Source organism: Trichosurus vulpecula, chromosome 8 (genome assembly GCF_011100635.1).
Source record: "Trichosurus vulpecula isolate mTriVul1 chromosome 8, mTriVul1.pri, whole genome shotgun sequence".
Taxonomy (NCBI): Eukaryota; Metazoa; Chordata; class Mammalia; order Diprotodontia; family Phalangeridae; genus Trichosurus; species Trichosurus vulpecula.
The window spans coordinates 91,359,783-91,503,961 of record NC_050580.1 but is presented as its reverse complement, the minus strand read 5'-3'; the positions used below and the strand labels follow the sequence as shown (position 1 = coordinate 91,503,961).

At 37.9% G+C, this 144,179-nt stretch overlaps 1 protein-coding gene across 1 annotated transcript; it reads left to right on the top strand.

Moving 5' to 3' along the window:
* Positions 1-51,401: 51,401 nt before the first annotated feature.
* WDR11 (WD repeat domain 11) lies at positions 51,402-134,786 on the top strand. The gene is made up of 29 exons (XM_036735332.1): positions 51,402-51,581; positions 53,276-53,387; positions 55,123-55,276; positions 56,937-57,110; positions 58,809-58,995; positions 61,610-61,775; positions 64,520-64,634; positions 65,483-65,678; positions 65,952-66,055; positions 69,945-70,121; positions 77,415-77,499; positions 87,421-87,527; positions 90,501-90,576; positions 92,905-93,013; positions 94,132-94,256; positions 96,646-96,793; positions 104,793-104,899; positions 105,342-105,456; positions 105,911-106,082; positions 116,563-116,671; positions 119,862-119,924; positions 121,154-121,219; positions 125,831-126,011; positions 126,988-127,083; positions 128,640-128,805; positions 129,315-129,412; positions 129,911-130,056; positions 131,594-131,673; positions 133,309-134,786. Exons 1-29 carry the CDS (start codon positions 51,496-51,498, stop codon positions 133,464-133,466), a joined length of 3,678 nt encoding a protein of 1,225 aa, XP_036591227.1. The 5' UTR covers positions 51,402-51,495; the 3' UTR covers positions 133,467-134,786.
* Positions 134,787-144,179: the final 9,393 nt, after the last annotated feature.

Genomic DNA, 144,179 nt, shown 5'->3' with positions numbered 1-144,179 from the left:
ATTAATTAAAAAAGATCATACCTTTAAAAATTAGAATAGAAGGTTATCATATACCATTAGGGAAATAAATTTGCAATTATGCGAAGAAAGTGACTAAAATGTTCATACCCTTTGATCCAGAGATTCCCCTACTGGGCATACACCTCAAGAAGGTCAATAACAAATAGGTCTCACATATCCAAAATATTTATCACAGCACTTTTAGTAGTAGCAAAGAACTGAAACCAAAGTAGATACACTTTGATTGGCTAAACAAATTGTGATACATGAATATAATGGAATATTACATGCTATAAGAAATTATGAAAGTGATGAATACAGATAAACATGGAAAGACTTGCTATAAAATGAACAGAACAAGGAAAACAATATACATAGGGAATACAAAGATGAAAAAAGAAAACAACAACAAAACAAATGAAACCGAATTCTTTCAATTTTTTAATTCCTTGAAGCTATGAGGACCAAGCTTGTGCCCGAAGAACAGATATGAGAAAGCACCTGCTCCTGTTTCCTTACAGAGGTAGGGAGCTATGGGTACAGAACACTGCACATGATGCCAAACTTTTCTGATATTTGGTTAGTTTTGCCGAACTTTTCCTCTTTTTAAATTTTTATTGTAAAGGATGGCTCTCTGGAAGAGACAGGGTGGGGAGAAATGCAGCAGGATATATAAGTGATATAGAAGCAAACACATCAATAACAATTCGTTAAACAGCCACTTCTTATTGCCTCGCATTCTCCATTTCTCTCAACTTCATCTTTATGAAACCCACAAAGAAATCTGAGTTGAAAGAGCAAAAGTAATACTTTTAGTTTGAGCTTGATTTGAGTTCCCTCTCCCCAGTGCACATGCGCGTGCACACACACACACACACACACACACATACATGCATGCATACACACACCCTCAGAAATCTTGTTCAAGATACAGTGGATGCTCCCACTGATTGACAACCAAAAGGGAAATTGTACTGCAACCTACTCTACCTTTACTTGGACTTTGACTCCACTTTTTTTCTCAAAGGGAAATGTTTATGTAACAAGAATAATTACACATCTCGACTAAGCGATGTCTTTTATCCACACCTTTTTGAGTCTATCATGTTTTTACATTCCCAATCTTATAGGTTTTTAAAAAAATGAAGGGACTGTTTTGATTGCTCTATTTGCCAGATCACTAAGCATGGAACTTGCTTTGGGAGAATTATTTCAACATCATGCCAAATAACACAAGAATTCTTTTGGGAAGCATTTCCATAAGGTCCTTAAGATCTGGCATATAAACAGTAGCATCAGACAAAAGGAAACCCTCAGAGCCATGCCTTTCCTCCCAAGTCTTTTTACTCTCCAATAAAGGGGCTTAATATCGGGAAAATAGATTTTCTCTGTCATTTCAGCAATCGATTGGAACCTTGACAGAGATCATGGGAAGTGTGAATGGTTCATGCAGGCTCTGCAGAATAGTATGGCTTTAGACATCATTTAAATTTGATTTTGTAAATATGGTATGATACAAATGATTTTAATGCTAATCGTTTTTCTTTTCAGTTTTAAGAATTGTCCTGACTTTGTTATAGCCAAATGGTCATGAATGGCAATGAGTATAGAGAGGCCAAGGTTCTTGATGGATTAGGAGCTTCTAGGTGCATTTGTCTTACTCTCAAAAAAGAATTTTGCCTTCTGCCAGATCGCAATAAGATTCATTTGGACTACCATCCAATCTATTGTAAAAATATCTCTGCATATATGTACAGATTCAGTTGGAGTACTGCCCTCTTCTCCTCCTTAGTACCCCCACTATCCATTTCACTATGGCCTTCCTAAGGTTTAGCCAGAAATTCAGGGATATTTTCAGACCCAGGCGAAAGTTCTTGGGGAAGGCATGATGGGGTGGAATCAAGAACAAGGGCTGCTGCAAACACCAGAGACAGATTGCCCAGTGTCAACAAGCTCTCTTAGGCCTTTTCCACTTGGATTCATCAAACCCTGCCAAACATGAATAGTGAAGATTGAAGATGAGAAGTAGCCTGTTGAGATGGATGGCAAAAGCTGGTCCCCTATGCAGGGCTCTTCTTCTTGGAGGTACAAAAAGTTCAAGATCAAAACGCAAGGCTGGCTATTTTGAGAACAGCATCAAGAATGTATACAAAAAGTCCCAGTGGTATTTTACTATCCCTAAGGCTTGGGTGGACACACGCATGCAGGATCTGTTCAAGGAAGGACTATAGCAGTTTACCAGATGGACCTTTGATGAAGACTGTGACCATCATAGACATCATGCACCTCAAGAAGCAGAGCCACCCCAAGGACACATGTGTCCTATGACAGAGAAGATAGCATGACTAGTCAGGAGATGGTAAGGTGAACTGGCTTCAAAGTTATAAGGACAACTGCAGCAGACCACAGAGCACCTGGCAGCTATGGGTCATATGGACAAGAGATCCCCTGCATAGAATTTGAAAAGGAAATCTAGAAGGATATGCTAAGATGGTGGTAGAGTCCATAATCTGCTACAACCAGGACCCCAAGGAGGCAAATGGCCTGTGAAGTTTCTGTGTGCCTAAGGGCCTCACTCCAGGGGCTACTCCTTTCTTACCTATTTTTTTTTCCAGCTATGGAGACCACATGTAGAGTCTGACCCATTAAGGCTAAAGACAACATGGGTCCAACTGAGCCATCCATGGGCCCTGGATTAGGACTAAAAGTCAATACTGATGATACCAAGGATGTGAAACTATTCTGTTTGTCCCCAAGGTTACAGAACTAGAAGCAATCAGTGTAAGTTACAGAGATGCGGATTAAGTTTCAAAATTTAAAAAAATTCCCAATAATGAGAATTTTCCCAAAGTGGAATGGTTTGCCTTGGGAGATACTGGATTTCCCATCACTAAAAGTATACAAGCTGAGGTCAGACAGCCATTTGGGGATATCATTGAGATGAGCACTGTGCAGATATGAGTTTGACTAAATAAACTTCTGAGGTCCCTCCAATGTCACAATTTTGGGAGTCTGTACAGGAGGAAGCCCTTCGGATTCTAAGAGTGTCAATTTCAAGAATTTAGGCTGTATAGATCTCTCACAGGCTAATTGCTGCCACCATTTTTTTCTCCCCAACCAACTTTCACTCCCTGAATGAGAGCTGACTGAATCACCATCCTATTCTTCCCTGTCTATTAGGGTAAGGGCTGGCAACTTGACTACCTGGAACAAATTGTTTTCTCTCTCTTGGTCTCAGTTTCTTCATTTATAAAAGGAAGACATTGGGTTGGATAGCTAAGATCCTTCCAGTTCTGATGCTCTAGCAATCTTCAAAGGTTACAATTCTTCTTCTTGTGTTTTATTCAAGATATAGAAACATACTCTAACTCTAACTCTCCTGCTTGTACCAGGAGAAGGGCAAGATTTTTTTGGATTGTATTGCAGCTCACATCTCCTTACACTGTGAGGCTTTTCATCCATATATAATAGGAAGTAGGTTTCACTGAGGTAGCAGAAGAACTAAGCGTCTTTGGGAGGAAAAAAATGAACACAGTCAAGAGGAAAACTCTATTACAAACTTTCAAAGTAGCCAGGCTCATCCATCTCTTTCTCCTCTGTCAGTAGCTCTTGCTAATGCTACCTCTTGCTAGCTACCACGACCTGCCCTTGTTCTTGAAGAAATGGAAAACACCATTTCACCTCATTCCCCCAGGTAGTTTCAAATGGCAAAGGACGGGGTGACTAGGTCCAGCATCAAGCACATAGCTGGCCTTTTTAACTTCAGATTATTCTTACTTTGCAGATTGTATGAGATTCAACTCAGCAGTAAAAAACACAGGAGGCAGTGTGGTGTAGTGGATAGAGGACAAGCAGAGACTCAGGAAGACCTAAGTTTAAGTCTGGCATGATGGCTGTGTGACTATGAAAATCACTTAAAGTCTCAGATCCCCTTGTGTATCTCTAAAATTATAACTTTAGAGTAGCTGTCAATCTGTATCAATAGAGGGAGTTTCCTCTCTAAGTTCATTATACACATTAAATCGTGGGTCCAGACCAATAAGTGAATAAATATATCCTCACCAAAAAAGTTATCATCACTAATATCTCCATCAGTTCCAACAAGAAAAGGAAGGACCCATTATGTGCAATGTATTGTGCTAGTTTCTAGGGAAAGAAAAACATTAAAGATGACCTGGGGCTAGATCTGATGGAGCTTACAATCTTTTTGTCTTCGTATGGAGACATTCTGGCATAGTGGATAAGTGTGGTGGACTTGGAACTGTGAATATCCAGGTTCAAATCTTACCTCTGATATTAGTCATTCAAGCATAGGCAGGTCATTCAATCTCTCAATCTTAATTTCTTTATCTGGAAAATTGGGACCATAATATCAGAAGAACCATTGGGAGAGCTGAACAAGATATTCTACGTAAAGTTTCTTGCAAACCTGAAAGTGCTCCCTAAACTCAACTATTATTTCATTCAAAAGACACTTATTAAGTGCCTACGGTATGTGATCTATCTGCTAGCACTAGAATCAACACACACACACACACACTAAAAAAATTGATACAACCAAGATGAAACCAGAGAATATTGAACTCTTTCAACCAAAGAGGAGTAAACATGTTGGGATTGCACCAGTGGGGACCATTATATGTCTAGAAGAAAAATGAATTCTCAAATAAAGCAGTTCTAAGGTGAGAACAAAACACACATAGATAGGGTTACTGCTGATACGGATTCTTTTTCCTACTCCAGTAATGCATCATAGTGGCAGCATGGACTAGAAGAAAGAATATTTCTCTGGGAGTTTAGATACCTGGCTTCTAGTCTTGATACTCCTGCTAATTAGCTTTATAAATCTGGTTGAATCATTTCAGTATAGGTGATGTTCAAATAGCACATTACAATTAGAAGGTGCTGTACATGTATATGTGGAGGTTAAGGAGTGAAATTATAGCACAATGCCTCCATAGAGCATGTGTAAAGAGAGGCCTGGAGGGACCACCTCATAGGACATATGCTCAGCTGCCTTGGCTACTTCAGCCAGACACGTGACGCTCAATGCTGAAGGACTTGAAGATTCTGGATTGATGGAGCAATCCCCTTATTGCTCGCTCTCTCTCTCTCTCTCTCTCTCTCTCTCTCTCTCTCTCTCTCTCTCGCTGTGTGTATGTGTGTTCTCTGTCTTTTCTCCATCTCCTCTGTCTCTATCTCTGTCTCTTTTTCTTTGTCTCTCATCTCTTCTTCCTCTCTCTCTTTATCCATGTTTTCTTCCTTCCTTTTGCCCTTATTCCCTTCCTCTGCAAAAAGTCACACGTAAATTTCCTGAGGGGAAGGACAGGACAGCTATGAACACAGTGGAGAGCTCAAGCCCTGTTTCTAGGTTTTTTTCCTTCCCCTGGGAATAGGTGAGAGAACATGGATCCTGAGATGGTCATTTCCAGCCTTGGAAGCAGCCTAGTGGTTCAAGAGATTGAAAAGCTCCCGAGTCCTCAATTAGTGCCAGCTTCATTTTGTAGAGCACTTCTTGGAGAAGATAACCTAAGAAGGATAAACCTAACCCCTGCCCTGGCTTTCCAGAACATATTCATGGACCTCTTTTCCCTTCTCACCAGGCTGTGTTCCAGACTTCTCCATCATGTCCCAGAAAACTCTTGATCCTTGAACATCACTTCAGCTCTGGAACTCATACCTCAAAGGCCATGTGGTCCCTCCCTTTGACTTGTGACTCCTTTCAGAACCTCCATATAAGGAGGGCACCTAGGTCAGCCATCACTTCATCTCTCATAGGGCTGCAATGCAGACTTCTTCATCCTACCCTTTCCCTTGTACCTTCTCTTCCCCTTCTTTTTAAGTCAGGCTTCTCCCATTAGAGTAGAAGCCCTTTGAGTTCAGCAGCCTTCTTTTTGTTTATGTTTGTATTCTCAGCACATAGTGCAGTGCCTGGCACATTATAAGCTCTTGATCAATCCTAATTAACTGACTGACTGATCTTGAGAAGGAAAGTGAAGAATTAAAGTGAAGGCAAAATGCTGGTTCAGCAGTCCTGGGAAATACTTCATATTTTGATAAAAAAAAATCTCCATGGAGATTATAAGAAAAGTAATAGGTTAACGGAGCTCTTTAGGTCTTTGTTAATGAGTGTTTGTTCATCTCATGTGGTCAGCATTTATTTTGTAGGAAGGAAATATATAGCTGTCCTAGATCTGATTTATATGGAATTAATTATTTTAAGGGCTTGCTCTGTGCAAAGCACTGTGTTGGGGACCCAAATGGAAAAGTAAGATAACCCCTCCTCTCAAGGAGTCCACCCTCTAATAGGGGTTAGATAGGAATATCCCATGGTCATTAGGGTGCAGTGACAAATCAGATGGAAATGTATCTTTTTTAGGTCATTTCCACTGACAAAATCATATCACTTTCTGATGATGAACATATGATAGTGCCAAGGTGGTAAGAACCTTCTTTTTCTCAATCTCTGATAGCTGTGGCTATAACTCCTCCAGGACCGGTCACCAGGCTATCTCTCAGCAAGGATCGCTTCCCAGGATGATGGCTGTGGGCACTGGGATGGAAGCAGCGCTCTTCCCAAGGCTCTCAGGTTCGGGATCCTGAGCCATCTCCATCAGAATCTGAGAGGCCATGGCAGTCTAGCCAGTGGTGATGGTTTGACCTGCCTGGCACATGCTTCCTGCCTCTCCCTGGGAGTGTCTTGCTACTTTAGCTATACTGACTTCTTGCGTGCCTGTGAGCGGCAGATGGTGGGGATGACTGGCTCCTTCTCTACAGAGCCTCCTCCCCATATAATGGTTGTGAGGGTCAGGCTAGAAGCAGCAGCAGTGGTCTAAGGAGCATCGTCACTTCCAATGCTCGTGTGCCCATATGCCTTTTGGTGGCAGCTGGTTAGCAGTTGTTGCTAATGATGGCGAGGAAGGTGGATCCCTTCTGCACAATGATTTTTGCCCCACAGTCATGGCTCTGGAGGCTAGAAGCTAGGTCTAGTGGTTTAGGGAATACTCCTATTCCCAATGCTCTTGAACTCAGAGTCCTGGACTGTCTCCATCCATGTTTGCGGGGAAACAGTGGTCAATGTGATGGTGGTGGCTTGATTTGCCTGGAAAGGCTGCCTCCTGTCCATACTCTTTGTACACTGAGTATCTTTCTACTCCCTCCTTTTGGGGAGGCCCTAAATGTGAGTTAAACTTAAGGCTTTAAGTGACTCTCCCAGAGATCTGGAATGAGAGCAAAAAGATTTAGAAAAGATGTGAAAAAGAATGTATCCTTTCCTCTTAGAGGCCAGATACCCACCAGAAATGAACACAGTCCATGTATGTGGGTATAGAGCTGAGAGAGACCCCTTAAGGAGAGATGGAAAGAGTGAGTGCTTCAGCTCCTGAGCACAAAAATAGTGTTGCATGTGCTGTCTCATATACACTAGCTCATCTTATCCTGATTACAATTCTGTGAGGCATGTAATACAGCTATTAATAATCACATTTGACAGAGGAAAATAGTGTCAGAGAGGTGAGATGACTTGTTCAAGCTACATACCCAGCATACCCTGGGCTGGAAGGGCCAGTTGTATGGGACTCTCTTCCAGGGTGCTGAATAATCTATCTTCACCAATAAGGAAAGAATTCCATAAAATTAACCCTTCAAGCCAAAGGGTCCATTGATGAGCAGCAGAGCCAGAAGTGAAACCCAGGCTTCTGACTCCACATCTAATGTGCTTTACACGGTCCCATAGTTGGTCTCTCAGGCCCATGGCTTGTTTCCTCATTTGTCACACAGTCAGTAAACATGGATGAAGTCCCCACTATGTGCCATTTGTGACATGCAGCCAATCACCTATGACCAACCTACTTCAGAAAATAGTTGTGAGGATAAAATTTGATGATAGGTAGAAAAAATCTTTTGCAGCAAAAAATACTTCGTGAGGTACAAGGATTGTGATGGTGGGCACACACTCAAGTGTTGTTTTGGAACTGGAAGACCTTGGGCCCAGTACTGCCTCGCTTTGTACCAGCTGCACATCCCTGGGAAAGTCATTTACTCCCTTTGGGCTGAAGTCTGTTCATCTGTAAAATGAGGTGGGGGGGGTAGGACTTGACGGTCTCTATAAAGTTCTTTTCCAGCTCTGAATCATTGCTTCTTTGCCACTTTATCCTTATGTACTTATATCTCTAGGGCAGTTAAGTGGCACAATAGATAGAATGCTGGGCCTGAAGTCAGGAAGACTCATTTTTATAAGTTCAAATCTGGCCTCAGACACTTACTAACTGTGTGATCCTTGGAAAGTCACTTAACCTTATTTACCTAAGTTTTCTCATCTGTAAAATGAGCTGGAGAAGGAAATGGCGAACCACTCCAGTATCCTTGCCAAGAAAACCCCAACTGGGGTCACAGACAGTCAGACATGACTGCACAACAACAAAAATACTTATATCTTTGCTGAGAGAGCCATACTCATTGCCAACTGAATCCTCCACCCTTACAGTTTGCTTTCCCTAGCCAGTTAAATGGCAATTCAAACTCAGTGTCTCAACACTTAGCCTCATCTGCTGTATTTTACTTCTTTGGCAAGCAGCACACTGAAATTCAGAGTGAATTTATTGGTGTTCTTTGTAAGCTAGAACTAAACAGATGCAAATTTGCCAGTTGTTTAGATCTGTAAACTGAGTATAGGTGAAAGGAAGTGTCATGGTGCCTTGGATGGTGCTTTGCATATAATGAGAGCCCAATAAAAGCAATACGCTATCATGGAAAGAGGACCTGGATCTGCCTTTTGACTCCTCCATTTATTACTGCATCTTGATGGACAAGTCACTTTAACCCTCTGGGCCTCAGTTTCCTCATTTATGAAATGACTAGATAACTTCTAAGGTCCCTCCCTTCCTATCTAGATGAGAGGCTGTTAAGAGTTTGATTTTGTATACTATGTAGAGACACCTAGTGGTAAAATGCTATATCTGAGCTTCAATTTTGAGAAAGTAATGGTTGTAAGCTAATTTATAGAATAACAAATACCATAAGGGAAGGTTTCTTTACATCTTTGAGAAGATCCTGCCTGGCAGTAAGAGCAGGCAGTCAGGATGTCTGGTTTCTAGTCTAAGCTCTGGCACCAATCTATGATGTGAAGTCACAAGTGAACAACCAAAAAGAAAACTACCTATAGGAACAACAATATTCCTAGCTGTTATATTTGTAATAGCCAAAAAAATGGATACTACCTTAATAGTCAATAAAAGGAAACTAGTTGAATAATTTAGGATACATTGTTGTTGTTCAGTCATTTCAGTCTTATCTGACTCTTCAGGACTCCATTTGGGATTTACTTGACAGAGATATTGGAGTGGTTTGCCCTTTCCTTCTCCAGCTCATTTTACAGGTGAGGAAACTGAGGCAAACAGGGTTAAAGCGACTTGCCCAGGATCACATAGCTCGTAAGTGTCTGAGGACAGATTTAAACTCAGGTCTTCCTGACTCCTGGCCCAGTGCTCTATCTACCTAGTTACCCTATGATATATTAATGGAATGGAATGTTATGATATTTTTTTAAAAAAGGAAAAAAATTGAAATATACAAAGAAATATGAAAATGCCTATTAGATGATACACAAAGAAAACCAGCAGAACCAGAAGCCACATTCAATCCTCCACTTCACTAAAATCATATTTAGTACAACACAATTACATTATAATACGTAATGACTAGTCCTATGGGGTTTGTTGTATCCCCTATGTCTATGATAGTGCCTTATAAACAGCAGGAATTTGCTTTTTCTTGGTTGAACTACACAGTCCCTGGGGTTCATCACGTACTTGGGAATTTTAAGCTACATCTCTGTCACTCTGTTTATGAGTCATTATCCCAAGCTAAGCCTCCATTTTTCAGACTGTGCTAGACTGGAACATTTGATCATCAATCGGCTTGGTAATCCCAAATGCTCCTTACTAGTCTCTTTAGGGCCTACACCATAAATTGTAGGATCAGACTGTTGTCACTATCTCTATGACCCTGAGAAACATTGATGTTCCCATCCTGGACCCGTACTGTACATTTCTGCCAGAACTCAGTGGTAGGATTGACCCTTGGAAGGGAAGCTTACAGGGAAGGACACAGAAGAGGGAATCCCCTTTTTTATTGCCTGTCCTTTCTCCCACATGCATATGCCACGCTCTGTCCCACAAACCCACTTGTCATACAACAACTCTCCTTGCTACAGATCTCCTAAGGAAAAGGTAGCAAAAGATGGGTCTGGATATGTATACACACACACATATATAAATATATATATAGATATAGATATAGATATGGATATAGATATATGTACGTATGTATTACTATGCTCAGGTATCATACGGAAAACTCTAAGGGCCATGGAAGACATGAAGCTCAGCATTAGTCAGCTAGCAAGAGACAGACAGTGAAACAGAGAAACAGAAAGAGAAGCAGAGATGAAGATAGACAGTCCAACAAAATGCACTCCCAGAATGTAGAAATAGTCAATAAAAATTTATTAAGCACCTACTATGTGCCAGAAACTGTGCTAAACACTGGGTACAAAGAAAGGCAAAAGTCTGCCCCTGTTCTCGAGGAGCTCACGGTCTAATGAGAGGAGACAACATGCTAACAAGTATGTACAAATAAAATATTTAGAGGATAAATTAGACATTATCTATGGAGGGAAAGGACTAGAATTAAGGGAGATGGGGGATTTTAGTTGAGACTTAAAGGAAGACCAGGGAAGTCAAAAGACAGAGATGAGGTGGGAGTGCATTCCAGGCATAAGGGACAGCCAGAGGAAATGCCTAGGATTGGGAGATGGAGCAGATATATAAACTCTGATATATTCCTCTGATCAAGGATTTTTTAAAAGCTCTTAAGACATTTATCTGGCTAATACATGCTCATATAATTGTTCAAGTGCTGAAATGGAAAAATTGAAGCATAGTAAATTAAATGACTTCCCCAAGGTCAATTGTGAGCTCTAAAGTATGTCCAGTGATGGGCTTAGCTAACTTCCAGTCCATTGCTCCTTGCTAGTTTTGTCCTTTCCACTCGTACACCTTCCCCCCACCCCTGCCATGTAAGTTGGGGCACCTTCCACTTTATATTTTCACAACTCTCTAAAGGCATATGAATACATCTATTCATAGCTGTCTACAGTTAGCTTTGGTCACTTCTGCATGCAAAGTGAAGTTTTTATTACTCATCAGTATTTTTTCAATAAGGCTTATCAGGAATCAGACTGACAGATTAAATCCTAAGTTTTCTGATTAAAATAGCAATAAAACTTTGTGAACTTTCTTTGGGGGGAAATGTGTAATAATTACAGCACCTGATTCAAAATAAAGAAGAGGCATAATAATGGACGATGAATCTTAAACAGCAATATATTGCGTGGAACCTAAGTTACGAAAGCAAACTGGCTGAATTTAACCATGTCACTTATGCATAATCCAAAGCTGTATGATCTGGTATGACACTGATAAAATATCTCCTTGGGCAGGTCACTTCCCATCCATGTGACTCAGTTTCCTCAACTATAAAATAAGAGGATTGGGCCAGATGACATCAAAGTCCTTTTGAGATCTAAAGTTCTATGATCTGTAATTGTAACATCTTTTCCTCATGTAAAAACACGTTGTGGTTGTTGTTTGTCTTTCATTCTCAAAGAGGACCATGACAGCAGGGAGGTGATGCCATGACATGCATGGCATTGGAGTTAAGTGACAGAGAGCTGTGCAAAGTCACCAACCAGCCTTACTTTCTCCTCCACAGCCATCTGTGCCAGACATTACATTGTCTCAGTCAAAATGAGACCTGGGAAATACATTAGCTTAAAAAGGCCAAGGTCGGGGGCGGAGCCAAGATGGCGGCTGGTAAGCAGGGACTAGAGTGAGCTCCGTACCCGAGTTCCTCCAAAAACCTATAAAACATGGCTCTGAACCAATTCTAGAACGGCAGAACCCACAGAACAGCAGAGGGAAGCAGGGCTCCAGCCCAGGACAGCCTGGATGGTCTCTGGGTGAGGTCTATTCCACACAGAGCTGGGAGCTGGGAGCTGGGAACGGAGTGGAGCAGAGCCCAGCCTGAGCGGCGTGGACCATCCAGACCAGAAGCCGGGCGGAGGGGGTCCTAGCGCCCTGAATATGTGAGCTGCGGCAGTTACCAGACCCCTCGACCCACAAACACCAAAGACTGCGGAGAAGGTTAGTGGGAAAAGCTGCAGGAGTGGAAAGAGTTCGCAGTTCCGCTTCCAGCCCCGGGGGCAGCGGAGGTGGGGCAGCTACAGTTGTTGTTACTTCCGGCTCCAGGCCCACCTGGTGGGAGGAATTAAGTGGCGGATCAGAGCAGGAGTGCAACAGCCTGCTGAAGATCTAAGCCCAGTCTGGACTGGGGGTTCTTGGGGAAGGAGTAGTGCGGGTCTGACACAGCTGGCACCTCCCCCACAAACGTGGAACATAGAACTCGTTAGTCTACAAGCAGTCATACCCCACTGAAAAACTCAAGGGTCAAGTTAGTTGGTTGGGAATGTGGCCAGGCAGCGAAAACGCGCCCAGATTCAGTCTCAGACTTTGGATTCTTTCTTTGGTGACAAAGAAGACCAAAACATACAGCCTAAAGAAGACAACAAAGTCATAGAGCCCACAACAAAAGCCTCCAAGAAAAACATGAACTGGCCCCAGGCCATAGAAGAACTCAAAAAGGATTTGGAAAAGCAAGTTAGAGAAGTAGAGGAAAAATTGGGAAGAGAAATGAGAAGGATGTGAGAAAACCATGAAAAACAAGTCAATGACTTGCTAAAGGAGACCCAAAAAAATACTGAAAAATACACTGAAGAAAACAACACCTTAAAAAACAGACTAACTCAAATGGCAAAAGAGCTCCAAAAAGCCAATGAGGAGAAGAATGCCTTGAAAGGCAGAATTAGCCAAATGGAAAAAGAGGTCCAAAAGACCACTGAAGAAAATACTACTTGAAAAATTAGATTGGAGCAAGTGGAAGCTAGTGACTTTATGAGAAATCAGGATATTATAAAACAGAACCAAAGGAATGAAAAAATGGAAGACAATGTGAAATATCTCCTTGGAAAAACCACTGACCTGGAAAATAGATCCAGGAGAGATAATTTAAAAATTATTGGACTACCTGAAAGCCATGATCAAAAAAAGAGCCTAGATACCATCTTTCAAGAAATTATCAAGGAGAACTGCCCTGAGATTCTAGAACCACAGGGCAAAATAGAAATTGAAAGAATCCATCGATCGCCTCCTCAAATAGATCCCAAAAAGAAATCTCCTAGGAATATTGTCGCCAAATTCCAGAGCTCCCAGATGAAGGAGAAAATACTGCAAGCAGCCAGAAAGAAACAATTTGAGTATTGTGGAAACCCAATCAGAATAACCCAAGATCTGGCAGCTTCTACATTAAGAGATCGAAGGGCTTGGAATGCGATATTCCGGAGGTCAATGGAGCTGGGATTAAAATCTAGAATCACCTACCCAGCAAAACTGAGTATCGTGTTCCAAGGCAAAATATGGAGTTTCAATAAAATAGAGGACTTTCAAGCTTTCTCAGTGAAAAGACCAGAACTGAATAGAAAATTTGACTTTCAAACACAAGAATCAAGAGAAGCATGAAAAGGTAATCAAGAAACGGAAATTGCAAGGGACTTACTAAAGTTGAACTGTTTTGTTTACATTCCTACATGGAAAGATGATGCGTATGATTCATGAGACCTCAGTATTAGGGTAGTTGAAGGGAATATGCGCATATATATATATATGTGTATATATATATATATACACATATATATATATATATTTATGTATATATATAAGTGAATGTGTATGTATGTATATATCTATATGTATATGTATGTATGTGTATGTATGTGTATATATATATGTGTGTTTATATATATATATATATATATAAGACACAGGGTGAGTTGAAGATGAAGGGAAGATATCTAAAAGAAATAAAATGAAATTAAGGGATGAGAGAGCAACATACTGAGAGAGGGAGATAGGGAGAGATAGAATGGGGTGGATTATCTCACATAAAGGTGGCAAGAGGAAGCAGGTCTGTGGGAGGAGGGGAGAGGGCAGGTGAGGGGGGAATGAGTGAACCTTGCTCTCATCAGATTTGGCCTGAGGGGGAATACCATACATACTCAGTTGGGTATCTTACCCCACAGGAAAGAAGAGGGAGGAAGATAAAAAAAAATCAAAGGGGGGGGGATGATGGAGGGGAGGGCAGATGGGGGTGGAGGTAATCAAAACAAACACTTTGGAAAGGGGACAGGGTCAAGAGAGAAAATTCAATAAAGCGGGATGGGTTGGGAAGGAGCAAAATGTAGTTAGCCTTTCACAACATGAGTATTGTGGAAGGGTTATACATAATGATACATGTGTGGCCTAGGTTGAATTGCTCGACTTCTTAGGGAGGGTGGGCAGGAAGGTAAGAGGGGAGAGAATTTGGAACTCAAAGTTTTAAAATCAGATGTTCAAAAACAGAAAAAGTTTTTGCATGCAACTAAAAAATAAGATACACAGGCAATGGGGCATAGAAATTTATCTTGCCCTACAAGAAAGGAAGGGAAAAGGGGATGAGAGGGGAGGGGTGTGATAGAGGGGAGGGCTGACTGGGGAACAGGGCAACCAGAATATAAGCCATCTTGGAGTGGGGGGGAGGGTAGAAATTGGGAGAAAATTTGTAATTCAAACTGTTGTGAAAATCAATGCTGAAAACCAAATATGTTAAATAAATAAATTTAAATTAAAAAAAAAAAAGGCCAAGGTCTTACACTGCATCCAGGGCCATCTTCAGTCATCCTGATCTGTGTCTTGTAAAAGTATAGCAAAAAATAGGCTGACTTCATTCATGTAGCTCCTATGAGTTAGTAGCCATGTTCTGATTCTGGTTAGTAGCACCACCATCTAGTGGGGAAATTAAAGGATTATTTGAGTTTTCCATTGATACCATGGGATGAATGTTTATAAGGTGATTTGGCAAAAAAGAAAGCATAAAACAAGCCAGAGCTCCAGGCAGACAAGTTGAACTACATTAGAGGTTGTTTCTGAAATAATCATTCCATAATAAATGGGTGAAACTCACTTCTGCCTGAAAGGACCAATTAAAAATAACTCAATACAATTTTGTACCGGCATGTATTCCTGTTTGTAACCCATCATATGATCTTCTGTGATGGCGTATTGGTGAGAATGATCTAAACATAAACCTAGACATACACACAAATGGATTGGACCCTTCAAAGCCTCCACCTTAGAATTCTGTGTGCTTATTTATCTTTTATCCTCCAGACCACGTTGCACAGTGTCCTATACCTGCTCCACAGAGTGCCTTCACAGCCTGAAGCAGTTTCCTTTATATTTCATCAACTTTTCAATAAAAAAGTCATCAATCTTGTATGTGTCAATGGAAACTTACTTTACAATCCCTCCTGACCCTTACGGTTTTAAATTGTGTATGTTTGTGTTGATAATAGCGAACCTTTAAGTACTATGTAAGTGTGAGTTATGATTTCATAGACACACTTTTACATAGTCGTAGGTGGTACAGATGCTGTGTTTGTGTTTCTTTTGTTCACTATGCATGCGGACCATTCTGTATGTCTATATGTTATTCGTATTTTCTTTCTGTGGCTATGCCTCTTACGTGGAATGCTTTCCCTCCTCATCTCCACCACCTGACTTCTCTGCTTCCTTCAAGTCTCAGCTAAAATATAACGACCTAGAGGAAACTTTTCATAATCCCAGTTAATCCTAGTGCCTTCCCTCTGTTGATTATTTCCAATTACCTGTATATAGTTTGTTTATACGCAGTTATTTGCATGTTGTCTCACTCATTAAGCCGTGAGTTCCTTGAGAGCAGGGACTATCTCCTCCCCCCGTTCCCCCTCCCTTTCTGTATCATCATTGTTTGATATAGTCCCTGAAACATAGTAGGCACTCCATATGTGATTATGGACTGACTGATAAATTCTCCCCAATTGTACTGCTATGCCTTGATTTGGTAATCCATTTCTTGACCATTAGGAATTTAGATTGTTTTAGGTTGTTGGATGTAGGAGGGGGTTATTGTATGCATAAAACAGCTATTTATGCCTTTGTACAAATAGTTTTTTTTTATTTTCTAATTAATTTGGGATATATTCCCAATAGTAGGACTACCAGGTTGTGGAGTATGACTAGTTTTATGACTGATTTTGCATTTCCAAATTGCACTCCAATAAAATTGCACCAATTATTTGGTGTCACCAGCAATGTATGAGTGTGCATCTTTTCCTGCAGCCCTGCTAATACTGGTTTTTAACAATTTTATTTATTTCTACGAAATGCATTTTTCAACTATCCTGGGAGAAGCACAGAAGAAGCATAAAGGGAAACCATCCTCTGAGAATGGATTTTATTTATCAAGTGAAAATAATTAAAATCTTATAAGTTAGCCAACCTGGGAAATTCTGTTTGGAGTTTTTAAAAGTTAAGAAAATGAATATGACTACAAAATAACCAAAAGGCTCTTCTCATCTGACATATAAGCTGATTCTAAAGGTAATTTTTAAATAGAACCTCCAGACATATCCTGAGAAATAGCAGTTTTGTTGGAAGAAGAATATGAATTCCTAAAGTGACAGCTATGGAGAAGACGAGGGTGAATAGAATGTACAAATTCTGATTTATTTCTCTTTCTTAAAAGTCAGGGCGACTACCTTCTGGCCACAAATTGTACAGGATAAAACACAAGCTTAGATACTGAGTCCTGTTAATCCATTTATCCCCATTTACCCATTCTCAAAAATAAATAAATAAATAATGAAAGCCCACAGGATCATAGGATCTAAGATTTTAGAGCTGGAAGGGACCTTAGAGTCCAAGTCCAATCCCACTCTTCTATAGATAAGGAAAGTGAAGCACAAAGAGATTCTAAGTGTTGGATGAAGGGAGTTCACGTATGCTTAAGGAATTGCACAATCTTTGGGTACTACATATGGTTCTATGCAGCAATAAGAGGTAGCCAGGCTTTCTCTAACAGAATTCTATCAGTCAAATTTATAGGGAATGGATCTTTTATTTCAATGGTAGGAGAACTCCCAGATGAGGAAATTCCCTCCACCAATGTCGATTGATGCTGTCTCTGCAATTTAGTCTTTGGAGAGTTGCCTGGAGGATTGAGAGGATAAATGACTTGCCCAGGTTCTCAAAGTCAGGTCTTTTTGATTCTATGGCCAAATATCAAACCATTATGTTGTATTGCCTCACTGTAAATCATAACTCTTTGATAATAGCACAATTGTTTTCATCAAATAGCTAGAACTCTATGAAGGAAGTGGGGAAAACTTGGGGTTAAGTCATGCCTCTGATACATACCGACATAGGACAAAATTCCTTCCACAAATAGGAGATTCCAAAGGAGTATGTTAGGGAGTGAAGAGGGCTCCAAATCTAGTCCCTGAGATGGCTAGATTGGGTGCACTCCCCTCCACCAGTCAAGGGGTGATAACTCTGCTGCACCAGCCTAGCATAATGCACTGGGCACTAGATTTGGAGTCAGAAAGGCCTGGGCTTAAATTCTGTCTTAGATACTTAGTTTTGTGACCCTAAGCAAGTCACTTAGAAAGATGAGTCTTCCTGACTTCAGGCTCAGCACTATATCTTCTGTGCCACCTAGCTACCCCAAATACTCTATGGACAATGACTCTAATTATAGGTTCAGAGATCTATAGATTCATAAGACATTAGGACTAGAAAACTAAGACCTGGAAATGTAAAGCAACTTGACCAAATAGAATTTAACCCCAAGTATTCCGACTCCAACTACCACCAGCAACTATGGGTCTAAACAGCAACCACTTCACACATAACTGAACAAATGCGTTCAGAGTTCAAAGCAAATATGTACACAGACTGGCTTGGAATAATATCAAGGGGCTTCCCTCCTCCTCTCTAGCTTCCATAAACATAGGGTATTTATATTCTGTGTAACATCTAGAGGTTATTTCAGAGTCAGTGCCTTGTCTTTAGAACTCTCTTAGAGGAACATGATTATTTCTTTTCTATCAAGCTTGAATGCATTTCAGCAGATGGAAAAAAAATCAACAATTACTTTAGGAAGTGGAGAGATGCATTCCAATGGCCCTGTGCTTTGGGCCTTGGGAAGTGCACCATTCATAGTTTAGCTCTTCAGCTTAAGGTCTGAAGTGTTGTGTGGCATTGAAGACTCAATGGCTTTTTGAAAAGAATAAGGAACAATCCTGTTTCCCAGGCAACATACTCACATTTGCTCTCTTTTGGCCATACCCCTCCCCCCATGAATTAATCTTGAATATGAATGCACTTGTCCAGGTAAGTGGCTGATGCCACTGACCTGCATGTAATAAATGTGTTAAAACACAAGGCAGCCAAGGATCTTGGAGCTTAACCTGTTCTTAAGGAAAGTGCTACAGCAACAGAGCCAAGTTTCAGCATTTTGGCAACACAACAAATGTATTGCCAAAGACCAAGTCAAGAAAGCCACATAGAACCCACCGAGCAGAAGAGGACCCTAGTGCTTCCTTTTTAACAGGAAGAATGTACCTTTGAATCTAGTAGGCTAGTTAAATTCATTTTTCCTTCTCCTATTTCTGCCTCCCATGCCAGAATCAGAGCCCTGACTAGCAATGTTGGACCCCCAGGGAAATACCATTGAGGAAGAGGGCCAGCTTGCAAACCCATTTGGCAGGGAAAAGGATGATGCCAGTACAACTACAATGTGAAAGGAAGAACACAATCTGAAAGCTTCCTATTTTCATTCATTCTAAAAAATAAATTTTCCATCTTTTAAAATTATCATGCATTTAATTGTTTTCCATCTCACCTTTTCTCATGCATGAAAAAGAAAGAATGAGAAAGGAAGAAATTAAGGAAGAACGAATGAGAGGAAGGAAGAAAGAAGAAAAAAGGAAGGAAGGAAGGAAGGAAGGAAGGAAGGAAGGAAGGAAGGAAGGAAGGAAGGAAGGAAGGAAAGAAGGAAGGAAGGAAGGAGGGAGGGAGGAAGGAAGGACGGACCCTTGTATATATAAGCATAGCATAGCAAACCACATTCCCATATTGATCACATCCAAAAACTGTGATTCTCATTATGCAAATCTTGCCCTCATCTCCCTTTGTCCGCATCTTGAGATGGGCAGGATTCTTTTTTATCAAGTCCTCTGGAGTCGTGGTCGATCATTTCATTGATCAGAGTCCTTAAGTCAGAATTGTTTGTTTTAACAGTACTGATGTTATAGTATAGATCAATCTCCTTGTTATGCTCACTTCACATTCTTCTTGTTATTATTTTGAAAAAGTTTTCCCTGGTCTCTGAAACCATCTCTAATTCATTTTTATTGCTAGCTAGCAATAGCAAAATGGAAAATGGAAGAGTAAACGCAGTTGTTTCTATACCACACAAAGCATGCTTATCTGTTGCATCCCTTCAATAGACTGTGGATTTCTTGAATGCCGGGACTATTCTACCTTTAAATCTAGAGCCTCTAGCTCAGAGCCTGGCACGCAGCAGGCACTTGATAAGTATTTGTTGAATTTGAACTAAATCTACCCAGATCCCAAATACTGCCTCCCCAAGGCACCATACCTCTTATTTGACATGTTCCCTTGTTCAGTGTCTCGCCAACATCCACGTGTATATGTTGTGCTTACCCAGCCAAACTATAAATTCCATGCCAGCAGGGACCACATCTTCCTCTTTGTACTTTGCTTCATGTTCATCACGTAGCAGGTACTTAATAAGTGCTTGTTTACTGATAGGTCTCGCAGTTGTAAAAGACCTTTGAGATAGCTAGCGTCTTATCCTCTCATTCTACAGACAAGGAAACTAAGGTCCAGAGAAGGGAAGTGGTTTCCCTGAAGTTACACAGCTAGTAAATGTCAGATACAGGATTTAAACCCACATCTTCTGATTGTGGATCCAGCACTATCCCTATTATGCCACAAACCATTCCTGAGTCACTTCACAATTTCACCTCTGGTCTGCCAAGCATCAGGTGAATCAGTATTCCTCATGAAACAATCAGACAACTAAAAAGGAGAGGAGTCCAGGATACATGGTTATCTTTAAAGGAGGGTTTTTAAAAGCCTGTTTTAGATCTAGAATCTGACCTCCAAAGTTAGCATTCAGACCCCATTTTGAGCATTTAAGTAAACTCAATTAAAATGTATTTAAAAAAATTTAAAGCATTTTGCTGAAGGACTTTGGTCCCTATACTCAGATTAGGTACCAAATTAGGGTCACCTAAAAACCTCTAAGAGGGAAATAAGCACTTCTGTCCTGGTTACTTACTGGAATATACAAAGGAAAACAGTAGTCTTAGTGCCTTCTTTTCCTCTATCATCTTGCCTTCTGTCACACGTCTGCAAAAGGCAGTGCTTGAATCCACATTGGAACAGAAGACAGCTGAGAAGCCTCAGCCAAATGCCCACTGCCCACTCTTTCTGGTGCTAGGGATTTCTTCTACTTAACCTAAAAAATGAGAAGACACGAGTAGTAAAAACAAAAGTGCATGTTTCCATTTGGGGCAAAATAGAGGCAAAATTACTACAACTTCTAATATATTGCTAACATTTATATAGCACTTACTATGTGCCCAAGTTCTGCGCTAGATGCCACAGTGAAATTTTCTAAGCACCATGGCAGCCAGGGATTTATTTAGGCTTACCCTACAAGATGTAGGCCCATGGCAAATCAGATTGCATTCTCTCCCTTCCTCCCATAGCTCCTTCCCTCTCTCCCCTAGCCCCACCATCCCCTGCCTTCATTGACCATTTCATAAAGGTAAAAAAGGCTAAAATCTTTCCTAGCACCAGTTGTTGAAGTGATATCTTTCTCCTCCACTGACTACCTTCTTGAGTCATTGTTCAATTACCAGAAAAAAATCTTCTTGATACCCTGTAGTTTATAAATGACTCTACTGGTACATAATCATATGTGCTCCATTTCCCAAAACCAACAATCTGCTCCTTTATTCACATTCCCCTCAACCTCTCCTCCACCCTGATGCCCCATTCCAGATCCACTCACCCCTTCCATTGTAATCTGTAGAATACATACTGTTATAAATAACAAACTTGCTTTCATCTTAAAACTTATTTTCTTTCTTGCTCCTTCCATCATCTGACTCTCACTTAGATTGGTTTTCTCTTGATGACAATGAATCCAGGTAACCTTTTCTAGCAATTGTCACACATTGACCCAGTGGATAAGTTGAAAGACTCTTTTACTCCCCATTGTAACTTCCAGACACTTCCTCTACCACCATTACACAGCAGCCTCTCCTCCCTCGAGGTTTATGCTGTTTCATCTAATTTATCATTCATCCCAGATTCTGCTGACCACTGTCTATGAAGCTCCATGACATACATTCTCCTTTCTTTCTAAATGAGTTCAAAGCCTGGCTCACAGACTTTCTCTCCACTACAACTCTTGTCTTCATACTAAGGGACTTCAAACTATATATTGCTATTCCTTCAAATACCTTAATGTCCTGGTTTTTCAATATACTCATTTCTCATGACCTGCTCCTCCAAGTCTACTCAGCTACATACAGAAATGGTCATAAGCTTGACTTTGCCATCACCCAGAGGCGTTCCACATCCGTGTTCATGAACCCTGAAATTCCTTCATCTGATCATAATCATTTATCATTCCCTGTGCCTTACAAGTCCTAACCTGTTTTTCATGCTCACCATGGCCTCCAACTGCCCCGCCCTATTCATTTCACAAGCCAATACTCCTGTGTTTATTACATTTTCTTCTCTTCCATATTTCAGCCCTTTGGTAAATCAATTCTACACTGGCCTCGATATTCAAATTATTTTACCCCCTAGTTCTACCACCTATCATGCCTTGTCAAAATTCAACCTTAGATTATTCCCACCATCTACCTTCTTTGTTATTATTCATATGTTGTGAATGGAACTTGAGAACAGCATAAAGCAAAGTTGATTGGGTCCACAATAAATTTAGGTTACATAAGCAGTTAGGTCATGCAATGGATAGAGCTCGAGGTCTGAAGTCAGGAAGACTCATCTTCTTGAGTTCAAATCTAGTCTCAGATATTTATTAGCTGCATGACCCTGGGCAAATCATTTAACCCTGTTTGCCTCAGTTCCTTACCTGTAAAATGAAGGAAATGGCAAAGTATCTTTGCCAAGAAAACCCCAAATGAGGTCATGGAGAGTTGGACATGACTGAAACAACTGGACAGCAATCTCAACTTTTCCCTCCTTGGAAAAAAGTAAGCCCTTCTACCTTCCCTATTCAATTCACTATTCGATGCACCACAGAGGCTATTCCAAACATTTTCATCTCCCCTCAATCCTCCTATCCCCATACTCTCTACCATCACCTTCAGCTGACAACCTCACCTTACACATCTCAGAAAACAAAACAAAACAAAACACAACTGAGGCCATGTTACATAGGTAGAAAGGACAAAAACTGTTCACTGATTGGATATATGGGGGGAAGGAGAATAAGGGATCAAAGATGACACCTGTTTTGAGAACACTAATGCTTTTAACAGAAATAGGGAACTTTAGAAGAGACCTGGATTAGGGAGAAAGATGATTTCTGCTTTGGACATATCAAGTATGAGGTGTCCAGGTCTTCCAGTTAAAAATGCCCAACAGACAGTCAGTGACACCTCCAAGCAGGCTCTAAAAGGATGTGGGAAGTTTGCATGTAGCCCCCTCAAAAGACTTGTATGTACCTCTTTATATATATATAATTATGTATTGAATATGTTTTGAATACATATAATCATATTTTTGAATATACATAATTATAAAAAACTTTTTATATATGTACATATAATTGAATATAACTCTTTTTTTAGCAGGGACCACATATGCCTCATACCTATTCATTATCCTTCCTAGAGCCCATCACTAAATGTGACATAAGTGTTCAGTAATAACAAGGACAGCTCACATTCACATTTCACTTCACGGTTTGCAAAGTCTTTTCCTCACAACAAACGTGAGAATAGTGTTCGCAGACTTTGAGGCAGGTGTGATGTTCTATTTTTGAGGTGATGGGATAAATTTTAATTATATATGATAGTTCTATCTTCTTCCCAAATTTGGGTAGATGGAAGCAACATATCAATCTGCTTAACAAAGTGATTGTATGCAAATATGGATGAAGAACCCAAACCCCACCATGTAATCTTTATTGCTTCTTGATTAGCTGAGAGTAGCCCTGAAATTATAGACTGGATTAATGGACTCAATCCAGAGAGCCCAGGTGGACCAATCCCAAACTTGGCTTAGGGGTATTCTGTACCTAAGATGCCACCTGGAGGATAGGGTAGAAGAAACTCTGGGTTTGAGGGAATCAGGATGCTCCAGTAGGCCTAGCAAATCATAGTTAATAAGATAACTAGGAAAGTTTAAGGGGTACCTAATCTAGGACTAGACCTATTTCTTTTATACAAACTCTTTGTGCTGGTATATTACTTCTGAGTTTGTTTCGGTCTCGTTTCCTCTCTAAACAAACCCTAGCCCACATATTCTTGTAGTCTATAGTATGTAGAGACTGAAGGTAGAAGGGAAAAGGAGACTATATGCCAGACAAGGACATTTAGCTTCAATGGAAGGGACAGAAAAAAGGGGAAAGGGTAATTAGGGAATAAGTACAGAAGACCTCTGAACCCAGGAAGGCAAGTTAGCTCAGGAGAGAAATTCAAAAGTCAGGGGAGCATCTAGTGATCACAGAAGACTTAGAAAGTAGAAAAAAAGCTTTTCCCATTCTCCTTTCCACCCACCACCCACCAATCTCCTTTCCCCTACCCCAGGTCCCCTCCCCACCTTCACTCTGAGTTGACCAATTTAATCTCTCTGTGTACGTATGTATATATACATACATATCTACATTCACATGTACATATACGTGTGTTTGTGTGTGTTGCTTGTACATGTTTTCATGGTGTCTCCCCCTTGGAATGTAAACTGGAAGGCAGGTTCTATTCTTTTGCCTTTTCATTGTATCCCCAGAATTGAGCATACAGTACCTGGCACAAAGGAAGTACTTGATAATTGATTCCTGATGACTATTGGGTTGTTGTTGCTGCTGCCCCCGCTGTTGCTGTAGTTGTTGACATAACTGACCCAAAGCTGAGGAAGCCTTTGGAATGCTGAGGAGGAGGAGGAGGAGGAGGAGGAGGAGGAGGAGGAGGAGGAGGAGGAGGGGGAGGGATCCTGGGAATCTGGTGCAGATTGGCAAGGCTTAAGTCCTCAGAAAGAACCTTTGGCAGTGGGTAGTCAAAGTATTATTATCCCCATTTTCCCAGGTCAGGAAACTGAGGCTCAGAGACATTATGACTTCACCAAGTTTACAAAGTTCATGTCAGAGTCAGGACTCAAACCTAGGTCTTGTGCCTCCAAATCCTGTGTTTTCTCAATAATTTCAGCCCTCAATAGGTATGTATTCATTGAGAACCAGAAGATGATAGAATGTCAGAGCGGTGAGAGACGTTAGAGATCAGCTGGTCTAATCCTCTCATTTTACAGATGATATAACTGAGATCCAGAGAGATTAAATGATTTCCCCCAGGTCTCACATCTAGTTAATATTCAGTGGTCTCCTGGAAAGCAATTTTAAAACATTCTTTGAAAGTGACTGCAAGGACAAAATTTTAAAAATAAAGCAGGACTCACATGAGGAAGTATGAGAAGATGCCTCGAGCCTAGCCCTTCATGGAGTGGAAAGTCCACAGGTATTACCCCTTGCACATGTTTTAGGACTTTTTCATTGTATCAGTCAATTTCGCTGATATCTTTCCTCTCCAAAAAATATTATTTATTATATGGGATGTCTTCTGGGAGGGAGAGGGGGAAGGATACTTGAGATAGTTATAGTGACATGAGAAATTGAAAATATCAACAAAAACTTTTTTTAAAAAAAGAAAATAACTACAAAGTCCGTACCCTTTGTCCCACAGATTCCCCTGCTAGACATATACCTCCAAGGAGATCAATAACAACAAAAAGGCTCCACAGACACCAAAATCATTATAGCAAGTCCATCTGTTAAAATAGCAAAGGACTAGAAATAGAGTGAATGCCCATCACCTGGGGCCAAACAAGCTGTGGTGTGTGAATGGAATGAATTATTCCTGACCTGTAAGAAAAGATGACTACAATAAGTATAGAGAAGTTGGGAAAGACTTATTACGAGTGATAAAAAGTGAAGTAAGAAGAACCAGGGAAATGATATAAATAATAATTACAATCATGTACATGAAAAGAACAAAAAACCTAACCTGAATGTGAAGAGATCATAAAGACCAAGCTTAGCCCTAAAGAGGAAGCAGGAAAAACCACCAGCTTCCACTTGTTTGCAGAGGTAGGGGGATTCTGACTGTAGGATCTTGCTATGGCTGTATGATGTTACAGCATCATGACACCAGATTTTCGATGGTTTGGTTAGTTTTGTTCCTCTCTTTCTTCTTTCTTTTATTTTTCTTCTTACTTTTAAGGGATGGCTGTCAGGGAAGAGATGAAGGAAAAAGAATACAGTAGGAAATGTAGGGTGATATAAAAAACAAAAGACATATATTTATACACATAAATATATGATGTGTATGTATATATACATATTATTTATATGCATAAATATGGAGGGTTGTTTACTGAAGCTTCCAAAAAGTTACATGGTTAAGACATCTGGATCTTTTTAGATATTTTAAAATTCTGTGGTTGAGTGTTGTAGGGAGGATTAGTAGACTATTATTTATTAGTAGATAATAAATATTTGAACAGCTTTTTACTTGTACCATTTATAGATTTGTCTTCAGGGCAAACATATATACCCTTTAGGCAAAGGGGCAGGTGGAACCAAGAAACTAGGAATCAGCATGCCTAACTCTCCCTACCCCAATTCTACTTCTCATCCCTTGTGTCGAAGGAGAGCATTCAGAGCATGCTGTCCTAGACACAGAATATGTGTCAACAATCTTCTTTGTCAACCCCTGAAGCAGGGGTGAGGGGCACTATTTCATATTTATTTATGGATCCAGATGAAGCATCAGTGTGCCCCAAACTTGAAATCATATTCCCTGCTATCCAGCCCATACCCTTCTGCTGACCTTCAGTCTCCTATCTTCAACTGCCCATTAGATATCTTGAAGTAAATGTTCAGTAGATATCTTAAACTTAACATGAACCCATCTTTCCTTCCAATCCCTCCTGCTTCCTGATTTTCCTATTACTGTCAAGGATATCACCATCCTCTCAGTTACCCAGACTCACTACATAATCACTCTCAACTCCTCACTTCCTCCCAACCCCATATCCAATCTGTTGCTTCATATCATCTACCACATGTGCCCCCTTCTCTTGTCCGACACTGTCATCACCTTGATGCAGGCATTTATCACCTTATTCCTGGATTACCGTAGTAGCCTGCTGATTCATCTGCCTGCCACAAGTATCTCCCCACTCCAGTCCATCCTCTATTCACATGTTGAACTTATCTTGCTAAAGCACATGTCTGACCATGTCACACACACACACACACACACACACACACACACACACACACACCCTCCTCCCTCCCCCATTCAGTATATCCGGTGGCTCCCTATTTCCTCTAGGATTAAATATAAAATAATCTATCATTCTCTGCCCTTCCTCATCCCTTTCCAGTCTTCTTATACCTTACAATACCCTCCCCACCCCCCCACCCCACCCCCCCATACACTCTTCTATCCAGTGATAATTGGCCTCCTTGAAACATGTTCCTCACACAAGAAACTCCATCTTCTGACTCCAGGCATTTTCACTGGTTGCCCCCCATGCATGCAATGCTCTCCCTCCCCACCTCCGCCTCCTGGATTTCCTGGCTTTCTTCAAGTCCCAGCTAAAATCCCACTTTCTACAGGAAGCTTTTCTCGATCCCCCTTAATTATAATGCCTTCCCTCTCTTGATTATTTCCAATTTATCCTGTACGTAGGTTGTTTGTCCATAGACTGTGAGCTCTTTGAGAGCAGGGACTGTCTTTTGCTTTTCTTTGTACTAAGGTTTAGCAGGAGTGTCTTAGGGACTTAATACCTATCAACAGATTGAGTGGCTGGCTGCTATGTGACTTCACAAGGTAGCCATAAAAGCATCCCTCTCCTATTTTCCAGGGGCATAGGAAGAGATGCTTCCTGGGATAACACCCCAGCTATTCAACCACAAAGGAATAAAGACATCGAATTATCACAGGGTGAGGTCAGCTCTTCTCCCTCCTGTGAGCAATGGGAAATACTTACTCCGATAGGATGATGTTCTGGGTTGGTACTGACTTGGGCAAGTTCCCTGGTCATTCATTTTTTTATTTTTTAAAATATTATTATTTATTTAATATTTTTAGTTTTCAGCATTGATTTTCACAAGAATTTGAATTACACATTTTCTCCCTATTTCTACCCTCCCCCCGATTCCAATATGGCATATAATCTGATTACCCCATTCCCCAGTCAGCCCTCCCTTCTGTCACCCCGCTCCCTCCCATCCCCTTTTCCCTTACTTTCTTGTAGGGCAAGATAGATTTCTATGCCCCATTGCCTGTATATCTTATTTCCTAGTTGCATGAAAAAACTTTTGTTTTTGAACCTCTGCTTTTAAAACTTTGAGTTCCAAATTTTCTCCCCTCTTCCCTCCCTACCCCATCCTCTAAGAAGGCAAGCAATTCAACATATGCCACATGTGTATCATTATGCAAAACCCTTCCACAATACTCATGTTGTGAAAGACTAACTATATTTTGCTCCTTCCTATCCTATCCCCCTTTGTTCAATTTTCTCCCTTGACCCTGTCCCTTTTTGAAAGTGTTTGCTTTTGATTACCTCCTCCCCCTATCTGCCCTCCCTTCTATCATCCCCCTTTTTTCTCTCCTTCCTCCTTCTTTCCTGTGGGGTAAGATACCCAGTTGAGTGTGTATGGTATTCCCTCCTCAGGTCAAATCTGATGAGAGCAAGAATCACTCATTCCCCCTCACCTGCCCCCTCTTCCCTTCCAACACAACTGCTTTTTCCATGTAGGAATGTAAACATAACAGTTCAACTTTAGTAAGTCCCTTATGATTTCTCTTTCTTGTTTACCTTTTCATGCTTCTCTTGATTCTTGTGTTTCAAAGTCAACTTTTCTATTCAGCTCTGGTCTTTTCACTAAGAAAGCTTGAAAGTCCTCTATTTTATTGAAAATCCATATGTTGCCTTGGTGCATGATACTCAGCTTTGCTGGGTGGGTGATTTTTTGTTTTAATCCTAGTTCCACTGAGCTCCAGAATATCATATTCCAAGTCCTTTGATCCCTTAATCTAGAAGCTGCTAGATCTTGTATTATCCTGATTGTGTTTCCACAATACTCAAATTGTTTCTTTTCAGCTGCTTGCAGTATTTTCTCCTTGATCTGGGAGCTCTGGAATATGGTGACAGTATTCCTAGGAGTTTTCTTTTTGGGATCTTCATCAGGAGGCAATCGGCGGATTCTTTCAATTTCTATTTTGCCCTGTGGCTCTAGAATATGAGGGCAGTTCTCCTTGATAATTTCTTGAAAGATGATATCTAGGCTCTTTTTTTGATCATGGCTTTCAGGTAGTCCAATAATTTTTAAATTATCTCTCCTGGATCTATTTTCCAGGTCAGTGGTTTTTCCAATAAGATAGTTCACATTGTCTTCCATTTTTTCATTCCTTTGGTTCTGTTTTATAATATCTTGATTTCTCATAAAGTCACTAGCTGCCACTTGCTCCAATCTAATTTTTAAGGTAGTATTTTCTTCAGTGGTCTTTTGGACCTCCTTTTCCATTTGGCTAATTCTGCCTTTCAAGGCATTCTTCTCCTCATTGGCTTTTTGGAGCTCTTTTGCCATTTGAGTTAGTCTATTTTTTAAGGTGTTATTTTCTTCAGTATTTTTTGGGGTCTCCTTTAGCAAGTCATTGACTTGTTTTTCATGGCTTTCTCACATCACTCTCACTTCTCTTCCCAATTTTTTCCTCTACTTCTCTAACTTGCTTTTCCAAATCCTTTTTGAGGTCTTCCATGGCCTGAGACCAGTTTATGTTTTTCTTGGAGGTCTTTGATGTAGGCTCTTTGACTTTGTTGACTTCTTCTGGCTATATGTTTTGGTCTTCTTTGTCAGCAAAGAAAGATTCCAAAGTCTGAGACTGAATCTGAGTGCATTTTCGCTGCCTGGCCATGTTCCCAGCCAACTTACTTGCTCCTTGAGTTTTTCAGCAGGGTATGACTGCTTGTAGAGTAAAGAGTACTTTGTTCCAAGCTTGAGGGGCTGCGCTGTTGTTTTCAGGGCTATTTCTACACAGCAAGCTCTGCCACACCAGGGCTCCTCCTTCCCCAATAACCACCAACCTGGACTGCGACTCAGATCTAAGCAGGCTCTGCACTCCTGCTCTGATCCGCCACTTAATTCCTCCCACCAGGTGGTCCTGGGGCCAGAAGCAACTGCAGCTGTAGTTCTGTAGCTGCACCACCTCCGCTACCCCTGGGGTGGTGGCCGAACCCTGAACTCCTTTCACTCTGTCCTCCGCAGTTTTTCCCACTAATCTTCTTTGTTGTCTTTAGTGTTTGTGGGTTGAGAAGTCTGGTAACTGCCACAGCTCACTGATTCAGGGCACGAGGGCCTGTTCCACCTGGCTCCCTGTTGGGTTGGTCTGGGAGCAGGGGCTCTGCTCTGCTGCGCTCCAAGGTCCGTACGATAGACCTTACCCAGCCACCATCCAGGCTGTCCTGAGCTGGAGCCCTGCTTCCCTCTGCTATTCTGTGGGTTCTGCAGTTCTAGAATTTGTTCAGAGACATTTTTATGGGTGTTTGGAGGGTCCTGGGGGAGAGCCCTAGGCAAGTCCCTGTTTTCCAGCCAACATCCTGGCTCCACCCCTCTCCCTAATCATTCTTGCTCAATATTAGAATGGCATGAGATACTTGTAGGTCATTCAAGAATTAACAAAAGGGGATTTACTTAGCCATAGCAGGAAAAGATATTCAACAAAGATATGCATTAAAAATACCCAGAATTGAGAACTGCAAGGACTCTCAGAACTGGGGGAAGAGAGGCCATAGAAAGCAGACAACTAGGATTTGTGAGAGTTGGTGACATTCAAGGATGTAGTTGTGCACTTCACCGAGGAGGAGTAATGCCTCTTGGACCATTCTTAGAAAGAGATGTACATGGAGGTCATGCTGGGGAATGTCCAGAACCTGATGTACCCTGAAAAAGACATTGAACTGGCCATGAATGAGCTTCCTAAGAATAAAGCATCAAGGTCGGATGGATTTCCAAGGGAATTCTATCAAACATTTAAACATCACCTAATTCTAGTATTAAATAAGTGATTTGGAAAAATAGGCAAAGAAGGTGTACTACCAAACTCCTTTTATGTAACAAATATGGTATTGATACTCAAATCAATAAGAAGAAAAAAGAGAAGGAAACTTATAAACCAAATGCATTATTATATATAGATGCAAAAATCCTAAATAAAGTACTAGCTAGGGGATTACAACAATATAATACAAATATTCTACGTTGTGACCAATTGGGATTTATACCAGGAATGCAGGGATGCATTAACCTAAGGAAAATTATTCATGTGACTTACTATATCAATAACAAAAATACCAAAATCATATGAATATATCAATTGCTGAAGAATAAGCTTTCAATAAAAATCAACTCTCATTTCTATTAAAAACACTTGAAAGTATGGGCAAAAATGGATTTAATCTTAAAAGTTGACAAAAAGTATTTACCCAAAACCATCAGCAAGCATTACTTGTAATGGTGTTAAGCTAGAAGCCTTCCCAGTAAGATCTGATAATCATTTAAAATAATTTGGACCCCCAAAAAGGGTCAAAAGCTGAACTAATCAGCCAGAAGAAGCACCTTGGACTAACAAATATTCCCTTCTTTGTTCTCTGAGTAAACTCAGAGAATGCCTCTTCCTGTGTCAACAAGGCCAGAGAGAGCTGACTAAAAGTATTTTAATCTATTTATGGCCACTAAGGGTGAGGCTCCTAACCCAAGACATTATCTTGAGCAATAGAAGTTTTCTTATATTATGGCATGTTAATGGTAAAGGGAACACAGATATCCTGGGTCGAATTTTTGATTGGTACTTTTTCAACTCTCCTACCTTGTGTTTGCAACCTATTCAATTGAGAAAATTCCTTTCTCTTACTGTAGTTAAACATATATGGAGATCACAACTTTGGGTGACATAGATATTCTGAGTTTGGATTGTTCTAAATGTATTTAAGCCTTCTCATTCTTTTTATCAGACAGTCAGATTCTATCTGGCTCCATGCATGCATTATTCTGCTAGCTTTAAGGGAATAAAACAATATGAATTTATTAAAAAAAAAGAAAATAGCCAGAATTGATTTAGTCAAATGAATCCCCACTATATCCAGTTGCTTATGTTGGTCTGTCAGCCAAGCATCAGAAAGTGCCTGGAGCTCCTTCTGGCTGTTTTGTCCTCAAATGATGAATTGGCGTCAGTAGCCTAAGCGATTAATCCTTTGGGCCAATTTGGTACTCAGAAATCTAAGGGTGCTTAGGATATTGTTCCTACCACAAATGTTAGGACAAAGAAATGATTTTTTAGCTCCTGATGATATTGCCTAGAAGTCATTGTGGACATATAGATGTGTCATTTTCTCTTAATTTTATCCATAAAAATGTAAATAAATTTGAATCACCTTATATCATTTGGAAATTCAATTCAATAAACATTTATTTAGCAACTAGTATATGCAGGGTACCATTCTAGGTACCGGAGATACAAAGACTAAAATAATAGTCCCTACCTTTGGGGATATTATATTGTTGGGAAGTGAGAGAAAGAACAATATGATAGGCACACAAGTAAAATTAAATTAAAAATACAAATGTAATTAATTAAACAGAAAATTATTTAAAGAGGGAGATGGTGCTAACAACTAGAGAGATCAAGGAAGGCCTTCTACAGGGGGGAGCATTTAAGCTGTGTTTTGATGGAAGCCAGAAATTCCACAAGGCAGAGATATGGAGAAAGAAGTTTCAGACATTGAGATGCCACATGTGCAAAAGCAGAGACAAGAGATGGATTAGCATACATGGACAGCAACTAGCAGGCCAGTGTGAGTGGAACGTAAGGTGCACAAAAGGGAGCTATATGAGTAGAAAGGTAGCTAAGAGCTAGATTGTGGAAGTCTTTAAATGTCAAGCTGAAGATTTTTATTTTATGCATTTTATCCTTGATGTAACAGGGAACCGCTCAAGATTTCTAATAATAGGTTGACATGGTCGGATCTCTTTTTCTGAATACTAAGTTGGTATCAATATATGAAGGTTGGATTTGGAGTTATTTAGAAAGATAACATCTCTCTGTTTCTCTCCCTCTCCCCAACAATCCTCTAATGAATGGAATAAGATATATCCTATTATTTCATAAGGCATAATAGAAGCTTATATATTCTTCAGTTTCAAGATTTTGAACAGCCCAGAACATTGTGAATTTTAGCAAAATCTATACGGAAAATTCTTTGGTATATTACATACCAGCTTGGATACTAGCTTCAATAGTCCTCAATAAGGATTCTCATGCAACTCAGCCATGGCTCACTTCTAACTTGTCTGGGCTGAAATAGTCACATACTCTGTGACTACTACACATCTCTGCTTTCCAAATACCCACGTCCCAAGTGACCTGTGACCGAGCTCAGTTACTATTTAAGGCTATGTTCAAACTTGTGAAGACTTTTCATTTGATCTCTGATTGCCTAAATATGTAGAGAGAGGGAAAGGAAGTGGTGCTAGTCTTTCAGAACAGGCTATGTAGGCCTAGCTGTATATTCACAGTGTAACCAACCGGTGGTACTGTTTGGAAAGGTTGGGTAAAAAAAACAAAGGGAAACTGAAAGTAAGAGATGCTCTCTCCTCTGCACACACCCCACCTCTGTAATATCAGATTTTTTTCCAGCTCTTCCCTTTATCTAAAAACCTAAGTGTGATCTCTCCTTGGTCCACATGCTTCCCCTTACTGAAGAACTACCAGAAAACTTTGAATTGCCTAGGAAAGGACAATAGAGGGAGAAAAGTTTGCCTGAGTATGCCAGATAAATCTATTAGCTCACTACTCAATGGCCTAGGGAGATGGTTGGTGCTGGAATCATGGATCATCATTCTCAGCTATAGAGGAGTTTATAAGAGTTTTTGATAAAAATATCAATATTTTCTCATGATTTTCAGCAGATTTTCTCATAATTAGTACAGAGTCTTAACACTAGGATTAAACAAACAAAAAACTGGCTATTTTAGACCGAGGTTCAAACTTCTGTCTTGTTTAACTGTGTAAGACACAAGATACTTACTGGACTCCTCTTCCTGCTCTCAATTCTGAATAAATATAGATTATATAACAGTTATGACTAGTCATTGTTTTATATTAAAAAATCAGGAATTATGAAATGCTCAAAGAAACATGCTTTCTGACTACAGGCCAAGGAGGAGGGGAGAATTAAACATTCAAAGTCCTTTTACTAATCTCAAGTTCAGTCTTTCCAGACCCATTCTCATCTTAGATATTGGAAGAGACAGAGGCAGTAGGCTGAAAAAGAGAATTCAAGTGACCTCGCTATTACAATTTGGGTACCTATTCAAAGTAATTTCTGGGGTGTCTCTAATTCCCTGAGCATCAGTCTATAGTCAGCCGCAGTGCCTTCACCAGAGCCCTGCTGCTCATCCATGAGATAAAGACCCAGGAAGGTCCCTTTAGACTCCTGGAACTTTAACTCTTGTCAAGTATTTCTTTGTGTCCCAGAGGCAATTAAATTATATATGCCAGCAATTCATGGCCAGGATGCTTAGAAAATCTCAGGTTTGCTACTTAAAAGGCCTCCTGCATCATAGTCTGATTCTGATTGTTGGGTTTAATATATCTTTCTTTCTGGTTAGTAAGAAATTCCGAGTTGAGAAAAGGTAAATTTGAGCAAAAGCTAAGACCCTGAGTAGCTAAGTCATCGTGCAGCTAATAAGCATGAAGCGTTGATGTTCCACCAAAAAAATAAAATGAGATACTTAAACTAGACAATCTTTAATGTTTTTCAGGCTCTAATGGTCAGAGTCTTTGAGTATAATTGCATTTCTCTTTATACTGCTGTTCCCCAAGCTAAATGTCTAGCATGAGGAGGATAGAAAGAAATTCTGCTCAGAGATCTGGCATTTCTTAGGATTTAAAGGTTTAAGCAAATATAAGATATCATGGACAAGAGAGAGCAGGTAAGGTATGGTATGGGTGCTGACAAATTGTAAACACCAGATGGGCAGACCACACTTAGCACAGGACTTTGCCTATAGTAGTTACTTAAGGAGAGCTTGTTGAAAGATTAAATTGACTCATGCAGAATGGAAGTTCACTTTTCTAACAGTTCTGGCAGAATCTGGCTAATTAAATACAGCAGAAGAAATCAATGCTGGAGAGTGACAAAATTTTATAGAACTCAGGGGTGGACTTTTAAGATATCAAAAAGGGAAGCTTCCAAAAGGCTGAAAAAGATTTTGAATGGTGTTATTAAAGACACAAAAATACAGAAAATACACTATAGCTATAGAGACTCACAGAATCTCAAGAGTCAAAAGGGATCACAGTGGCCACTTAGTCTAACCTATACTTAAGAATGTCCTCCACGACACATGTGACAAGTATTTTTCTACCCTTTGCTAGAACCACAGGAAAGGATTATTTACCAGATCATATATTCCCGGATGAAGATGAAAAAGAGTAGACGATCAATTTATGAGGATGGTCAAAAGGTTAGCAAGTTTTGTTTTGTCTGTTCTTTCATACTGAAGAATTTGTACATAATTAGCAGGCAAGTGAGGGTCACTGTATTTTTCTGAGCACAGGGGCAGTTCTTACAGCCTGCCCAGCAACCCTCAAAACCCTAGGAAAATAAGAGCTGGTCAAAGTTTCCATTACTTAAAATATTGATGTCTCATTTTTATTACTGCCTTGAAACACTAAACTTCATGTTAACACATACATTTACTCCTACTCTAGATTAATGAGCCTAATGCAAATTCTGCAATCCTAATAAAATTTCCGACATGAATGTATTATCAAGTAAAGTCTTTTCTTATGTGCCAAGTGAAGCAAAGAACCAATAGTTTCTTCAATCATAGATACCATAAATGTCACAGATAATGGCCATTATATTGGTCTAATCAGTTCCAGCACTCAGTAATAACTCATGCCCTCCAATTCTACAGTACTCTGAAATAACTCAGGTAGGAAAGGAGAGATTGGAAAATAAGCAACTTTTCTAGAATCATTGTCATATGCTCACTGCATCAGGAGCAACTGCAACAAAAACTGTATATATTTACACATAGATGCTCTTACATGCACATATATCAAAGGCGGGAAGGCCAAAGTACGGGTCCAATCTCTGACACAAAATGGCCGTGTGACCCTGAGTAAGCAACATCTTCTCTTGGTGCTCCGGACAGCCCTCTTCGTTGTGGAAAAGTTATTGATCTGAACTGGTAGAAAGACTTTCCTCACCAGGAGTTCTTACACCAACAAAATCACATATCTAGAATAGATACATAAGAAGATAAAGAAATGTGGAAATGTCTGTTGGGGTAGGGAAGGGGACTTGGGGCGGGGGCCATCACTTTTATTATAAAATCTCCTGATAAATATATAGTAAGGTGGAGAAAGCACTAGATTTGGAATTAAGAGACTTGAAATCATGTCACCATGGTTGTGGTTCCATGACTAATTAGATAAGTGATCTCAGGCAAGTGATTTCATCCCTCTGGGCCTCAGTTTCCTCATATGTCAATAGGGAATAATGATGTGTACACGACCTATCTTACCTGCTCCTAAGCCCTCATCATGATGTGGAAGTGACTGGGTTCTCTGCAAATTATTGAAATGGAAAAAGAATATGCATGAAAGGCTTTCATTTCAGTAATTCATGAAGAGCCTCTACTAAGGCACCAAAGTGTAGAGGGGGTGTACTCTGTAGCAACAAAATAAGCACCCACACTTGGATATCACATACCAACCCACAATCTCACAAATTCTCATGGGTGTAGAACAGAGAGCCTCTGGGCTCACTCTGCCAATCTCTGCTATTACTGGTGTGCTGGGCCACCGGAGCACAGGTTCTAGAACCTTCAGGGTTCTAGGAATATCCCTTATAGGCTGAGACAGGATTATAGTTCATGAGTCCTCAATATTAATTATAAGTGATTAGCTCCCCAAAATCAGTTAACCAGTGATTACTGCCTCCTCTTTGTTTTACCTCTTCAATATAACTGATAACCAATTAATGTCAATTAGTTTTAACAAAAAGATTTTTACTGAAAAGATATAGCAAGACCTGAAATACAAAAAGGTCTCCCTGAGCTGAGGTATAATCTCGCCTCTGTGCGTCTGGAGACAGTGGACTCAAACTTAGTGGTGACAACCAGATATTCCTCCTGCCAAATTCATTTCCAAATATGTAATAGTTAATTGACGATTCATTCTCTTGTTTGCAAGGCACAGTGTCTCAGATACCAGGGTGATTCACTCCCATGCTGGTCCTTCCACAAAGCTGGTCTCTGCTGCTACTGGCAGACTCAGCCACGGATTCCTGTTGATGGACCCTGGTGAGTCATCCAACCTTTGCAGCTCACAGCACTGAAACCAGGTCCATCCACCTAGCATCAACAAAGAATAGACACAACATAGGCAGAAGAAACATAGGCCACGCGAGCTCACGGCCACATTTTAATCCAGCTGGGAGATAAGGCTACTTCTTTTCCCACATGAAGGTTTACAGCAGTACACATTTCCCTTGCCACCAGTTTTTCTATTGGATCCTTCTTTATATATTCTCACTTCCAGCTCAACAGCCAATCAAAAGGCTTTTCCTCACTACCCAACAAGCAGAAAGAAAAATCATCAAACCCCTGTGCAAGCTCCAAATGAGGGTATAGGGCCCCTCCATTATATAGAACCTCATCACATGTTTCCTGACGCAGTCTCAGAAGTCTCCATTCGGATATGCAGCAGACAGAGGACACTGCATCCTCCAGATACTGGGCCTCGGTCGGTAGTTTCGTTGTTACGTAAGAAAAGCACTTTATATACTGTAAAGTATGGTGCGAAGGTTGGCTCTTGTTATGATTCAGCTGAAATCTACATTTGTTGACATTTTCATAATAGTAGGAGACCTTTGCAGTTTCCCCCTTTCAAAACGTCCTGTATGAAATTTAAACTCAGTTCTGATAGGCAGTTATTTTAAAGCCATAACATCCTGCCATGGCAGAGATGATCATTATATTGTTCATCTCTGTTTTCTACTGAAAAACTTGGTGCAAACCAGAGATGAATATGGCACTTGACAAAATCAGGTCTAAATTCCTTAATTTATTCTACTGGGAACTTTGGGGCCACAAGTTTTCCTCCAGAGAACACCCTTCGGAGGCAGAAGCTAAATTTTTAACACTGGACCACCTCAGTAGTCAACAACAATGACTATTGTCATGTGTGAAGGGAGGCCCAGGGAGGTTAATCAACGTGTCCAGAGGCACCCAGGTAGTAAACAGAACTGGGGTTCAAACCCAAGCTCTTTCACTCCGAATGCAGTGCTCTTTTCACTAGGCTTTATTGGCCTCTGCTAGATGTGAAATGGTCGTCGAGTGTGATTAGGATAGAAGAATGTGTTCACAGTCTCCCTTCTCCATTCTCCTTAAATGGTTTCACCCAGCTGCTTTAGAATAGGGGAAGAGCTCTATTCCTTGACTCTTACAAGGGACATCTGACCTGGAGTTAGGTGTCATATATAGTCCCAGAACTTGTTTAAACATTCCGGTGCCTAGGTTTACCATCTATAAAATAAAAGGGTTGGATTACATGACCTCTATGGTACTTTCCAACTACACATTGCAACTTTCCCCAATGTGGTTTTGATATATCTCGGGCTGGCATGAGAAATTAAATGAGAATTTCGGAGATATTTTGTGGAAGTCGCATATGACATGTTAAGACCAGCAGATGACATAGAAAAGCTTTAGAAATGCATAAAACATATTTATAGTATTATATAACATCATGATAATTCAGACTTCTTCTTTGGTATGAACGTAAGGCCAAAATATTTTACATGGATTTTCCAGATCTCCAGGGTAACATTCCCCTAACCCCCTCGATGTAGAAGGGATAACTGTATAACATTCTATTATCCTCCTAACTGAATATATATATATATATAGCATATATATGAATATATGTTTGCATATATATTTAATATATAAATATCGTATTTTATATAAAAATGTGCATAAAATGTATGAATATTATATATGTAATAGATGCAGTATATAAATATATTTATGAGATGCATATATGAGAACTCCTTCTCACAGGTAGAGAGCTGAAAAGGATCCAGCTGGGTCATCTTGCCCATCCTCTTCATTTTACAAATAAAGAATGTGTGTGGCCCAGAGTTTTGGTGACTTATCCACAGTCACAGAGCTGGTAAATGTCTGAAGAGAGGTCTGAACCCAGATTCCCTGACCATGAGTCCAATGATCCATCCACTACACCATGCTGCCTTCCCAACCCTGCCTTTCTCCAAATTTCCCTAACTTTCCCATCACTAAGGTCATCCTTGACTCTTTAGTCTTCCTCATCAACCACACACAATCAGTTGCCAGGTCTTGTCAATTCTCTTTTCACAACATCTGTAACATCTGTCCCCTTCTCTCCAATCACAAAGCCACCACTATAATTAAGTTTTTACCTTTCACCTGATCTATTGTGCTAGCCTCTGAATTGGTCTCCCTGACATCTTTCCCCTCCAATTCTCCCTTCTCAAAACTGGCAAAAAAAATTTTCTGAAGCTCAGGTGTGAACATGTCATTCCTCTGCTCAGAAATCTTTGGCAACCTAGGGCTTCTAAGGAAGCAGAAAGGAGAGGGAATAAGTGTGCACTTATTAAATACCTACTGTGTACCAGGTACCATGCTAAGAACTTTACATACATTGACTCATTTGATCCCCACAACAACCCTATGAGTAGTTGCTTTTATTATATCCATTTTACAATTGGGGAAACTGAGGCAGACAGAGGTTAAGTGACTTGCCCAGGGTCATACAGCTAGCAAATGTCTGAGGCTGGTTTTGAACTCAGGTCTTTCTAACCCAGCAATCTTATCTCCTGTACCACCTAGTTACCACCAATTTCTGGGATGAAATGAAGAGTTCCTTAGCTTGGAATCTAAAGCCTTATAAAATATGGCTCCAGCCTATCTTTTCAGACTTATTTCCCATTGTGTTCCTTCGTGCATTCTATGTCCCAGCCACAAAGTTCTTACTAATCCTTGAACTAGGCATTCCACCTATTTTTCCATTCTTGCCTTTCTATCCTCATGCAGCATCTTGGAGAGTAATACAGTGGTATGTGAAATACTTGCAATGAAATAAAAAAATTTAATGTACTGACGCATAATAAACATATAACTTTTATACCTTTAATTTATTTTAATGTGCAGCATGCCACTCCAAGACAACTACCTTTGGGTTCAGATTGGGAACATTCCATCATTAAAAATTAGCTTATTTATAATTTTAGAGAGTTCTCTAAGGTTCAGAGTTATTAAATAATTTTCCAGAGTCGCACAGGGTTGCCCAGTATCAGAAGCATGATTCGAATCCAGGTCTTCCCAACTCCAAGTCTATCATTTTATCCACTATTCTATATCACCTCTCCCTTTATACTAAAGAGGTTCTTTATGAGGATCTGTTCAATCCAGTGCAATGTGGGAGCTAAAAGCCTAGGATAGTACTTGGAACGTGGTAGGCACAATAAATGTTTATTGAATGATTGAAAAGCCTTAAAGAACATCTAATCCAATCCCCTTGTTTTATAGATAAAAAAAAAACTAAGGCTCAGAGGGGTTTCAATGATTTACCTAGAGTCACTCAGATAATAAGTGGAAGAGATGTGAGTAGAACCTAGGTCCACTATAGCAGGATACAGTATACTATTGCAGTAAGAAGACAGGATTCCAGGATGCTTTGAGACTTCCCACAACTCATGCTTTCTCTGGGAGATCAATAACTTCGAGCACTGATTCTTTAACATAGCCACAAATTGCATTGCATGACCCCCGAGGGAGATGCCCAGTATTAATAGTTATGTGTATAAATACCTCGTCTTCCCCTCTTAGACTATAAGCTTCTTCAAAGTAGCAACTGTGTCTTCTATTAAAGTTGCAATTTCCCCTTCCCCCAAAGGGGGAAGTGACTTGCCCAGGGTCATACAGCTAGCAAATGTCTGAGGTTGGTTTTGAACTCAGGTCTTTCTAACCCAGCATTCTTATCTACTGTACCACCTAGTTACCACCAATTTCTAGGATAAAATGAAGAATTCCTTAGCTTGGAATTTAAAGTCTTATAAAATATGGCTCCAACCTATCTTTTCAGACTTATTTCATGTTCTGTTCCTTCGTGCATTCTATGTACTATACTGTACATTCAATAGGGGCTTAACAAATGCTTGTTGTATTGAATTTGTATCCCACTCTGCTAGCTCTGAACTGAATTGGAGTGAAGCAAGGGCTTTTCAGTATAATTTAAGAAAGTATTTGTTTCTGACATAATCTAGTGCTGGAGTCAAGGTTTCCTGAAGTAATCAGAGATTTTATGAGCAGTGCAGAATTTGCATTGCAAATTATTTGTCTTCTAAGGGAGTTAGTAGGCACACTCCTATGAAGTCTAGGAATTCAAAGCCATTTTTAGGATTACAGTATCTATTTTTAATGTCAGGGATTGGAGGTTTCTATGCAGTGGTAGATGACACAAGGAAATCGTTAGACCCGTTAGAATGCTTGACATCCTATTTCTGCCATAGCACAATTGGTTAAGAAAAAGAAATCAATAAAAATCTATTTTTCAGATATCATAATCACATACCAGATAGAACCTCCAGCCTATTGATTTAATTCACAAAATGCAATTACATGGGCATAGTGTTAATGCATAATTTATTGGGACTGTTCAAATACAGATGAAGAAATAAAATAGGATTCTTCTCCTCTATGTTGGTCCTTAAAGGAAAAAAGGATAATAACTTATTCATCAAGAGCTCCATCCTCTCCCTTCCTCCTCACCTCACACCCCCAGACATGTTGCCTTAACTATCTCCTCTTCGGCTCCTGTCTCATGTGAAAAAGTGACTTTTCCCCTTGCCTGAGGAAAACCCCTCTACATGTACCCTTGATCCCATCCTATCTTCTCCAGAAGTTTCTTCTAACTAGTCAGTCACGCTTTCTCTAATCTTCAGTCTCTATCTACTAACTTGACTGACTCCTTATCTGTTGCCTAAAAACATGCCAATGTATCCTCCATTATTAAAAAAAATCCTCCCTTGATCCAACCACTTCTATAAGCTTTTGCCCTATATCACCTTCTCTTTTCAGCTAAATTCCCTGAGAAAGTCATCTACAATAGATGGATTTCCTCTCCTCTCACTTGCTTCTAAATCCTCTGCAGTCTGACTTCTGATCTTGACATTAGACAGAAACCACTCTCTCCAATTAATTGGCAAAGCTAATGGCCTTTTCTCAATGGTCATCTTTGTTTGTTCTGCTGGCTCTGCTTATGTAATCAAATACTACTGTGCAATAAGAAATGATGAACAGGCAGATTGCCTAAAGTAGGCAATTTGATATAGGTTATAATGTGGTACTGGAAAAATCAGTTATTGCTAAGGAGACCCCTGAGAAAACCCCAGTTTGCATAATAAAGAATGGACTCAGACCTTTTGGCATTAAGCAAATGTTCCTGGGGCTCCGTGACTCCACCAAGGAATGTCAATAAGATTATCCCACTTAATGATAACCTGTCAGAATCTTTTGATCTATCAGGACCTTTGTTCCTGACCACCCACCACCCTGTGACCTGGCCTGTAAATTCCAAGAGATAATTAACCTCTGTACCCTGTATTTTCTATATAAACTACTTCTTCACCCCAATTCGGGGCCATTTGATTTGGGTGTAACCCCCGAATGGTTGCCGGCTAATAAATTCTCCATTTAAAACTTATACTCTGTGGCGTTTCACTCGCTCTTGGTATAAACAATACATGACCTTTCATGTAAAAATATTTCCATATTAGTCACAGTTGTGAAAGAAGAAACAGATCAAAAGGGGAAAAACACAAGAAAGAATAAAGTGAGTGAAGAAATATGCTTCAATTTGCCTTCAGAGTCCATCAGTTCTTTATCTGTATATGGATAGCATTTTCCTTCATGAGTCCTTTTTACTTGTCTTGGATCATTGTATTTCTGAGAAGAACTTAGTCATTCATAGTTAATCATCATACAGTGCTACTGATACTGTGTACAATGTTTTCCTGGTTCTGATCACTTCACTTTGCACCAGTTTGTATAAGTCTTTCCAGGTTTTTCTGAAATCTGCCTGTTCATCATTTTTTATTGCACAGTAGTATTTGATTACATTCAAATATCACAGCTTGTTTAGTCATTCCCCAATTGATGGGCATCCCCTCAATTCCCAGTATTTTGCTACCACAAAAAGGGCTGCTATAAATATTTTTGCACATATAGGTCCTTTTCTCTTTTTTATGATCTCCTTGGGAAACAGACCTAGTAGTGGTATTGCTGGACCAAAGGATGTGCACAATTTGGTTGCCCTTTGGACATAGTTCCAAATTGCTCTCCAGAATGGTTGGATCAGTTCACAACTCTACCAACAATGCATTAGTGTCCTAATTTCCCCACATCTTCTCCAACATTTATCATATTCCTTTTGTATCATATTAGCCAATCTGATAGGTATGAGGTGGTATTTCAGAGTTGTTTTAATTTGCATTTCTCTAATCAATAGTGATTTAGAGCATTTTTTTCATATGCTTACAGAAACCTTGAATTTCTTTATGTGAAAACTGCCTGTTCATATCCTTTGACTATCAATTGGGGAATGACTTATATTCTTATAAATTTGACAGTTCTCCATATATTTGAGAAATAAGGCCTTTATCAGAGACATTTGCTGTAAAGCTTGTTTCCCATTTTTCTGCATTTCTTCTAATCATGTCTAATTTTTTGTAACATTATTCTCTCCTGATTCTCCTCCTACCTGTTTGGCTGCTCCTTCTTATTCTACTTTGCTAGACCTCCATTTAGGTCATGCCCGTTAATCATGAGTGTCCCCCACGGCTCTGTTCCGAGCCCTCTTCTCTTTTTACTCTATGTCACCTCATAATGGTGATCTCATCAGCTCCCATTGGTTCAATTACCCCCTCAATGTAGATGATTTTGTTGCATTTTCACTGCTTGTTGTGGCAGTACTGTCTCAAAGAATTCAGTCAGACCACCTCTAATCCAAGTACAGGCATTTATTGAGTATTGATGCCCTTCAGAAGCTGACTAGGTTCCAAGAGGAACCAGAAACTTAGTAAGACAACACAGGCAAATTTACAATGTAATGGTGCTGATTACACAACAGAAATTATAAATATTAAAAAGGCAGGAGGGATTTGTTCGGGGATTAGGTAATACAGAGGGATCCCTTCTATAATTCTATGGTTAAACATCCCGGCCGTGCCACCCTTCGAATGGCTAGGTATTGTGGTCCTGTCTGGTAAAGATGGATAGTTAGGTATTGTGGTCCTGTCTTGGGCTAAATGGATGATGTGATTGTGGTTGAGTATAAGAAAACACCTGTTCCAATGTGTGAATTGGATCTGGGGGCAGTGGCTATATTGAATCTGGGGGCCTGTGGTGTGGTTAAAGCCAGATTGTATGGTTAAATCAGGATATGCCTGCTCTTAAGTGGGGCCCATGAGGAAATTAGAATGTGGGGTTGGGGGCTTTATTAGGATTCCATCAATTTCAGATCTATCTATCTATCCACCTATCCCAAAGCACTCCTCTAAGCTCCAGTGCCCCATTGCAAATAGCTTTTGTGCCATCTTTAATTGGGTCTCTGAAAGGCTTCTCAAACTCAACATGCCCAAAACAGAACTCATTGTCTTTCCCCCCAAATATTCCCCTCTTCTAAACTTTTACTGTTGAGAATACTACCATCCTCCCAGTTACCCAGGTTTACACCTCCATTCCTTACTTGAATTCAGCCCACATATCCAACGCTGTCAAATCTTGTCTTTTCTTATTTTACAAAAATCTCTCATATACCTTAGCATCAGTACTTACACAGCAGTCGATGCACTCTGCGGCTCAACAACTCTACCAACATCAAGGATAAACCTCTTTATTAGGCATTTAAAGTCCTTGATAACCCGGCCCCTTCCTACCTTTCCAGTTTTGTTATACTTTACTCCCCTTCACATATGATATGATCTAGCTAAGCTGCCCTACTTACTCCCTTTTCTTTAGACAGGCTACTTCTTCTTCTGACTGTACCTTTTCACTGTCTTCCCCCATATTTGCAATGTTCTACCTCTAGACCTCTGCCTTCTGAATTTCCTGGGGGCTTTCTTTAATCAGCTCAAATTCCACTTGCTGAAAAAGGCCTTTTCAGGTCCCTACCATAACCCTCCCAGTACCTTTCCTCTGACATTACCTTCATCTACACTGTATCTATCTTGTATGAAATGTGTGCGTGTTACCCACATAGATTAGGGCCACATGATTTTGGCTAAATTTGATTTGCATGGAAGTAAGAATTGATACCTCAGAAATCTCTCTCATCTCTCTCCATAGAAATCTGATTGCTGACTTGAGAGGAGCAGGAGACTGGGGACACCAGGCTGGCCACTCTTCTCTCCTCAGAGAGGAGATACCAAACTAGAATTACATCTATTTGCCTCTCTAAATATTATTAGTCTAGGGGAGATGAATTTTGGGTTCGTACCACCTTCCTGATCACTATCCCTCAACCAGAAAGGAGCACTCCAAGCTGTATATAAATGTTTGGGTCCCTACCAAATGAATAGTTGTACTATTCAAATATTTAATAGTAAACAAGTCCATTTATCCAAGCCAATAGCAAACAGAAATTAGAGAAATCATACTGCCTATAATATACCAGACAATAAACAAAATGAATGAGTTCTGCCAATTGGAGCATTTGCCTGCTTGCTCTGTGGTGTGTGTGTGTGTGTGTGTGTGTGTGTGTGTGTGTGTGAGAGAGAGAGAGAGAGAGAGAGAGAGAGAGAGAAAGAGAGAGAGAGAGAGAGGTGCAGCTAGGTGGGACAGTGGATTAACAGCTGGACTTGGTGTCAGGAAGGTACAGTTCATAATCATGACTCAGACATTTCCGAGCTGTATAACGCGGGGCAACTTATGCAAAGCCTGGAGGCTGTTGGTAATTCCTCTAGGAAAAGACACTGATCTGCCTTGGCAGGGGGTGGGGGTGGGGCCTTCTTCATTGAGAGCTCCCTATACAACTTAAATCATAAGTTCAGTCCCTTCTTGTATCCTCACTATTATCATCCTGCTACCTAGAGCAACACGAGTAAAAAAAAAAATTTCCTTTTGTCTTCTCCCCCTTCTAGACCACTTTTTCTCTCTCTTAAAGCCACTACATTTAGAGTCAAAGAACCTGGGTTCAAGTCTTAGCTCTTTCATTTCCTAGCTGTGTGATTTGGGGTAAGTCACTTAATTTTACAGTGGCCTCATTTGTCCTATTTGTTAAAGGATAGAATTGGATTAGATGACTTCGAAGGAGCCTTCCAACTCTGTTTAAAAGCCTAATAAATATGAAAGACATCCTGAAGTCAATTGTAGCTACCTGCTACCCTCTGCTCCTCTAATTAATCCATTATCAAACACTGTTTTGATGAGCTTTTCCTACTTCACTAATACTAACAGGAGCCTTTTAGCTTTCTTTGGAATGATGGCTCTGCCAGTCTATGGAAAATCAAGGCTGACTGAGAATCTGGATTTTATTGAGGCTGCATTCCAAAATGGTTTGTAATAACTCTGTCCATGAAAAGATTTACCATGTGTTCTGAAGTGATACCATAAAAGATTAACAAAATGTATTTAAATGGGCACCATATTTCCCTTTGGATTGATCTCCCTGCCTATGCTTGGAGCAGGCTGATTCTGATATGTCCCGAGATATTTATAACAAACTAAAAGCGAATAATACAATTTAGAGGAAAACCATAGAGCCATCTTATGGGGGAGACCGGCAATGTGCCCTTTAAAAGGGGTGTGCAGATAAAGAAAAAATTCTCCAAGACTAGATTGTAAAAAATGTTAATTTTTTTCAGCCATAAAAGAGGAACAGGGAATTTGTACTATTAAAAAGATCAATCGTCCATCTCATCCAATATTCTGTCTTCCACAGTGGCCAGGCCAGATGCTTTAGAGAAAGCCATAAAAATCCATTAACATACCTAATTGTACAACCTTGTACCATGGGAGATATATTTTTTTCTGACCCCAGCTGGCAATCACCCCCTGCTCTGAATATTTAACATTTTTGTCTTCAAAATGTTCTACAGAAGATAACCAATTTATCCTCTTCCTCCTTGGGGCTTATTTCTGCCCAGTGATTGTCCCCTCCCAACTCCATCTGTGAGCTCCATATACTACACTTTTTGATCTTTCCTTAAGGTGTTACTTTTTTCTGAATGTAATTGACTACTTTGTTGAATTATCTATTTTTCCAATTAAGCCACATTTGTTTTATATCATGAGATCCTAGAGGATAGGGATTGTGCCTATATATCAGGGGGAGAGGTTTTTTGTTTGCTTTTGTATTTAACAGAATAAGATGAGGAGTTTTCTTAACAAGTCATGTAACATTTTGGTGGTGGTATAAAAAGAGCCCTGGAATTTGAGTCAAGGGCTCTGAGTTTTAATCTTGGCTGTACCATTTACTACCTGGGTGACCCCAGGAAAGTCAGTTCACCTTTATGGACCTCAATTTCCTCATCTATAAAACTGGGAGGTTTGCCTAAATCTCTAAGATCCTTTTCAGCTTCAAATTCTATGAAAAAGCTATCTCACTAGGATGGTGATGACAATAGCTATCCTTGTTTACCAATCAGATAATAAATCAACAAACATTTAATAAGTGTCTACCACATGCCAATCGCTATGCAGGTGTTAGGAATACAAACACACAGAATGAAATAGTCCCTGCTTTCAAGGAGCTTATAATCTAACAGAGGAGACAAATAGTGCATATATAAATATGGAGAGAATCAATTTTAAAATATAATGTGGTTAGGGAGAGCACTAGCAGTTTGGGGGATCAGGAAAGTCTTTGTGTAGAAGATGGTGCTGGAGCTCCATCTGGAAGGAAGCATGTGATTCTATGAGGCAGAGATGAGGAGGGAGGGAATTTCATGCATGCAAGAACGGTGCAAAAGCATGGAGAAAGGAAAGAGTGCTGAGTAAGATTTTAAAGCTGCCCTTTCTTTGCTCTCTTCTCACGATGTTTGCAGACATGGCTCCACCCTCACTCCTCCCAAGCTGTCATTCAAAACCCATTGTAGACATCCTGCCCTTGTAGTGGTTGGTCACAATCTATATAGGCTTTCATACAACCAACCTAGGTCCAGGCTCTGTTACCTTGACAACTGCACTAATGCATCTTTATTTTGGCTTCTGTTCAACCTTAGTTCATCCAGTCTCATCTAATGCTGATGCTATGTTCCTGAGGTCACTTAAAAAAGTTTTATTAATGCCTTTTTAAAAAGTCATTGTCATTTTTTTAATCATACTCCTTCCCTCTACCATTTTCTCCAGAATAGAAGTCTTTTTGTAAAGGAACGCAGCTGTCATCTGACAATGTACGAAATCCTTTTTCAACACTGTTTGCCTTAAGGAGGGGGGCATGTTTCATTATCTGTTCTCTAGGACCATTATTGGTTTTTTCCATTACTCATAGTTTGGCTTCCCTGTTGTAGATATTTTCTACACTGTTTTTCTATATCCATTTATTTCCATATAAAGTATCAGTTCATACAAATCTTCCCATGTTTCTAATGAATTCTGTATTAGTTCATACAAATCTGTATCAGTTCATACAAATCTTCCCATGTTTCTAATGAATTCCTCATATTCTCCATTTCTTACTCTACAAACTAAAGAATTACATTCATTCATATAGTTCCATTTGTTTAGCCATTCCCCAACTCATGGACTCCCATTGGTTTCCAGTTATCAGCTAAGTCCTGTGATCACTTTTACAGATCTTTTTTTCCTCAGAATGTCTTCTTTATGGGTATCTTGTATGTGTCATGTGTCAGTTCCTTTCCCCATATCATTTTCTACCTACAACATTAATTGTGAGGCTATTAAACATACCACTAAAAAACTGGATGAGTCCATGTGCATTACATACTTATTTCTGAATCCTCTAAGCCAGAACTTGCCTTCAGGTAAAGTGTTCTCTTAGTCCTGACCTTTACTCTTGAGCAATTCTCTCCCTTTTGTCACCATTATAGACTGAAAGAATGAACATTTGTGGTTTAGAAAACACATACTATATAGCAGTGGTAGTCAACCTGTGGTTCTCTTATATACAACCTCTTGTTCTCAGACACCTCTACTTCCTGTATTAGAATACTGGATTCTAATATACTAGACTCTATAGAGCCTACAATAGGCATGTGTCTATTTTTGTTAATGAGGTATGTGAATGTAGTTCCAGATCTTCCTGAGACATCTAGATATTATTTGCATAGAGAACTGGCCTTAGATCTGGGAAGACTTGTGTTTATCTCGCCCCTGATGCAAACTGACTGTGTGACTCTGGGTATGTCACTTCACCTGAGTGTCCTCAGTAACTCTCTTGATATGACTTTGGGTTGTAGGTACTGATCCAAATTGGAAGAGGGAGTTTTCTCACCTGGAATTCACTATACCAATAAAATTCCACCCTCAAAGAGTATTATAATTATTTGTATTCATATCTGATCTCCTAAATCATAAAATCCTTGAAGACATAGATTATGTTGCCCTCTGGGCCTATTTTGCTTTGTAAACAGTAGGTTCTTAATAGTTAAAAGGGGGTGGTTTAAGCATGGGATCTCTACTACCTAGTGGGTTTCTCTTATGCCATTACCCTGGGACATAATCACTCTCCACCTCTTGCTAGTTATACTTTTGCTCTCCAGTACTCCATTTCTATGCCCTCTCACGTATTATTGCTGGTTCCTAAGGTGCCTGCTTCTAATTTATTTCATAATAAGAGTTATAGGAAGGAAGAGCTTGATTAGCATTGTATGCCCTATCTAGCAGTTTGTAAAAGTATAAAAATTATTCAACAATAATATTTTGAGTGTATAATGATTTATGGGGTAATGATTTACTAGATTGTGATATTGATATTTCATTTTCTTTCTGTAATTTAATTGCATTTTCTGCCTACTGCATATCATATTTTTAAAGGCAAACAAAATACTATAAAAGGCAATAGCAGATCGAAGAAAGACAGATGCACCTCAAATCCTATTCACTTCTTTGCTGGATAGCCCGCAACACTAGGTCACAGCCTTTAGTCATTGATGTTGGATATTTTCCACAGAGCAGGAGGAGACAGTTCCTGAGAGTTCATAAGATTTAGAGCTCTAGCCGTAAAACACAGATTATCCCTTCCAATCCTCTCGTTTTACAGATGTAACCCCTGTCCCAAAGCCCACGGGTCCGGGACTCTCTTCTTGGAGATGAATGCCCTGCCCTGCATGAGAGGCTGGGTAGAGTTGGTCAGAGGCAAAGCTTCTTCGGCTCTCTGTGGTTCCTCTTTGGGTGCTCTTGGCTTCCAGCTTTGAGAGAAAAGATGAAAGAGACCACCCCACCTCATGTTGCTGAAGGAAAAGACTGGGAAGACATGAGAAGAGCAGGCAGTGTCCATCAGGTCCCTGTTCCCAGCTTGCTACTCTAGAGATTTAAGGGAGTTTCCAAGACCCTCTCTCTTGGTTGAGCTAGCTCTCCTTCACTCTGTAGTGTCTGGTACACGTTCTCCTGAGTATCCTTCTCTGATTGCTGTTTTGCTGTGCACTTGGATAAAGGATTTTGTTGCTATTCTCCATGTGAGTAGATTGTGGAACTGGTCTTAGGTGAGGAGGGGGGTCAAGCCTTAGATAGAAAGCTAGGGAGCCCCTTGACCTCCCAAATGACAAAGTGCACAAAAGTTAGCTGGAATTTAATCACATTCCCTATACTAATAATATTTAAAGGAGCAGACAGATATATGCCTAGCCCAGGAACTATTACAGCCCATTAGATATATACATGTACGCCATTCCTCTGGCAGGAATGAAAGCCTCCCTTGCAGGAGGGGGAGGGGAGAAGAGGCTGGAGGTTTCTATTGCACTCTTTGGAACACACACACACACAAGGAAAACCATCCCCTGCAGGTGGGGCTCCTAGCCCTGGGATGGGGGGTGGAAGAAAATTAAGCACTTCTTGTAGAATTCTTTCAGTGGTGTCTGGCTCTTCATGACCCCATTTAGGGTTTTTCTGGCAACGATCCAGGAGTGGTTTGCCATTTTCTTCTCCAGCTCATTTTACAGATGAGGAAACTGAGGCAAACAGGGTTAAGTGACTTGCCCAGGATCACACAGCTAGGAAGTGTCTGGGGCCAGATTTAAACACAGAAAGAGGAGTCTTGTCAGGAAGATAAAACATGGCAGAACTAGGATTCAAACCCAGGTCCCCAGACTGTAAATCCAGGGCCCTTTTCTGTTTATCATTAAGGTGACTGGATGGAGAGGCAGCATGGTGTGTTAACAGCCAGAGTCAGGAAGATCTGGGTTCAAATCCTACCTGGAATACGTCTTAGTTGCCTGACTCCGGCCGAGTCACTCTCCGTAAATGGGGGGTGGAATAGTTAACTTCCCAAGTGCCTTTGGCTCATAATCTAGGGGACACCCAGGGGCCAGGCAGCGGCTGCTCCGTCCTCACTGCCCCGCCAACATGGCGAGCTCCCCTAGATCCCTAGGGCCTTGGAGCTCAGGCTCTCTGGAATTAGACAATCTGGTCCAGCCGCCTCATTTTACAGAGGAGGAAACTGACCGCCAAAGAATTCACTTTAATTGCCCCAGGTCACTAAGGTAGGAAGCGGCACACCTCGAATCCAGACCTCAGTGCCCGGATAGTGGGTAACACGCCCAAGTTTACACGTGACCCTCCTTCCATTTCACCTCCACCCCCACCCCTGCCAATGGGAGCACTTCCCGCCCCCTACCTCCAGCAGGCGATAAGCCGCCCGAGGCCGAGCCGCTCTGCGGGGGCCGGGCAGACCCAGCCACAGGCTCCGCGGAACTGCGCGGCCTCAGCTCGGCGAGCGCCCGGACCCTTGTCGGCGCCGGACGGAGGGACGGACGGAGCGCGGCACTTCCGCTACTCGCTTCCTGGTTGCCGGGCACGGCGGAGCCGCTGTTGCGCCCTGGCTCGGTGCTCCTGCCCCGCGTCCTGCCGAGGCCGTGCCTCGGGACCCGGGCCCAGGAGATGTTGCCCTACACGGTGAACATCAAACTGTCGGCGCGGACTCTCACTGGGGCCCTCAACGCCCACAACAAGGCGGCCGTGGACTGGTGAGGGCGGGGCGGAGCGGCCCGGGGCGGGGAGGCGGGGCCGAGGCCTGGGCCCGAGGAGGGGGCGGGGTGGGAGCGGAGTGAGCGGCCCCTCCTGCCCCCAGCAGACGCCCCTGCACGTCCGGGAAGGGCAACGAGTGCTTATTCAGCGCCCACTGTGTGCCGGGCTCGGCGTCTCACTGACATTCTCTCATTTGAGCCTCAGAACCACTCTGGGAAGTAGGTGCTGTTATCGTCCCCCAGAGACAGTTGGGGAAACTGAGGCAGGTAGAGAATGAATGACTGGTCAGCTGCTCTTATAATCCCATTGGGGAAATGGAGGCAGAGGTTGAGCCGCTTGCCCAGGGTCTCAGTTTGGATTGGAACTCCGGTCTTCCATTCGCCAAGCCCAGGACTCTAACCCCTGCACCTCCTCGCTGCGGCGGAGTTATTTTCTTCTCCAAAAACAGAAGTCTTTCCCTCAAAATAGCAGTGGGCAATTTCAGAGACCCTCCAGTCTAGCCCCAACATTTTACAGATAGGGAAACTGAGGCCCAGAGAAGTTAAGCGATTAGCCAAAGCCAGTCAACAAGCTTAAGCAGTATGTGCAGGCACGTGTTAAGCACTAGGAATAGGAATGACAAGAGACACGCCTAGCTTTCCGAGGTCTTTATCTTTATATCTCTAGTCTCTCTAGTTCTATTATCCTTCTATCGCCCAGATCCTTAGAAACTACTTAAAATGTTTGGTTAGGGAGATTTTTTTTTTCTTTCTTGCCGTGATGTAGAGGAACTACCTGGAAACAAATGAGCAGCTTAGAGTGACCCAAACACTTCCCAGCTGTGTGACCCTGGGCAAGTCACTTCACCCTGTTTGCGTCAGTTTCCTCATCTGTAAAGTCAGCTGGAGAAGGAAATGGCAAACCATTCTAGGGTCTTTGACAAGAAAACCCCAAATGGGGTCAGGAAGAGTTACTGGCACGACTGAATAACAACCGAGAGACAAAGTGCTTAGTGAGATTTCTTCACACAGAAAGTCTTCCAGCGAATGGAGTGGTATTAAGAAGATGCTTGCTCAAGTACGGTTTGAAACAGATAGATGGCTGCTGAAGTTCTTCCTACTGAGGTTACTCCAGTATGGACCTGGCGTCTTTCCATAGCAAGGCAATTTTTGTAACTGAAAATTTAGCAATTATTAGAATAGACGTTGGCAAAATTCCGTGTTGTTTCTGATCCTGGGAACATCATACAGAAGAGTCAAACGTCTTTCAGATCCCAATGTTGTTTGTCCTGGCACATCACAGGGAGATAGGGGACAGGTAGTGGTCTATAAATTCTCATAGCATGTTTTTAGTTGAGCATCTTTTTTAAAGATTGACACAGGAGTTAGCAGTGGTTTTATTTTAAACGATGTTGGGTAGAGTTAAAGATAAGAGAAATTTTAATTTTGTTCACGTTTTTAGGGTGCTTATTTCTTAGAGGAGGTAGAACAGTTCCATAAACAACAGTTCTCTTAGTTTTGCTCTTCTGTTTCCTGTGTTTGTTTTTGTGTAAGCTGTAATTCTAGTCATCTCAGAAGTTGTCAGTCAGCAAGCATTTATAAAGTGCTCACTATGTACCAAGAACGGTGCCAAGTGATGGGAATACAAAGGAAAGGAAAAAGATGGTCCCTATGCTCAGTGAGCTCTGTTAATTTTTTTTCTTTTGATTTACCAGGGGCTGGCAAGGTTTAATTGCTTATGGATGTCATTCCCTTGTGCTTGTAATTGATTCTAATACTGCCCAGACTCTTCAAGTTTTAGAAAGGCATAAAGCTAATGTTGTCAAGGTAAGTGGAAAACTTCGAGATGATTTGGGTACATAGTATGATTTGTTTGTGTTCCTTAAAGTTGTAGGTTTTTTTGTCACCATACTCTCATCAGATTTTGTACAATTCATAATAATTGAATTCATAATAAACCAACCTGTGAGGCCCCCCCATCATTTCAAAATGTGTAATTGATTTAATGTTAATCTGGGTTGAGTGAAATGACAGTCCTTAATGAATTAGAGCTGTTTCAGAGCTGATTCACAGCAGGAATTCTGCTGGTTCCTCAACTGTTTTTGCATTATGCCCCCCGCAACTTCCTCCCCCCAATATACCACCTGTATGACACTGTTTCATGGCAACACATATCAGAAGTTAATCTTGAGATTCTTATTTAATTGTGTATGAAAGCAGTAGGAGATACTGTTTTGAAGAGATTATCTGGGTGAAGGATGAGTTTGGGACCTCAGCACTTTGTTCTTCTCCAGTGTGCAATATATCTACAATACTTTTTAATTTAGCATTTTAAAATTTGTAAACCCTTGTTATGGTTAATAGACTGCTTAGAGACAACTTTTGAGTTAGTGATGCAGATGACCAAGATTTTACTCTGGGGAAATAATTGTTCTGTATTAACCCATTTTTCTAGTTCTCTGAACATTTATTCCATTAAGACCTAAATTAAAACCTTTTTTTTAACCATTCTGGTTAAAATCTTTATAATTATCACACAGTTCCCCTTTTTTGTAAAAGCGTTGGCAAATTAAACAGTTGTTTGAATTATTGAATGTAATATTTATTGTTCACTCAGGGTCATAGCTATCTACATCATCTTTATACTGCTGAATCAGTCAAGTAACAGGTATTTAATAAGTATCTGCATGTGTCAGACACTGTACTAGGCATTAGGGAAATAAATGCAAAAGTGAGAGTCCGTGCCCTCAAGGAGCTTACATTCTGCTAGGTTCAGGACACACGGCACGTTCATAGATAAATGTAGGTTGTAGACTAAATAAAATGCAAAGTAATTTGAGGTAGGAGGCAGATACTGGGGAAATCAAGAAAGGTGACTTGAAGAGGGTGGTAATTAAGGTGAACCTTGAAGAGAACTAGCAATTCCAAGCCATACAAATGAGGATGAAGAGTATTCTAGGCATGGAGGACCAAAAGCCTATGAAAAGAAGTGGGAAACAGAATGTCATGTAGGAGAACAAGCAAGTAGAGGAGCTTGAGTGGAACCTGGATTTCCCACCCCCCCCCCAAAAAAATTAATGGATATGTTAAGTAGAATGTACATGGGGGGACAAGTTTTTAGGGAACAGAAAATGTCTATTTTTGTTTTTTATGTGCCTTGCCGGTAGTTTCGCTTTTTTTTTCCCCTAAAAGGAATTCAGAAAGAACTTCTGGGTAACTCATGTGGCTTTCATTTCATTTAGATTTTGTTATAATCTGATTCAAAAGTCCTAATTTAAGCAATATTTTTTAATGTTTACTTGGTTTGGATAAACTTCAACTTGATTGATTGCTGTGTACATTTTACTATTTCTCTTGAGGATTTTAGTTTTTGAGTAAAAGAATAAGGTGTGCTCAAGAATAAAAGCACATTTCTTTAAAGATAGACTGTTTGTGTTCATCTTAAATAAATGATTGTTTTACAGTTTAAATTTGTTTTCTAACCTGGTGGATTTTTTCAGTGAATATTGTGTTAAATTCAGTATATAAGTGTGATGATTATTTGATTTGTTCTTGACACTAGGTTAAATGGGCCAAAGAAAATTATCACCATAATATCGGCTCCCCATATTCTTTACGCTTAGCTTCTGCTGACATCAATGGGAAGATCATTGTTTGGGATGTAGCAACTGGAGTAGCTCGATGTGAAATACAAGAACACAACAAACCCATTCAGGGTAGGTAAGAAAAGTTTGTGCTTGTTGCACATAAATGTCTTTTATAATTTTTCATCACACAATGTGAATTGTTTTATGGTGGCTTTTCTTTCCATTTTCATTGTTGTAGCCATTGTGTATATTGTTTTCCTGACTCTACTAAACTTCCGTTTACATCAGTTCTTATAAGTATACCCGTGTTTCTCTGTAATTGTTCCTAGTTTCTTAGAACACAGTAATATGCCATTACATTAATGTACCACAGTTTATTTAACCAGTCCCTAATCAATAGGTATTTATTTGGTATTTTATTGTGTATGGAGCCTTTCTTTTTGCCAATGGAGGAGTATCTACCCAGCAGAGGAGTCTCTGAGTCAAAGGGATGAATATTTTAATCACTTTCTTTGCATAATTCCAAATTGCTTTCTAGAATTTCATAACTGGACAAAAAATGCATTAATTTTTCTATCTTTCCACAAGCGCTCCCAGCATTGACTATTTCACTCTTATCAGCTTTACCAATTTTCTGGATATCGGGTGAAACCGCAAGGTTGTTTGGATTTGTATGTATTTATTATTAGTGATTTGGTGAATTTTTTAGATGGTTGCTGATAGTTTTCTTTCTTTTCTTTTTGGAAAACTGTCTTTTGCTTATTTACTAGAGAACAGCTTTTCATCATATATTTCTATTAGTTGTCTGTTGATCTTAGGTATTATCAAACCCTTATCAAAACTGTTTGATACAGAGATCCTGAGAATAGTAAAGCTGTTAACGAAAAACATCCTATGATATATCTTCTCTCTGGTTCTTAGTTTCCCTATCAATCAAATAATGATGATTGGATAAGATGAGCTCTAGGAACTCTTCCAGCGCTATCATTGCATGTTGTACAGTTTAATAACCCTTGCAGAGCTAGCATTATAGCATTCTATTCTGAAGTCTATTGTAAACAAGTTGGAATTATTTGCTGATTTGAATCCACCATTACTTCCTTCCTTTAAAGGGGAATAGGCAAGGGGCAGTTGTATTGTCATTAGGTTACCTAACTTAGGAAAAGAATTTATTCAGTTCCTAATTTTTGAATCTGTGGTTTTCCTGTGCATTTGCCTTTATCTCATTTGTTGAAGTAAGTATGCATGAAAACAGAGCATTGTGCTTATAGGAAGAAAAAAAAAATAGAGGGCTGTGCTATACCAGGAAGATATTGACACTGACTTATGGAAGTCTTGACATGTTAAATTTGGATGACTTTAAGTCTTCCTTAGCATGAATTTCTGTTTATTACAAGTTGATTTTACATTTTTGTGTTTTAATAGTTTTAACCTTTGATTTTTTGTAAAGATTGTAAAGATTTTACATAAAACCAGGTCTTATGGACAGATTAAAAAAATAATCCTTTTTTGAGCCTGGATCTACTATTTCGTTGATTTAGGAAACTCCTTCCACCAATGCAAATTAGCACCTGCCTTATAACATATGGTATTTGAGTGTTGCCTTGGGAACCAAGTGTGTCGGTGATTTGGTTCAGGTCACACAGCCACTATTGGTCAGAGGCAGGACTTGAACCTGGATCTCTTTCTCTTTATGGCTTGTTCTCTGTCCTCTGTGCTGCCATGCTTCTCAAAATAATTTAAATGTTATTTCTTCAGACATTTTTCTCCTTTTATGTGATGTCTACAGACATGCAGTGGTTATGGAATCAGGATGCCTCCCGAGATTTGCTCCTTGCTATTCATCCACCGAACTACATTGTATTATGGAATGCAGACACTGGCACCAAACTTTGGAAGAAGAGTTATGCAGAAAATATACTTTCTTTTTCCTTTGACCCCTTTGATCCTTCACATTTAACTTGTGAGTTATATTTATTTGTATCAAAGGCTTAAAAAAATATCTTTATAAAATATTGAACTAGAAATTTTGATGTTACTCTTAAAATGACAAACAGATTGAGGGGAAGATCTATGATCATACTGTAAAGAAGTCTTAAAGTGGGCAACTATGCTTTTTAGTTTCAAGCTTTTCCCTTATAACTCCTAGTTTTTGATAGTTGAATTGCAACCTTGTGCTGACATACAGCATAATAGTTGCTAATAAAAAATATTGGGACATATTGGCACTGTGTTGAAAATTTGTGTTAGAAATAAGGTACTCAAAGAAGGAAGATTGTAATTATCAGCTTAAGATAACTTTTATGCCAGTATTTCCAGTTCACACTTAATTAAGTTCATTTTTCATGGCTTAGGAAGAGCTGAGTCAGTGGTTTCATTTGGTCTTAATAGCTGTATTTAAATTGAATTTTTGTAACTTTTATCCTACCCATTTATACCCCTAGCTTTGAGTTGGTAAACAATGGTATATAAGAAAGAGTGTAAATCCAAATGATTTCCCCCCATACTTTAATTGTGCTCATTACTTTAAGTGTTTATCTAAGTTACTTATGACTAAGTTTTGCTGAAAATGTAGCCACATAGACCATTTCCCTTTGGATTTGGAAGACTTGAAATGTAACATTATAAACTATGAGGCTGGTGTTTATCTTGGAATCTGTGGTAACTTGAATCAGTATATGGGTTGGCTTACATTTTTCAGGTTTTGAGCAGTGCTTTTCATATCGACTCTGTTACAGTTATTGTCCTTTAGAAATTTTACTTAATTTTCTGCTTAAGTGCTGACTAGGGAACTTTTTGTTGTGTGTTTTTTTAAACCTGAAAACTTTGACTACCAGATGCAATAATTATTCTATTCTATTATTTTCTTTTTTCAAGTAGCATTAAGGCAGTATTGTACTGTATTATTTTTTTTTACTTTGTCCCCCTCCCCCTTAAAAAAAATATAGAAACTCAGGGATAAAAATGTTGCTTTAGAATACGAAGCATATACATTTAGGCTTAAGTTCGTTGTTACAATTAAATATTTATTATCACCAAATCAAATTGTTAGTCTTTGTATGAAGTATATAAAGTGTAAGATCCCTTCTGCACAAAGCTTACGTTCTAAAAAACAGTGTGCTGTACTAATTTGCAAAAAAACAGTACTTGTTTAGTACTCATTCAAATTCAGCATAACATTACTTAGTACTTACTGTGTGCTCTGCTGCTTCTGAGGAGTATACAAAGAGCCCTGCCCTCATAGAGCTTGTCATCTGGGGAGATGAGGCAAGTTCATAGAGAGCTACAGGCAGTGGTACAAATTAGGAGGGTAGAGATACTCTAAGACATCTATAATTGAGAAGGTTCAGAGGAGGGAAAATAATCACATCTGATGAAAGCTAGGGATTGGGAAATCAGGAAAATCTTTTTCTTCCAATAACCCTGTAGTATCTTTTTAATATGAAGAATAGATTTATAAGAGCTGATCATATTGGCCTCTGATGAATTTTGTAATAAAACACTCACTTTAATTTCTGGATGATATTTTTGCTCTGAAATATTATGTACCAATAGAACTGTATTATTAAACTTACCATTGCTTCCCTTTCAGCATTATATTGGAATAAAGCTCTGATAAAACTGGTTAACCTCAATGACCACTTTCCTTTTCCTAATGCAGTACTCACCAGTGAGGGGATTGTATTCATCTCAGACTTCTCTCCATCCAAAGCTCCTGCCAGCTCAGGGAAAAAAGTTTACATATCCAGTCCACATTCGAGTCCAGCTCATAATAAGGCAGCTGCAGCTACGGGTGCCAAGAAGGCTCTCAATAAGGTGAAAATATTGATCACTCAGGAGAAACCTAGGTAAGCTCTGTGTTTATTTAGTAGCAAGATACAAACAGAAGTTGCCTTTTTAATAGTGAGGATTAATTTTCTTCCTTTTTTCCCCCTCCCATTCTCATTTTTATTTTGAATTTCGAATCAACAAGGGAATAGCTGCACTTTTTATTCGTATTTTTATCCAGGACATGTTTTAGTGATGACTCAAGAGTTTAAAATGTCTCATTCATGAAGCAGATGAAGCATCAGACATTAAAATGTATTACAGTGAACTTTGAGATATCTGTTTATTCCATGATCTCATCTTCTTACCTGGTGTACACTTTAGTTTTGATTTAGAAGAGATGGAATGAGATTTCTGAAGACTTATTTCCGGGTCATTACATAGAGATAAATATTCACCTATTTGGAAGGCGGCCCTCTGTTACCTTTTAGATCAAATACAAACTCCTCTTGTATTTGAAACCTTTCTTAACCTAGCTCTAACCAGCTATTCCATCCTTATTGTATATGATTCGTCTTCACGCAGTCCAAACTAGCCTTCTTGCTGTTTCTCATGTGTAGCACTTCTTGTCTTGTCTCTGGGCTTTTTCACTGACTGTTCTTAATGCCTGAATTGTTGTAAAGATGCAGATCCTGCCAACTATGCGAGTTGTAAGGATGCAGGTCTGTTCTGTCCCGATTGTGCCAATTGTAGATGGCGGACCCTCCAAGAGAATGCTGAGATACCAAAGAAAGGACAGTATACAGCGGTGTGGGGGCATAAGTGAGGATTTATTAGAGTTTATTGGGTTAATTGGGGAAGTTCAATAGAGTTTACTCATGTAGCCAACTGTCCTGGGCAGTGGCAGGACAGAGTAATGGATCTCTGCATCCCCCTCTAGGACAGGTCAGACATTGTATAGAAACAGAACAAAGAAAGCACAGTGCCAGGGATGGCACTTGCAAGTTTTCCCATGGGCTAGTTGGAGCTTCTTTTGCTGTTTACATTCGTTCAAAGTGGCTTACATTAACTGTGGAGACTTAGGTCATTTTCCCACCTTCTGGCTCCTACTGTACAACTGCAGCCTCACCTCTCTGCCTCTTAGCCCTGGTTTTGTACACAATTCATCTCAAGCATGAAAACCATTTTTTGCCTGAAATATTTTCCTATGTTCCCACAGCTTCGAGTACTTTTCTCCCCTAATTCTTCTGTATGTATTTTGTATGTAATATCTTTATGTGTGTATGCCGGTGTGTATGCGTGTGTGTATATGCGCCATATAGACATATGTACGTATACATACATAAGTATAACTACGTGTATATTGTCACATTTGAGCTCCTCGAACGCAGGACTGTTTCATTCATGACTCTATCCCCAGCAGCCAGTGCAGTGGCTGACAATGAGTATACATTTAACAAAGGCTTATTTGGTAGGATAATTAGCTCATTGAATCTTTCTCACCTACATAGTAAATGGGGAATGTAGTTTTGTATTACTGTGGTAATGGGTTTCACAGAATCTCCAGAACAGTATAAAGTAGCATGGTGAAGTAGAAAGACCTCTAGGTTAGAAATCAGAACATACTTGTTTTGTTATCTGCCCTACCACTCCCCGTTTAACTGGGTTGCCTTGGGTATAACCTTTCTAGCTCTTTTTTTTTCTTATCTGTAGAATGAGGAGCAATGGGCTTTCTAGCTGTAAAAGTCTGTCAGTTCTAGAAGTCACCAAATTAAATTCATGTTATAAATTTGAACTATCTTAATAGATAACAAATTAAATGAAGGATCTTAACATTGAGTTTTGCAGACATTTACTTAAATGATTTTATAAAAAGCAAATAACATGATTATGTTGTGACATCCATTCATATTTACAAAGAACATTTCATCTAATGGTGTTATAATTTAAAGTTTTTTATTATCAGTGATTAAGATGCCATCTTGTGGTTTAGAGAACCTTCTACTACATTTCATAGTCGTCATATAGTTATTACTGTTGTGACAGAAATAGCAAAAATAAAACATTTTTTGGAAACAATCTCATAGTTTCATACAACCTCTTTTTTTGCAGTTGAAGAAACTGACAAAAGGTAAAGTGTTTTACCCAACATCATGTAGCTGCTTAGTGGCAGACCCAAGTCTAGAATAAAAACCAAGTCTGTTGACTCTTTGCCTAATTTCTATTTCAGGACACCCTATTTTATACATTTCGTATGGCCTCTAATAGGAAAATTTGGAAATGTTTTGTGTGGTATGTGTGTTGGTTATAGCAGCTTGATTATTTTGTTGAATTATAAAATAGTACAAAGCTGAATCTTGTGAATGCCATGAGTATCTACTTTTCCTTGTATTTGTTATCTTAAAACATCAGGGTACTTTTAAACTTGCTAAAAAATAGCTCCTTTTAGAAATACAGGAAGTTAGTTACACCCTGTCTTGGAGTGCAATACATTAGTGATTAACTTGACCTTTTTTGGCATGCTCTAACTTCTGTAGCATTGGATGCAGGCCCATGCTGGCCATTTCAGGAAGTTAAGATACAATTTGTAACTCACAGTTTACATGACATGAACATGAAATTAAATTTTTAAGTTTTTGTCCGTTTAAACTAAACCTTTGGTAGTATATTCAGTGTGAATGTTTTATTTTTCAGTGCTGAATCTGTGACTCTCAATGATTGTCTTCAGTTGTCATACCTACCGTCCAAAAGGAATCACATGTTGTTGCTTTATCCAAGAGAAATTCTAATCCTTGACCTTGAAGTAAACCAGACAGTAGGTGTAATTGCAATAGAGAGAACAGGAGTACCATTTCTACAGGTATCCATTCTAGTTTGCAATTTATATTCCATAGTTGTACATGAAACCACTAGTTTTAATCTTATACATTTTAAACAAGTTAAAAATTTAAAACTCAATATCTATTTTTACATTATCTTTTCTGAATAGAGCTCTTCTCCCTTCCTTTCTGAGAACGTGTCTTGTTAATTGGTCAGCCAAAAAATGATTATTAAGCACTTATTGGATGTCAGGCCCTGTGCTAGCAGTGGATTTGTAAAAAAAAAAAAAAGGTAAAACACAGTCCCTGCTGCCCTGGAGAGGCTCGTGTTCTGATTGGGACACAAAATTAAAAAAAAAAAGATATGTACAGAGTAGATAGAAGGAAAGCCTCTTGCAGAAGGTAGTATTTGAGCCAAGTCTTCTAGAAAGCCAGGGAAACTCATAGGTGGAGGTGAGAGAGCAGCCAGGCATGGGACACAATCAATGCAAAGAAACAAAGAAGGAGGTGGAACGTTACACAAGAAAAACAGCAAATAAGCTATTGTGGCTGGATTGTTGAGTGAGTAAAGAGGAGGATAGTTGTAAGAAGATTGGAGAGGTAGGAAGATGACAGGTTGTGAAGACCTTCATCCTCCAACGGACCTTTCTGTTTGATCCTGGAGATAACAGGGAGCTGTGGGAGCTTATGGAGTAGAGGGGTGACATAGTCAGACCTCCTGTGCTTCAGAAAAATCACTTTGGCACATGAGTTAGTATGGACTGCAGTGAGGGGAGACTTGAGACAGGGAGACCTGTTGGAACACTATATTCCAATAGTCTATTAAAAGATTTAAAAAAAGAAAGGGAGGGGGGACACAATTTGGAAAAGCCATTAACTCATTGACAGATTATGCAATATTCCATATCCATAGTCCATTATCTCTGCAAAAAAGGATACAATTGTAATTTCTTAACTTTTCCAGTGCCAAGCTTAGTCATTCATTCAGTTCTTTTTCTTTATATTAAAATTAATATTTAAAAGATAAAAATATATGTATTTTGTGACTGAAATGCCACTAAGTCTTTTTGTTTAATTTTCAATTCAGCAAACATCCATTGGCTACCCAGTATGTGTGCTGTAAATGTGATAAATAAATGTGAAAGATGTGATCTCATCAGATGGAGAATTCTTCTCACTTATCTATAAGTTAGTAGAGAGTTCCTGGGGAATTATTTGAGGCACATTAAGTTTAAGTGACTTGACCACAGCCATCTAATAAGTGTCAGAGGCAAGTGATGAACCAAGTTCTTCTAGACTCCAAATCCTGCACTTTCTCTATCCTGTCATTTTTCTTTTGGCTAAATTTGATTTTTAAACTTATATAAGCAAGTATGTTATTTTGCCTGTCCTGTTCTTTACAATTCTTAATGAGTTTATGTTGTCCTTGAAATGACCAAGAATACTCTGGGAACAGAGTTATTTAAGTGGTGTTAATTAAACACATGGACTTAGGAAGGTTTTGTGTTCAGATACAGTCTCTGATACCCATTAACTCTTGGACCCTGGACAAATCATTTAACCTCTGTGTGCCTCAAGCGGTTTCCTAGGATTTATCTACTAAGCACAGTTCAATTAGGGTCTTTGATATTGGAGGGCATTATCACACTGGAAATTTCCCATGCTGAAGAATACATACACACACAGATACACATCTGTGGCTTAAATGAATTCTAAGTATATGTTAAAAACTCGAACTTTTCCTTTTCTTGGTTGATCCATTTAGCATAAATAATAGCTAGTAAGAAAGCATTTATATAGTGTTTTAAGGTTTGATAAGTCCTTTACAAATATTATCTCATTTTATCCTCACAACAGTTCTGGGAATTAGATACGTCTGTTATCCCTATTTTAACAGTTGCAGAAGACAGAGGTTAAGTGACGTGCCCACAGTTATGTAGCTTGTAAGTGTCTGAGGCAGGATTTGAACTCAGGTTTTTCTGACTGTAGGTGTAGAGCTCTATCTATGGTGATGATGGGGTGCTTGTGCTTGAACCCTAATTCTAACAGCCTCTGCTCGGGTGCCTGTGCCAGCATCCCAATTCCAAAACACATTTAGTTCTCAAAACATATTCTCTCTCAGGCTCTCTCTCTCTAGCTGAAGGACAGCATGCCCTGACTTATCTCTGCTTCTTCCTTAGTATACTGAGTCATAACCATATTTACTATTTAATGACCTTTCTAACACGTATCTTAGACATAGTATTTTATCTAACAAGATACTAGATGAGAAACTATTCCCTTTAGCCCTGACCGATAGTGAACTCAGTGACGGTTCACAGTAAAAACCACACCCCCAGTAACCAACCGTGCTGTGGTCTATTTCCTAGAGAACTCTGGGTAATACGCCTGCGCAGTAGATACTAAATGTGCATGTCCTTTAAGAACCAGCCACACCTTAACCACTTCCTAACCCCACCCCCAAATGCCTAACTGACATGTCCCCCCTTTTATCCCCTACAAGCTTCTGTAAAGATTCCCCCTGCACCTCTTTATGGTTGCAGGTTCCCAAAGAACTCTTGCCCACTGAAAAGCATAATAAATTTTTGCCTCCTTGACTTAAAGAATGCTTGGGTCCATGAATTCATTCCAGGCAACCTGGGAACTTTGGTTTGGGATTCCTACATCCCTGGGTTTCATCTCTCCCTCAACAGTTCCACCTAGTTGTTTATCATAAACATCACAATATCTAAAATGCTATATTAATCTACTGTATTTTGAGAATTAAATGTTAAATCTCCTATAGGTAATCCCCTGCTTTCAGCGTGATGGCTTATTTTGCCTACATGAAAATGGTTGCGTAACTTTAAGAGTTCGAAGATCTTATAATGCTATTTTTGGGACTTCAAATGAAGAGTCAGGTAATGTTATATAACATATTATTATATACATATGTATATTGAGCAATACTCCAATTTTACCCACTTTACACTCTACTTTTAGACTTCCCTTTTAAGACATTTCCATTTGAGAGTGACTTAGATACATAAGAGACAAAGGCAAAATGATTGTTAATTCTACTGTTGCAGAATAGAATTTATTGTTAGCAGAATTGTGTACTATGATGGGGCAGTAATTGAATTGTTCAGTCTTGTAAGTTGTTCTTATATTTAGAGTGCAGATTGTAACAATATATGAGATCTGTTTTTCCATTAAAAGCCTCTTCTAATGCCCCATGATGATATGAGGGTGGCCCCAGGTCCTAATGAGAGTACTAGTGGATCCCAAGCTCAGCCTGGGTCCACTAAGTTGGAAAAGGATTGAAAAGAATTCAGATCTAGGCTTGTGATAGTGTCATCACCAAGCTAGCTGCAGGGCTGTTAACTTTTCAGCCATAGCAACTCTTGAAGACCATTGACTTATATCTTACAGGAGTAATATTCTTGTAGTAATGAAGAGTGAGATTACTAATCACTACACACTGTTATTTGGTCATGTGTCACGGCAATGCCTTTTAAAAAGCATGTCATCAGAAGATTTTGATTCAGGTTGTCATTTCAGACCTTAAATTTGCTGTGTATGCTAACTAGGTATTATCTTTGTCTCCTCTAGGAATTGAATAGTCTTTTGTGATGGAGTCACTATAAAATGGTAGCTTTTATAAAGTGGATTTTTAAAAACATTTGGTCATAGTCCTGTTCCGTTGACATAGTCATGGGATTGAAGTTGTTCATTTCTGGAATAATGTTAGCAATTCTTTTACATAAAGATCCAGATCCAGTTCAGGAGCTGACCTATGATTTGCGAAGCCAGTGTGATGCAATTAGGGTGACCAAAACTGTTCGTCCATTCAGTATGGTGTGTTGTCCTGTTAATGAAAATTCCGCTGCTCTCATTGTGAGTGATGGAAGAGTCATGATATGGGAATTGAAATCTACTGTTTCTTATAGAAACCTTCGTAACAGGTAACTTAATTCTTAGAATTGCACGGCCTTTTAATGTTGTTTTTACTTCAAGCTGTATTACTACTACCATTACTTGGTTTGTAAAATACACGTAATTACTCCAGTGGGAAAAATGAAAAACAAATTAATATTTGGAGATATTTTATGGGCAAAAGAGATAAATACTGGGGGAAAATAACCCTAAAAAACAGTATTAGGACCATAATCTTGTATGTCGTATGAGTTTCAAGTTATTTTGAGATTTGTAAAATTGTAACAACTGTTTCTTTGCAGCAGTTCAGGTGCATCACCTTTATATTCACCAATATCTTTCTGTGGAATTCCTGTAGGAGCATTACAGAATAAACTTCCAGACCTTTCTTTAGATAACATGATTGGTAAGTTTTTGTTTTTTCTCCTAACTTTATTCTGGGCTATGATTTGTGAAGGGAATAGCCACTGATGTGCAATTATATATAAAATTAAGGTTAGAATTTGGAGGACTATAATGTAGAATGGTTTCATGTTTAGTATATAATTGAGGTATAAAGTGTTTAAATTGGAAAATGCCTACATTGTCATAAAATGGAATTTGATTTGTTGGAATTGAAGTTCATTAATGAGAAGCAGCATGACATCATACGGCACAATTAGGAATCCAACGAATTAGTCTCTAGTTCCTCTTCTGTTTTTTTGACTAGCCGCATGGTGTTAGGCAAGCCTTGTCACCTTTTTGAGCCTCAGTTCCTCATTTGACGTTGATGATGATAATATGAGCCCTACCTTCTTCACATTGTGTGTGTGTACGCGTGTTTCTGGGGTGGGCAGTGTGTGGGAGGGGCAGGATGAGAATTAAATCAACATTTTTGGAAGCTGCACACTATGTATAACCTTAGGGATACAAAATCAGAAAAGGGAGGGAGTTCTTTCCCTTAAAGAGTTTGTTTATACTAGATAATTTGTGTAAAAGTACTTTGAAGCATTAAAACAACTCTCCAAATAAAACCAGTATTCTGTCTAAATTATTATAATATGTTTTTGCCCAGTATGTTTTAAGTTCTACAGACATGAAGTGCTTACTCATAGCAAGGCACTCTGTGGGGTTCTGAGGCTATAAACACAAAAAGTAAGCTGTCCTTAGCTTCAAGGAGATTACATGTTAAAATTGGAACTACAAATAAGGATTCTGAGCAGTTTTGAAGAACTCATTTTTACAATTAAGTCAGTCATTAATAACATTGTTTTGTGAAGACAAAATTGAAACACAATTATTTTTAGAAAATTTCTAATTTGAAAAACACTTCTGCCAGAAAATTTTAAGAGAAAAAAAATTGATCAGTTTCTGGGTGACGTGTTTTAAAATATGAAGTTTTTTAAAATCCACAGACTTAATTTTGTATACCCTAATTGGGAAGTTCCCACTGCAAGTATGGTAAAGTTACTCACTAATAGTTTTTCCCCTGTTGTGACTAGATAAGTATTTAGGGATTGGATAATTCTTACTCGTTGCATTTATATTTTTTCTAATTACATACTTACAGTACTATTCATTATAGGAAAGTTTAGTCATAGTTGGCATGGTGTAGGCAATTCGCATCTTGCTCCAAAACCTCATCCTGTCATTTCTGTTTTCATCAGTAGTCAGTTTTTGTCACCCAGATATTCTTCTTCTAATTTCCTAGAGCAGAAGCTTTTGAGTCATCTTTGATTCTTTCCTCCACCCCAGCCCTCATATTGAGTTAGTTCCCAGTTCTGCTGATTTGATCTCTACTGTGGATATCTTCTCTCTTCCCTCCTTTCCATTGCCACTTCCTAAGTTCAGGCCCATATTAATCTCTTGACTGGCTTATCACAATAATGTTGTAACTGTTCTCCCTGCCACCACCTTCTATCCCATGCTTTGGACTGCTGCCAGATTAATCCTTCTGAAGCCAAGTACTAAGGTCATGTCTGTGCTCAAAAGCCTTTAATGACTCCTTCATCCTTAACAAATCCCGTACTTGTTAACTTGCCATTTGGGCTCTGCAGGATCTGGCCCTAACTTAGATTTCTCCCCCTGTCTCCTTCTACTCCCTTCTTGAAAGTCAGGCTGTAGCCAGATTAGAGGGCTTAACATTCTCCACAGGCCCTGAGCTTTCTTGCCTCCACACCCTCACATGGATGAGGCATGGGCCAGCCTTTCTTCCTGGATTGATCATAACCCTTCTGTTAACTGCCTATCAAAAGTCCACCCACAGCCGGAAGTTACTTTTTTCCACACCCATATAAAACTTTTATTTCTCTCTTGTGCCTCTGATCACATTTTTTCAAATATTTTTATTATTTTTTTATATAAGACTTATTCCTCCTGCTATAATGTGAGCCCTTAATGTGGTGCTTTGCTCAGAATAGCTGCTTAATAAATGTTGAATTGAATGTAACACAAACCACAGTTTTCAGAGTAAATTGTCCTTTACAGATAAATAAATGAATGATAAATACATATATCAAAAACCCACAGTTTTAATGCAGCAGGTTAGTTTTTTCATGGAGACATTTTATAGGATTTACAATGCAAAATAACATTTTTAAAGGGACAAAATAGTTTAGATTATGTAGCAATTCTTGACAATACAATTGATTTAAAAGCATTAATTAAGAAAGGCTTTGTTACTTTAAACATTTTAATTATAACTTTTAATTAAACCTTTAATTTGCACTGCAGTGTGTACTCTGTGATAATGGAAAGCATTTTCTTGTTATCCAGTTAAAAGCATTGGACTGATTTATACTCATCCAATAAAGACCATTAAGATGTAAACCACTGGGATATGTTTAAGTGCAAATCCTTTAATGAAGGAAGGATTGAAGAAAGTTCCCTAGTCTAAGAAAGGAGTTGGATTCTATGCTGGGAATACCTAGGATATATACAGAATGTCTTTCATTTTTCATTTTATGCTAATATATTCTCTTAGTTTTTGGTTCCCATGTTAGAGATTTTTTTTTCGTATTTTACATAAAGGTCAATCAGGTAAATTGCCAGATTGCCAACATCTCTTGGGTTTTTTTTTTGTTTGTTTGTTTTTGTTTTTTTAAATTGAGCTTAAATTTTGATATGGGAGTAATTTGTGATCACCATATTTTTTATACTTTACTGTAAACATGTGGCGGGTTTTTGTTTTCAACTTCCCACAGTTTTTTTGTTGGGGAGCAGTTTTTTGTCTTAGCTTTATTTTTTGGTTTTTCATTGATTTGACAATTGAAATATTTATAATGTACTTGGAACTGGTGTATTTGAGACTCAGATAACAGTGACATCTTTAATGTATTATGCAAATAAATATCTCATTGTAAAATTTTAAATTGTAAACTATGCAAGAAACGTAAAGTAACACATCCTAGACACTTGGGGATACAAGGACTAAAATGAGTATTTTCATTTGAACCTGCTATTATCAGTTTGATAGATTGAAGAGCAGTTTACAAAGTTGATTCGATTTTACATTAACTACTTTTCTATCATTGTTCTTAAATAACATTTATCCTAGCTATTTCTAATGCCATCTGTTATTTTATCCCAATTTCTTCTCTTTGCACCGAGACCTTTCTTCATTGCTCTCTAGGCTTAACATTCCCAGTTACCTCATTTGATCCTTGCATGATCTTGAAATCCTTTACCCTTCTGGTTTTTCTTAACCAACTTATCTGTATCTTTTCTAAAATGTGGCCCCAAGTTCCATACATGAGCCTGTAGCTGTGAACTGACAGTGCTCAGCTGTAGTGGTACTACCAGCCCTTTAATCCTAGACACTGCCTGCCCTCAGTGCTCCTTGCCAAGGACAGAACCTTGACTGAAGCCATGAATGGAAAGAGTCTTAAAAGATCATGAACCCAGGAAGGGACATTAAAGATCATCAGATTAACTCATTCATTTAATACATGAGGAAGCAGTCGTTAAAAGTGACTTGCCTGGGGAAGTTTATGTAGCTAGAATTTGAATCCATGCTTCTGGAGGAGCCATAGGGGATGTTGATGGATTCTAGTTAGCAGTACTATAAATATCTTGTAGTCATGCATCTTTTGAGGCTACACAGGGTGGTCCAGTCACATAGCCAAGCAGTGAAATGGGTCCCCTGTGTAGAATCTCCAAGGCTCAGCATGTCTTTTGAAGTGTCCAGGTTCTACTTCTTTAAAATACCATTTTCTTTCTGGAACATAAAATTTATTTTATTGGCAAGTTAAAGTTTTTTTTCTTTTCAGGTCAGAATTGCTTATAATTAATAGGCTGCTATTTTGATTGTAAATCAGGGCAAAGCACAATTGCTGGAGAAGAGCATCTAAGAGGCCCCACCTTGCAGGAAGTGCATCTGAAGTTTCTGCTCACTGGACTTCTTTCAGGACTTCCTTTGCCACAGTTTGCTATCCGTATGTGCCCACCACTTACCACAAAAAATATAAAACTGTATCAGCCACTGCTTGCGGTTGGTGAGTATTTGACCAGTTCTTCTTTAGAATGCTTCACAGTTATATAGTGTAGTAGATGGAATATGTTGTTTATTTTATTTTTTATAATTTATTATTTACTTTTGCATTCTTTTTAAATTTTGAGTTCCAAATGCCCTCTGTCCCTCCTACCCTTCCCCTACTGAGGAGGCAAGGAAAATAATATCTATTATATACATAAGATCATACAAAATATATTTCCATATTAGACATCAGAAAGAAAAAGCAAAAAAAAAGTGTGAACATCATGCTTCGATTTGCGCTCAGAGTTTATCAGTTCTCTCTCTGGAGGTGGATAGCATTTTTTTTATCATGAGTCATTTGGAATTGTCTTGGATCATTGTATCATCGGAACAGCCAAGTCTTTCACAGTTGGTTGTCATTACAACATTGCTGCTACTGTGCACAATAATTGCCCAGTTCTTCTCACTTCACTTTGTATCAGTTCATCTAGGCCTTGCCATGTTTTTTCTGAAACCATCCTACTTGTCATTTCTTATAGCCCATTAGTACTCCATCACAATCATATGCCATACCTTGTTTGGTCATTTCCCACTTCAGTTTCCAATTCTTTGCTATCACAAAAAGAGCTGCTATAAATATTTTTTGTATATGTAGGTCCTTTTCCTTTTTTTTTGATCTCTTTGGGATAGAGACCTAGTAGTGGTATTCATGGGTCAAAGGGTATGCAGTTTTATAGCCCTTTGGGCATAGTTCCAAATTGTTCTCCAGAAGGCTTGGAACAGTTCATAACTCCACCAGCAGTTTATTAGTATATTTATTTTTGCATTTGTCATTTCTAATAGGTGTAAGGTGGTGCCTCAGAGTTTCTTTAATTTGCATTTCTCTTATCAGTTATGATTTAGAGCATTTTTTTCTTATGACTATAAATAGCTTTGATCTCTTATTCTCAAAACTGACTTGATATCCTTTGACCATTTTTCACTTGGGAAATTGCTCTTATTTTTATAAATTTAACTCAGTTCCCTATATATTTGAGAAATGAAATCTTTATCAGAGAAACTTAATGTAAAATTTTTTGATATTTTAATTTTCTGTAGTACCTTTATCAAAATGTAGTTTCCCTGATTATCTCTTTTAATTAGGTCTCTTTTTATTTTTCCTTTATTTGAGGTCATAATTGCTAACCTTGCCTTTTTTACTTAAGAAGCAAAATACACTTTGCTTTAGCCCTTCATTTTAACCCTGTGTATGTCTCTTTGTTTCAAGTTTGTTTCCAACATATTGTTGGATTCTGGTTTCTAATCCATTCTGCTATTCACTTCTGTTTTATAGGTGGGTCCATCCTGTTTAGATTCACAGTTAAAATAACTAACTGTATTTCTCTCCATCCTATTTTCATCCTCCACCCTATTATCTCTTATCCCCTTTTCTTCTATTTCCCTAGTAGATATGATAGACTTCTTTATCCAACCAAGTGTGTGTATATAGTCTTCCCTCTTTTGAACCACTTCCAATGGGAATGAGGTTCTTCAAGCATTGCCCACCACCATTTTCCCTTTCACTGTAAATGTTCTTCCTTGCAAGTCTCTTTTATGTGAGAAAATTTTCCCCATTCTATCTCTCCCTTCTTCTTCTAGTGCACCCCTATTTCTCATCCCTTCATTTGCCTGTTTTTCATATGTTTTTTGGGGGAAGATCATCCTAACGTGATCAACTCACATTCATGTCCTGTCTCTGTAGATTGCTTCTGTTATAATAATAATAAAGTTCTTAGGAGTTCAGGGCAGCTAGGTGGCTCAAAGAGCACTGGGCTTGGAGTCAGGAAGACCTGAGTTCAAATGTGACATCAGATACTAAATAGCTGTATGACTGTGCAAGTCACTTAATTCTGTTTACCTCAGTTTCCTCATCTGTAAAATGAGCCAGAGAAGGAAAAGGCAGACCAGTCCAAGTATCTTTGCCAAGAAAACCCCAAATGAGGACACAACTGAAAAAACAACTAAACAACAACTACTCTTAGGAGTTATATGTGTCATTTTGCCATATAGCAATGTAATGTTTATTGAGTCTTTTATGATTACGGCTTAATGTTTACCTTTTTTTACTTCTCTTGAATTTTGTATTTGAATGTTGAATTTTCTATTCACTCTGGGGTTTTCATTAGGAATGCTTGAAAATCCTCCATTTAATTAAATGCCATTTTCCCCCCGAAGGATTATGCTCATTTTTGCTGAGTAGGTTATTCTTGGTTGCAATCCTAGATTCTTTGCCTTCCAGAATATCATTCCAAGCTTTCTCAGCCTTTAATGTGGAAACTGCTAAATCTTGTATGATCCTAACTGTGACTCCCATGATATTGGAATAGTTTCTTTCTGACTACTTGCAATATTTTCTCCTTAACCTGTTCTGGAATTTGGCTATAATTTTCCTGGAAGTTTTCCTTTTGAGATCTTTTACAAGAGGTGATCAGTGGATCTATTCAGTTATCTCTCTTTGTTCTGTTTTCTCAATCAGTTGCTCTTATGATGAGATATTCCCATTTTCTTCTATTTTTTCATTCTTTTGACTTTTATTATTTCCTAATATCTTGTGGAGTCATTAGCTTCCACTTGCTCAGTTCTAATTTTTAAGGAATTATTTTCCTCAGTCACCTTTCATACCTCTTTTTCTGTTTGGCCAATTCTGCATTTTTTAAGGAGTTCTTTTCTTCAGTGAAGTTTTTTTACCTCCTTTTCTATTTGGCTAATTCTGCTTTTTAAGGTGTTATTTTTTCATTATTTTTTATGTCTCTTACTAAGCTGTTAATTCTCTTTTCACAGTTTTCTTGCATTATTCTCATTTCTTTTCCCAATTTTTCTCTACCATTCTTATCTCTTTAACTCTTCCAGGAATTCTTGCTGACTGGGTACAGTTAGTATTTTTCTTTGAGGCTTTGGTTGTAGCTAGTTTCACATTGCTGTCGTCTTCTGAGTTTGTCTTAGTCTTCCCTGCCACTGTAACAGCTTCTTGTGATCAAGTTCTTTTTCTCTTTTTGTTTTTTGCTCATTTTTCCAGCCTGTTTTCTTTACTTTGAACTTTTCACCTGTCAGTGGGGAGGCACTGTCCCAAGCTTCAGGCTTTTTTATGCTGCTGTATCTGCAAGTTTTCAATATTTTGAAGGTGGGGTGATCTGGGAACAGCTGTGGTCATTGCTCTCCTGGTCTCTGTTCTGGTCTTCATCCAGGAAGGGCCCCTATTTCCCTGCAACTGCAGGTACTAGCTTTCCTCTTGGCCCTGGAACTGTGACCAGATCCTTTGACCTCTTGCAGCCACAGGTGCTAGTGCTCTTCTCTGCCTTAGAACTGTGACCAGGGTCCCTACTCCCTGGTGACCAACCACAAGTTTTCCTCTCCATCGTGGAACTGCAGCCCAGAACTGCTTTGGGTAACAGTGTTGCCAAACAGCACCACCTGCACCCAGTGCCAGGAAAAGGTTCTCTGTAATCTCTTTGATCAGTTGTCTGAATCCCTTACTTTCTCTGAGCTGAGAGTTAGAGGAGCTGCTGCTGCTACTGTGGCCACCTCCAAAGCCCCACCATTGGTGTACGTGCCACACTCTGGGCTGGCTCCTAGCCTGGTGTTACAGACCCCTCCTGCTGAGCACCTAATGTATTCAGGCTAGAAAAATGTCTCACTCTGACCTTTTGTTGACTCTGCTTCTCCAGAATTTGATTTGAGGAGTTATTTTAAAGTTGTTTGGAGGAGAATGTTGGGAGAGTTTAGTTACATTGGTTCCTATTCTCTGCCACCTTGGTTCTGCCTCTGATATATGTTGTTTAGATACTAAAAATCCTTTGTTTTCTGTAGGGGCATGTATGTGTACATATACATATACACATACACATACATGTACATATATATACACGTATACATATATATAGAGTGTATGTGTGTGTGTGTGTGTGTGTGTGTGTGTGTGTGTAATGAGAGCTGTTTTAAATAGGGAGAACCTAAGAACAAAGAACAAAATGACTCTTTTTAAATGTTTCAGTTCTGTTCTTTTATGTTTCTCACATTGCTTGCTCCTCTCCTTTTCCTTAGTCCACAGGAGTATTAAACTTCAGGTCCTCTACCTGGAAACTAGTGGTAGGATCCCTAGACATCCTTTGATGAATATGTGTGACAATGGTATAATGTACAACATTGAATTCTTGCTAGGTGATATCTTTTTTCTTTTCTTTTTTTTTTTTTTTTACAATTTTTACTAACAATTCAGATTTTGGTCTTATGGTTAAAAGCTCAACATTTCTGGTTTTCAGAAAATAAAAAATATCTAATAACTCAAGAACAAAATGTATTATGCCTGTAAAATTTAAAATTATTTAATTTGTATGAGGATGTAAATGTTTTCTTTAAGCACACTTTTAGTTGGCTGCAGGCTCTCTTTTTCAGATAAAAACTTCTGAAATGTAGATATTTTCTTTTAATGTGATCCTGACCACATTATTAATAATTTTCCTATCTTGGATGGTTTATTTGTCAATTTGTTAGTATTAAAATTTCAAGCTTCTTGCCATACACTAATTCTTTTCACTCTGATTCCTATTATGTTTTATCTTCTGAAAGTAACTTGAATTTTGAGGTTCTACACTAACATGTATATCATTATTTTCAAATATGTATCAAGAGATAATTTTTTTAATTATGCCTTACAAATTATTGATTTGTTATAGTAATGTGACTTTTTATGTTAGTTATAATAGAACCTCTGTAATCTGTAAATTCAACACTTTCCCATAGAAAGATGTAACAACAACTAGGCTAGAGTTGGAGACTTTCATTTTAGAATTATTGTACTTGAGAACCACGAGATATAAAATCATTTATTGATAACACATAACAAATCAAAAATATAAGTCCTTTACGATGTGTCCTAAATTCTTTTGTTTATCAGACTCATTTAAGAGAATAATTAGAGGTCACCTTTTGAATAACTTAAGAAGCTATTCTGGGACATTTGAGGGCTAGGAAACACTGCATGTGGAAAGTGTTACTTCAGCGATTTTTCTAGGGAAACAAGGGATTCTAAGAGGCGATAGTAAGATAAAATAAAGAGAATATTCCAGGCATAGGGTATTGAGTTACTGAGACAGAAGATGGAATATCTTGTGTAAGGATAGCAGGAAGGCAAATTTGGCTAGATTGTAGCATGAGAGAAGGGAAGTAATGTATGAAAAGGCTGGAAAGGTAGGGTGGAGCCAGATCGTAAAAGGGCTTTAAAAGTTAAACAGTGGAACTAATTTGATTCTAGATTAAATAGAGTATATTGTATAGCAAACTGACAAAGTCAGATCTGCACTTTGGGAAAATCCCTTTGGGTGCTTTGTGGTGGATGAATTGTAGAAGGGAGAGACCAGAGTTAGTATGGTAATAGTGCAGGCAACAGATGATGAGGTTCTGAACTAGGGTAGTAGCCATGTAGAGAAAAGGAGATGGGAGCTTGTGGAAGTAGAAATGAAAAGATTAGGCAGCTGATTGGATATATGTAGAGTGAAAGTCAAGAATCATCTGATCGTAAACATTCTTGACTGGAAGTATGCTGGTGCATTTGACAGAAATGAGTGAATTCAGAAGAGAGGTGGATTGGTCGGGTTTTGGGGAGGGAGAGGGAGGACAGAATATAAGTTAAATTATCTAGTAAGCAGTTGGAAATATATGACTGGAGCTCAGGAGCGACTGGGGCAGGATATATAAATATGGGAGTCATGCAGAGATAACGGTAATTAAATCCATGGGAGCTAGTGAGATTAGTAAGTGATTTAGAGACTCAGATCTAGGGTAGAGTGGGGAATAACATGGATTTGACATGATGGTGATGAACCAGCAAAGGAGAATGAGAGAGTGAATGGTCAGATATGTAATAGGAGAACTAGGTGGAAGCAGTGTCAAGAAAACCAGGTGAGAAAGAGTATCCAGGAAAAGAGGGTGGTCAACATTGTCCATTGCTACAGAGAAATGAAGAAGGATGATTAAGAAGAGGCCATTATAATTGGCAATTAAGGGATTGGTAACTTCGGACTGAGCAGTTTTGGTTGAGTGCTGAGAGTGGAACTACATTGCAAATCATAGAACAAAGGTGATAGATATAAGATGGCATTTTCTGTAAGTTTTCTCCATGGAAGGAAGAAGTGATAGAAATTGTTAGCTTGCTGGGTTGTTAGGGTATTATGAGGGTTTTTTTCAGGATGGGAGAGACTTGAAGACAGTAGGGAAAGAACTAGATTGTGAGTCAGTCAACAGGTATTTATTAATCACTTATTATATATGCTGTGGATACAAAGAAATGCAAAAACTTGCTCCCTGCCCTCAAGGATCTCACATTCTGATGGAGAAGACAACGTGCATATAACAATGTACATTTAAGATATAATCAGTGCAGAGGGATGATAATTTCATGAGTAAGATTCTAGCAGGAGGAAGGACCAGGAAGGGCCTTCTGCAGAAGGGGGGCTTTGAGAGAGTAGTAAAGCTGAGAGGAGGAGGGCGAAGAGAGAGACAACATTTCAGTGGAAAGGCATAAAGTCAGGAGATGGAAGAATAGCAGCTAGGTTGGGGTAGCTAAATCTTAAAGTGAAGGGAAGAGAATGAAATATAAAAGGGGTGGACAGGTAGGAAGGGGCCAGCTCAAAGAGACAGATTAGGATTTGGGGGCAATTGAGACAGTTTATCCTTCTTGAGTTCTTTTCTTTTCTCCCATTGTCTATGAACTTTCAAAGATCACAGACAGTGGCCTATCAGTCATACTTACCTGTTGTTAATACAATATTAGGACATTTACTGTGACCGTGGCTTCAAGGCTCATTTATTGATAATGCATTCATGTTAAAATTTGAACCTTTGTAATAATTACCCGCAGAATTCTATAATGACTCCTTGGACAAATGCTAAAATTCCTCTTGAAGACTACATAAAAAGTAAATGCAGAAATAGCAGAAGTCTAAACTTCATGGCCTTCATGCAGTTTCAGCAACCAAGTAGCAATAAATTCCCAAAACTTTTGAATCAGAGTACAAGGTCTTGATGTCCATCGAATTAATATTTTAAAACTTCATTGACAACCAGTCCTCCAAGTACTCTCCAAGTACCTAAGCTAAGTTCTGTCTTTGTTGCTAGAGGAAGAAAAAAGAACATTTTCTCTGGGGTAGATTTTGAAATAGTGGGGTGGTAGGAAATGTTATGAGGCAGTTAAATCTAGGTAAAGGAAAATCCTTTATTCTTATTTGGAATTGGACTTAAGGACATGTTAAATCTTTTTGTTTCATCATTTTTCTAGGCACAAGTAATGGTTCTGTGCTGGTGTACCATCTTACCAGTGGGCTGTTGCACAAGGAATTAAGTATTCACTCTTGTGAAGTCAAGTGAGTATATCTTTACAGGAGCAGTTTATTTGTTTGGAGTTAAAATTACACTAAAAAATGACACTAAAAAAATTGAAACTGGGGGGGAAAGATAGCTTTTATATCTCTTTAACTATACTGAGTGTTGTTCAGTAGCAAACAATATGCTCTGATTATGGGATCACAGGCCTAGAGCCTGTAAAGTCCAACTTCTTATTTTAGTTTATGTCAGTTATTCCTAGGTGTCCAGTGGGCAATGATAGAATTAGAATTTGAACCTGGCTTTTCTGACTCCATGTCTACCATCTTCCCACTGTATCATGCCATAAATAGTTCATTATAAATGTTGAATTAAGAATGTGAAATTTTTAAATAAAGTTCTTGTTAATCATGAGTGAGCTCTCACTGTTTGCTTGTTCATAGAACATCGTGCTATTGCGAATTCTTTCTCTGTTTTATTACTACATCTTATTTATTTGATTTTTCAGACTCTTGCTTTTTTTCTCAGTAAAATCATCATGTGTTATTTAGTTATTTAGTGTGTCTTTCATTCCTATGATGAGAAATAATGCTGTGTAATAAAACATTGAAACCAAATAAACCACATTTACTGTAAAATAATGACATTTTGGTTATAGTTAATTCAGTCAGTTAACTTTTACGGGTGGTATTTTTTGTTAGTTTAAATGCTATCAGAAAAGGCTCGAATGGATGGGTGAATGAAACGTTTCTTAAGCTCTTAACTTTACACACACTTATTTCTACAGCACTTGTTACACACAATACAAAGCACTGTGAATACACACAGAAAAGCTAGACAGGGCTCTGCTCCCTGAGAGCTCCTATTCTAATGACCAGCCAGCACAGGTGGGAGGTTGTAGCTGCAAATCAGATGAAAAGAGTAAGTGATAGTGCCTCTTCTTTAATGGTGTTTCCACTGATAAAATCCTGTCAGTTTCTGATGCTGGCCCATTGTCCTGGGCTCTCTCCATCAGGGTTCAAGGGGAGAACCTGGTGATTTGACAGTGTCTGCCTGTCCCTTAGAGTGTCTCGATGCTTTAGCTGCACTTGCTTTCTTGCCCTTTCAGTGACATTTGGTTGTCAGTTGGTGGGGAGGGCTGGCCCCTGTTTCATAGTACTTGCCTCCCCAGATAATGGCTGTGAGGAATGGGCTAGAAACAGGATCAGTGGTCCAAGGGGTGCTGTCACTCTCAGGGCTCTTGTTGCCTGTCTTCCTGTTGATAGCAGTTGGTCAGCTTTTATTGGTGGTGATGATAAGGAAAGTGGACTCCTGTAGTGATTTCTCCCCTCACTTACATTACTGCTGTGAGTGGCTGGACTAAAAGTAGATTAGGATGTTTGGCAGGTACTTCTATTCCTAAGCAATTGGTAGTAAACTCTGTTGGGTTTAGGGTCCTGGGCTGTCTCCATAAAGTAGAATCCAAGGTGAGATGATAGTTAAGGTGGTAGTTGTGGTAAGACTTGCTTGGTCCATCCTGCCTTAAACCCAAATCACTCTGGTTCTCAGTGGCTGGCCAGTCTCAGCTGGTCAGATGTAAATAGCTCTGTTTTGGCCAGAAACCTGAGGGTCTTCCCCTCCTGAGTTGATTTTTTTTTTTTGACTAGGTAAAAGGCCATTCTTTGCCTCATTTCTTACCACTGAATGGGTATTGCCTTAGTCAAACTGAGACCTGGGAAAGACCTTAGCTTAAAAGGCCAAGGTGTCCCACTGCATCTGGGGCCATTGCTATATCCAAATGGCTGCAGAGGAGAAAGTGAGACTGGTGACTTTGCACAGCCCTCTCAGTTAAATCCAACTCACTGGCAAGTCATAGCATCACTTTCTTTATGTCATGGTCCTCTTCGAGAATGAAGGACAAACCACAGCATGGTTGATCCAGGCTGCCTCCTATCTTCCCTTCAGGGTTCCCTGCTACTTCAGCTGAGCTGGCCTTCCTGCCTTCTTTGTATATGAAGTATATGTCTATGGACATAGAAATATGATAGAGTAAGACAGGAGTCTGTCTTATGGATGTAAGGAGATCTGGAATTGGACGTTACAGAGATTAGAGTAAAGCTCCAAGGTCCGTATTAGAAGAGCAGACATACTTTGGTATGTGTGAGAAGTAGTGAGAAGAGTAAAGAGTGCCTTGGAACTTCTCTGGATCCTCTTTAACAGTTTGCACATTGAACAACTGTCTTCTTTTCTTAGCCCTAATGTGGTTGGTAATGACATTTTAATGTCAAGTTCGCATTTCATTATGAATTTTTTGAACTGGCTATTTTTTAAAGTAAGTTTAAATATAATTAGCATCCACTATTGCTGCTTTTCACCTTCCTAGTTAAAAAAGAAGAAAAATAAAACCCCCTAGTTAAAAAAGAAAGAAAAACAAAACTCTTGCTATAAATCTTCATAGTTAAGCAGAACATATTTCCACATTGACCATATCTCTTCAGAAATATGTTCCACACTGCACTCCTGTTCCCCCACCTCTTTGTAAGGAGTTAGGTAGCATGTTTCATCATTAGTCCTCCAAAATTGTAGGTGGTCATTACACTGATCAGAGTTCTTAAATCCTCTGAATGTGTTGGTCCTGACAATGTTCCCATCACTGCATAAATTATTCTCTTGTTTCTACTCATCTCACTCTGCATCTGTTCATACAAGTCTCTTCAGGTTTCCCTGAAACTATTTTCCTTATTACTTTCTATAGCCCAGCATCCATCTCAGGTACATACTGTAATATGTTTAGCTATTCCCTGTTTGATGGGCACCCCATCATTGTCCAACTCTTTGCCATCTAAAAAAAAAAACTTTATATTTTTGTACATCCTTATTTACAGTTTGTTTTGCTTAAGACTGACCCCTCCCTCTAATTTGCCTTTTGCCCCTTTCCCTTCTATTTTCCTGTTGAGTGAAATGTACCTCTGTACTCAGTTGTATGTTTGAACATTATCCCTTCTTTTGATCCATTCAGATGAGAGTGAAGTTCAAGTGTCAGCCACGCCCTCCACCACTTCCTTCTTTTTTGTAGAGACTTCTTTTTGCACACTCCAACTATGTGAGATAACTTTCCCTAATCCTCCCCTCCCTTCCCTCCTTTAGTGTATTATTCTTCCCCTCCCCTTCCATTCTTTTAAAAGATTATCCAGACATAACAGAATTACCTTCCCAGGCCTTCTGTCTAGTTAATCTTGTTCTTGGCCCCTAATGAAGGTAGGGTTCAGAGAGGACATATGTATCTCCATATTAGAGTGTAAGCGGTTTTTCCTTTAGTTCTTTATAATTGTACATCTTTACCTTTTTTTGTTTCTCTTAACTCCTGTGTTTGAACTTTAGGGTATCTATACAGTTATGATCTTTTCCTCAGGAATGCTTGAAAGTCCTATATTTCATTAATGCCCATTTTTTCCCCTGTAGGATTATACTCAATTTTGCTGGGCAAGTTATTCTTGGCTTCTGGACTGTTGTGTTCCAAGCTTTCTCCTATTTTGTAGTAGTGACTGCTAAAATGTGTGTGATCCTTACTGTAACTTCTCAAGACTTGAATTCTTTATTTCTGACTACCTGCAGTATTTTCTTTTCTTTGAGCTGAAAGCTCTGGATATTGGCTGTAATGTTCCTGGGAGTATTTATTTTGGCCTTTAAGGGAGTGACTGGATTCTTTCTTTTTATTCATTGCCCTTTGGTTCTAAGAGACTTGGACAGTTTTCAAGATTTCGTGAAATGTCTAGACCCTTGTTGCTTTCAGTCCAGTGATTCTTAAATTTTTTCTCTTCAATCTGCTTTCCAGGTCATTTGTTTTTGCTGTGAAATGTCTTACAATCTATTGTATTTTTTTCAGTAGATTGAATTTGTTTTGATCTTTCTTGTATCATAGAGTAATCAACTTTTATTTGGCTCATTCTGTTTTTTAGAGAGTTTGTTGCTTGTACATGGTTTTGTACCTCTTGTACCATTTTATTAATTCGCTTTTCATTTCTTTCTTCTGTAGTTCTGATTTCTTTTCCAATTTTTTTCTGTACTCTTCTCATTTTATTTATTAAAAACATTTTAAACTCTTGCTTGTGCTCTTCTAGGAATTCTACTTGAATTTTGGGCCCAAGTGTGTTTTGAAGCTTTGCTTTGTAGATGTTTTAGAGTCATTGCCCTTCTGGGTTTGTGTGTTAAACATTCCTATCCCCATAATAGCTTTTTATTGTGGGTTACTTTTTTTGTTTAGTCATCCTTTTAGCCTGTTTCCTGACTTTGTTCTTGGTGTGAGAGCCAGATTCTGTGCACTTTTGGTGGAAATGTCTACGTTGGTCGTGTTGGTGCCAATACCCTTCTTTGGGTATTGATATATTGTTCCAGGCTCTCAGGGACAGCTCAGGCCAGAAATCTGCAAGCTTTCAGTGCTCCCAAAGTAATGGTGTGATCGCTGCCCTCCCCTCTACCTAGTGTGGTCTCTGCAAGTTTCTGATAGGGGTTTTGGTTGGAGCAACAGGCCTGTGGGCTTTCCCTGTTTGGAGTTTCAGTAGACTGCTGTTGGATTTAGCCACTGTCAACTGGCTGGAAAGCTTTTCTTATTCAGTGAAAGACTATGTGCTCCCTTTTGTTCTGAGATTTCTGCTGTAGTTATTCTGCTGCAGGCTTCAGACTGGGCTGGAGGCTGGAATTGAGACTACCCTCCATTTCTGGGATCTAAGCAGCAATATAGCTACTTCTGAACTTATTCCTTGTTCAATACACAATCTAGGGCCCATAACCATCCACCTCTCATTCTGAAATGTCATCCCTAGGCATGGGTCTTCTCCTCAGTCTTCCTTGGATCTGTGACTTGGAACTGGGTAGTAAGTGATGGACCTATAATTGGGCATTTGTTTCTACAATAAGCCCCGCCGCTGTGCTGGATCCGGGATGTTCTTTTGTTCTGGTTCACAGCCAGTCCCTTGTCCTGGAGTACAGGTGCATGACAAGCTCTTGGCTGTCCTCCATCCCCATGTCTGTAAACCTTTCTGCTTCCCAATACTTACCTGGGCTGGAAAAATGACTCACTATGATTTTTTTTTTTTTGGATTTCCTGATCATGTTTTAGAGTTTTCTAGATTTCTTCAGAAGGCTTTTTTTTAGTGAGTTGAGGAGGAATTAAGCTAACTTCTTCATACTACCCTTAAAGTACTACTCCTAAAATAGTTATTTTCCGTGGACTCATAAATAAACTGTAACCAAAGGCTTTTCCTATTACTTTGTGCATGAGATATTATATTACATTTTTGTTGTTTAGTCATTTTCAGTCATGTCCAACTCCACAGACATGACCCCATTTGGTGTTTTCTTGGCAAAGGTACTGAAGTGATTTGCTATTTCCTTCTCCAGCACATTTTACGGATAAGGAGCTAAGGCAAAAAGGGTTAAGTGACTTGCCCAGGGCCACACAGCTAGTATGTGTCTGAGGTCATATTTGAACTCACGTCTTTCGGACTTCAGGAACTCAATCCAGCGTTCACTCCACTGTGCTGCCATGATTCCCCTTAATTGACATTTTCAAGATCATTCACATTTTACTTTGCATGATTCACCCCAGGAGGATGCTGTCTTTGTTTCTTTAATGTAGGTATGATATAAAAAATAAAAACCATTATAAAATTTCTTGTTATTTGTAATAATAACTCACCATTAAAGCCACACTAATTTAGCTAATGCTAAACTATTCTTTTTACATGATAATTTAGAAGTTCAATTTTTAAAAACTTTTTTGCCTATGCTGTATAAATACTTCAACCCACTTTCACAGTCACTTTAGTTGCATAAATGCATGTTGGTGTGTCCTTTTCAACTGTGGCTGATTATAGTTTGTGGTTTGTTTTGTTTGACCAAGTTTCAGCTATAATTTTAGATTTTCTTTTGGAAGTTTTGTACAACCAGTAGCCGTTTAGTTTGAATGTTTTCTGGGATTGTTATTGTTTATGCAGTGAGCCTAGTTGAAAAGTATAGCCCGATGCCATTTGTGATAATCCAAACCTTCGTAGAGCCTGGCACAGGGCCTGGAGCATGCAGGGCATTTCATAAATGCATGTGGGGTCGATAGATAACAATAGCAGGTTACTTTTGGATCTTGGTCATCTTTAGTTGGTTTTCAGATTTTAACTGCTGTTATTGCAGTTATCCTGAGTAGTCGTTGGAAACTATTACCATGTGCTTGTATTGGCTCTAAACTGGCTGAGAAAGGCCTGTGATTCGGGAAGACCAGAGCTCATGTCCCAGCTGCTATATGGTGGTTTTGTGACTGTAGTCAAATCCCTTAACCTCTCGGAGGCCCAGACCACTCTCTGATTGACAGAAGAGTAGCTGGTTTTCATAGGTAAATAAGTGTTTTCTCACTGAGTTCCCTGTGCCAGTGAAATCTCAGGTCTAGTTAAAAGAACATTATTTGCTACAAACACTGCCTCCCCACATAATGCAGGCTGATTGAATCTGGTCAGTTGTCCGGCTGACATGAGGCCTCAAATACCATCCTAAGTGGTCAGCAAATCATTTTGTATTCTTAGTGTCTATTTGGACAACCAAGAAAATAGCAGTCTGATCTTGAGAGTGTAGTACTCTCTTGTTTTTAACAATAGCTTTATTTTCCCATGTTTGGAAAATAATTCCTTATCTCACCTGTCTTGGATCCCAGTTTGAGGTTATATTTTCTCTAAGAAGATTCCAGAAATACTCCTGGAATCCCATCCAAGCCAACATCCTGTGAATAACACTAGTTTTTCCATGTCCTGTAAAGGGAAGTTAAAACAACTTTGTGCTCTTGTCATATAGTGCAAATTCTAGCAAATTGTAGGAAAAAACGGCATCTGAGTCATGGGGGTAAACAGAAAATGAAACGTCTAAAAAGGAAACTAGGATGGGGGAAAAGAAGCAAGGAACAAAGGCAAATTTATAAATAGGTAATCCTACCAGAAATGGGAAAACTTGGAACAGCATGTTAAATCCATGGGCCTATTTTAGAGGAATAATTTAATTTATAGTGTAACATTGGTGGGCTGGATTGCCAGGTAGAGAAGTTTGTATTTAATGCAGTAGGAAGCCACTATAGATTATGAGCAGGAGATGGATGATGAAAAGAGTTATTTAGGAAAATTGGCCTCTGAGAAGTATATTGGATTAACTGGAGGAAAGGAGAACTGAAGTGAGGGAGATGGCCACCACACTAACATAAAAAGTAGGTAATATTGATGGCATATGTTACAGCACCAAAATAAAGCAACCCACTATGTAGTTTAGTATGGTTCTCTCTCTTTCCCCCCTTTCTCTGAGGAAACTGAGATCCAGAGGTAAAGTGACTTGCCCAAGGCACTTGAGTCTTCTGACTTCATATAGTGTACTTACTGAGTGATGCACAACCACTCATCCGCATTTGAACCAGACCACTAAAGCTTCTAATGCATGGGGTGCATATAATCGGGTTGCTGGGGTGCTTATAAACAGGCCCCTCCACTTCTTCATCTAAAAAACCTGAGGGTTGGAATAGATAGTGACTGTCCGATAGTCTAAGGTCCTTTACATTGGTATGATCTATTTCTTTTTTTTTTAATTTAAATTTATTTATTTAACATATTTAGTTTTCAGCATTTATTTTCACAACAGTTTGAATTACAAATTTTCTCCCCATTTCTACCCTCCCCCCCCACTCCAAGATGGCATATATTCTGGTTGCCCTGTTCCCCAGTCAGCCCCCCCCTCTATCAACCCCCTCCCCTCTCATCCTCTTTTCCCTTCCTTTCTTTAGGGCAAGATAAATTTCTACGCCCCATTGCCTGTGTATCTGATTTTTTAGTTGCATGCAAAAACTTTTTTTTTTGTTTTTTGAACATCTGTTTTTAAAACTTTTAGTTCCAAATTCTCTCCCCTCTTCCCTTCCCACCCACCCTCCCTAAGAAGTCGAGCAATTCAACCTAGGTCACATGTGTATCATTATGTATAACCTTTCCACACTACTCATGTTGTGAAAGACTAACTTCATTTTGCTCCTTCCCAACCCATCCCGCTTTACTGAATTTTCTCCCTTGACCCTGTCCCCTTTCCAAAGTGTTTGTTTTGATTACCTCCACCCCATCTGCCCTCCCCTCTATCATCCCCCTCCTTTTATTTTTTTTTTTTATCTTCCTCCCTCTTCTTTCCTGTGGGGTAAGATACCCAACAGAGTATGTATGGTATTCCCTCCTCAGGCCAAATCTGATGAGAGCAAGGTTCACTCATTCCCCCCTCACCTGCCCTCTCCCCTCCTCCCACAGAACTGCTTCCTCTTGCCACCTTTATTCGAGATAATCCATCCCATTCTATCTCTCCCTATCTCCCTCTCTCAGTATGTTGCTCTCTCATCCCTTAATTTCATTTTATTTCTTTTAGATATCTTCCCTTCATCTTCAACTCACCCTGTGTCTGCTCTCTCTCTTTTACATACATATATATATATATATACACACATACATATACACCTATATATATATATATACACATACATACATATACACATAGATATATACATACATACACACACATATATATATATACATATGCATATTCCCTTCAACTACCCTAATACTGAGGTCTCATGAATCATACACATCATCTTTCCATGTAGGAATGTAAACAAAACAGTTCAACTTTAGTAAGTCCCTTGCAATTTCTGTTTCTTGATTACCTTTTCATGCTTCTCTTGATTCTTGTGTTTGAAAGTCAAATTTTCTATTCAGTTCTGGTCTTTTCACTGAGAAAGCTTGAAAGTCCTCTATTTTATTGAAAATCCATATTTTGCCTTGGAACATGATACTCAGTTTTGCTGGGTAGGTGATTCTAGGTTTTAATCCTAGCTCCATTGACCTCCGGAATATCGCATTCCAAGCCCTTCGATCTCTTAATGTAGAAGCTGCCAGATCTTGGATTATTCTGATTGGGTTTCCACAATACTCAAATTGTTTCTTTCTGGCTGCTTGCAGTATTTTCTCCTTGATCTGGGAGCTCTGGAATTTGGGGACAATATTCCTGGGAGATTTCTTTTTGGGATCTATTTGAGGAGGCAATCGATGGATTCTTTTAATTTCTATTTTGCCCTGTGGCTCTAGAATATCAGGGCAGTTCTCCTTGATAATTTCTTGAAAGATGGTATCTAGGCTCTTTTTTTGATCATGGCTTTCAGGTAGTCCAATAATTTTTAAATTATCTCTCCTGGATCTATTTTCCAGGTCAGTGGTTTTTCCAATGAGATATTTCACATTGTCTTCCATTTTTTCATTCCTTTGGTTCTGTTTTATAATATCCTGATTTCTCATAAAGTCACTAGCTTCCACTATGATCTATTTCTTAATAGAGTATTTTAAATGTTCATCTCAGTCTATCACCATGAGATGTTTCTTTGTTGTTGTTCAATTCTGGATCACCTGTAAGGACTTTTCTGACTCTGTATCTGTGTCTTGAGAACTTCAACCTTATGAAATCTTACCACACATTTCATGTTCCTTCCTTAACTTCGAGCTTCACAAGTAGCCAACTACTTCATTTGAGTTAGATTCCCAAATATAGCAAATTTCAGCAGCCTATTTTGAATATTTCAAGAAAATGTTCTTTTTTAAGTAATTGGGATGCCCTTGCAGTTTTCAAACTACAGCCCCCACTGAACAGTGTAGTGATTTCATGCTGTTTTCTGCGTTTTGCCTGCTGTGGACTTAATAACCTCGATATTTTGTAGTTACATATAGAAATATAATTTTTATTAGAAATAAGCTCATCCCAAGTTGGAAAATTAGTGTTGATGGGTTTCTAAGTAGAAAGGTCACATTATTATTTTTATATGCGCGTGTGTGTGTCTGTGTCTAACCTTATTTGTTTCACTCGTGCAAAAATGTTACTTCCAAAATGTTTTTCTAACTTTAAATATCATATCTCCTTGTTTGAAATTTCTGTAGGGGTATTGAATGGACAAGTTTGACTGGTTTTCTTTCATTTGCTACCTCAACACCCAACAACTTGGGATTAGTGAGAAATGAGCTTCAGCTGGTTGATCTTCCAACAGGTTTGTATTTTTAGGTTTATCTCCCTCACTTCCATACCCCCAACACCCATGCAGTCTACATAAGGGCAAGAATATTTTATCATTTTTTTTTTAATATTACCAGCACCTTGCATAATGCCTTGTACTAGTCAGTACTTAATTGCTTGTTGAATTTAAACAAATTTAGAATATAGTCCTATTCTTAGAAATTGATATTAAATAATAATATGTCTTAAAGTCCTTTCTGTGCATGATTTTTCCTGAATATTTGGTTTGTAAGCATAGAATTTTAGAGTTGGAAAGGAACCATATATCTAATTCAGTCACTTCATGTCCTAGATGAGGAAACTAAGCCCCATCAGAAGCCTAGTTTGTAGCCAGGCTGGAACTAAGATTTCAGTCTCTCATATCTTCCAGTCTGGTGTGCTCTTTCTTCCCTGCCTTCCTGCCTTTTGTCTATTTTTCCCCCAGTAGTTACTTATTTGGGAGAGTGGGGTGCAAGAAGCAAGGTGGGGGAGGCTATAAAATTATGGAAATCTATCATCTTTTTGTGTGGAAAACATATTCCCCTCCCTTCCAGAAAAGAAAAGAATTCAAATTCCTTCTGTCATCATACACGTATCATTCAAAATTCTTAACATTTTTAAAAGGTAGCTTCCTATACATATGAACCTCTATGTATTTTCAGCAGTTATCCGTAATCACCTAATAAATTTTAAAATACATTTGTGAAGTCAGTCTTTTACTAAATTTTCTGTTAAATACTTTGGTCTTTGAAGAATACTCTTTGAAAGGTCTTAAAGGTTAAAGAATCCACAAATTTAGAATATTTGGTTATCATTGGATCACTGAGTAAGGGAAATTAATATAAGAAAGTGAAGGCTTTATGTTGGAAAACACCCTTGTAATTTTATTTGTTCAGGATTGTTAAAATCTAGAACTGCATAAATTTCAAGTAGAAGAATGTGAAAGTACACATATGCCAATAATTCTAAATTATTTTATAGTTCATTCAGTGGTTTTTAAATGGAGGATTTTTGATAAAACTTTTTGTACGTTCCTTTAAAGTACTATAGTATTATTAGCAGTGCTCCATGTTTCCACTAATAAAACATCTGCAGGCATTTGTAATAATTATTGCCTCTTGTAATTTTTAAAGTATATTTCTAAAAATACCATCATCTGTAATAGTAGCGTTCATCATTGAACCATAAAGCACCAGTTCTACCTCTGGACTGTTGTTCCCAGGGTATAGTTGAGTAAGATTTCCAAGTTCCATGGACTTCTGGCATCAGTGCCAGAATGCATAGCCACTGTACTTAAACACCTTTCTCTGGTATCTCAGTAAATAAAATAACTGCTCTATTTTTTCCAGTTATTCTTTCCACAAATTTCCAAGTTGTTAGACAACTTAATACACATTTCTCTCTTTCTCTCATCATGATTAACCATGAAATACTGCATTCTTTTATTGTAGGAAAAACATTAAAATAAAATTCCTCCTAAAAGGAATTAGCCCCTCCCCCATGCACACACACACACCCTTGACATAAAAACTCATGTTTTGAAAGGGTTATTTCCTATCAATAAAAGCCTTGTTGTAACAGTGTATTAACTCATATCTAACATGGATTTCCCTTTTGGGGAAAATTTTTTTTTTTTATACACAAATAACTATTGCTGCTGTAGATAACAGGAATTTTTTCCCAATCATTTTGAGGCAAGGAAAGCAATGCAAAATCACTAGTTCCTTTTAAAATTGTTGCCATCATCACTTCAGTAAGTAATGTTGAAATGGTTTGGCAGTGTGGATGAAAGAAGAAATCCAGGTTTTGTTTTGTTTTTTAGACTGGCTAAATTTTGACTCTTTGTATGACCTACTTGTTTTTGTTGGTCATTGCTTAATTTCCTCAAGTATAGAGAATTAGGTTATATTTTTATTAATTACCATAGTTTAAGAAGGATATTAATAAAAATGGAGAGATTTTAGAAGAGGGCCTTTTGTGAACCAATGTGAATTGGTTGAAGAAACTGGAGATATGTAATTTGGGGATAAGACTTAGGAGGAATATGATAGCTGTCTTTAAATATATGAAGTGCTGTCACATGAAGGAGGGATTACACTTACTCTGTTTAGCCCTCATTGGTAGAATCAGGAACAGTGGATGGAGGATTCGGGGAGGCTACTTTAGCTTCCATGTCAGGAAAATCTTGAAAAATGGAACATGTTGCTTCAGGAGGTAGCATATTCCACCTCCTTGGAGGTCTTCAAACAGCCTAAATAACAATTTGTTGGGTATATTACAGTGAAGTATATGGTTTTGACCAGAGAAACTATGAGGTCCCTTTCAACTCTCAAATTCTTCGATCTTCTGATAATTTTTATACTGTAATATTATAATACAGTGGCTATCCTTCAGCAGTTATAGTGGAAAATAAAGATAATTGCATGAAAATTTCACACTTGTAAGTATAGTTTAGTACATATATAGAAAATTATAGGTATGATCATGTTAGAAAATGTTTTATATCAGTAAATTGTATATGAGACAAGAAACCATGAGACAAATAGAAGCTTGACATTTTAAAAGTTTTTTCCTAGATAAAGCTTTGGAAGTATAAGAACTTGATGTATTTTATTTGGTATGTAAGTATTTCATATAATGGTGAATTTTCATAGGCACTTTGAGATTTTTATAGATAAAGCTTAGAAATTAAATTGTTTGAAAACCACAAAAAGAAATGAAGACCATAGTGCCCATGAAAATTTACTTCTTTTTAGATATTTTAATTTAGGTATTTTAAGTCCTATCAGTTTTTACGTTACTAGTAATTTTTTTTAGGAAGTAGAAAGTGTGCTAACAGAAAAATAGAATGAGAAAAGATAAGCATAGATAAGGAAGAATACGACTAGTTTTTTTTATATTAGTTTAACTTCTTGTGCGTCCTTGATATTTTCTAGACTTTTTTCCATAAATAATATTTATGTCATAGGCAGAAGCATTGCATTTCGTGGTGAGAGGGGCAATGATGAGCCAGCCATTGAAATGATTAAAGTGTCTCACTTGAAGTAAGTATGTCAGCCTGAGCAAGCTATTGTGCTATTATATTTGGGTCTTATATTGATGTCATTATGAATACAGTGAGAGCCTAAAGAATCCTATTTGTTATTTTTCCAGGATACTTTAGGGAAAAAAAAACCCGATGTTTTGTGATTATACCTCAGAAAATATGTTGGTCATAGCAATAGTTTGTTACAGTTTTTCATTGTAAATTTATGCCAATCTGGGGGAGGTCCTTTTTTTTTTTTTTTCAAAATTTCATTCTTTCTAAAACCATTAAGGTGAATCTTGTTCTACCAACATCTCTGTTAATTTAAATGTTCTTCATCCTCTTAGAAAGTGTTACTAACAACAGAATATTCCTGGAAATTGAAAGTAAATGCTCACTTTCTTTTTATATATAAGTAAAGATCGCAAATCAGTTATTTAAACTGTTTCCTTAACTATTGATGGACTTGGATTTGGGAAACTGAGCTCAAATTCTGCCTCTTGACACTTCTATCTGTATGAACCAGAACAAGTCAATTAACCATTATGTTTGAATCAGTTTCTAGGATTTAACATCCTAAATAGTTATAAATAGATTGTTATCTCTCTTAGAAGGAGTTCCCACACCAAGAGTTGTCCTTTGCTAATGCAATCACAAATCCTTCATGTATTTGTTTAATTTTTGTTGGTGGTATTTTAAACTAAATGATATCTTAAAAATTAACAGCTAACAAATGGTTGCTTTTAAAAATTGACTTTATTTAAAGTCAATTAATATAGTAAGATATTACTGTAACATACTATCTTTAAAAAGGACCCCTGCATTGGACTTATTTGTAATAAATAAGAGCTAGATAAAAATATTCATTCTTGTGTTTAGTATTCACATTGTATACTGGAATTGTGTTTATGTTCTTTAAAATGTAGCTACAAAATGTCACTTTTACTAGCTAGGCTTAATTCTTCAAATTTCTTTAAGATGCGGCATGTAAGTCCTATTCTAGAGCCTCATTTTGGCATAGACTTGCCCTTGGAATGCTGGTAGAATACAAGTTCTGTCCAGTTCTAGCAAAGTCCTAGCAGCAGACTGTCATGCCAGGAAGAGTTGTACAAGTTCAGAGAGGCTTATCAGTTGCTGATGAAACAGTCTGCTAAGGCCTCAAGCAGTTGCTTCCAGCTTGAGTGGACTAAATACCCATACAGATGAAATCATCATTCTTCTCAAATATTGAAGTATGAAGTACAGTACTAGAATAGGATACTCGCAGTAAAAGCAAAGTAAAGTTTTGGCCTAGTTGTTCATAGCAATGTATGTAGGCTCCTTGAGGCCAGAGACTATTGTTGCTTTCCAGTCCCCAGTGCTTAGTACAGTGCCAAGCATGTAGCACACTATTAAAAATGATTGTTGACTTATTAGCATAAATATATAATGATTCTTTAAATTTTTCATTTTACAGAATGATAATCACTAGAAAGATTTGGTCATTTCAATGAAATTGTCTTAGTTTAAAAAAACTGTCTTCTCTTCTTTTTTGATAGTTTCTATCATAATCCCCCTGTGCTGTACCTCGTTATTTGCTATAAACTCTAAATTCTACTATCCTAAATTTCCTCAGGTTTTGACTGCTCCAGAAAGGGGCCAGGGGGGAGAGGAAGGGGACAGACCTCTCAGTCAGATGTCACATATTCACATAAAGGTTTATTGGTCTTTTCTCCAGTTCTGGAACCATGAATTATGATCAAATCAACTCTGCCATTGGACAGCTAACACTTTTCAAAGTGTGTTATTTCCCTCAAATATAAGTTTCTTGAGAGCAAGAACTGTCCTTGCTTTTTCATTTGAATCCTCTGTGCTTGGCACATATAGTAAGTGCTTAATAAATGCAAAGTCATCCATTCACTATACAGATGCCCCTAGAGTCTGGACACAGAGGAAAATTGATGGCAATGTGGAGTTATTGCATCGAGTTCACATGACTCTTGCAAAGCATATCAACCTTTGCATCACAAATGATGGAAATCATCTTGAAGATGTTATTTGTTAATATTCCAATTAAATAAAATGTTGAAAATTTCATTCATTTCATTTCTTGAAAATATACATTTTTTCCTGTGTCCAGACTTTTGGAACACCTTGTATTAGGTTCTAAGTATTTTAGAAAGTCACCACCTAAGTTACAAGTTTACTTTCAATGTTAATGAGAATCAGTAATGTTAGTCATTACAGTTATTTTTTAGGAATATCGGGGCTGAGTTTTCTTGTATTTTTACTTTTATATTTCTGTTCAGTAATGGTAAGAATTTTTTGTCAGTGGTGATATTTAAATTAATGATTTAATTTATTATAGACAGTATTTGGCAATTGTATTCAAAGATAAACCCCTGGAGTTATGGGATATCAGAACCTGCACACTCTTGAGAGAAATGTCAAAAAACTTTCCCACAGTAACTGCTTTGGTAAGCAACTTCATTCATAGTTGTACAACTAGCCAGGTGATTGGATTTATATGTCAGAAATATTTCTATTTTGTGATATTACTTAAATTCATTATGTAATTTGTTTTCTATAAATAAATTGAATTTCCACTTGACAATAATATATAGTACCATTTTTCTCCCAGTCATCCAGGCTCTCAATCTAGTTGTCATCCTTGACTTCTCACTCTCACTTTCCATATCCAGTCTGTTGCTAAGACCTGTAGTTTCTATCTTTACAGTACTTCTCGCATATGCCCCCTTTCTCCTTAACATTGCCACCACCCTGGTTCAGGCCCTTATCTCCTCATGCCTGGACTCTTGCAGTAGTTGTTGCTCTGCCAGCCATAAATTTCTCCACATTCCAGTCTGTCTTCCACTCTGCTGTAAATTTGATCTTCATAAAGCCCAGTGGCTCTCTACTACTTCAAGAGTCAAATACAAAATTGTTTTATTTTTAGAGCCCTTTGCAACTTGCCCCCTTCCTGTCTTCTAATTTTCTTACACCTTATTTCCTCCATTTGCTCTTCCATCTAGTGACACTGGCCTTCTTGCTTCTCTAAACATGTGACTCTGTATCCAGTTTCTGAGCATTTTCACTGGTTATCCCCCATGCTCTCTGATCTCCTTGTGGTTTCCTTGGCTTCCTTCAAGTCCCAGCTTAAGTGCCAGTGTCTGCAAGAAACCTTTCCTAGTCCTCAATCTTTCCACCTTCCTTCTAGGATTATCTCTAGTTTTTCCTGTATAGATCTGATTTAACATGCTTGTTTGCGTGCCTTCTCCTCCATTAGACTCTGAATTCCACATGGATGAGGGGTTTTGTGTTGCTTTGTATCCCCAACTGCTTAGCACAGTGTAGATAGTAGATAGCTCATAGTAGATACTGAATAAATGCTTAGTAAGTGAATGAATTAGATTATAAAGCCAAAATGCTTAGTAAGTGAATGAATGATTATAAAGCCAAAATAGAAAATTATCCTTTCTTCAAAACTAACAGTAATAAATGAACATATTCAAGGTTAGGCATGCAAAACTTTTCTAGTATCTTTATAAATTAAGGGAATGTACAACATTGTTCTTATTCAACTTCTTCCTAACAGGAGTGGTCACCATCTCACAATTTGAAAAGTTTAAGAAAGAAACAACTTGCTACTCGAGAGGCTATGGCCCGACAAACTGTAGTCTCTGATGCAGAACTTAGTAGTGTAGAATCTTCTGTGATCAGGTAGGATTCATTGTCTCATCTAAATTTGTTTTTGTGATATAATCATTTTGAACAATACAACTGCCATCTAAAGGCATGTGTTAGGAATACATTTCATGATGCGTTTGAATTACATACCTTGTTTCATCTTAGAGTATTCTATTTAATTGGCTGATTATTTTATTGCTTAGTGTGTTTTTTAACCTGCTCACTAATATCAGCACATTAGTGTAATTAATGAATAAAAAAAATCTTCATTTACATTTTTTTCCTTAATCTTCCCTGCTTTTGCTTACTGTTTGAATTTTCAATGTGGTAATAAAAGCGTAGGAGAATGCATTTGAAATACATGTAAATCAAATAAACTCTTGGGGGAAAGTCTTAATTTAAGAATGTAGCTCTTTTATTATTACTTCAGTAGGTATTCTTTAGTGTTTTTCATGAATTAATTTTTTTTAAATTGGAATCAAAATCAACATTGATATGAAATGATTGCCTGTTATATTTAGATTAGAGAGCTATAGCCATACACATATATTTTGGGTGAACTTAAAACTAGAGGAGATAAAAATGTGATGAACAAGATGTGTTTTGTTCATTGTAAATGTGAATTTTCCCTGGAATCCAGTTTTAATTTAGCAATTGTAAAAGCAAACAAAAAAATTGTTAAAACTTTGCAACAAAAATATATTGTTCTGTCCTTTATAAAGATAGCAAATACAATTAAGCCATATTGTAATAATAATATCATTCTTTTGTATAGTACTTGGGAATTTTTCAAAACTTTTACATAATACTCTTTATCCCAATTGGCGGAGAAAGGCGTTTCAAAGGCCATGCCAGGAGAGTGCAGATTCTTGTAGCTGAAAATGCTGCAAATATGGAAATACCCACCAAGGTGGAAAGGCTGCAAGTATGAGCGTAAAAAAAAAAAATTTTACCATGGAAAGGTTGTCAGGTCATAATTATTTTGGTAACCCATTGGTGCAAAATTTTGCCATTTACACACCACTTTTTTTTGCTGTTTATGTATGTCTATGAATCATGAAACACCCAAATCTCAGAAGTATCAAAAATTGCAGGTAACTCAAAAGGCCATGGAAAAATGTGTGGTGGACATTAGTAGGCTGCAGATCATTGCCAACAATAAGTAGCATGCAATAGATAACTTGAAAGTAGTCCTGAAAAAGGGCACAGAGACCAATCATAGAGGGAAAGTGAGGGATAGTAAATAACTTGGGTATTGCACTGGTGCCCAAAACCAGAAGGAAGCAGCAGTGCTTTAGGCAGGTCTGTTGAGGATCGACTGAAGAAAGACATGGAGAAGAGTCATGTAAGATGAAATGACAAGAGGTCACAGTCTGTACCACTGTCAGGAGTACTGACATTGATGAAGTCATGTAGCTAAGACTGCTTTTGGTCAATCATCATGGATTTGAAAATCTATTTTTTAAAGTTATGCAATATTTCATTCATACCTTATAACTTCAAAAGGTATGTAATTTTACATCTTAGTATATGCTTTCATGGGCGGCCATTATTTCAGGAGTAATCTGTCTGCATGTAGCTATGGGTGTTTATCACTCTACTCTAAGTCTTTTTGTCATGAGAAAGCATTAGGGTTTTAATGGAAGATGTATATATCTTCTCTATCATGTCCTATCTAGCCACACACACACACACTTACATAATATAAAGTTTCTATGTCTTGAATATTTTATTAAATATTTATAAAGATAATTATATTGGAATTACTTATTTTCAATTTAAAATTTTCTTACTGTGCAGTTTAGTATATTTGCTATGTTTAAAGTAAGTTAATGATATGTTAAGGAAACTATTAAAACAATATTTCATTCTTTTTGAACCTTATAAATTGAAGTATCTTTTGAAAAAGCCCTGTGGGATAGAACGCAATTTTCCTCACCCACTTCCCTTTCTGGAAGACCAAAAGATTCAGAGAAGATTATACAAAGTTATACTAGCATTTAATTTCACAAAGTCACAGACTCAGAAGGAATCTTGGAAGCTATTTAATCCAAGCCTTAACTTGAACAGGAATCAGTCACTTCTGCAGTATGTCCAGTAAGTGATTATTAAACCTTTCATCAAAGACTTCTGGTGAGGTATCTTCATCATCTGCCAAAAACATTTAGGATGATCCCAGTAATAATCAAGATTCATTGGTTTCTTTGTTTAGCTCTATGTTTAGATTATTTAAAATGTTTTAATAACTAGCTTTCCTATTGCGGTATGACTATTCCTTGGTAATTGATTATGGCCTAACCACTTTCAGTAGGTCAAGAATTCACTTATGTATGGTTTCATACTTCTTATTTTATATATATATTTTTTAACTCTTGATTTCACTTTATGGAAAAGAATTGTCTTTATTTTATTTCTCCCAAAGCCTGTTGCAGGAAGCAGAAAGTAAATCTGAGCTGAGCCAGAACATCTCTGCCCGGGAGCATTTTGTGTTTACTGATACTGATGGGCAAGTTTACCATCTCACAGTTGAAGGCAACTCGGTAAAGGACAGTGCTCGAATTCCTCCAGATGTGAGTCAAACACTCAGTCTCATTTTTCATGTCAGAGTTGAGAGTAGTTGCCAAAAGTTCACTCAGTTTTACTCCAGTAAACAATCGTAAATATAAAATTAAAAAGTTATTTTAGGAAATTTCTTTTTTAAAAACTATGTAAATGAATAAACTTGATCATGAAAGAAAGCATACTTTGAATCAATTAGTAAACATTTATTAGGTTCCTCGTATATGTCAAGAAAGAAAGCCTACTTTCAGTCAATTAGTAAACGTTTATTAGGTTCCTCGTATATGTCAAGTGCTGTGCAAGGTCTTAGGGATAGAAAGACAAAAATGAGATATTATCTTCCTTTAAGGGGCTCTATTCTGTTGGAGGAAATAGCATGGATAGGTAGATGCAAAGTATAAATGAGGTCAGGTGTTTTGAGGGGTGGGGCAAGAGAAGCACTAGTAGCTGTGAGATTAGGAAGTCTTCTGTCTGCGATGGCTTTGAACTGAACTTTGGAGGAAAGTCAGGATTCTAAGAGGCTGAGGTAAGGAGGGAATGAATTGTGTGTCCATCAGCAAGATTTAAGTTCTTACCTTCTCTGTCCTGAACTGGGGAGAGAACATAATGACCATAGTTGCCACTTAATCTCTTAAAGTGCAATGTTATTTCCGATAATAATCAGTCAAGTACTTTTATGTTAAGATTTAAAAGTTCACTCAGTTTTTACTCCCTTTGGCATTACCTTTTTATGGCCTTGACAACACTTGCTTGTGCCTGGTCAGCTACTGATAAGCCAGGAGTTAATCCTTGTTTTTACTTATGTCTTACAAGCTATTCTTTTCAAAAGGATGCAGTAAAAAAAATTTTTGTGAATTGAAGCAAAATGTGGTAATAGTTTTTAAAATGTGGGAGAAAAAACATGCATGTAAATATGCATGTAAATGTTGCTTTTTAAAATGTACCCTTAGAATTGGTGTTTAGAGGTTGTTCAATTTAATCTCTTCGTTTTTATGATGGGGAAACTGAGGTCCAGAGAGTAGAAGTGAATTGCTCACAATCACCCAGTTTAATTGGCTTCAGAGCTGAGACTATAATTTTTGACTTCTAGGCCAGAGTTTTTTTCCTCTATACTAAGATGCTTTCATTCATTTAATAATACAATCCTTATTTTTTTCTAAATACACGTTTATATACATAATCAAATTTCATCTTAGGAACTCCAGAAGAATGATTTACTCTGACACTGTTTTCTAGGCTAATTTTTCATGTCATAAGCCCTGAATAATAGCCATTACAATATTGGCTAAATAGATTAATTTGGAACCAAATAATTCTTGAACTTCCCCTCTATATTAAAACAAAGGCAGGGTAGTGTAGTAGAGAAGGAGCACTGGCCTCAGAGTCAGGTGACCTATGTACAAGTCAATGTTCACATTTACTTATGTTATAGTGGTCGACTCACTTAACCTCTTTGGTCCTTAATTTCATAAGATAGATATCAAGTGAGGGTGATGATGCATGTATTATGTACCTCTCAAGCTTTTGATGCCCCAGGCCTTGAAGCACTAGAGAAATGTGTCATCATTCTGTACTCTCCTATTCTTCTTCCTTAATGATGTTAGAAGGATTGAGGAAAAGCAGCAAAAATATTAATAACAACAACAGCTAACATTTCTTTTTTTTTAGCCTTAATTTAATTTATTTAATATATTTACTTTTCAGCATTGATTTTCACAAGAGTTTGAATTACAAATTTTCTCCCCATTTCTACCCTCCCCCCACTCCAAGATGGTGTATATTCTGGTTGCCCTGTTCCCCAGTCAACCCTACCTTCTGTCACCCCACTCCCCTCCCATCCCCTTTTCCCTTCCTTTCTTGTAGGGCAAGATAAATTTCTATGCCCCATTGCCTGTGTATCTTATTTCCTAGTTGCATGCAAAAGAAAAAAATATTTTTTGGACATTTGCTTTTAAAACTTTGAGTTCCAAATTCTCTCCCCTCTTCCCTCCCCACCCACCCTCCCTAAGAAGGCAAGTAATTCAACATAGGCCACATGTGCATCATTATGCAAAACCCTTCCACAATACTCATGTTGTGAAGGACTAACTATATTTTGCTCCTTCCTATCCTATCGCCCTTTATTCAGTTTTCTCCCTTGACCGTGTCCCTTTTCAAAAGTGTTTGCTTTTGATTACCTCCTCCCGCTATCTGCCCTCTCTTCTATGTCCTTCCTTGTTATCTCCTTCCTCCTTCTTTCCTGTGGGGTAAGATACCCAGTTGAGTATGTATGGTATTCCCTCCTCAGGTCAAATCTGATGAGAGCAAGATTCACGCATTCCCCCTCACCTGCCCCCTCTTCCCTTCCAATAGAACTGCTTTTTCTTGCCACTTTTAAGCGAGATAATTTACCCCATTCTGTCCCTCCCTTTCTCCATCTCTCAATATATACCTCTCTCATCCCTTAATTTGATTTTATTTCTTTTAGATATCTTCCCTTCATCTTCAACTCACCCTGTGCCCGCTCTCTCTCTCTCTCTCTCTCTCTCTCTCTCTCTCTCTCTATATATATATATATATATATATATATATATATATATGTATACACATACATATATACATACACACACACATATATATATATACATATGCATATTCCCTTCAGCTACCCTAATACTGAGGTCTAATGAATCATACACATCATCTTTCTATGTAGGAATGTAAACAAAACAGTTCAACTTTAGTAAGTCCCTTGCGGTTTCTTTTTCTTGTTCTTTTTCTTGATTACCTTTTGATTCTTATGTTTGAAAGTCAGATTTTCTATTCAGCTCTGGTCTTTTCACTGAGAAAGCTTGAAAGTCCTCTATTTTGTTGAAAATCCGTATTTTGCCTTGGAGCATGATACTCAGTTTTGCTGGGTAGGTGATTCTTGGTTTTAATCCTAGCTCCATTGACCTCCGGAATATCCAAGCCCTTTGATCTCTTAATGTAGAAGCTGCTAGATCTTGGGTTATTCTGATTGGGTTTCCACAATACTCAAAATGTTTCTTTCTGGCTGCTTGCAGTATTTTCTCCTTGATCTGGGAGCTCTGGAATTTGGTGACAATTTTCCTAGGAGATTTCTTTTTGGGATCTATTTAAGGAGGCGATCGGTGGATTCTTTCAATTTCTGTTTTGCCCTGTGGCTCTAGAATATCAGGGCAGTTCTCCTTGATAATATCTTGAAAGATGATATCTAGGCTCTTTTTTTGATCATGGCTTTCAGGTGGTTCAATGATTTTTAAATTATCTCTCCTGGATCTATTTTCCAGGTCAGTGGTTTTTCCAATGAGATATTTCACGTTGTCTTCCACTTTTTCATTTCTTTGGTTCTGTTTTATAATATCTTGATTTCTTATCAAGTCATTAGCTTCTACTTGCTCCAGTCTAATTTTTAAGGTACTATTTTTTTCAGTGGTCTTTTGGACCTCCTTTTCCATTTGGCTAATTCTGCCTTTCAAGGCATTCTTCTCCTATTGTCTTTTTGGAGCTTTTTGCCATTTGAGTTAGTCTGTTTTTTAAGGTGTTGTTTTCTTCAGTGTATTTTTCAGTATTTTTGCAAGTCATTGACTTGTTTTTCATGGTTTTCTCGTGTCCTTCTCATTTTTCTTCCCAATTTTTCCTCTACTTCTCTAACTTGCTTTTCCAAATCCTTTTTGAGCTCTTCCGTGGCCTGAGACCAGTTCATGTGTTTCTTGGAGGCTTTTGATACAGGTGCTTTGACTTTGTTGACTTCTGGCTGTATATTTTGGTCTTCTTTGTCACCAAAGAAAGATTCCAAAGTCTGAGACTGAATCTCGGTGCGTTTTTGCTGCCTGGCCATGTTCCCAGCCAACTTACTTGACCCTTGAGTTTTTCAGCAGGGTATGACTGCTTGTAGAGTTGAGTACTATGTTCCAAGCTTGGGGGGCTGCGCTGTTGATTTCAGAGCTATTCAACCAGCTCTGCCACACCAGCACTCCTCTTTCCCCAAGAACCCCCAACCTGGATAGGACTTAGAGCTTCAGCAGGCTCTGCACTCCTGCTCTGATCAGCCACTTAATTCCTCCCACCAGGTGGGCCTGGGGCCAGAAGCAACTGCAGCTGTAGTTCTGTAGCTGCCCCACCTCTGCTCCCCCCCCCCCCCCCCCGGGGCAGTGGCTGAACTGGGGATTCTATCACCCTGTCCCCAGCAGCTTTTCCTACTAACCTTCTCTGTTGTCTTTGGTGTTTGTGGGTTGAGAAGTTTGGTAACTGCAGCAGCTCACTGACTCAGGGCGCTAGGGCCTGCTCCGCCCAGCTCCTGGTCTGGTTGGTCCTGCCGCTGCCCAGGCTGGGCTCAGCTCCACTCCGCTCCACTCCCAGCTCCGTGAGGGATAGACCTTACCCAGAGACCATCCAGACTGTCCTGGGCTAGAGCCCTGCTTCCCTCTGCTATTTTGTGGGTTCTGCAGTTCTAGAATTGGTTCAGAGCCATTTTTTATAGGTTTTTGGAGGGACTTGGTGGGGAGCTCATGCTAGTCCCTGCTTTCCAGCTGCCATCTTGGCTCCACCCCCCGGTAGGAACAGCTAACATTTCTATAGAGCCTACTATTTGCCAGGCACTGTGCTAAGCACTTTACAAATGTAATCTCATTTGAGCCTCACAACAGTCCTGGGAGATCAGTGCTATAATAACCCCATGTTATAGATGAGATAAATAAAAGTTAAGTGACTTTTCCAGGGCCACACAACTAGTATGTATCTGAGGCCAGATTTGAACTCAGTTTTTCCATTTTCTTAGTTTCCAGTATTGCCAAAATTGTCTAATTATTTGCATAATTGAAGGAAAGGATAAAAGTCCCAAACAGACATTTACCATAGTGGGCAAAAAATAAATGTCTAGTATCTAAGAGGCTAGGGGAATAATTTCAGTCGTTGTTCGCCTTTTGTAATTTACAGTTGCCCAATCTTTTTTAATTTTTTTTTGAAGGGGGAGGAAAGGGCAATTGGGGTTAAGTGACTTGCCCAAGGTCACACAGCTAGTAAGTGTGTCAAGTGTCTGAGGTTGGATTTGAACTCAGGTCCTCCTGACTCCAGGGTCGATGCTGTACTCACTGCACCACCTAGCTGCCCCAGTCGTCCATCTTAATAGTGTAAATGGTTTTTAGTTTTTAATACAAAAAGAATCCCTAACATACTGTGATGGTGACCTTCCAAAATTGTAGCCATGCTTTTTATTTCTATGCTCCTTCATTTGGAAGTAGAGTGTATGTGTAACTTAATGGATTTTAGTTACTATTTTGGAAATAAGAAGTTCCTTAAAGATAGTGAACCAATATGTTACAGCATTAGAAAATCAAGTTTTACAGGGTCAAGGGAGAAAAGTCACTGAAGGAGGATAGGTTAGGAAGGAGCAAAATATAGTTAGTCTTTCACAACATGAGTATTGTGGAAAGGTTTTACATAATGATATGCATGTGACCTATGTTGAAGTGCTTGCCTTCTTAGAGAGGGTGGGTGGGGAGGGAAGAGGGGAGAGAATTTGGAACTCAAAGTTTTAAAAACAGATGCTTAAAAAAAAATTTTTGCATGCAACTAGGAAATAAGATACACAGGCAATGGGGCATAGAAATTTATCTTGCCCTACAAGAAATGAAGGGAAAGGGGGATGGGAAGGGAGTGGAGTGACAGAAGGGAGGGCTGACTGGGGAACAGGGCAACCAGAATATATGCCATTTTTGAGTGGGCAGGAGGGTAGAAATGGGGAGAAAATTTGTAATTCACACTCTTGAAAATCAATGCTGAAAACTAAATATATTAAATAAATTAAATAATATATATCTGCACCTATCAAAAAAATAATTAATTAATTAATTAGAAAAAAAGAAATTCAAGTTTTTTTTTACATATCCATTCTTTTCCAGCAGAAATTCAGGTTTACTGCCAAGATAATAAAATTTGATTATTAACATACCTCTCTTTGTGTAGGCCTGAAGTCAAGGCGTTTCAAAGATCCCTCTGTTCTGTCTGCCAGGTTGCCTAATTTCACAGATAGTAGCAGCTTTATCAAAGAATGATCAGCTTTTAGGGATTCAGCCTCTGATTAGAGCAGCTGTTTCAAGGGAAATGGGTTGGAAGTGGAATAAACAAGGCAGGAAAAAGTAGTTTTAATTGGTCAGTTTTATTTCTCTGAGATAAAATAAAAATATTTATCAGTGAGTAAAGATGTAGAATTTAGATGATTGTTTTAAATCTAATCTAAAATAAAATTTTAATGACCAATTTTGAATACTTTTCTTTAAACATGTTCTTGGATTGAAACTTTTCCGTGCTTGGTTTCAGTCCAGAACTTTAGACTAAAGCAGAAAATTTTGATATATTTTGATTAACACAGAGAATACAGGTTACTTCTGATATTATTTGAGGCTGGAGTGGAAAATGAGAAGATATAGTCCTGAAAAGTAGCAAAACGGGTATCCTCATTTTTGAACTTTATACATTGTAAGTGGATATTTGACAAAAAATCATTAGTAATACTAAGTTTTAGTTTTGTACTAATTCTCCCATGGTTATTTAAAAAGTAGTAAAGTTAATTTTTTTCCACACCTACTAAAATAGTTTGATTTAGGTTGTACTATTTGCATTTGTTAATTCCTTAGTAGGGAAGTCTAGTTTATCTGTGGAAGTTCGTGTCTGCATCAATAATTAGCATCAGTAAAGTATAAAATGATACAACACATATTTTAATATTCCAGTTTGGGAAGCTTAAAAAAGGTAACATTTGATACTTTTTAACTGATTTTCTCTTTTTATATTGAAAAGCACATTTTAAAAAAGCAAATTCTTAATTTTGTTATATATCAATACACTCAGGGAAACAAAAACAACTCTCTAAGTATTATGATTTGCCAAGTTATTCAGAACTCCATTTTAAAAAAAATCACCTTCTGAATTCTTTGGCTGCTGAATATTTTAAGATTATATACATTTTGAGGTAATTTTTTGTGTGTTGACTGAATGCTACTAGGGTTTCCTTTACTCAAACTTGGGGTCCTGTGTACTTAAGTCAGCTTGTAATGTTATTGGCAAACTACTTTTAGCCGTGGAAACTTGAAAAGTCTTCTAAAACTTTTAAATGTGAGTCGAAATCATGGATTTGCGTAGACTAAATGCCCCACATAAATGCATTCCTTCTGTTAAACATGTTTGTTATGGTTCTTTCAAAAAGATTGTTCTTAATTAATTGTTAACAAATAATTGTTCTTAACAAAATTGTTGAATGGTAAAGGTATTGTTTAGAAAATTTTTTAACACTGAATCCTCTAAGTAAACTTATTGAAACAGTTTCTTTGCTTAGTTTAGTTCGGGGCTTTGTTTGTTTGTTGCTTTATTCACTTAAGAGGCTCTTTTGAGAGTTGGCTGAAAAGACTCTTAATGGCACGGAATCTCTCCATCCAGCCAGATTATCTTGGCAAAGGTGTAAGCTAGCAGCTACATGGAAGATGTGACTCCACCGAATTTTATATTTGTTGTTAATTAGATTTTCTTCACACTTATAAAACCTGTTTTTGAGTTTCCCCTTAAGATGGATTTGAGTTTTGCTTTTCATTTTTGGTATAGATCACCTTTAATGGTTAGTTATGAATTTGTAGAAAAGTGTGACCTTGCATTAGATTTCTTTCTGATGAAATGTTTTGCTTCTCTTCCTTTGATATGTCTTAAAGAAAAGTCATTTCCTTCTTCAAACTTGTAGTCCAAAAAAACTGACCTTTCAATTTGTACAAATCTCATTTTTTTTCTTTACTAGTGAAATCTATGAGCTATGTAGGTGCTTAATAGTTGAAGATGTTGAATAGTTAATGCCTTTCTTTGAGGAATTTGATGGTTCTTAGTAGTTTCCATTACCATGGGGAAAAAAAAAAACTTTGCTTAAATTTTGTTAATACTGCGTAGTGTGTCATCGTAAAGTTTTCAAGACTTTCCTTTATGATTGTTCTACAAACATGATGTTTCATTGTTCATTTTTCCCAGGGAAGCATGGGTAGTATTACATGCATTGCTTGGAAAGGTGATACATTGGTTCTTGGAGATGTGGACGGAAACCTAAATTTTTGGGATTTGAAAGCCAGAGTATCTAGGTATTTATAATTGTTTATACTTGAGTGCATTCATAGATATATAGAAAGTTACTTTTAAATTTTTATAATAAATATAGAAATTTTTGTTTTGTGACTTGAAATATTTGTCCTAGAAGCATAAACATAAAGTTTGTTGCTTTGTCATAACTGCTTGTCAACTGGTGAAGTGCAGATGAGCTAATAATCCTTTAACATTGTTCTTGGGAACATCTTAGATCAGAAATTTTACAAGGGGGTGATGATATTCTTTACAAATAGGGCTATTCATTCCTGTAACTAAAGTGGCAGTCTCTATTAGGGAAATAGAATTGGAAACAGATCAATGGTAGACATCGTGATACTGGATTTGACTGCTAATTTATGCTGATAATTTTTTTTTTAACATTTAAGTCATTTTTTTTGGAAATCTGATACACTCAGATAACTGTGCTTCTTTTGTCAGAGGAATACCAACACACCGAAGTTGGGTGAGGAAGATCCGATTTGCCCCTGGTAAAGGAAACCAAAAATTAATAGCTATGTATAATGATGGAGCTGAAGTCTGGGATACTAAAGAAGTAGGCATCTGTTTTGTTATTTTCTCTTCCATATTTATGTGTTAAGTTCTTACTTAGTAAAACTAAAATGTAAATACAAGAAGCTCTCTACTTTTTACTAACAGTGATAGACACTTAAACATATATTTTGTGATTATTGATGAAAGCTATGATCCTTGTCAGATTTGTAATGCCAAATTTTTATTCTTTCAGCTCTTAAAAAATATTGACTTTATATTATAGTGCCTTTTCACTCCAGATATGACATAGTGTCACTGTTTCTGTTCTATCACTGTCATTTGGTGTTTTTGAAATGAAACCCGAGTATGAATGATAGAATGCTAAAAGACAAGGCAGTTTTAAATTTGGCATGTATAGTTTAGTTATAATCATAGTTACTATCTTCAGTTGCTTTAGAACAGTTGATCCAGTGTGCACATCTTCATGTTACTGACAATTGCATTCGCTTTTCAAGGTTCAGATGGTAAGCAGTTTAAGAAGTGGAAGAAATGTCACCTTCCGCATATTGGATGTGGATTGGTGTACATCAGATAAAGTGATCTTAGCATCAGATGACGGATGTATTAGAGTCCTAGAGATGTCAATGAAATCATCATGCTTTAGAATGGATGAACAAGAATTAACAGGTATGTTGGAGGAGCCAAGTAATAGTTCATAGTGCAAGTATGCTTTAATGCCTTTTCCTTTTTGCCTTGGGCTACCATCTTTTAGAAAGAATTTTATTTTTTAAGGTCTGTTGATAGATCTAGACTTGTTTTTAGGAATTCTTAGTTTAGAGTAATATGTTGATGTCAAATAAGACTAATGTTTCTGTTTTTGAATTGCAATAAACTTTTAACCGTAGACTTCAAGAAATTCTGCATAGCATGTATTTTAGTTGTACCTTTCTTGAAATGTCTTGTCCACCAAAGTTGTAAGACATTTACTTGAATAAAAATGGTTTCTTTGCTGTGTAAGACAGCACTCGGGTATATGAATTTAGTGTTAGTTTGAACTAGGTGACATCCGAAGTCCTTTGTAACTACCATTCTGTGATGATTGGCATTTTAAATATTGATCTTTATTTCTCTTTTTACTGGAAACCGTTAAAAAAGACACTGGCAGTTATGTCACGCATCGTAAATTTTGGATCCTGTTTGTTGATATATTGAATAAATAGCCAAAGCAAATATTTTCTGCAGATTTTTGTTATGTCTTACTTTTTGCAGTTACCTTGCAATGTACTTGGTATTTACACAGTAACAACAGTTATACAGATTGTCACTTCCCCCTACATCAGCTCATACTGTCTTCTCCAGTTTTTCTGAAATCATCCCCTTCATCATTTCTTACAGCACTACAGTATTCCATTACATACACATAACTTGTTTAGCCATTAAATAATTCATGGGCACTCCTCTAGTTTACAATTCTTTTCTGCTACAAAAAGAGCTGCTATAAATCATATGGATCCTTTCCCACTCATATAGCTCTAGTATTTGTATCACTGGGTTAATGCATATGCAAAGTTCAGTAATTTTTTTATCATAATTCCAAATTGCTTTCCAGAGTGGCTAGACTAATTCATAACTCCACCAACAGGGCATCAATGCACTTGTCTTCCCAGAGTCCTTACAGCATTTGTCATTTTCCTTTTTAATCAACTTGGCCATTTTGATAGTTATTGTAAGGTTTAACCTCAGAGTATTTTAATTTGTATTTCTTTAATTATTATTGATTTGAAGCATTTTTTTCATGTGGCTATTGATAGCATAGATTTCCTCCTCTAAAAACTTTCATCCTTTCATCCTTTCATATCCTTTGACCATTTATCATTTGGGGAATGTGTCTTCTTCTTACGAATCTGAATGAATTCCTGTGTCTTAGAAATGCTTTATTAAATAAACTTGATACAAAGATTTCTCCCTCCCCACCCCCCATTTATTTGTTTAGCTTCTAATTTCAGCTTCACTGGTTTGGTTGAAAAACTTTATAAATTTTATATAATCAAAATTCTGATCTCTATCCTCTGGATGTGAACTGTTTCCCTATCCATAGATGTAACAACAGGTAATTTCTTCCTCCTTTAATTTGTTTATGATGTCACGCTTTCTGTGTAAGTCCTGTACCCATTTGGAGCTTTTCTTGGTACAGAGTGTGCCATGTCTTTCTACCAGGATGCTTTCCTGGTTGTACTGAATTCTTACCCAAGTACCTAAGGATTATGGGTTTAAATAATACTTCTGAATACCGTGTACAGAATCTGTTCCACCGATTGACCTCTATTTCTTAATAAGCACCAAATCACTTTGATGATTACTGCTTTGTTGTATATTTTGAGGTCTTGTACTGCTTGGCCCCCTTCCTTCTTACCTCTTTTCATTATATTCCTTTGAGATTCTTGACTTTGTTCCAGGTGAATTTTATTTTTATTTTTTCTAGCTCTATAAAGTAGTCTTTTGGTAGTTTCCTTTGTATTACAGTGAAGCAATTTAGGTAGTGTTATCATTTTTATTATATAGGTATCACCAGCCCACAATCAATTAATATTTATCTCAGAATCTTTTTGAATCCTGTCTGCTTGACTTAACATCTAGCTGTTCTTCCCAGGTTTACATCATCTTGTAAAATTGCTAAGTCTTCCATCTGCATGGTTTTCCAGTGATTTGTTAACTGTTAACTAGCACAGGGCCAAGCACAGATTCTGGGGCACTCTGCTAGAATCTCTTCTAGGAGAATCTTTGAGTCCTGTCATTTGGAAAGTTGAAATGTTTGCCCATTTTCAGGCCTGTGTCGTATATCCTGTTCTCCACCATTTTTCAAGGTCACTGATAGTGGTTCAGCAGTCATATCTACTAGTTCATTTAGTACCCTGGGATATTGTTTGTCTGGACCTCATGACCTGAATTTATTGAATCTTGGGGCTCTCTTATTATCTCCTTATTTATCTTACATGAAATCGATATTCCTAAAGCTCATCAGGTTGTGTCACTCTTCTGCTCAGGAGATGTCATCAGTGCCCTGTTTCCTCTAGAATAAAGTATAAATGGCTCTTTGACCTATCTGTCTCTTCACAATCTGACTCCACTGTCTTTTCAGGCCAGTTTCACATTGATCTTCCATATTCAGTTTATCTTTTGGTCAAACTGACATACTTACTTTCTTCTGTTTATGTTCCTTACATGGCATGTTCTATCTCCTCTCACCCTGAACCTGTCCCCAGGAGGGCCTCCCAAGGCATGGAATGTGCTTCCTCCTCCTCCTCTTGGAATTCTGTCTTTTCCCAAGGTTCAGCTCAACTCCCAGAAACCTTTATTCTCCTACCTGGTAATACCCCCTCCCCTACCTCTAAATTATTTTTTATTCATTTTGTATTTATTTCTGTACACGTGGTTTCCCCAGTAGAATTTAAGCTTCTTGAGGGCAGCCGCTTGCCTGGCACCAATTATATGCCTAATAAATGTTGTTGAATTTAGTCATTTGAGTCAGGTTTCATCGAGGATAAGGATGGTGACAATGACAGCAGCAGTAGCGTACATTTATAGAACAGTTTGTTTACAACCGTTTGAGCAGATAAATTTGGTACTTTAATGTTTCAAATGGAAAATTAAAATCCAGAGTTGCAAAAAGTAGTTTACAAAACTGCAATTGTCAGTTGGTGTTTAGTTAGTTGCTAGTTGAACCAAAGACAAAGAAATTTTAAATTCTAATCATAATGTCTAAAAAGACTGCCTATACATCTCCCATTTCAAATTTGAATTGAAAAGGCTCCAAAGTCCAGAACAGTTTGTACTTAAGTTAGCAACTGACTATGAAATGGGAGCTCATCATATTAAGTCATATTTAATGCTGCATCGTAACATTTGACATACTGCCAAGCTGGAGATTACATTTTTCTTTCAAACTTTTCCTAATTTAGAAATGCATTTCCACCTAAGTCATTTTTGAAATTATTTAATCATGCAGCCTCAGCCACCCTTCTTCCTCCCCCCAAAAAAGTTAAAGTGGAGTGTATACAACACACACTGTATTTTAAAACCCATATAATACCCAGCAAATCATAAAGGATAAAAAATAGCCAAGTTAGTTTAAAAAATAGGTAATATTTCCATATATTTAACCCAAAATATGTGTTTTATTTATACTTGGATAAATTAGAGGCTCTGTGCCAATTCAGTACTGTCCATTTCTTTACTTACAAATCAGAGGTGAATATACTTTGAGGTGAGTTGTTGGGAATTTTGTCTTTACAACAGGGGCTTCAATGCATGTTTTTTAAAAAATTAAGTTCAGAACAATAAAGAACTAAAACAAAAGACAGTTTGAATCTGTTAGTGTCCTGTCTTAAATTCTAGATCAAAATATCTTCTTTGATCCTGATTTCTCCAAAGAGAAGGGCATTAAAGTTCAAAGGAGAATCATTGTTTAAAATCCTTGGGACTACAGACTGGTACAGAAGTTTACAGAATATTCCTTCGGCCATCATTGCTAGCTATGAAAAGTAACTACTTTTCAAATATGTAAAAGCTGTTTTAATATTCTTCCATTTTTAAGCAATAGCTATAAAAATATATGATTATTAGACTATGGGGGAGAGAAGGGGAGGATATTTAATATGCAATTTTCATAGACATTGACTTGGCCTCAATGAATATTAAGCCATAACATTTCCTCATTGGCAGTGATCATTTATTGGAATAAGGATTACCAAGATGAGGCTTTCAGTAACCACATAAACTTTTCCTATTGGTAATTGCCTCTTTTTCTTATTTTCATTTTGGAGAAACAAACACCAAAGCATGCGTTCCATATACTTCCAACTGCAAGGTTACTTTCTTGTGATCTTTGTATTTATTTGGCAGTTGCTTCCATGTCTGGCTAGTGGAATAGTTATTGTTCTTCTTGGCTTTAAACACTTGGTGTTTTACAGGTTTCCAATAACCCCAAGTTCATTTTAGGATTTATAAAAATTTTTTTTTATTTTATCATTTTTATTTAATATTTTAGTTTTCAACATTTATTTCCACAAGATTTTGAGTTACAAATTTTCTCCCCATTTCTACCCTCCCCCCATTCCAAGATGGCATATATTCTGATTGCCTTGTTCCCCAGTCAGCCCTCCCTTCTTTCACCCCACTCCCCCCCCATCCCCTTTCCCCTTACTTTCTTGTAGGGCAGGATAGATTTCTGTGCCCCATTCCCTATATATCTTGTTTCCCAGCTGTATGCAGAAAACAACTTTTTTTTTTAAGCATCTGATTTTAAAACTTTGAGTTCCAAATTCTCTCCCCTCTTCCCTTCCCACCCACCCTCCCTAGGAAGACAAGCAATTCAACACAGATCACACATGTATCATTATGTAATACACTTCCACAATGCTCATATCGTGAAAGGCTAACTATATTTCCTTCCATCCTATCCGGTCCCCCTTTATTCAATTTTCTCCCTTGACCCTGTCCCTTTTTAAAAGTGTTTGCTTTTGATTACCTCCTCCCCGTATCTGCCTTCCCTTCTATCATCCCCCATTTTTGTTTTTTTTTTTTTTTGTATCCCCTTCCCTTTACTTTCCTGTGGAGTAAGATACCCAATTGAGTGTGTATGTTATTCCCTCCTCTAGCTGAATCCGATGAGAGTAAGATTCACTCATTTCCCCTCACCTGCCCCCTCTCCCCTTCCAACAGAACTGCTTTTTTCTTGCCACTTTATGTGAGATAATTTACCCCATTCTATCTCTCCCTTTCTCCCTCTATCAATATATTCCTCTCTCACCCCTTAAATTTATTTCATTTTTTTAGATATCATCCCTTCATATTCAACTCATCCTGAGCCCTCTGTCTATATTCCCTTCAACTCCCCTAATACTGAGAAAGGTCTCATGAATTACACACATCATCTTTCCATGTAGGAATGTAAACATAACAGTTCAACTTTAGTAAGTCCCTTATGACTTCTCTTTCTTGTTTACCTTTTCATGCTTCTCTTGGTTCTTGTATTTGATAGTCAGATTTTCTCTTCAGCTCTGGTCTTTTCATTGAGAAAGCTTGAAAGTCCTCTATTTTATTGAAAGTCCATATTTTGCCTTGGGGCACTATACCCAGTTTTGCTGGGTAGGTGATTCTAGGTTTTAATCCTAGCTCCATTGACCTCCGGAATATCATATTCTAAGCCCTTTGATCACTTAATGTAGAAGCTGCTAGATCTTGTGTTATTCTGTTTGTGTTTCCACAATACTCAAATTGTTTCTTTCTGGCTGCTTGCAGTATTTTCTCCTTGACCTGGAAACTCTGGAATTTGGTGACAATATTCCTAGGACTTTTCTTTTTGGGATCTTCTTCAAGAGCTGATCGGTGGATTCTTTCAATTTCTATTTTACCCTCTGGTTCTAGAATATCAGGGCAGTTTTCCTTAATAATTTCTTGAGAGATGATGTCTAGGCTCTTTTTTTGATCATGGCTTTCAGATAGTCCAGTAATTTTTAAATTCTCTCTCCTGGATCTATTCTCCAGGTCAGTGGTTTTTTCAGTGTGGTATTTCACATTGTCTTCCATTTTTTCATTCCTTTGGTTTTGTTTTGCAATATCTCAATTTCTCATAAAGTCACTAGCTTCCACTTGCTCCACTCTAATATTTAAGGTGGTATTTTCTTCAGTCGTCTTTTGGACCTCCTTTTCCATTTGGCTAATTCTGCCTTTCAAGACATTCTTCTCCTCGTTGGCTTTTTGGAGCTCTTTTGACGTTTGCGTTAGTCTGTTCTTTAAGGTGTTATTTTCTTCAGTATTTTTTTGGGTCTCCTTTAGGAAGTTGTTGACTTTTTTTCATGGTTTTCCTGCATTACTCTCATTTCTCATCCCAATTTTTCCTCTACTTCTCTTACTTGCTTTTCCAAATCCTTTTTGACCTCTTCCATGGCCTGAGACCAATTCATGTTTTTCTTGGAGGCTTTTGATGTAGGCTCTTTGACTTTGTGGACTTCTTCTGGATGTATGTTTTGCTCTTCTTTCTCACCAGAAAAGGAATCTAGAGTTTGAGTTTGAGTCTGTATTTGAGTCTGAGTTTGTTTTCACTGCCTGTTCATGTTCCCAGCCAACTATTTGACCCTTGAGCTTTTTGTCAGGATTTGACTGCTTGTAGAGTAGAGGGTACTTTGTCCCAAGCTTTAGGGTCCAAGCACTGCTGTTTTCAGAACTACTTCTACTCCACCATCACCGCAGGCCCTGTCACAGCAGCGCTCCTCCTCCCCCAAGAACCGCCAACCAGGAATTGCCATCTTTTACTACTTGCTTCTTTTAATAAAGCATGTAATAAATTCCACATATTATTTTCAAAACTATTTTGGTTGTCTATACTTCTTTCTGAACTTCTCTTTATTTTGAAAAAAAAAATGTTTCAGTGGACCTCTTTTTTGGTATTGCTATCAGTAACCTATGCTTGTCCTCAAAACTTTCTACCTCAATTATGAACCAAGAGAAGAAAAAAAAAAAAGCCCAAACTTTGTGACAAGTAAGTCTGGTCAAGCAGAACAAATCCACTTGCTAGCCATGTCCAAAAATTTACATTTCTTTCTGCACCTTGAGACCATCAACTTTCTGTCAGGAGGAAAGTAACATGCTTCATCATAGGTCTTCTGAAGACATGGTTGATCATTGCATTAAATTAGATAAGAGTTCTTAACTTTTCAGAGTTGTTTTTCTTTATAATCTTATGCCCTTTTATTAATTATTCTCCTGGTTCTGCTCACCTCACTTTGCATCAGTTCATACTGCCTAGGATTATTTGAAACTATCTCTTTTGTTATTATTTATGGCACAATATTATATTACATGCATATATAATCGCTTCTCCAATTAAGAGGCAATCCAAAATTACCCTCCACCTTTTAGATTTTTTTCTTTTAATCCCTTATTCTGGCTCAGCAGTTATATGTTACTTGAGACTATTCTCTCCACAGTATTATCCTTACTCTTAACCCCTTCTAACTATCCTCACTTGTTTCCCTGTTGAGTTTGATGTGTTTCTACACCAGATTGTTGTGTATTTAACTATCCCTTGTCTGTTTCAGATAAAAATGAGTTTCTTGTGTGCCTGCATCCCCAGTCTCTTCCTCCTTGTTTCTCTGCTGTTCTCACCAATTCCAGTTATGAAAAATAGCAAGTTCTAACCACTTCCTCCTTTCTAACACTAGTATACTTTTTACCTTCCTTTCACTTTTTAAAACCCTCAGAGAGTGCCAATTTACCCAACATGCCCTGTTTTTCTTATTTAACTCACCCTAAATTCATTAATGTTCTACAGGGACACTTGTTTCTTCTCAGCCCTTCATTATCATATAGCCCCTTCCAATGACTCAAATAAAATATATCTTTTTAATTCATCTTCATTCTTGGTACTTCAGATTTCCTATTCAGTTCCTTTTATCTTAAATGTTTCAAAATCTCTAATCCATTAAAGATCTGTTTTTTCCCCCTGTTGAATTTTAATCTGCTTTGCAGAGTAGATTCTTTTTGGTTATAAGTTTACCACTTTTGCCTTTTGAAATATCATATTACAAGACTTCCTCACACTTATGATTGAAGCTGCCAGCTCTTATGATCCTGACTGTTGTTGCTTGGTGTTTGAACCTTCTTTCTGGATGTTTGCAGCATTCTTTCTTTGATATGGGACTGCTGGGTCTTGGCTGTTGCATTCCTGGAACTTTTCTTTTTACAGTTTCTTTCAGGAGGTAATTTCCACCAATCTTAATTTCTATCAATCTTTACTTTGTCCTCTACTTCTAATAGTTCTGGACAGTTTTCTTTCATTGGATCACAAAATATAGTGCCTAGTTTTTTTTTTTTAATTATGGTTTTCAGGGAATCCATTAAATCCCTCAGTGATCTGTCCTTGATCTGTTTTTTTTCATTAGTTTTTTTTTTTATTAGATATCTATATTGTTTTTTTTTCCCCCAAGGCTTTGATTTTGTTCTAAGTATTTACTTCTGACTTATTAGGGTCACTGGCTTCTGTTTTTTTTCCCTTCTAGTTTTCAAGGAATCTGTTGCTTTCTCTTAAAGTATTATACCTGAAGTTCTGCTCCAGAGCTTTAATTTCTTCTGGTTTTTTTGTATTTTTTTTTTCCTTTTAGTCTCTGATGGAAAATCAAAGTCTTTTCTCAGTCACACTCCTAGAAAAAACTGTCTATATGCATTTGTTGCCGCCACTTCCTCTCCTCTAACTCACCCCTCAGTCCTTTATAATCTGATTTCCAACTTTATCACTGAGCTGAAAGTTACCAATCTCTTAATTATCAAATTTTATGGTCTTTTCTCAGTACTTGTCTTTAAGTTTGCTGCAGCATTTGATACTGTTGATCACCCTTTTTCTTTCTGTTAATTGTTCTTACTTTCTCTGCATTTATGTAATGCTGCTTTATCCTTGTTCTCCTCCCTATCCGATGGCTCCATCTTATTCTTCTTTGCTGGATTGTCAGTTAAACCACAAGAGAAAACTAGATCTATGAATCATCTGCAGAGACCACATGTGCTGAAAGAGTAGATAGATACAAGGTCCCAGGACAGAGCTTTGGGACACACCCACAGTTTTCTCCTGTGGTTTTAGTTTAGCATTATTAACTATCTGTTGGGCATTTCAAATTGACTGTCCTGGAAGCATCTCAGATTCGACGTCTCCAGAACAGAACTTACTTGGTTTTCTCAGTAATGGAGGAGCTGAGGTTTTCTACTGAGAGATAAGTACAGTTGGCAGTGGAACCTTGAGGGAGAAAAATTTTAGTAGCCCCTGATGGGAGTAAGAGTCAATCAGGAGTGCTAAAAGGGTTGCTGAGCATCGGTGAGAAGCTGAGTTGAGGGTAGGTGAGGTGCACAAGGGCATGACTTCAGGGGCATTCAGCTGCATAGGAGATGACCCAGGTATGGGGACTGATAATGTAAGGTAACAGTGGTAAGATGAGAGACTTGTGATGGGAGTAAATACACAGTTGAACTAGGTAACTATAGAGAAAGAATGAAGAGCAGAAAATGAATCCAGAGCAAGAGCAATAGGCCTAGAAGATTATGAAAGAATATTGAGGAGCTGGAGGTCGAGGTGAGGACAAAATCTAGATTTAGGAGGAACGAGGCATCATAAGAGATGAAAAGGCAAGAGATTATGATTAGAGAGGATTATTTCAGAATTAAACAACATGGAGGAAGAACATTTTGGGATCATGCTGAAATGAAAGATATGATTACCTCTTGGTGGAGATGGAGATATAGGCAATAAAATGAAAATAATCCAAGTTTTATTTGTTTGAGAGACCTCAGGATAAAGGGTAGTACAAAATGAGAGGGAGATAGTTTCAAGGCAGGAGGAAGTGTTGTGAGGTCTGTAGCTTGTGAGGGTTGGGTCTTATTATCCAGAACATTTTCTTAATTAAGTCAATTTCCTTATACATACATTCCTGTGTAAACTGGGAGAAATGCTTATGCAATCTGTCACATAGGGGCTTGGTGGAAAAAAGTACCTTGTAATTTATGACAACATATGCAAATGTGAATTACTGTTATTATTGGAAAATAGTTCCTTTTTTAATAGATGTTAAACACATCATAATATCTAAAAGTATGCTAATAATTGTGTTATGAGAGACAGGGTGGCAAAATAGATGGGGGCCAGCCTTGGGGTCAGGAAAACCTGTATTCAAGTCCTCTCTCTGACACACACTGGGTATATGACCATGAATAAGTTACTTACTCTCTAAAAGACAATAAGCTTTGATGATCTACACCAGTAAAAGGTATTTCTACATTTGGAGTTTTCCACACTGATGAAATCACAGATCTAGATAAAACAATAAATGTGTCACCAGCATTGAAGAAAAGAGATTTGATTACAAGATACATTAAGATCATAGTTATTTAGTATATTGATGTACCTTCAGAAAAATTGTGCACAAGATGCCATTTAGCTCTAGTAATTTAAATGTCCACTAGTATGTTGTCCTTATGCTGTATACATTTTAAGATTTTATATATAGATAGATATAGACATATGTAGATATATATACATATACTGTATATATTTAACATTAAGAGTTTGTGTGTAATCTTTACATTTGGAAAAGAAAGCTTTTTTTTTTTTCTTTTCTTTCAGAACCTGTGTGGTGTCCTTATCTCCTTGTTCCAAGGGCTGCCTTAGCCTTAAAAGCATTCTTGCTACACCAGCCATGGAATGATCAATATTCTTTGGACATTGCACACGTGTAAGGCTTTTACATTTTCATTTATTTTTTTCCTAGTTTTTATTCAATGTTTGAAGGAAATCATAACATTGACCCACATGTGTAGGGTCTAAAAGAAATAAGGAGACTAAGGAAAATAAAGTAGAGAAATATAAAATAGTCTGATAGAAGGTTGGGGACAAGGTTAAATGGGAATTTTGAGTACATGTATTGCACTCAGTTGTTTGTAGCTTCTTAATATTGGGTAGTAAGAGGACTTAGAATGTATGGAAAGGAGTGTAATTAGGGCTAGTGAAGATTTTGTTGACGAAAGAAAAATTCGAGGCCCATTGATTAAAAATCATTCTTAATGAGACTGGTTTTGAGGTTGTTAAGTAAGCTATTATTTATCGAATACCTACAGTATTGTAAGGAATATGGAAGATACAAAGATATAGGTGAGTGATCTTAGGGATCTCTAAATAATGTATTTACATAGATTACATAGTTGCTTACTGTCCACTAAGGTATAATGAAAGCATACCTGGTCTGCATGAAATATTCATTTTTTTCTTTAAAATCCCATAACAAAAGTGCATATTGAGTCCATTTTTCCCCCGTAAGGAAAAAAACGCGTGCATTAAAAATGTTAGCTGAGAATCCTAGGGACAGATCCAAGATGGCCAAATAGAGGAAGCACTGATCAGAGCTCTCCCAACATTCCTCTCCAAACAACTTTAAAATAATGCCTCAAATCAATTTCTGGAATGGCAGAGCCAACAAAAGGTCAGAGTGAGGCATTCTTCCAGCCTAAGGCAACTTAGGAGGTCAGAAAAAGAAAGCTTTGACACAAAAGTGGAGGCTGGCCCAGAACTCATGTGTGAAGGAGGCAGCCTCTTCGAAGTACCAGATTTCAAACTATATTAGAACGCAGTGATCATGAAAACTTTCTGGTACTGACTAAGAAATGGAGTAGTGGATCAGTCTAATAAATTAGGTACACAATACACAGTAATAAATGACCATAGTAATCTAGTGTTTGATAAACCCAAAGATCAGTGTTTTTGGAGTAGAACTTAAGCATTTGATAAAAATTGCTGGGAAAACTAGAATGCAGTTTGGAAGAAACTAGGAATAACCAACATCTCATACCACATTGTAAAATAAGATCAAAATGGATAACCCAGGGGTGGGGAACCTGTGACATCGAGGCCACAGGTTCCCCACCCCTGGAACTGATGTAGACATAAAGGGTGGTATAAGTAACTTACGGAGCATGGAAAAATATACTGTGAAATCTATAGTAAATGTTAGAGTTTATGACCAAATGAGATAGAGATGATCATGGAAAGTATAATGGATTATATGAAATGAAAGAGGTTGCGCAGAAAGAAAACCAGTTCAGCTAAAATTAGAAGGAAGGCAGGAAACTGGGGGAAAAATGTTTACAGCACATTTTTCTGATAAACCTCCTTTCTCAAACATAGGGAACTGAGCCAAATTTATAAAAACAAAAGCCATTCTCCAATTAATAAATGATCAAAGGATATGAACAGGTAGTTTTCAGAAAAAGAAAATCAAAGCTATCAATAATCACCTCAAAAAATGTTCTAAATCACTATTGACTATAGAATTGCAAATAAAAACAACTCTGAGGTACCACCTCACACCTATCAGATTGGTTAATGTGACACAAAAGGAAAATAACAAATGCTGAAGGGGATGTGGAAAAATCGGGACACCAATGCACCGTTGGTGGCATTGTGAATTGGTCCCTTCTATTCTGGAGAACAATTTGGGACTGTGCCCAAATGGCTATAAAACTGTGTATATCCTTTGACCCAGCAATACCACTACTCGGTCTATATCCCAAAGAGATCAAACAAAGGGGAAAGGATCTACATGTAAAAAAATATATATATATATATTTATAGAAACTTTTTTTGTGCTGGCAAAGAATTGAAAATTGATGGGATGCTCATCAATTTGGGGAATGGCTGAAAAAATTGTGGTATATTATTGTAATGGAATACTATTATACTCTTAAGAAATGACGAGCAAGTGGATTTCAGAAAAAACCTGGAAAGATTTACATGAACTGATGCAAAGTGAAGTGAGCAGAACCAGGAGAACATTGTACATGACAACAGCAATATTGTATGATGATCAGCTGTGAATGACTTAGCTATTTTCTGCAGAACAGTGATCCAAGATAATTCTAAAGGATCCATGGTAAAAAATGCTGTCTACCTCCAGAGAGAGAACTGGTGAACTCTGAGGCAGATTGAAGCATATTTTTTCACTTTCTTTTCCTTTTTCTTTTTGTACTTGTTTTCTTTTGTAACATAGCTCATATGGAAATATGTTTTATATGACTTCATATGTATAATGAATATATTGCTTGCCTGCTCAATGGTGGGAGAAGAATAGGACGGAGGGATAAAATTTGGAACTCAAAAATTTTATGTAATTGGGGAAATATTTAGTGAAATAAATATATTTTTAAAATAATGTTATGTAAGATTGAATAGGTCATTGTTATTTTAATTTTTTTCTGAACTGTTCTCAGAATGTTCACTAGAAAGAGTAAAATTTCTAATGGGGCATTAAAAGAGTTTGATTTTGAATTGTAGTCTGAACTCTGACTTTAAAACAAGAATTCCCAAATTTCTTGCCTCTGATTTCAACAAATCTTGACTGTTACTGTCAAAATGTTTTCAAACTTACTATGTTCACATACCTCCCATTTTATTAAATCTGTCTGTGATACTTATAAGATCATGTGGAATGAGATAAATAAACCATAGGATTGGAAAAGAGCAAATATTGTCCCACTCTTCAGAAAGGGAAGAAAATGGAACCTAGAAAATATAGGCCCTTGAATTTGAATTCCATTCCTGGCAAAATTCTAAAAGATTTTTACCAAGATTATTAGTGCCCATTTAGGAAAGGAAGTCATAACACTCATGAAGAGCCAGTGGTGACTTCATAAAAAACTAAACTGCCTTATTTCCTTTTGTTTCCACACTGGTAGGTCAGTGTAGAATCCTTTTCATGAGACATGTACCACATGTGAACTTGAGACCCTAGTAAATACCTTACTGAAAATAATCATAAACATTTTCTTTAAATGGGTTTTCATATGAACTGGCCATGTGTGTGTATATTGTAGTTCAGAATTAGATAATTGTGACTTATGGGAAAATGTATTAACTTTAAATCTTTTCTACAGTGACTATCCAGAAAATGAAGATGTTAAAAATCAGCTTCAAGAACAGTTGAATTCCTTGTCTAAGTAAGCATTCTTTTAGTATTTTTTGTTTGAAGAAATGAAACTGTGAAAGAACCAAGCAGGGTAATTTTTTTTTCTGAATTTTATACTACTTGTAAGCATAAAATATTCTGTTTCTTGAGAACCAGCTCTTTTTTAGAGAACTTGGTTTTGTCATTTCTGCTGTGGCAGAGAAACCTGTATTAGGCAAGTTAATATTTCAATATTAAATTGTTTGGATAATATCAGCATAGAAATAGAAGATTTGTAGGAAACTGGTAAAAATAAAAATGGATTAATTTTGTTTATAAACAGACATTGTCCTACAGAATTGTATTTTTTCTGAATTTTATACTACTTGTAAGCATAAAATATTCTGTTTCTTGAGAACCAGCTCTTTTTTAGAGAACTTGGTTTTGTCATTTCTGCTGTGGCAGAGAAACCTGTATTAGGCAAGTTAATATTTCAATATTAAATTGTTTGGATAATATCAGCATAGAAATAGAAGATTTGTAGGAAACTGGTAAAAATAAAAATGGATTAATTTTGTTTATAAACAGACATTGTCCTACAGAATTGTATTATTTAAGTTAATTATACGTAGATTTGTTATATTTCATCATTCAAAATAACTGTTAAGAATATCAGTATCTAGATACTGTTGTTTATGTTTAAAATTAATATACATCTTAAAAAAATCTGTGCCCTTGTTTGACCATAAAAATGACTTGGATTAATAAAGGATATTTAGTTATATCAACACCATCTCTTTCTTCTCCAGATAACCTAGAACAGTTTGAAAAGAAATATTGAAATTTACTGTTCTCTGCATATTCTGTACTTGAAAATTGTCAAAATAACAATTACATCAATAATTGTATTACTCTATAATTTTACCATTTTTTGAAAATCATGAATTTGAAATGTCGTAAGAGTTAACCAACGTGAAGAGAATCTTATAACATCATGCAGTAGCTTATAGGACGACTGCACAGACCCTAAAGTGTACCAGGTATAAATCACCCAGTGGGCAAAGCAGGGGATTTGTACTTAAATATCTAAGTATTTAAGCTTTGTTGAAGTTTCAATTATGGAATAGTAATTTTTTGTCTTTCTCAGGTTCTGAATCTATTTATTTTGCATAGGATTTTTCAGTATAAAAATGTGTCTCTAGTAACTCTCTTGAAATCCTTATTCTTCTACTCTTTAACTCAAATTCTCTGTCTAATGTTGGTATGGCTTCCTGTTTGCAGCGATCTGAAGAGGCTCTTACTCGATCCTGAATTTACAATCTTGCAGAGATGCCTGCTTGTTGCAAGGTAACATTGTATGCTTGGTGGATTTTCATAAACTTCAGACTAGGCCAAATGAATAAGTTTGTTTTTGTTTTTCTTTGAGTTTTTTTTATGAACCATAGTATCAAAAGTTGGAAGAAACTTCAGATATCATTTGACCCAGTGCCTTCATTTAATTAAGATATAAATCCTGCTGTTAAGTTAAAGAAGTTATATATCAATGCTAATTTATTTATTTGCTTTTGTTTTATTAATTTCTAAATGTATCTCCTGCCTCTACTACATAGAGTGCTGGCCCTTTTAACAAAAAGAAAAGTTAAAAAGAAAAAGGTAGTTAAATCAGAACACATATAAAATATGAATGACATCATATGCAATATCCTATACCCATTATCTCTGATTTCTGCAGTGAAGGAGGGTAGATGCATTTTCTCATCTCTTTTCAGGGACCAAGCTTGGTCATTATTATTAGACAGCATTCACTTTCATTGTTTTCCTGGTTTGCTTACCTCAGTCTACATCAGTTTGTGTAAGTCTTCCCATACTTCTCTAAATTCTTCATATTCATTATTATTAGTATTCTGTTACATTGCACCATAATTTACTTAGTCATTCTCCAGTCGTTGACTTTAGTTGTATGCTGCCACAAAAGTGATATATTTTGTGAATATTTTGGTGAATATTGGACTTTTCTTTGTCTTTGACTTCCTTGGGGGTATATGCCTAACAGTGGGATCTCTGAGTCAGTAGATCGGGGTTATTAGTCATTTTCTTAGCATAATTCAAAATGACTTTCCAGAAAAATTGGATCACTTCATAGTTCCATCACTTCTGTATTTGTGCGCCTTTCTGTAGCTCCTCTAACATTGACTTCTGTCAAGTGAAACAATTCCTGCTCATTGTAACAAGAGAAACGTGTGCCTACATATATAGGCATGAGGGATAGCCAATGCTGAGGCACAGAGATCAGAGGTAGAGTGTTATTTATGAAGAACAGTAAAAAGGCCAGTTTGGCACATGAAGGAGAGTATAATAAGACTGGAAAGGTACATTGGGGCTGAGCTAGGTTGTGAAGAATTTGAAATGCCCAACTGAAGAGTTTATATTTGGTAATTAGTAATTTGGTATTAGGTAGTAGCTAACAAGCATTAACAACAGCAGCATTTACTAAGCACTTACTATGTGCCAAGCACTGTGCTGAGCACTGGAGAGATAAAAACACTGTTTCTGCTCTCAAGGACTGCCCATTCTGGAGAGCCACTAGAGTTGATTGGACAGGGCAACAACATGGTCTGATCTGAACTTGAAGAAAATCAGTTTGGCATCTTATGTGGAAAGTGGATTTGAGTAGATTGAAACTTGAGCCATGGAGACCAATTAGGAAGCCCTTGCTACATAGTCAAGGTGAGAGGTGATGAGGGCTTAACAAGAGTCATAGCAGTGTGAGGGTTGCTGTGGAGTTACAAACAACAGTGCAGCATTGAATTGGATACATGGAGTGAGTGAGAGTGAGAATGTGAGGCATACATTGAGGTTGTGTTCCCTCCACAGAAATAGCAGTCAGGGAAAGGGAGAGGAGGAGGATGATATTGAATTTGAGGTGGTCCTGGAGAAGATTTTTGAAAATCCCTTGGAGAGCAAGAAGATCGAATCTGTCAATACTTAAAGAAATTAATTCAGGATATTCACTGAAAGGCCAGATATTGAAGCTGGTGCTTGAATACTTGGACCACATAACGAGAAGATGAGACTCATTGGAAAGACCCTCGTGTTTTGGAATATTGAAGGCAAAAGGAAAAGGGGACACCAGAGGATAAGATAGTGCCATGGAAACAACAAACATAAACTTGGGTGGACTTTAAGAAATAGTAGAGGGCAGAAGGGCCTGGTATGCGATGGTCATCAGGGTCACGAAGAGTCAGACACAACTGAACAGAAACCACAATGGGACCTCCAGTTGGAAAGATCTACTAGGCAGTTGGGCTGATGGGTGGAATGTTGAGATCTGTGATTTATCTGCAGAAATGATGAGTGAGAGTATATGAGTGAGAGAATATGGAAAAAGAAGAGGGTCCAGGACGGATCCTCAATTAAGATACATGATATGCATAATAACCCAGCAAAGAAGACTAAGGATGGGAACCAGAAAAGAACAACACCCCCAAACTCACAGAGGAAAGAGAATCTAAGAGAAGAGAGTAGTCAGCAACGTCACATGCTACGTAGAGGTCAAGAAGGATCAGGACTCACAAATTCCATCATATTTGGCAGTTAAGAGATCATTACTGACTTTGTAAAGAACAGTTTCACCCAAGTAATAAGGTCTAAAGCTAGGTTGCAAGGATTTGAGAAGTGATTGAGAGGAAGAGGTCACACAGGGCATGGCAAGCTTTCCTGAGAGCCTGACAGGGAAGGGAGGAGATATGTAGGACAGAATCTTGCAGGGAATGGTAAGGGCACTTTTTGGTTTTATTTCCTCCCCTAGAATTTAGGCAACTCGAATGTGTTTATAAGAAGCAGTGAAGGAATCAGTAGATGAGAGATCAAAGAGTAGAGAAGAGGGATGATTAAGCAGGTGTCCCGCTGGAGACGGAGAAACAATGGGATTGAAGGTACACATAGATGAGAAGGAGGGAGACCATCTCTTCAGACAGTGCAATAAAGGAAAAGAGAATGGGAGATGTTGTAGAGAGGTTTAGAGAAGTGGACAAGAGGCAATTTATGGCAAATGGCCTCTGTTTTCTCAGTGAAGTCTAGTTAGATCTAGCCTTGCTAAGAGGATGAAGGGAGGAGTGTTGTGTTGTGAGAGGCAGAGTTTGAAACAATTGCTGTCTGGGGTGGAACAGAGGATCAGTTGTTGGTCAGTTGTTTCAGTTGTGTCCAATGCTTCGTGACCCCCTTTGGGGTTTTCTTGGCAAAGATGCTGGAGTGATTTGCCATTTCCTTCTCCAGCTCATTTTACAGATGAGGAAACTGAGGCAAGCAGGGTTAAGTGACTTGCTCAGGGTCACACAGCCATTAAGTGTCTGAGGCCAGATTTGAGTTCAGGAAGATCAGTCTTCCTTACTTAAGGCTTGGTACTCTCTCTACTTCTGCCACCTACCTACTTGCTCAGAGGATCAGTTAAGGAGGAATAAAAGGATTTGACTCATTTTAGCAAGGACCCAGACCAGTTTAGACAATATGAATTTGTAAGAGATTTAGTCTAGTACAAGAGTACAGTTATCTCTTCCATATCATGGGGGTTGAGGGCGTGGTACCCCCACAGTCTGGAAAATGTACATAAAATTTTTTGGCCTTCCCTTCATACCAGAGAAAAAGAGTGAATTTTTCCTTTTTCTTTTATGGGATGATTACAGTACCTTATTGTAAAATTTGGGTTAACTGTTTGGTCATAGGCTCTGTGTCATCTGCTGGCTTTTGTGTGTCATCTACAGCTTCCTCACAACTCCCCAAAATTCCCATTCTCGTGCCAACCTGCAATAAATTGAAACTGCAGTTGAGAAAGTTGTGATGTGTAAAGGATAACTGTAGATGTAGAGAAGGCAAATGGTAGGAGTGATATGGAGTTGGTCTTTTGCAAAAAATGATCATGTATGATAATTTTTTTTCCTATTTGCATTATCAAGATGAAAGTCTCCAGCTTTCTTAGCAAAAATCTAGACTATCAGCAACATCTAAAGGCCATTTCGTAGGATGGAATGTTCAGAGGGGGACCTGTGAGTTCCATTTATCCAACCTCCTAGTTTTAAACATGAGAAAATTAAGAATCAGAGGTTAAATGACTCACTTAGAGTCACACATGTAGTATGTGGCAGAGACAGGATTCAAACCATGGTTTTCTTACTTCAAATTCACCATGCTTTCCACTAATACTACCACATGCTTGAAACAAAAATAATCTGTATCTTGGCAAGTGACCTGGTGTATGTAGCCTTATGCAAGTTTAGCTTCTTATTTAAAAGTTTCAGTATGAAGTTGATCTGCCTAGAATATCAAGTAGTGACTACTTTCTATATCTAATGTAACCTAGGGAAGGTTTGCATTATAATGTAAAATGAATCTATTCAAATCTGTTTTCTAGATTTAAAAATCTGACATTTAAGATATGCAAAGCTCTTTATACATTAATTCACTTGATCCTTACAACAACCCTGTGACATAGATACTTCCTCCATTATTACCTCCATCTTGCAGATGAAGAAGCTGAGACACAAAGAGAAGATTCCTTGCTCCTAGTCATAACAGCCAGGAAGTGTTGCTGATAGAATTAAACCCAGTTCTTTTTACAAGTCTGACACTTTTTCAGCTATAAATGAATTGTGATCAATTATGTCTGTCTAGCTTAGAGCTCTGTTAAAAGGATTCTTCCTTGGATTAGAAGAGGTATAAATTTAAATCGGGAAATAAAGGTAGGCAGAGTAGCAGAGAAATAGGATGTGTTTAAAAGACTTGCCATTCTTGTAACTATCCACCAAATCAAGCTGCCTGTTGAATTTTGTGAAGGAAATCTGTTGGCAGCTGTCCTGGTATATTGTAGCTTCATATGCTGCTGGGTGGTATGAAGGGGCTGAAGCTTCGTGAGGTGTGCTGTATATATATATCTGTGCACTGGCTTTGATTTTCACTTCCCAGGCTGTATGGTGATGAATCAGAGCTGCATTTCTGGACTGTTGCTGCCCACTATTTGCACAGTTTATCCCAGGAAAAATCAGAGAGCTCAACAGACACTGATAATATTTCTTTGCCTCAGGAAAAGGTGACCAACCCACTGGATATTTGTTATGACATACTCTGTGAAAATTCATATTTTCAGGTATTGTAGTTTTTATTTTAGTTCTTTAAAATGATAATCCTGAATGTTTATAGCTTTGTCAGTAGACTGTTGTAATAGCCTCCTCGTTAGTCTCCCTACCTCATCACTTTATGCTCTAATTCCTCTTCCATTCAGCTACCAAATTGATATTACTAAAGCATAGGTTTGACCGTGTCACTCCCCAGTAAACTCCAGTGGTTCCCTCTTACCTCTGTGGTTAAATATGAACTCTTCTGATAGGCATTTAAAATCTTCACAAGTGACTCCAACCTACCTTGCCTTCTTTATTACACAGTATTTCCCTTCATACACTTTTTGGTCCCGCCAAAGAGGCCTTGCCTTTTTCACATATGACATACCATTTCATATACATATGCGTACACACTTGTATGTGTATATATTGCCTCCCCTTAGAGAATCTCATCTCCTTGAAGGCAGGGACTGGGTCACCTTTGTCTTCGTTTCTGTAGTGCCTGGCACATAGTAGGTGCCGATAAAGTACTTGCTTTTTCATTTTTACATCACAGTCATTTCCAGATAGAGTCTCCTATCGTCCACTCCAGCTGAATCCTTCCTTGTCTCAGGGAAAAACAGACAAAACCAACAAAACACAGTGACTCTGCCTAGCAGAATATGCAGCATTCTGTTCCATAGGCCCTGCTTCTCAAATATTTAACTCAAAGTTTCTTGCAATTTTCTTTTTTTAGATCACTAAATTAAAATCTACTTTTCTTGACTTTTTTGAAATTTTCTGGTTTTGAACTTCATTGTTATTCTAGATCTGACTAAAACTTCAACATTTTTGTATCTCTTACCCCCAAACAATCCATTTTTTTCGTACAGGGACAAACACTCTCAAGGAGTCAAAGAAACATTTAATAAAATTGTTTTACCAAGTGCTATAATTTTTACATTGTAATATTAATGGTCTGATGTATGTGTGATCTAAGTCTCAGTAAATAATTTTGTTCTATAGAAATTTCAGCTGGAAAGAGTTAATCTACAAGAAGTAAAGCGGTCAACTTATGATCATACAAGGAAGTGTGCAGACCAGCTTCTTCTTTTGGGTCAGGTATATGAACATTTTAAATTATACGAGGTTTTTTTGCGTTGAATAATATTGTTGTTTTAAGGCTGTATATTTTTTAGTTTTTTATTCTGAATTTATTGAACCAAAAAACAAGAGACATTTCCATATACAGTATAAAACAGAAAAAGATGACTTTATGGGAAATTATTATATGTGAATTATCATTATGAAATATTATATTACTATATGGGAAATCATTAATCTGTTATATACTACTTGATTTTCAATATGTATATATGTGTGTGTGTGAAAGGGTGGGGGGAGGAGATTTGAATTCAAATTCTACCTTAAAAACTTACTAGCTGGGTGTGTAACCATTAGCAATTCACTTACCCTCTCAGCCTGAGTTTCCTCATTTGTAAAATGGGGATAATAACATCATCTACCTTACTAGTTTGTTGTGAAAATTAAATCAGATAATATGTATAAATAGCACTTTGCAAAAGTACCATATGAATACTAGCGGTTTTTTTTGTTTTTTTTTTTTTTTTGGCAACACAATCATTAGGTTACATTCTTATCCCCTCTCTCCAGTGAAAAAGGAAAATCCTTTTAACAAGTAATCTTCATCCAGCAAAACAAATCCATAAATTATCTATGTCCAAAAATGTATCTCATATGTACCTTGGGTCTATCACCCCATCATCTGTCTCTGTGGTTGTGACTGGTCATTTCATTGATCAGAGTTATTATTACATTATTCCAAGCTGTTTTTTTTCCTTATGTTTCAGTGTTGTAACTGTATAAATTGTTCTCTTAGTTTTTGCTCACTTTACATCAATTCATACAAGTACAAGTGGGTTTCTCTGAAATAAACCCCTTACATTATTAAGAATGACAGGGTCTCCACTATATCTCCTTTTTGAGTGGAAAAAAATGGAAATTTTATTCCGTTGGAAAGTAAACGTGTAGTTAATGAGACAATATTTCTTTTATCTACAAAATGTCAACTGGAGACGCAGTTTGCCAAAGAGTTGGGAGGACCTTGTTCAGGTCCTACCTCTTACACGCATTGGCCGTGTGCAAGCACTTAGCCTTTCAGGCAGATCTCCAGAATTTTAAAAAATAGACAAAATGCCTGTCTACATCAGTGGAGGAAATGCCTAAGTAGTGTATGCCTCCCTCTTGCTACCTGCCCAACTCCCCAAAAAAGTTATTTGTGTAAATGATTTTCTTTTGTTTTTGTTTTTTGTTTTTTTGCCCTCCTTTAAAAAAATGAGATCTTTTGTTTTTTACATTTTTCCATTACCTTCATTTCCCAACATATCCTTACCACTTCAAATGATTTTCACACAAAACTGATTGGTGTTAGCTTTGAGCCCTGTGTAAACTTAGGTGTGATATTTATTCATGTACTTTAAATAAGTGATGCCATGTTTAGTTGCATTCTTTCCTAGATAAATAAAATATGTTTTAAGACTAAGAGCTTTCCTCAAGCTATATCCTTCAGCAGACATTTATTAAATTCTAAATAAGAAAGCCTGTATTAATAGGAAAATTCTCATATTTAGAGAAACTTTTTTTTTTTTACTTATTAGACAGACAGAGCTGTGCAGTTGCTTTTGGAAACCAGTGCAGATAACCAGCACTATTACTGTGATTCACTGAAAGCTTGTTTGGTGACAACCGTCACCTCTTCCGGCCCTTCTCAAAGTACCATTAAGTTGGTTGCTACCAATATGATCGCCAATGGCAAGTTGGCAGGTAAGGTCTTGTTCGTGTGTGTTTGTGGTGTGTGTGTGTGTATCATAGTCCTTCATTTAGTGATCTATCACCTGAAGGTTTGGTAAACCAAGACATCTAACTATTGCAAAAATGTTTAATTATAATTATCTTTTGGTCTGTCTTTTGTGATTATATACTTGGAAAACGAAAAAAAAAAGCACACTAGAAAAACTCATCATTTTTGTGTTTGTAAATGATAAAACAGGTATTCTTATGTCTTCTGTGTTTACCGTTACAGATTCCATCCATATTTGTGCTTCTCATATTAGTTGCTTTGGTGGAGAAGCAGTGATACCATACAAGGAATTTTCTTTAAACATTTTCTTTCAGTTTTAAGATGGAAACTTCAGCAAGCTATGTGAGACCAAAGGATCTAGCTAAATGTTGATTTTTTACATACAATGAATTTTCTTTATTCCAGAATTGGGAACAGCTTTCTAATTTTTAGAAAGTTTTTATTTGATTTCTTTTTATTCTTTATTTTCCAGAGGGAGTTCAGTTACTCTGTCTCATAGACAAAGCTGCTGATGCCTGCCGCTATTTACAGACATATGGTGAATGGAATCGTGCAGCATGGCTTGCAAAAGTAAGTAATTAATAATTCAGACTACTATACATAAAATAGGATATGGAAACATTTAATTCTCAAAGCACGTAATATTATTAATAACTTTCCTCTAAGCCCTTATGTTCTTCTGATTACAAAAATGCCTTCCTTCTATGTGAACATGTATGTAAATATAAAATGAGAAGCTACATCATTAACAAATTAATGAAAGCAATAAATATATATGCTTATGAGATAAGCCCACCCTTATTTGCAAAAGTATAAAAATGAGCAGTTGAATATTAATAAAGAAATTTTCTTTGCCTTAGACAGAAGTCATTTCATTTCTCAAAAATGGTGTCATCACTATTTTCAGTAAAGAATAAATACTAAAATTGAGGGCAAATTGAACTTTATTGAAGACCAGTTGTTTCCTCTGTAGTTGTCTAGACAGAGATCTAGTTTCACGTAAATACCTTTTTATCTTTTTATTTAAGCATACCTTTTGTTTTGTTTTACTTTGGACACCTTACAAAGGTTCGTTTAAATTCAGAGGAATGTGCTGACGTTTTGAAACGATGGGTTGATCATCTTTGCTCTCCACAAGTCAATCAGAAATCAAAGGCCATCTTGGTCCTTCTGTCCTTAGGCTGCTTTACAAGAGTGGTGGAGATGCTACACAGGTAAATCCAGGAGTGTTTTAAGCAGTTCTTATGATGGCTATTTAGTAGGTGTGGGTTCTGAAGTGAATGTTTGCTTCCAAGTAAATCTCAATTCAGGAGTATTTTCTCCTTACAATTTTAGGTATAGAAGTCCGTAAGTATATCAGGAACCAAGCATCTTGAAAAATAGGAGTTAGATTCAGAATTATTTTGATAATGTATAAAGTTAGTCTGTTCTGTATTGGATAAAAATTAATAGCTTACATCTGTTTCCTTATCACCTTAAAGCTTACAAAGCACTTTTCTAATGAATCCTGTGAGATTTGTTCTACAGATTTTATTATAATCTCCATTTTATAGAAAAGGGAACTGAGCTTAGGCTTAAATAAATGTCTTACCCCCCCCCCCAGACCTATTGCTAGTAAGTATCAGAACTAGCTTTCCAGTTCAGACCTTTATTAATTCCAAGTCTATATTTCTGTTATTGTATACTGTAGTATTCAGACATATAGAATATTCTATGTACTAGAATGTGATTCCATTGGTATAGACAATATCCAGATGAACAAACACCCTGTGCAATTCAGGTTGACCCCTTCTCTGCATTTTAGTTGCCTAGAGAACTAAGAGATTCAGTGACTTGCCTATAGCCAGTTTGTGTCAGGTAGGACTTGAGCATAGGTCTTCCTCATTCTGGGGGCTGACTGTCCACTGCCTCAATTTTCAGAAAGAACAAGTCAAAAATACTACCTTTAGAGGAGTAAAGCAAACTGCACAAAGCCTAAGATGGAGGATAAATGACGAAACGTAGCACTGTTGTTGGATTCCTAAGTAGGAATGCCTCTCATTCCCATTTGTGAAAAATGTAAAAAACATTCCTTAAGCATTTACTGTGTGCCAAATGGGGATATAGATGGAAAAATGATACAGTCCCCAAAAGCTCACATTCTAATTGAGAAAAACACATAGAAAACATATAGATTCCACCGCATAGCAGATGGGAAGGCCCAGTGCTTTTTACATTGGAGTAGCAAAGGCAGGTGGCTGGCAGTGTGTCTTCTTTGTTGTTATTTCTGTTAATAAAACCATATCTATCCCTGACACCGAACCATTTGACTTTGGTGACAAAAACTATTTTCTGAGTCAACAGCAGAGGGAGCTCCATATTAAGTGCTTTTTGTGTGAAGCCCTGACTTATCATACCCAGCCTATCTAGTAAATGAAAATTGAGAAGGAATATTTATAGAACATGGTTTTCTTCAGTCTAGTCTTTGGGGGAGGGCTGAGAAGCTATTTGATTAACAGTTTTCTTCAGTAGAAAGATGCCTTGCTTAAAGAATAGTGAAGACCTCCCCTGAGAACAGAATAAAGGAAAAGTATTTTCACTTAAACAACCAAAGTTTTGTGTAGCATTACCTAATTCACAGGAATAATTTGTGGAAAGTCTGTGTATAAACATGTGGGATCATGCTCTTCTCCCCACCTCACCCATCCCTCTACACTCTTTGCTGAAAGCTTTCAAAAAGTCAGATGCTAACACTTTTTTTCTATTTGCCAGCATGAGGCATTTTGATAGAGCTGCCTTATTTGTTGAAGCTTGTCTAAAGTATGACACAATTGAAGTAAATGAAGACACAAATATCCTTTGCACTGGGGTGTTTATTCACGTTGTCGGTGGGGAAGGGGTATGTAAATGGGAATTGCTACTCATTTTGTGTTTGCATGACAGGTACCATAGATTATATTGGGGGGAAAAACGTACACTGCACTGAATCACAGATCTAGTTTAGAGGCATGATTTTGGATGTCTGTAGCTCAGGAAGTGGTAGATAATGAAAACCCTGGAACACATGTGTACTCAAAATGCAAGTTAGGGGAGTGATCATGTAGGCCATAAAAAAAGTTTGCAGGAAGCAACATAATACAGGGATTAAATCTTGTTTTGGTTTTCTTTTAAAATAAAAATGGAGAAAATAGACAAAGAAATACAGATGAAGGGCAGACAGTGGTTTTGTTGGTTATGTAAACAACTCACACATAAATAGCTCTGGTTAAGGAGATTTCATGTATTTCTCTGGGAAATGTTTCCCATTACTTTTCATTCTTAGCTATTGGGACAAGTAAAATATTTTACAGTCACTCCATCCACTATCCCAGGTAGTTAAAAATCTGAGAAGATACAATGTTTTGAAAACTTCTAGGCCACGCACACAAATTATTCATTCTCTCCCATTCTAGAATTATACTTACTTTCTTTATTCTGCTAACAGTCAGCTTAATGTTTTTCCTTTGAGATGAAGAATGTGTGGATATTTTAGAGTAATGGTACTTTACTCTATTGCCTTTCTCAATGCATTTTCTCACTTTTTAAAATTTTGTGCACACAGTTTCCGAAGTTGGTAGGTAGAGAGTACATGATTTGTCCCTATGAGAAACACTGACTTAGCCAGACTCTCACAGGTAGTTAATGATGGAGTCTGAAGAAAATATCCAGCTCTTGCCTTAATTTTAGTGCTTGATACTGTGATTGAAGGCTTTTCTTTTGGAGAAGCCATTTAAAATGTCATAAGTAATACAGATAACTACTCTGCAAAAATGCCAGGTTTTGAGCTTTAAAGTGTTTCCCCACTCTTTTTTACCTACTTTTAAAATGTAACTGAAATGTGCTCATAAATATCTTTTCTTCTGCATTCTCAATGTTCACCTGTTTTCTTTTCCCGAGTTTCACTTGGGTTTAGCCTATGAAAGCATCAGTTGGTATTTCTCCCTGGGAAAAACCAACTTTTGAGTTCAGGAATCTTATTGCAAGTAGTGGGTCTTACAGTAAAAATTTCTAACGAGAAGTATTACCCTTGCACAGAAAGGGTTCTTCTATATAAATGAAAAAGTGCCTAAAATGAGTGAATATACGACTGGGCAGATTATCTTGCTCTCATCTTATTGTTCCTAATCTTTCTAAGAAGTATGCTTTAAAATAAATTATCAACATAGTATCTGATATAGTCCTTTATAATTCCCTCTGTTTGTAAACTATGCCACTATACACATCATCTGAATTGCCAAGCTTCAGTTAATACAAGCTCTTCTTTTGTCACCTGTCATTTATCATCTCTTATTTTTTAGACTATACCTATATGATAAGAGGGTTCTTTAATGTAAAAAATGATGGCTACAAAACGCACAATCATTGAAGACTTCTTGACCTCATCCAAGGTTTGGAACTTAATGATGAGCTCGTTTTACCCTCACTTGTTCCTTAACCTCGGTCCATACAAAAACTAATCCTGGCAGTATATGCAGATTATGCCCGGAGTTTGAAGAACCTCGGTTTTAAACAGGGAGCTGTCCTTTTTGCCTCGAAAGCAGGAGCAGCTGGTAAAGATTTATTGAATGAACTGGAACAGCCCAAGACCGAAATGACTGAAGAATGACAGGTTTATGCACACCGTAAAAATTTGGCATTAGCAAGAAGGTGATGGTTAAATTGATCTTGCCGTTAGTCACAGTCCTAATTCAGAGAATGGTGAGGATGCCATCAAAAAATGTGTCTTTTCTCGTAAACAGCGTACTTGTAAGGTGTCTTAACTTGTGATAAAGCTATATGTGCAGAATATTACATAAGGATTTAACTTTTAGGGGCAATTTCTGTATCTTGTGTTTATCATGTGGAAAATATAAAACACTTAAGATTTTGTGACTATGTTAAAGTTTTATAAAATTTTGGAGAGACTTAAAAATTCCTGAAATGTACTTTTTATTTTATGAACTTAGAGTCAAGAGACAGGGTAAATGCTTGTCATTTGCCAAAATCTGAGATATTTAAAAAACTATAATGAAAGTTCTATGGGAAAATTAGAATTCCTTTGCACTGTATATTTAGATAGTGTGTATACATATGTGTATATCTGTATATCTATATATGTATATATGTATACACACATGCGCGCGCGTGCACACACACACACACACACACACACACACACACACACACAGAGGATTGAGATTCCTAGAAGGCAAAAATGTTTCAATAAATCTGATTCACCAAAGCATTCTTTGCTTTTTCTTGCCTTGAGAACACCCTCACCCTTACGGTTATTTTGGCTGATGCATTTGTTTTTTGCATCATTTTAGATTCATAGCTCAAAAGGTGAATTCCACCTTGTCGTTAATGAGTATCTCTGAATTTTTCCATTTAGCAGCATAGATATTTTTGGAGGGGGTACAGCAAGGGAGGGGAGATACTGGCATTTTTCCGTTGTAAACATTCTTTTTAAAAATGTTTTTCTGCATCTTAAGATATCTTGTTTTCCTTATCATTCTTGGTGCTTTATTTCTCAGCAGATCTGAGGCAGACATGTTCTGTTTACTTATACTTGTGATTGACAGGAATATTTTAGAAATCAAACATGTATTTGAGGCCATTGAAATGTTACACTCAAACTAAATAGACATTTTTAGGGAATTTAATTCTGAAATCATTTAAAACTATTATGACTTTGAAATCTTTATTTTAAGCAGTTGTACAAATTTCTATATTATAGCCTCTTAAAATTAAAATAATTATTTCCTATGTTAAAGAAGATAAATTTGCAGTTATCCAATGTTTGAGAGCTACATATGTTTTTAACACTGTAAAAGTTTTTCTCCTATGTGAAAATGGTATTTATCATAAATAAAATTAAAATGTTAACTATAATGATCAATTCATAGTTTTTTATATACATTAAAATGTGACTTCATTTCTATGAACAGAAAACTTAAATGTTTTGCTACAGTGTGTCTTGTCTTCCTGCTAAATGCTCTGTATACCATAATGTACATTCCATTCATGGATTGCAAACAAAATCTATATAATTATGTTGATGTGGGAAAAATAAATACACAGAAAGACTTGCCTTAAGGATTAACTTTTAAGCAACCAGGGGCAGTGTTAGTATAAAACTCTATACTTTATGCATCATCCACATATGACATAGAAAAATAGTTCCTTTAAAATATAGCCTGTACTGTGCATGATTGGGGATATTTAGCTTTGAATTCTGCTCTATACCATGGGAATATTAGATGTGCATTCTGGATTTCTGGTCTTGTGATGTCACGTTCAAGTGGCCTCATTCTTGAGGTCTCTGTGTTTTAACTTTGTAGTCTGAGTGTTGTACTTATATTTAATGTTCAGCTTTAATCACTACCTTCTTTATGGGATGTTAACAGTATTAAATCATTGCAAAAATTCATTTAAAGTCACATAAAAAAATAAAAAGTTAAATAACGTCAAACCCATTGTGTTGTGATTTAGGTTAATGCGTTGAAATGGAAAGATCACATGTCCTTTATCTTTGTGTCAGCTAAGCAGGTGATTTTTCTGCTCACTTTTTGAATCAATAAATGGTCAGAATACAAAGTCCATTTAACTAACATTTTGATTTCATACAATTAGTGACATTGCTGATGGACCCTGGCTCAAACACGAGACCATAATAGGAAATTCCTATTCTTTTACTAGTACATCTTTGTCTGTGGCTCTTTTTGCCTAGTCTTTAGTCTTCAATTTCAAGTTTATCCTTGGTATTAATGAAGATTTCCTCTCTGCTGTGATGCACCAGTGATTGGAATTCTCAAATAGGAGGATTTGACCTAGAGTTTGCAATTAGTAGGGTAGGAAGAAGGTTCCCACTCCCTGTCCCACCCCTAACACCTCTGCACTTACTGCCCTGGAAGATCTTACAGAAAGAAAACAAATGTATGATTCACTAAGTATTTGGAAGCCAGTGACCAGATTCTGAAATTACCTGACATAAGTAAAACCTATTACAAGAATCCCTCTATGCAAGAGACAGTCAGAACTAGTAGCTTTTCGGCATGTTAATATGATTCAGTGTCTGTAATTTAATTTTTTTCACCAATCAACCAGCTCTTTAAGCCTTAAATTAAGATATGTGAAATACTGAAGTAATATGTGGAGGTGACAATTGACACTGGACCCTTGACTTGGTGAGTATAACAAGAATGAAAATTGTATTCTAGAGCAGTAGAGTTCATAAAGATGCTCTTGTTTTATTCTTTTGGTACCTTATTCCCAAAGAAGGGGTTATGTGGTAGTGCTGGCTGTGATAATTTCAGTCCTTGAATCCTACAGCCAAGCCTAAGGCAAGTGGTAACAACATAGAAAATAAAGATGAAGGACCTAGGACCAAGGAGCAGTATTTTGTGCCAACACTTTTCAGTGTGCCCTGGCTTGTAATTATTACCAGTTACACAAATGAAAAACCAGGTTGCCTGCAAGGATGGTAGTGTCATGCACAGAAACAGGGAAATTTGAAAGAGGCAAAAATAAATTTTATAATATAAATAAATTCTATAAATAAATCCTATTTTGAATATGTCTCATTTCAGAGGCAAATGGAATATCCAGATGGAAAGGTCAAGTACACCCAATAAACAGAGTTAGGTTGGAATGTTCAAGAGCAGCGAGACCTGGATTTGGGACTCATCTATTAGAGGTGATAAACCCATAGAAGGCGATGATCACTGAGAAAAGGTACACAGAGAAAAAGGCCAAATACAGAGCTTTACCAGATACCCTCAGTTAAAGTGGGAGGTGGACGATGGCCAATAGCTGCTGGGGACTCAAATAGGATGAGAGGCTTGGATTTAGCAGTTGAGCATGTTGTCAACCCTAGAGATCAAGTTTCAGTTGTTTAGTGAAGTTAGATGCTAGATTGCAAGTGAATGCAGAACGAGTGACACATGAAGTAGAAGGAATAATATAGATGACCTCTTTTTACTAAACGTGTTTTTCACCTTCATTTCCAAACACACCCGTCCCCTATGCAAAAAAAAACTATTCTTTGTAACACTTAATAAAAAGGAAAAAAAATCAGTTCAAAATTAACCTATACATTAAATGAGTCTGATAGTTTATAGTTTGACCCCCATCCTCTCCCACCCACCCCCGCCTTTACGAAGAAGAGAAATAAGAAACTGCAGCATTCAGTTTTGATTTTTGTTCTTTTCATTTACTTTGTTGTAATCATTGTGATAGACCAGTGCTTCTTAAACTGTGGGTCACATGACAGTAAAAGGTTTCTGAACGCTCAGTGACCAAAAGTTAATTAAAAATCAAACACATCATGGATCCTGGCAGGGCTTGCCCATGTTGTATCACACAACTAGCCCTGGTTCTGAACACAAAGCATGCCAACTTTGCACTGTGTGCCCCCTCAGGCTACAAAGTGCCAGCAAGTGCTACTGAAACACCAAAAGGGCTTGTGAGTAGAAAAAAATTTGAGAAGCCCTGTGAGAGACAACTTCTGTTGGTTTGCCTGGAGAAATGTAAGAAGGAATAGAAATACAAGACGTCATCTGATCATTTAAAGGCAGGACAGGTGAGTGGGTTTTGTTTTCTTTTTTAAAGGATGGAAAAGACCTTGGCATATGAAGGAATCTGTCACTAAGGAGATACCGTAGATGAGAAGGGTCAAGCTTTTGGAAGAAACCAGGGGATAGATAGGATCCAGGGACTTGGCAAAGAGACGAGCCATCTAGAGCGGAGGAGAGAATGGAGATTTGATTTGTGAAATAGGGGAGATAAGGGAAAGTGTGACTCAGTAGAGAAGGAATCAAAGCCCTCCTGAGAGAGAAGGGTCATTGCTTTTGTTCTTCTAAGAGCTTTGGTTGAATTAAAGTATGGATTCTAAAAATTTATCTGTCCAACCAGGTTGATTTTTGTTGTCCTGAAGCAATAACACAGGCCTATTATAAAAAGATTACTAATAACATGTATATAGTGCTTTGAAGTTTGCAAAGCAGTTTACAAATAAATATTTAGTCATTTGCCCCTCACAGCAATCCTGGGAGTTAGGTGCTAGAGGCAGGATTTTAGCTTGAGTCTTCTTGACTTGAGACCCATGTTTTATCAGAACTGTCCACCTGGGTATCCCTGTGCAAGTAGGCTGCAGTGAAGATCCAGTTGAGATTATGAACTACAGATTTCTAGTAAACACAATTGGCAAGGTTGTGTGACTCACCCCTGTGGCATACCATAGTTCAAAAGTAGGAGCTGTTATTGATTCCTCTTTAGGGTGTCTGTCATTCACTCAGTTCTGAAATCCCCTCACCACTTCTTCACACAGCTATCACAAGGAAAGCAGTTTGTGAACTGCTGTAATCCATTTAATGCAGCAAGTACTTGTTAAACTCCTATATAAGAGGTACTGTGGATACAAAGCAAAAAGAAAACAATCTTTCTCCCCCATGGAGCTTGCATTCTCTTAAGGTGTACCCATACTCTTTCCCAGTGCTTCCTGATCCTCTACTGGGCACCATAAGGTTGCCACTGTATAACTCTGTGCTTTGCCTAAGGCCAACCTGCCCCAGGGGTCTCTGCTGTATTATCCTCCCACCTTCCCCTATCTTTACTGACTCCTCCAAAGCTTTCCTTAGGGAGACCCCGCAGGAGAAAGTAAATAAATAGCCTTTGGCACTCTGTCTACAACCCCTTGAAGGAAAGGGGTGTCTGGTGCCTCCATAGTGCTCCTCCTAGGGAAGAGAATCACACATACACGTACACACTCATGCACATGCCAGCTCAGGATACTTCGAATGGGACAGTATAGATACTATTACACATTTCTGAGCGGCAGCCTCACAGACTTAGTTTTCACTGGCACCTCTTCTCTTGCAGGATAGACTTTTTAAAACAATGGTGCAAAACCTTTCAAAAGTCAGCAAAATTATTTTCTTTAGTGTATATATGTTTTATTGTTATTTTTTTTATAAAATTTCCTTTAGCAGCAGCAGTGCCATTTATACTACATAGCTATAATTGCCCTGAAATATAATAATATGAACCTAAACTTGGGAAGTTTGGGTGGGTAAAAGTATTCCAAAAGTTAATGACTCTTCAGGGGCAAGGATCTCAAGACAGCAGCTTTGTAACTCCAAAATTCCATCAAGACTTAAAGAGGCGCTGAAAAACCCTATGTCCTATTCCAGTAAAACAAACGGAACCTTTACTTTATAAATAGTCCACCTCCGGACTGTTAATGCTGCCTACTTAAAGTGGGCCCCTGGCTAAGACTTTGAAACTGTTCTCTGACTATGGTTCCTATTAAATATCATAAATGTCTTTCATCTTGTTTGCTTGTTCAACTCCAAAGAACATTTGGAGAGCCATGAAAACAAGGTGTTATAGGACTTGGCAAGCAGTGCCAAACAAGCTTCAGAGAAGGGTTTTTGTAGACCTTGAGAACCAGACTCTTGATCTCCCAATTAGTAACTCTCAGGAGAATGGACAACTACAAGGGCCAGAGTCCCTAGGATACAGTTTCATAAACTTGAGCCCATGATTGAGCTGTGAGATGCTGGGAAAAGTGGCTTTGTCACCATCAAGCCACCTCACAGGGTAGGAGAGGCAAAAGGTCTTTGGGGATGAACAGCCCAGCATTCTTTGGAGGATAATTTTAAAATCTCCAATAACCCAGAGTTAACAGAACCAAAATACAGTCAAGAATGAACCCTTGTTCACACTTCTGCAAAATTCTCATCAGAAAGGAGAAATCGGATAGAGAGAGCTGAGAAGAATTAAAGACAAAATCAACGAACAGATGAAAGAAATTCTCCAGTTACTGCCTAGAATGTAAGACTCTTTGGAAGGAATGATCTTAGGAAGTTAAGGGGGTAAGAGAATCAGGTATGGAGGGGTAGAGCTAAAGGGATAGGTTCTAGGCAGTGGTTTTTTGAAAATATTAGCTCTCTGTTCACAGGAACCTCCTCAGTGTGAAAACAACCAAAACCTGGGATTTACCACCAAAACCAACTCATTGTTGCCTTTGTGTATAAACTGCCCACCCCCCCCCTACCCCTCAAAACTTGTGATTTCATCCAGAAGGGAATTCTTCTTGTGGACACTATCCTCACTGTTGCAGATCAGCAACTCTCAGTAACATTATTAATAGTTCTTGAGAGTTGCCAGGGGTACTGATTGAGAGTGACTTGCTCATGGTTATATCACCAGTAAGAATTGGCAGAACTTGAACTCAGATCTTCCTGACTCCAAGGCCATTACTCTGTCCACTGTGTAAAAGGCAACTTCATGTTGGGGATAGAGTGCCAGCCTTGAAGTCGGGAAGACCTGAGTATCAGTGCTGCCACTGATCCCTGCTGGCCTCATCGTGATACACAGGAATGATTAGCCATTGGTACCCCAGTGGCTACAAGATACCTATCTTAGTCATTTATCCTAATGACTTTCTTAAAAAAATGTTTTTTAAAAACCTTTGAAACAAAAAAATTACCTGAAAATATTTCAAGTAAATCTAATTTTCTTCTTGATATAGTTTGCTTTTTTATACCCATCATTTCCCAATAAACCACAGGCCTCCTTGAAACCAAAGGAAAAGTTAAGCAAAACCAACAAGGATAGCAACTGTGTTGTTGCAACATACACCACATTCTGCACCTATAGTTCATTACTTACCCTGGGAAGAAGAAAGTGAAGGAAGAGAGCGCTCAACGACTGGGTGGATCAGGAATTGCTTCATGTGGCCTGCACATAGGAGGTGTTTAATGTTTGTTGAATTGAACGGGTGAAAATTTGCTGCATTTTTCCTCAGATATTTGCATTAATCCTGAAGAAGTGATTTCATGAGGGGAGCATGTATTTCACATTGTGATCAAACTTAACTTGTAGAATGCTACAACACACCGAACAGAAAAATTACCAAGCTGTGTCTGTTAGCTAAGATTGAGTAGAAACATCCCTTGTGGATGAATCAGTGAGTGGAAACAGTCAGCAGTAACTGAGCATATGAATGTATGTATGTATGTATGTATGTATGTATGTATGTATGTAGAAGGAAATGGCCAACCACTCTAGTGTCTTTGCCAAGAAAATTCCAAATGGGGTTACGAAGAGTCACTAAAACAACTAAACAGCAGTAATAATGTGTATATGTTATAATCATATAAATTGCTCCCCCCAAAAAAGGTTGAACACCTAATTAGTGTATATTCTGCAAGAGCAAATAAATATTAAAGAAATAAGATTTCTTGAGGATAACTCAGAGATGACAATGATAATTTTTTAAGTGTTATTAACTCAGTTTGAATTTAAGCCAACAAAAAACTCAGATTTTTATCAGTGTGAATACACTGTTCCCATTAGGTTCTACTGAAGTTTCTCATGTTAATCTAATAATAATATGCAGTTATATAGCTATTAGGTGACTGTTTTGGGGTTTAAGATGTGTTTGACATTTCATTTGTCTTCCCCAATAATCTGCAGTATTCTTCCCATTTTCCAGAGGTGATGCGGTAACCTTCCCCCCAGTCACACAGCTCTGGAGTGGAAAAAGCTAGGCATGAACCCACTCATCCTGGCCCCAGAGTTGGTACTTTTAAAAAAAATGAGCATTTTTTTTAAAGTTCTGAGCATTTTCTTTTCTTATCTTTCTTTCTTTCTTTCTTTCTTTCTTTCTTTCTTTCTTTCTTTCTTTCTTTCTTTCTTTCTTTCTTTCTTTCTTTCTTTCTTTTTTGGAGTGGGGAAGACAGGGCAATTGGGGTTAAATGAATTGCCCAAGGTCACAGAGCTAGTGTGTCAAGTGTCTGAGGCTGGATTTGAACTCAGGTCTTCCCAACTCCAGGGCTGGTGCTCTACTCACTGTGCCACCTAGCTGCCCCGAAAGTCGGTACTCTTGGCATTGCATCACAGCCACGGTCTGAGAAACCCGAGTTCAGTCTTCCTCCTGACATGGACATGCTGTGTGACCCTGTGAAATTACTTCCCTTTTAAGTGCCCCCTTTAGTTGTATAGGAGGTACCTTGCTGCCATGGCAAAAGGAGTTTCCTCTCTTGAAGGGCCCTATGCGAATGAAAGTATAAGCTCAGTCTAAAAATCAAACATCCGAATTTAATTATGAGAGAATAACAGATAATAATAGCTAGATAGACAATGACTTATGGGTGCATAAATCATGATAGAAAATAGACATAGATAATGATAGAGACAGACACAATGATAACCGTAGATAAAATAGATGGACAGATAGATGACAGGATGACAATAATGGATGGATAGATAATATATGGACAGATAAATATTGATAGAGATAAACATAATGATAGACAGATAGAGATGTATATGAAATAAGCAATTCAATGACTGATTTAATTCAGAGGTAAACCTTTAGCTATTTGGCAGGACACATTGGAACTTCACTATGCATCCCTCACTTCATCTGGGACCTTCTACTACAACGCTTAGTGACCTAAGCTTCAAAATGGTCTCGTTAGAAAAAATGTATGCTTCTTGAGAACAAGCACTGTTTTTCATTTCTGCCTTTATGCCCTTGCATCTGTCATTCACATGCCTTAGCTTGTTGCACATGCCTATAAGTGGGTATTGAATTGAAATAAGACAGGCCCATGTGGACCTTGAAGATAGTTCTAGCAGTATTCCATTGTATGCTTTGTCAACTTCTAAGTATTTAAAATACTGTTACAAAAAATAACTTTAAGAATTTGACTTCTTCATAAAAGTAGAAAAGGTAAGTATTAATAGAATTACGTGTTTTACACAAATCACTCTGTTGTCCCAGAGGCTACAAATCTATCTAGAAATTATTTACTATGATCAAGTTGAATTTATAGCAGGGATGCAAGGAGAGACACTATGATCCCTTAAGGGGTGCTGAGGCTGATAGATCTCTTGAGCTCAGGAGTTTGGAAGTGGTCCAAGATGAGGTGTCCAAAATAAGTTAGGCATTTATGTCATGAACCCCTGGGAGCAGGAGGCCACCACATTGCCTAAAGAGAGGCAAACTGGCTCAGGTCATAAATGGAGCAGGTCAGAGCTTCCCAGACAGAGCAATATTGGCCCTGTGCATGGTCTCTGTACTTTCATTCTGGGAGAGATAGAGAAATACAATCTTAAATGCACACACACACACACACACACACACACACACACACACATACACACACATACACACGCCGAAAACCCCATTTGATAAAATACAGCACTCGTCCCTTTATTATTTGACATAGTTTTAGAAATGTTAATGATAGCAATAAGGAAGCTTGCATGATAAATTTATTTAGAAGACTAAAGGGAATCAACAAATTATTAATAGCTTTGAAAATTAATAGGACATAAAATAAGCCCCCCAATATTAGCATTTCTTTATATCAACAGCAAAAACCAGGAGGAAATTATAGAAAAAAATCCCATTAAAAATTAACTACAGAATGCATAAAATATTTGATAGTTAACAAGATACACCCAAGACACAGAACTGCAGTCATCAAAGTCTTACCATAATTAAAGGATAGTCTTTATTCAAAGTTGAACCTTGCCAATATAATAAAAAACGATACCACCTAAATTAATTTATAGGTTTTATACTATGCCAATAAAACTGCCACGGATACTTTATAGAACTAGTAAAAATAGGAACAAAATGCACTTGGAAGAACATGCTCCAAAAGAAATAATGGGGGGAAACGGGAAGAAAGTAGGGGAAATAGGACTTCTGGACTTCAAATTATTTTTAAAAGTAGCAAGCATCAAAAACATTTGGGACTGATTACAAATGAAAAAGTAGATCGGGGAAAGGCTAGAAAAGTAAGAATCAGAAATATTTTCACTTAGTTATCTCAGTGCTTGATAAACCCGAGAACATAAATGGCACGGGGAAGGATTCCCTATTTAACAAGAATTTCTGGGAAGACGAGCAATTTGGCAGAAAATAGGTTTAGATCAGATCTTCTATACTACAAAAAATTTTAAATGAATATTGACCCAAATGTAAGTGGAACTGCCATGTTATTCCTCCTCCTCTTTCCCCCCTCACCCCCAAAACAGAAAAATGGAAGCTACTTTTCGTAATGATGGCTAAGGGGAGAATTCCTAATGAAACGTGAGATAGGTGAGATCATAGAAGAGAAAATACATAATTTCTACTACAAATTTAAAGCCTTTTTGTACAAATTAAATGGAGCTAGGATAAGAAGGGAAGCTGTCAAGGGGAAATGTTTTATATCATATCAAATATCCCTGATAAGAATCTGTAATATGCTTAGGAAATTAACATGCATGTATATATATGCATATATACACATACATACACACACGTGTGTGCACATGT

What these genes read in the sequence shown, in the direction of transcription:
- WDR11 (XM_036735332.1), top strand. Translation starts at nt 51,496, where the DNA reads ATGTTGCCCTACACGGTGAACATCAAACTGTCGGCGCGGACTCTCACT. An exon ending in TTGAAAGCCAGAGTATCTAG is followed by an intron (nt 104,900 to 105,341) that starts GTATTTATAATT and finishes TTCTTTTGTCAG; the next exon opens with AGGAATACCAACACACCGAA. An exon ending in CGCCAATGGCAAGTTGGCAG is followed by an intron (nt 128,806 to 129,314) that starts GTAAGGTCTTGT and finishes TTTATTTTCCAG; the next exon opens with AGGGAGTTCAGTTACTCTGT.